Source organism: Castor canadensis, chromosome 14 (assembly GCF_047511655.1).
Source record: "Castor canadensis chromosome 14, mCasCan1.hap1v2, whole genome shotgun sequence".
Lineage (NCBI taxonomy): Eukaryota > Metazoa > Chordata > Mammalia > Rodentia > Castoridae > Castor > Castor canadensis.
Genome location: NC_133399.1, coordinates 30,262,212 through 30,406,390, shown reverse-complemented (window position 1 = coordinate 30,406,390; position 144,179 = coordinate 30,262,212). Strand labels below are relative to the sequence as shown.

General features: G+C 34.6%; 1 protein-coding gene and 1 pseudogene across 1 annotated transcript; both read left to right on the top strand.

The window, feature by feature from the left end:
* The first annotated feature begins 72,859 nt into the window (after positions 1–72,859).
* LOC109680847 (olfactory receptor 7D4-like) lies at positions 72,860–125,695 on the top strand. Its single transcript, XM_074053295.1, has 4 exons — positions 72,860–73,047; positions 75,024–75,136; positions 123,691–123,766; positions 124,630–125,695. Exons 1-4 carry the CDS (start codon positions 72,860–72,862, stop codon positions 125,693–125,695), a joined length of 1,443 nt encoding a protein of 480 aa, XP_073909396.1.
* Positions 125,696–133,101: 7,406 nt separating this feature from the next.
* LOC109680850 (olfactory receptor 7D11-like) lies at positions 133,102–135,986 on the top strand (annotated as a pseudogene).
* Positions 135,987–144,179: the final 8,193 nt, after the last annotated feature.

The following is a 144,179-nucleotide window of genomic DNA, read 5'->3' as shown; positions in this document are numbered from 1 at the left end:
GAGATAATCAAAACAAATATGCATAAAATTTTAACAATGCAAATGTTTCATAATACATTTTTATTTTTAATCATTGATGCATCGAACATGACAGCACACTTGTATTCAGGAATGCCGTAAGTTTATGTGTATTTACCTAATTATTTCTATTTTCGAATTTTTAATTGAAGTTCACCAAAGCCAATAACAAGTATTATGTTTCAAATATAGTCTAGTTGAATTACTCTAAAGGAGATATGCATAGAAGGAGACAAATAACTCTGGAACCAATAATGTAAGAATTTTTATGAAACTGGGATTGTCACAAGTGACAAATATGACTGAATGTGGATAGATCTCAAGGGAGGACATTTACTTATAAATATTTGGATTGAAAATACATGCACAATACCTGGGAGGTTTTTAATCATTTCATTTTCACCATCGTATTTTTCAAATAGTATCTGAGTGATATAGAAAAATATCTAACACATGTCTCAAAATTCCATCTCATGGAACTCTCAGATGATCCAGAACCACAAACTATCATCTTTGGATTCTTTTGATCCAGGTATCTAGTCATATAGTTAGGGGACCTACTTACAGTCCTGGCCATCCACTTTGAATCTTTCCTCCACATCTATGTATACTTCTTTATCTACAATCTGTCCTTGGATGAAATTTGATCTCTACCAGTGTTCTAAACCTGATTGTGGAAATCAAAGTTCAAAGTTATTTCTTATGTTAGGTTTCTACTGCAGATGGTTCTTTTATCTCTTTTGGATATGGATGATTTTGTCTTGACTGTGATGATTTATGACTAATTTGTGGATATCTCTCACAAGCTTCATTACTTAGTCATCATGACCCCTCACCTTTCTGACTTCCCTGTTTTGGTTACATTATTTCTGTTTTGTTTAGACATTTGTACTCTGAGGTGAACAATTTGTTTGCCTAACAAGGTACCTATTTTAAAATGTTGAAATTGCTCATTTTCCCATTACACTGCCCACTTTTTAAATTTTGTGTTTTGACAAATTCACCAATAGTATTATCAAGTGTTTTGCTGGTGCTATATTTGTTTTCATTCCTGTCCTTGGGTTCCTTTTTCCTTGCAATAAATTTATTTCATTCAATGTTATATCATATACTCATATTAGAAACATAAATCCTTTTCTACCAGTGGCTATAACCTACCAGTTGTTTGCTCTTTTTGTGGAATAAACATTAGAGTGTACCTTGGCACAGCTATAACACATTTTCCCAGATATACTTAGCTGACTCCAGTTATATACCATGTGGTCACTCCCTAGCTAAATATCATCTGTACCTTGAACAATAGTCAGTAAAATAGCCCTAACAAAGCAGCACCACAGAACAGTCTAATCTAGAGCCTATTAATTTGGTATGTAGTATTAAAGAAGTGATAAAACATAGCCTTTAGATTTACAACTCTTACCATATCTGATTCCCATATCTTTGGAATTTAATGGCTCTGATTTTCCACTATTTTTCATAGTATAGTATGATTGTAGAATTTTGTGTTAGGAAGAACAAGAGAATTAAAATGATTATAAGTTCTCAGTTTGTAAAACCTAACTTTCAGGATATGCATGTCAATATAAATAATTTTATATCAAAATAAATTGTTATAAATGAATGAAATATTTGTCAATGCCATTTATATTTAATTCAGTTAAATGGTAATTTTTATTTTATGTATATTTTACACAAATAAAAATGGAAACAAAAAGCAGATGAACATTTAGCAATAAACAGAAATGAAGAAGTAAATAGTTACACAAGCTTTCCTTGAGGAAAAGAAGAATCTAACACCTGCTAGGGCCATTAATTTTTTTTCTCTCCTTTAAATCGGTAAAAATTCCTTAAAGACTTCAACCAATATCCATCAATTTGATTAAATATGAGCACTATGCCTTGAAAACCAAAGTACATAAAATACTCAAGAACCAGCTTGTTCTAATGTCCTTAAATTTATTATCTCCAGTACAGTGGGTTCCATATGTGTTTCATCCTCCATGTTTGTTTGCATGAGGAAGTTTGGGTCTGACACTATATTTTTATCAGCCTGAGAAAACAGTCTAAGGCTTCGTAGGGTAGAAAGGATGGGAATGTGTTTGGATCTACATTCCATGGTCATGATCCTGCAGGGAAACAGCATAAACCATCAACTAAAGAGGTACACTGTAGATTTGGTAATGACTCTTGAAAGTTTTCTTCCACGACATGAACACAAACAAGACAGAATGGGTAGCAAATGGGAAGAGTCCAATGTGAAAATATCAGTCATGAGGAAGGTGAAATTTCTGTTCCTGTCTGTAGCAGGTATACCAGAAATCATATTCACAATTTGGATTACAATTATATTGGTTCTTGTGTGCCACACGAACTTTTCCTAGAAACCTTGCTGGGAGTGAAGGGAGATGCTGGAAAAGACAACAGACAGAAGACCAAACATTCATAAAGCTTGGATCAGGTAGGCTAGGCACTCAGATGGAAACACACCAACAACCTCCACTTCCAATGGGTTTATTATATACCATAGCAACACTAGGAGGGGCAGTTACACCGTGATCCTAAGGAACAGAAGGAACCTATGTCAGCTTCTCTCCAAAACATAAACATTAAAGGAAAACACAGTTGTACTGCATCTTGTCCACATTGTCAGCTGAGGCTGTGCTGATCCAAGTGTGCAATTTAGTGGGCATAATTTTACCTCCTCCCTTCTGTGGTTTGGGGCTGTGCCAAACTAAAACATGCAGCTTATTCAATACACCTATGGAGTTCCCACAACTGGTTCAACATCCATAGATATCTCACCTCAAATAGAAGCAAATTGATCTTTAAAATCATTTCCTAAGCATTCTGCAAGGATTACTAAGGTAAAGGTAAGACTATTGAGAAACATGGCAGTGTTGTTGTACATCATGGACTATTTATGTGTGACTCCTATGAACCTTGTACCATGTACAAGTTACTGTGATGTGCAAAGTTAAATTTGACCACTATTATCCTCCTTAACATTTAAAATCACATTATTATTTTGAAACCTGTGTTAGGTGGCTAAGTAGCAAAGACAGAATCACTGTTTACATTTGACTATGTGCTTAAGAACACAGGGCATCATATCAAGAACATCCTAACAGGTCTTCACCTTGACAGGCCAATGAACAATTTCACTTCTGTCTCTCTCCAACAGGATATTCTATTTTCCTTATGCTTTTTATTACCTGGGTGTTGACAAAGTACAGAGGAGTGCTGTGTAAGTTATTACATTTTATAGGTAAGAAATAGTGTGTTTTATACTACTTGGATCGATATTAGGGAGTTTAGGTAAATTTACAGAATTTTTTGGATGCATAAAATAATACTGACATGGAAATATTCAAAAGAATCTCTATGCACAAAATTATTTAAAATCTTTCACTTAAGGATTTTTGTGTGGAAAATAGAAACATGCAAGCATACCAAGCATTAAAATTCCACAAGTTAATTTTCAGATCTATATAAAATTTTAGTTTTAATACAAATATTATTAAATGTTTATATGTTGATATTAATAGTGGTTATTATTGCCAGCAATAATAGTATTCTTGAAACATTTTCTAGATTCCAGGAACAATTCTTAGAGTAACATTATCTTTTTTGTAAGAAAATAACACAAGAATTTCAAGTGCAATTATTCTAGTTAAAATTATTTTTATCTGAAGTCAGGGCAACTGGATATTTGAAATACACAAGGTAAGAATATTAGTAAATGAGACTAAGGACAACTAGCTCTACAATAGAAAACATATTAGACAAGTTTCAAATATGGAATCTTAAAAAAATGGAAGTAGAGGAGAATTATTGGATAGTAATAAGGGAATCAGTGGGAAGAAAGAAGAACATAAGTGTTGGTAATGAAGGGAGGTTAATAGTCCCTTACTTCTCCAGACTTGGGGAGTGGATGATGTTTCCAATTGCTTTGTACAATACTTAAACATCTGATGTGTTTTAAATTGCTGCTGCTGTTGTTGTGGATAGGAGCAGTCTCTGATCAGATATCAAAATTATTTGTGCCCACGTGGAAGCATTCAGGTAGGACAATCTTTCCTGTACTGAAACCCTTACAAATAGCATAGTGATGTTTTTTCTAGGGGCAATATTTGGATTTTTCCCCATCTCAGGGATCCTTTTCTCTTGTTACAAAATTATTTTTTCAATTCTGACGATACCTTCATTAAGAGGGAGGTGTAAAGCATTCTCCACCCGTGAATCTCACCTGAGAGTGGTTTGCTTATTTTATGGAACAGCCACTGGTGTGTACTTTGGTACAACTATATCACGTTGTCCAAAGCAAATTGTGCTGGCATCATTAATGTACACTGTAGTCACTCCTATGTTTAATCCCTTCATCTATAGACTGAGGAACAGAGAAATGATCAGAACTATGAAGAGATTCCACTGTAGGTTAATATAAACTCAGGAAATGTGACATCCAATTGGAATGACTATTGGTTTGAAAATGTAGCCAACCTGAAGACATAGATGTACAAATATTGGTTCCTCGTTCTCATAATTTAAGACTGTTTCAAATATAATAGTTTAAGAGGTAGAGGACTGAGTGCAAAATTTGAGTTTGAGAACATGAAATTTTTTAGGATTATTTCAGAAAAACTCAACTCAATTAATGCCCCCAAACTGTGCACTGAAATGGTTAAAATGCTCCTTTTTTGTGTGTGAATTTTATGACAATAAGCAATGCAAATAAAAAGCCCATTTATTTTAAAATGGAAGAAATGAGTAAACTGAATTGCCCACCTGAACTTACTGCTGAGTAGAGGAAATGCCTGAGATATTTCATGGACATTTGTTGCCTATTATTTTTCTGCATTAATATTAAACCATCCTTAGTGATTGGGATAATGAAGACCTATTTGAGTTGTCATTATCTTTGGGGTTTGAGTCTCCAATGTGCAGTGACAGTAAATAATAGACATTTTGTTTAATGCTTAACCTTAATGTGTCCAGGCACTAAACCCATGTCTCTTTCACCTATGTGCAGCTACCACATGGCAATGTTCATATCCACCTTGAATATTGGGCCTGAACCTTAATTGGCCATCAGGCAGGACAGGAGTTTGTGGATCCATATTCCTTGTTCATGACATAGCAGAGACACAAATTCACGACATAATGTTGTGGGAGAAGCAGGATGGAGGCAGGTCTTAGGAAATCGTTGCTCTATAAATATAAGGACAAACATGAAAGTTGAGCAGTACGATGGGAAGATACCAGTATGTAAATGAATCCCCATGGATGCAAATTTATGTGAATGGTTATCATAAGAGTCCAAAACTCTCATTCACTGTTGTTGGTTTCTTTGTTTTCAGTACTGTGGGTTGAACTCAAGGCTTCATTCTTACTAGGTTGGCACTGGAACACATGAGTCTCTCACTCTTTTATGCTTATTTTTGGACAGTGTCTCATTTTTTTCCCTGAGATTGACCTGAGCCCATGATTCTCCTACCTAGTGCCCCATGAAGCAATGATTACAGGCTTGATCCATCATCCTTGTTTGTCTGATTAAGTAGATGACTTCCATTAGCTTTTGTCAGGGTTGACATCTAAATGTCCTATACCCGCCTCCTAAATAGCTACAATTATAGGTAAGCACCACCATGCCATGAACTTTATTTTTCATTTATTTTTCCATACTGGGTTTGAATCCAGGGCCTTAATCTTGGGGGGCAGCAGATTTTTATGTAATTAGTAATGTTTTAGGGAAAGAATAATGAATATATGTTTGAATTGTGCAGTACGATTTCAGACACAGCATCTTATCAGGAAAATCCTGGCATTTTGCACCTCTGACAACCCAAACAACCTATTTACTTCCCTGCTTTTCAGGATATAACCACTTTCTCACAGTCTTATTCATTTTCAGGGTTCCAAGGAGATTACAGTGGTGAGCTGGGGGAGACAGCTGCTGCTTCAGCTTGAGAAAGGGTGTCTGAGATAAGGAGCACAGATCATAGAAAGAGCAGTAAAAATTAGCATAAATGTCTGTTGTTCACTTCAGGATATCCTTGAAGCTATCCACATTCTGCTCCCATCTTATAATCATACTTCCCGTTCTCCTCAAGATAAATAAATTCAGGATATTTTTTGCTCTTGCTTACTAAATTGGAATGTATTTAATATTCTTCAGACAGGTCTGTGGTTTGGACATTAAGACCTATGCTCTTAACGTTATGGTAAACAAGGAAAAAGTTTAATTGGCAGAATTATAGGCATGTACTCTTTATTTCTGACACTATAATTATTCATTTTCTGATATAGAACAGGCCTCTGATATCTCTGATGCTTAGCATGGATATCAAGTGTTTTCCAGTTGATACAACTGTATTGAGGATGATTAAACAGAAAATAATTTCTTGCTATGTTGCCAATTGGTGCTGAATGGAAAATATAAGATAAATATGACTTCATTATTTTAAATCAAATGAATGAAATGATTAAACTTCACAAAAATTAGACTGAAGTGCCCATATTCTTATTTGTGTAACGGGTGTGTTATTTTTTTCATCATAAAAATTTTATTAATTCCCCAGATTGTATATGTACCTGGCACACAGAATTCAATAAAGATATATCCATTCTTAAATATTGAATAGTTTCTACATTGTTCACCAGTGAATGGTCACCATAAGTGTGCTTTTAAAATACTTTGTGCTTTCATCTAGGAACTTTCATTCTGGTAGCAGTGACCTACAAAGATACAAACAATGTGAAATAGTCAATATTTGTGTTTATATCATGCACATTTGAACAGTGTAAGCTCCATTTAGCAATGTCTATAATTTTTTATTATTCCATGGCAAAGATTTTTGTGGGTGTAAATAGAGAATAACTTATAAAAAAGGATACAGGGAAACTTTTGGTCTTCTTAGTATTGAGAGATTTTGATTAGTAATTTGAATACCCTGTCACACAATATGTTTGCCTTACATTTTCTCTACATTAAAGACATGGAAATTTCCAATTTGTTCTGTGATCCTTCTGAATTGCATAACCATTTAAATTCTATGTGTTCTTATATAACTTTACTATCTTGTCTGAACAATATTGAATGTTTTTCTTCATATCAATAATATGGAAATATATGACATCTATGAAGGTAGAGTAGGTAACAATATGTATTGAAAGTTGTTGAAAAATGGTGTGTGGGAGGGAATGGGTAAAGAACAATAATGGAAGGGTTTGAACTGTTCAGAGTAATGTATCCTCACAGGGGATTCATACAGAAAACATTTTGTATACTGACTTTGGAATTAATGAATTCAGTACTCTAAAAAAAAGATATGGTGTGTGTTGGGGGGAATTCTTGTGGGAGTGGGGGTAAATTAAGGAGATGAAGTTAAGGGAATATGATTGATGAATTTCATATGCTTATATGAAATAGAAAATGAAACCTCCCACAGTTGCTTTAAAAGGGACAGAGAAGGGGTTGCGTGAGGAAGATGGTGGGGATGACCTAACCAACGTACAATGTAAATCTATTCAATATTGTCACAATGAATCCCCCCGTGCAACAAATATATACTTCTTTGAAAAAAATCTTTGTCATCAACCAAAGAAGCCAAGTCAAAAAATTCAAAAAGATAGATCTTTTCTGTGTGTTTGTCATGGATATGTGGGTGCTAAATTCCTATCAAAAACTTTCAGATTTTCAGAGATCAGGGAAGAAATTTTCATGTCTTTAGAAAATGAAAATAGGAACAATGAAAAGGCATGGGGTGATGCCAATTTTAAGTGCTGCATGAGAGCCATTTTAGGCTTTTACATATTTCCCAGATTCCAAGGTCCTTTAATAATTGCACTCCTCTGTAAACTCATTGATGCTTAATGGTTGAATTATCTATTATAAAAGCACAAGATTTATTAGTTTCAAAATGAGATTACTTGGCATATACTTTGTTGAGATGGATATGATTCTCCCTATGTCCACAAAAAGCAGAAGGAAGAAAGAAACCTGTAAAGATGAACATACATTGAACATATTTCAGCATTTAAGTGATATAGAGCTCAGATGGTCATTTTCTCACTTCCATCCTAGAGTGCTAGTTCTTCCACTGAAGTAAAAGAGAAGTAAAATTTCTTGTGCTAGATAAAATACTCTTTCAGTTGCACTTCTGTTTTATTTTTTTCTTTGCTATGTTATATTAATTACACAAAGTATGGACTTTGTCACATTTCCATACATGCATGTGATTTGTTTTGCTCAGGTTCATCTTTCTATTACTTTTTTTTATCCAACCTACTGCCTTTTTTATAATTTTAAATGGGTTTCATTTTCATACTTAACACAAGTTTGTAATGTACTTTGATTGTGTTTACTAATTCATCACACTTTTTCTAACCTTCTGATTGTCCCTGACCTGATAGTCTTCCTTTTTCTTTTTTTATATATTATCTGCATCTACAGAGAAAATTGTGTTATTTTTCTCTGATTCTATGTATGAATTCTATTGAATTTATTGATTTGTGGACATTGAACCATTCTTATAAACCTGGAATACAACCAAGTTGAACATGGTTTGTGATTTTTTAAGGTGCTTTTGATTTCAGTTTCCAAGTACTTTATTAGAGATTCTTTCTAGGTTAATTGAATAAATTTTTATTTGGTTATGTTACTGTATGTATGCACTCCCAGTTTTGGTATTATGCTAATATGGGCTTCTGAGAATGAGTTCTATTTTGTTGAAGAGTTTAAGGAGCATTGGTGGTAGTTATTTTCTAAACATGTGGTAGAATTCAGCAGTGAACCCATCTGGTTGTGGATTTTTTTGTAGAGAGACTGTACAGCTGATTCAATTTCATTGCTTATTATATATCTTTTTATGTTGTTAGATCCTGTAGACTAAATTTTGGAAGGCTATATGTTTTTAGAATTTATTCCTTTTTCCCCCTTTTTCCAATTTATTCAAATATAAGTTTGAATAAATTTCTTATTGATCATCTGAATTTCTTAGTATGCATCATATTATCCCCCCTTTTACTCATAATTATATTTTTGTCTTCTCTTTTTTCCTTTTGGTTAGTTTGGCTAAGAGTTTGTTAAACTTGTTCATATTGTCAAAGAACCAACTGTTGATTTTGTTACTTATTTGTTTTTATCTTTTAGTCTCTATTTTATTAATTTCTGTGCTCATCTTCATTATTTCATTATATTGACTCATTTTGAGTTTTTCTTCTTCTTGTTTCTCTATAGTATTGATGTGCCTAGTTAAGTTACTAACTGAGATATATTTATTTTTCAATTTACACATTTCATTACAATTTCCCTGTAGAACTGCCTTTTTTATTAAAGTAGGCGTTGTGGTACACACCTGTAATCCCAAAAGCAAAGCAGGCAGACATGGTTCAAGGCCAAAACAAGAAAAAATATTTGTGAAAATCTGCCTCTAAACATCAGTTAAAGATGAATCAACATGTGTCATAACACATGTGTACATGAAAGCAATGGTAGGAATCTTTCTGTATAGCTATCCTTAACTCCACTAGCAAAAATGCTTTGTCTTCCTTATTATGCTTATGTCTTTTCTTCAACAAAATTAGAGATAAGTGCAGAACAGTGAAGGGGGAGAGGGTGTGGGAGGGGGGCAGGGGGTTAGAAATGACCCAAACAATGTATGAACATGTGAATAAATGAATAAAAAATAAGTTGGGCATGGTGTCACATGTATGTAATAGCAGCCACATAGGAGGTATGGAGGAAGATCTTGGTACAATGTTGACCACCAGCAACAGTGAAAACCTACCTGAAAAACACACTAAAGCAAATAGGTCAGGGTGTGTGGTAAATTGCCCAGAACCACCAAAGATTGAAAGGTCTTTGTTGAATCATACAGGATCTATTTATTTTAATTTTCATTTTGCATTGACTTTGAAGGATAAAATTTTGGATACATTGAACTTTATAGTTGGGTAACTATCAGAATTGGAAATACATCATGGCACAATTTCCTCAACACTCCTACTGCTTTTTATTTGTTTTTCTCCAAATTAATCCCTGATTTTTACCCCTATACAGCTACATAGTCTCAATTACTTAACATCAAATGTAACTGGGTTTATGATTTTGTGTCCTTCATTATCAGTCAATGACAAAGCTCTCTCTGAATTCCTCATCCACAGCCCTCTTTTCTAGGGCTACCACATGGATTAGATGTAGAAGGTTGTGCAGACTCAAATGACACACTTTGTTAACTAGAAAAATCAGAGACTAAATCACATCCATTTAAATAAGTGATATAAAAATTTATTTTTAAAGTTTTTATTAGTTAACAATAGTTGTACAGGGGGTGTCATTGTGACATTTCTGCACATGTGCACAATGTACCCTGGTTCGGTTCACTCTCACCATGATACTCTCTCTTCCCCTTCTCAAAGTGGCTTCAACAGCTTTCAATTTTCCATATTCATACATGTGTAAAAAAATACATCAACCATATTTAACGCATTTTGCCCTCTTTATTTGCCCTCCCCTTCCCACCAGAAAACTCCCCTCAACATTACCTTCTTTACATTTCCTTCCTTCATTGTTTAAGCTTCAGTTCAGTGTCCAGTGGAGGTTTTGCCTTGGTATTTTACCAGTAAATATAAAGAAGTGATATAAAGAAAAAACATTTTGTAAAAAGATATGGTCTTTTTGGAAAAGCAGACTCAGAAACCATAGGTAAATTTTTTGAAAGACTGGCATGGTATCAACAGGGGAGTACTACTTCTTCCATCTACATGGCTTGGAACAGCATGTTAGGATCTGAAAAAATAACAATCACAGTTAACTTCTTCCTATATGTCCAGTCTTCTGTAGGAAAATTTTGCTAACACCATGGTGATATCATGGATTCTGAACTATTCTGGAAATCAAAGTGTTATCTCCAAAATCTTTTTATGCTTAGACACAAACTTGCAGTAAGAACCACACAATGTACGAATCCCCTTTACTGTGTCATGAAGCCAGTGTCTTATTTCCAACCACTACCATATGCCAAAAATCACAAGTTATTATTTCTGAGATCAGGTTATAGAAAAACTGTGGCTTTTAACTTTACGGAAATAGGTAAATTGGTTTATAGCTGTGATGGACAACCAGCTTCAATGTTGTACGTTGTGAGCTGGGCCATGGGAGTGAAATAGCAATGTCCGAGGGAGTCTTCCTTCTGTCTGTGTAAAAAGAAATTCACCCTCAAACAGCCCTGTGAACATGGCTGGATGCAAGGTATGCACCCAACAGACCATCCTAAAACAGAAGATCCTTGTTTAACATATCGAATGTAGTTTTGTGATACTAAACAGAAGCATAAAGTTAGAAGTATGTTTATAAAACTCAATATTTTTAAATATTTCAACATCTTTCACTTAAAAAGGAGAAATGTGGGGTGTGGCTGCCATTTAACATGAAAAATCTTAAATTCCAAATGCATAAAAGTAGAGCATGAAAGCAAGGGCTACTGAAAAGAAAGTAGGAAGTTCTTCTTAGAGACAAAACTTAACCAAGAAAATAGAAATTGTGTAGCATACTTGGCATGGAATTCGTAATTTTCTGTAAATTGCATGATTATTACAATGGATGCAGATGGCAAATTCTTACAAGTCATCCAACAGATTTTTTACAGTCACTTTTTCTGTTTAAATGTGTTGAAATTGGAATCCATAAATTAGTAGTGCTCATGGTTTTTCTTATGAGAAAATCACAGATTGGGATAACATGGACCAATTTGACTAATTATGAGCTTTGTGCTTTGAGTTCTCAAGGTTCAGTCACTACATGTATAAATGTTCAGTATGTTTCTTTACCTATCAATGTTTCCTGTTACTGTCCAGTGGTCTACATACCTGTGATCTGCTTCAAAATACACCATCTACTCTAGATGTACATATATGTCTCTGTCTTCCTTACAGCTGTGACAACGAACGTCATCCCTCATCCCTTCACCAAGCATGGGAACTGCAGTGTACACATATCTATTGTTCATGCCCTAACAGAGATCCAGAGCATTTCAGTAAGATCTGAGGGAGAGAGTGGTGCAAAAAGAGACTGTAAGAGCCATAATTTCCTTATCATCTGTAAAGACACAGAAGTTAGGCTAGCCATATTGGAATCCTCTACATTCAAAGTTCAGCTCTGAGTTGTATGATTTTTTTATGATAATGGATCTCCTGAAGTCAGGACTCTCATATAGAGTTTTAGTTTCCTCACACACTAGTTTTAGTACTTTTGAGCATTTGTCCCAGTAGAATAAGAAATTGATCAAACTAAATTGTGTTTGAAAAAAATCTAAATGATAATAAATTTGAATATGATTCTAATGTAGGACATGAAGACAGTAATCACAAAGTCAAGAACCTTTACCTCGGACATCCCATGCCACATGCTTATCAAAATTTTGTTTTTATAAAGTTTTTGACTTTTATATGTATAACCATCCCTTACAAAAAGAAATATACTTTATGTTCATTATACAATGATTAGAGGTTAGCATTTTTATAATTTGTACCAGAGTATGCAGAATGAGATTCACACTAGGCAGCAAAAGTCCAATCACAAGGCACATTGGTTGAACTCCCTTTTACCAACACCAATATGGAATTTATATATCTTCCTTTCCCTCTAGTACAGACCTCTACACATGTCTTGGTCCTTTGGACTTCTGGTAGACCATACTAAGTTGCCATTGCTCCATCAGTCTTTTAAGGATGTCTAACTGTCCAGGCAGGAATCACTGAAATTTTCTGGCATAAATAATTCAGAGAAGATCACTATCTTGTCTCTGCCCCTGGATTTTGTTTCAACTGTTTACCTCTTCATTCCTTTTGGCAATTCTCTCCTCTTCATCTGAAAAGGACACAAAGTCAGGGTATTTTGATTTCTTATCAACAAACATGAAACTATTAGAAAGTTGTAAATGGTTTTCTGGACATATGCTTCAAGACCCCTGAAATTTATGAGAAAATTGAACAAGGTTAGCTCATGCACCTCAACCCTCATCATTAAATTTTTACTCTTATTTATGATTTATATTATGTGTGTGACACCAAAGAGATTTCCTATCTCAGAGACTCAGTGAGCTCATATGGATTTTTCTCCATTAATTACAGAGACTAAGAACTAAACATAATAGATGACCAACTATATGACAAATATATGCAATATAATTATAGTAATTATAATTATTATCAATAATGAAGACTGTGTTTTCAACTACATAGTTCCACTGGAGTCCTGAGAGAACTCATCTATTTTTTCAGAAAAATTCTACTTTTTAATTTTATCTTTATAAGAGATTCTGAATATCTGGAGGGAAATGTTTGATTTTACTTAATTCTGATTCTACAGAACCTATTCCTTATTGGCACTGAGATGTAGATTTGGTATTGATAACAAGAGCAACCAAAATCTCTGTTAAATATTTATTGGACTATTACTTGATTTATCAAAACAGGGCATAGTCATTATGTCTTTCACACATAAGAATTTCTTGGTTGGCTTTTCATTCCTTCCAGTGAGTCAGATGAATATTTAGCTTTGTGTGTGAGTGTGTGATAAACTCTATAATTCTATTTGCAAGAGTATGCAATGTTCATTTATAAAATTATGGCAGTTAATAAGGTCATGTACCACATTGATATGCATTTCAGGATGTTCTGTGAATAAAATCTAGGCAATATTGTCTCCATTGATTATTGTAGTTTTCATGAAGATCTATCATTCAAAGACCAATACTAGAAATATATTAAGGAGTTTTCCAATTCTATGTCTTGGAAATACAGGATATATTTAATTATGTAAATTTTTGAGTTGAGGAGGAGATGCAGGATTTTATGAGTGAGATTTTAAGAGTAAAATTTAACATGCATAACTTTGTACCATTCAATTTTCATACATGTACTTACTTATAGACTTTCTCACTTAAATTCTATGTAGAGAGGTACAAGAATTTTCTCAATAGTGTCATGTTCAAATTAAAAAATGAACGAAGTGAAGCCCTTAAAAAGGATCAGTCATCACTAAAGTGTTTCAAACAGTGTATGTACAACACAGAGAGATTTAAAACACAATATTGTGAAAAATGAAAATCCTTTAAGAAAATATTTTAAAGTACTTTTACAAAATTATTGCATTTTAATTATACAAAAGAATTTCCCCATAGTATTTCCTGTATGTGCATAGACTCTACAGTGATCAGATTATACACTTCTATTTCTCTTTCTTTTCCCTTTTCCAATTATCTTATTTTTAACACGTTTTATTGGGTTTCATTTGTGCCGTCCACTCATATAGGTATAACTCATCCTCAGTCATGTTCTTTGTATCTCCCACTCCACTCAACCATAAAGACTCCCATATTTATATTATGTAGGTAGATAGATAGGTAGATGATAGATAGATATGAATGGTTTATATAAACACACTACACATTCACATCATTACATAGGATCACAAGAATCACATTAACATGATAAAATGACTTGCAATGACTAAAACAGTGTTTTGTAAAGGAATTGTATCTCAGATATAGGGTCAAAATAAAACCAAGACTATCATAAATAAAGGTAGGAAAAATAAATTTCTAAGTTAGCTTGGCATGGTTAGGCATGCCTGCAATAGGATCCTGTTATATCTGGTCCCCATGAGAATGATAATGGAAAATCACCCTGATCATAACTAGCAGAAAATATCACGAAAGTGCTAAAAATGCACCAATTAAGAAACTCAGAATGGATTTCAAGCACATAGAACAGACAAAATAATCTGTAAATGTGCCAATAGACATTGAAAATATTTATGGTCAAACAATTTGAATAACAACAGTAATGTCAGACGTGTTCAAAATGATGTTTAATCCATCAGAGGGGAAAGCTAAGGTAATCTTGATCACTCACTTGCAATTAATGCACAACAAGGCAATAACGTTTCCTCCAGGAATTTAAATGTGATTCAACTTTAAGTCATCTATTTACATTAGTTTACCAGTTAAGTATAAAAAACAAAATCCTATAGAAATCACAGACTATTTGATTTTCATGACAGCTGTGAATGGCTGTATGAAGAAGTGTATGTACGAGCAGGAGAATGCACACTCTCAAATTAGAAAAACAAGTATATGTGTCTTAAGTGAAAAGTAATGTCCACTTTTAAATGACAATGTTCAACTGAACATGGAAGCGTTAAGAAATGATAATAAACATGCAAAGGATCAAGAACCTTTCAAAAAGATGTATAAGGTGAAAAAAGGACATAAACATTATGAATTCAAGAGTAATGCATACTTTATTTCTTTAAGTATAGATGCAAAATTTTGGAGGTAGAGAGCCCTGAAATCTCTGAAGTTGCAGTCCTCTGTGGGTTCTTCATTAACCACACTGACAAAACCTTTAAGGCAGTTATACTCAAATTAATCCATGTAGAAATAACACTTACTTTATAATACTAAAAAGAGACAATGGAGGTCTTATTAGACACAAATATGTGAGCCTGATGGCTTTAGTTTTATATTTAGTAGTTCTGTGATGGAGCCAAGATTTCAAGTGCTTAGCAAGCTCTCAGGTGACGTTGACCCTGGTCATCTGGAGGCAAAATTAGGTATGTTCATAGAGCTTGAATCTAATGAAAGCTTCCCCTGTAGTGTTTACCTCTTCTCTACCCATACTTAATCCATGCACTTATAGGGCATACACTTTCAGATGGAAACATGGAATCCCTTGTTTATCCTGCTCTTTCTCCCACAATGGCTTTCCCCAAAAAAGCTATGGGTGATATATCAATCAGTGAACTTCAAAAGATGGTTTGCCTTGGGGATATTGGGTGCTTATTTAAACTTTCCAGGATGCTGGGGATTGAGTACTCAGAGACTTCGTTTAAAAATCTATTTCTTACCATTCTAATTTTAAGCAGTTATGCTCCCTTAGGGTAGGTAGCGATATGTACTGTCACTTTTGTGTCCCTAAAGGAGACCTTGTGATGAAAGGAAATTTTATTTTCTGTTATTATTGTTCTTTATCTCATATGCTCAACCAGTTGCTACAAACAAGGCAATTCTCATGGAGATTTTAAAAGCTTCAGTTTTCTGGCTTCAGAATGTCTTCAAAGCATCTCCCAAGTGTCCTTACAGTACTGCCATAATTATTACCTTTGATTAATTTCAAAGACAGCTCTTTGTCTCTAGGGATGAGTAAATGCCACAAGAACTCCCAACAGACTTGACTTTCAGAATTCCATTGTATCAAATATGAAATGCATGAGAAATATCAGTATCAGGGAAAGAAAATTGAGAAGTTAGTGACTTTGCTACCAAATGATCAAGTACTTTGAAGAATGGAAATATTCTCAATAATTTGGGGACTGCATAAGCTCACTGCTGACATCTGGAAGAGCTGTTGTGCAGGAAGGAAAAAAGAGTTAATGTGAGTTAGTTTGAGCAGTATGGAAATGTAAGTATCAAATAGAGACAAAATCTCCAAAAATTTGGAGCAAAAATGAAAGGGAAGTATGGGATTATGAGTGGAATTTTTAAAGTTTAAATATGTAGGAATGCATGTAATTATATCAGACCTATTAATTACACAGTGTAAACATTGAAATACAAACCATAAAAAAGGAATAAATAATAGTGTAAATTTCTGTAAACCATGAACGAGCAGAATCTTTCCTATGTAGGAAGTTTTTAACAGGAAATTACTAACAAAAGAATTATTTAAATAGCTACTGAATTGGAATGGTCCTTCATAATTTGATTGGTAGGTATAGAATCCAATGACACTATCCAGGGTCTTTCATTGAGAGCCATGATTATAAGTGTCCATTGTGGTGGTGGATTCATAAATTAAAACAGATTCGGCCTAAAAACTTCTTGTCTTTTAAATTCCAGATTTTCCAAATAGGAACTGCTTTTTACCCTTGTAAAAGTAATTCACGGTTTACTGCTGCCAGTGCAGATTGATAAAGGCCAAATCAGGATATTTGAACTCCAAAATAACTATATTAATGCAGTGTTTAATAAGTCACTCAATTAAGTGCTCCAGAATTTAACTGAGGTTTTTATCCTCACTAAAATATTTTCTTTTTTCTATCACATCCATATATCTGAGAGCAAACACCATCAAGTCACTGAAGGAACTGTTCTATCTTAACAGATCTGTACTGAGATGATTTTCTCATGTGTCTGTGCCTTGTTCTTCTCAATTTCTGTCTTTAGCACAGATGTATCTCTCAAACTCCAGACTTCCATGGGATATCAAACAATCATGCATATTTCCTGCATTGGGGCTGCCTATATTAGTCAATATGTATGTACATATAATCAAATTCATGATTTTAACTTTTCATGTGTGTAATTTTGTGGCATTAAGCATATCCACACAATACTTTATAATCACTACCAATGATCTCCTGAAGATTTTCATCTAAACAAATGGAACTCAGTACAAACTAAAAACAACCATCATATGCACATTCTGCAAGCACCTGATTATTGCTATTCTACCTTTGATCCCTGTACATTTGAAGATTCCATGAATTTCATATGAGTAGAATCAGACAGCATTTGTCAAGTTGGATATTGCAATTTTAACAAATCAAACCTTGAACTTCTGATGTTTATTTTCCTTTGTGAATTTTCTCTAATGATTAATGTCTGAGTTTCAAAAGACATTATTTCATTCTTGTACTTGTTCAATCCCCAAACTCTGGAAACATCACGGACTCTTCTTTTTCTCTCAAAACCACTTCCTGCCTGACAACACTATGATTGATTCTACCTTAAAATCAACCTTGTCATGGACCAAACTTTCCTCTGTCATCCTCTGTGATCATAGCTATGCATACTGACCTGGTTGCTGCAATGAACTTCAAAATATCACTCCCTATAAATAATTCTCAACTCATTAGATACAGTCCTCTCTCAAAATCCCAATTGAGATCATGTTAGTGATCTTCCCAAAGCGCTTAATTGACTTCCTGCTTAGTTGAAATCAGAAATCCTTCAATTGTCAAGGAAGCCTTACATTAAATGATTCTGTCACCGATTAAATAGGAAACCAATGCATCTCTCTTCACATCTGGGGTTAGATCAGGTTTGACCAAGTCACCATCTACTAATCTCTTGACTGCTTTAGCAGCCCTTAACTGCTCTTTTGCCTAAATATTTTTCCAGGTTTAGCATTTTTTATGTTCACATAATGTATCTCTTCTCATCATACATCAGTATAGCTCTTATTATGCAAGCATCTCTGTGTTGAATCAGATTTTCTATGGTCTATTCTATATTGACATATTTAGTCTTATCTCAAACAACTTAGCTCTAAATTTCTTATGCTTTCTTTATATGCCTAACTCTTAAACATTTCTTAAATGCCATTCAAGCCTCTCTTATGAAATTTCTGCTATTTTTTATTGAACCCTCAAATGTATTTTCCTTTTAGAAGATTTTCTGAAGATGTAAAAACCTAGAACCTTCATTGATACTTGGTAGGAACATAAAATTATTCAGAATCTGTGAAAAATGGTGTGACAGTCTCCTAAAAATTAAACATAAATTAACAAATACTTGTACTGTGAGTTATGTATCCAACAGAAAAACACATATATCAGTACAGAGAAAGACATATCAATGTTCACAACAATATTTTGTATAATAATTGCAAACTGGAAGTATCCAGATATCCACCATTGGTAAATTAACTGACAAAATGATGCTTATCCATACATGTTTTGGCTACTAAAATAACAAAATGCTGATGCATAATTCCACTTGGTAAATTTCACAAACACTATGCTATTAATCTACATATTATATGAGTTTATAATATCAAGAAAAGACAAATTAGATGTAGAAAGAAAGAAAAATTTGTTCCTGATAGCTGGATATAGTCAAGAACATTTTCTTTTTTGCATCATTTCTGAAGCAAAATGCTTCTATATTTTACTTTATATATATATATATATAGTATATATATATAGTATATATAGTATATATATATAGTATATATATATATACTATATATACTATTTATTAACTATTTTTAAAGTTCTATCTCTACAAAAGTTAACTTAAGTTGCTTTCTTTTTTAAAATTTTTTTTTGTGCTGGGGATACATTGTGACATTTACAAATGTTCTTGCATTCACTTCGCCCATACTCTCCTTTATCCTCCTCTGCCCCCATTCTGGAATATTTTCAACAGGTCTTATTTTTCATTTACATACATCTGTACACAGTATTTATTTCATATTCACCTTCCTACATCCTTTCCCCACCTCCTCGCTCTTTCCACTGGTACCAACCCTACCTACTGGATCTGTCCTGCTCTTCTGTTCTCTGATTTTGTAAGAGAAAAAAAACCGAAATTTTTATTTGTTTCAGATAGCTCTACAGGGAATTTCCTTGCAACATTTTCATGTATTTATGTATTATAACCCGAATTGACTTATTCCCTCCCTTTTTCTACTTTATACTTTAGTCCCCATTTTATGGTGATTTCAAGAGGCTTAAAAATTTTATCTTTATTCTTGTATAGGGAGTACACCAACTATATTCACCTTATTAACTTTCTTATTTTACCCTTCCTGTCTTGTATGTGACCTCCTTCAGCATGGACTTTTTAAAAATAATATTGCTTGTATTTTTATTAGGTCTTTACTCCACATATGAGAGAAAACATGCAGCCAATGGGCTTCCAAACCTGGCTAACTTCACTTAAGATGAAGTTACTTGCAAATGAAAAAAATGTAATTGTATATAAATACCATTCATTTACCTGCAAATGAAAAAAATGTAATTGTATATTAATACAACGTTTTCTTTATCCATCCACCAGTAGTAAGGTATCTTGACTATTTCCTTAGTTTAGCTGTTGTGAATCATAGTGAAATAAGCACAGGTGCACAGGTGCCTTTATTGTAACCTCACTTATATTCCTTCTGGTATATCCCTAGGAGAGGTATTGCTGGATCATGTGACAGTTGTATTTTTAGTTTTGATGAACCTCCCATATGGTTGTATTAATTTGCATTCCCACAAACAGTGTATGAAACTTCCTTTTTTCTCACATCTTTGCCAACATTTGTTGTTGTTTGTATTTTTGATGGTAGCCACACTAACAAGCGTGAGGTAGAATGCTATCTTAGTTTTGATTTGCATTTCCTTTATGGCCAGGAATATTGAGCATTTCTTCATGCATTTTTTAGCCATTTGGACTTCATTCTTTGAAAAAGATCTGTTCAGTTCACTTAGCCATTTCTTCATTGAGTCATTGATTTTTGAGGAATTTAATTTTTTTTAACTCCATGCATAATCTGGTAATTATTCTCTTGCCAGATGTATAGCTGGTAAACATTTTTCCCATTCTGTGGGCAATTTCTTCAATTTGGTGACAATTTCTTTAGTTTTTCATAAGCTAGTTACTCCCATTTGTCAATCTTTGTCTTAGTTTCTCAACAATTTGAGTTCTATTTAGTTCCAGTGTATTACCTAGCTTCAAAGTTTCAGGTCTTATATTAATGTCCTTAATGTCCTTAATCCACTTTGAGTTGGTACTTAGACAGAGTGGCTGACATGAATATAGTTTCAATTGTCTGAGTGCAGATATTCAATTTTCCCAGCAACATTGGCTGAAGCATCTGTCTTTCTTCATCATGTTTTTGGCACCTTTGTGAAAAATCAGGTGAGTATAGCTGTGTGGATTCATATATGGGTCCTCTATTCTGTTCCACTGGCCTTCATGCCTGTTTTTGTGCATTGCCATGCTGTTTTTATTGCTATGGCTCTGTAGTATAGTTAGAAGTCAGGTATTATGATACTCTGAGCTTTGTTGTGTCTGCTCAATATTGCCTTTGTTATTTGTAGTCTTTTTTGCTTCCAAATGAACTTTAGGATTGATTTTTTCAATCACTATGATGAATGCATTGGAGTTTTGATGGAGATTTCATTGAACATGGAAATATTTTTGGTAATGTAGCCATTTTCACAATATTGATTCTACCAATCTATGAGCATGGAATACATTTCAATCTTCTAGAGTATGTTTATATTTCTTATTTCAAGGATATATAGTTTTCCTTGTAGAGGTCTCTCACATCTTTGGTTAAGTTCAGTTCTAGATATTTTTTGTAAATGGAATCATTTTCAAATATTGTTCTTCATTTTGTTCATTGTTGGTTTATGGAAAGACTACTTACTTTTGTAAATTGTTTTATATTCTGCCACTTTGCTAAAGATGTTTATGATGTCTAGTTTTTTGGTGTCTTTTAGGTATAAACTCATATGATCTGAAAATAGGGTAGTTTGATTTCCTCCTTTCTAATTTGGCTTTATTTTATTTCTTCTCCTTGTCTTATTGTTTTGGGTAAGAATTCAAAGACTCCGTTTAGAAGTGTGGGGAGCATGAACATCCTTGTCTCATTCCTAACTTTAGAGGAAATTCAGGAAAGACTTAGATGTCTCCAATCTGTTATCTTCTATTTCTCAATGTTTAAATAATTACTTAGAAAATAATAAGAAGGAATGAGTAAAGGAAAAAGAGAAAAGAAGCAAGAGGAAAATTATATGGAATTAAGTTATAATGCAAATATAGCAATATTAACAAAAACAAGTTACAGCAAGAGGAGGTCACATATGAGAGAAGGAGGGTAAAAGAAGGAAGTTAGGAAGGTGAATATGTTTGATGTACTATTTTTTAAAGAATGAATATAGAATTTTTTAACCTGTTGAAATCAAATCAGAGAACAGAAGGGTGATAGAGGTCCTGTCCAGGGCAGGGGTGGTAACAGTGCAAGGGGGGAAGTTGTAGGGAAAGCTTGTAAGAGCATGAGTATACTAAAAATAATGTGTACACTTGTATGTAAATGGAAAAATGAGACCTGTTGAAACTATTTCATGAATCAAGGGAGAGGGAGATAGAGAATGATGGAGTGGGTGAATTCAATATGACATGTTTGATGTATTGTAAGAATTTTTGGAAATGCAACAATGTGCCCCAAGCACAACAATAAAAAAATTTAACAAAAAGAAATCATAGTGAGGGAGAGCACAATAAATTAGTACAGACAACAAAATAAAAGTTCAGTACTTTTTCTTTAATGACCAGAAGAGGATTATTTCTTGAACATTTTTGTTGTGCAGATTTTTGGGACAATTCAGTCTTTATTCCTCTCTTAATTTAAGTTAAGATAGAAAGGACTGGTTGGAAACCAAACCAGGTCTCAGGAATAGGTGATTTCCAGCTCTGGAAATGTTGAAAGCAGTTAAATCAAACCAGTCTGCATGGTCTGGAATTAATTGAACTCTGATGTCCTGGCCCCAAATTTCTCTCTCTCAGCATCCTCACTTGGATTCATAACTACCTGTGCTCTTGCTTCTTGTCAGGGGACAAGTTACAGCTCTGCCTATGTTTTTAACCTCATTCCCTCTGTAATTTAACCTTTATCTCACACTTCCTAGCAGTGTGTGAATCTAAGTCACTCATACATGTGTTTACATATACTTAGTCTTTTCCATGTTCCAGAGTTTGGAGATTTTTTTAATCTGCATATCTGTTCTGCATCTTTGGTGGAAGATTGCACTTCCTACCCATGTAGGTCTGTATCTATGAAGTTGGGTCCAAGTCACCAACAGTTTCTTGTGTCCCCACAGATTACATTGATATTCACTTAACTATCCCAGGATAGTGGAGAGTTTCTTTGGGGTTTTGAAATACAAAATGCAAATTATTCTACTTCCCATGGCCGAAAGGTTTTATTGTAAGACCTTTCATAAGATTATTGCTTTCCAGTACACCAATAAGGAAGTTAAGAAGTAAGGGAGGCCCCTTCTCTGTCATCTATATTATACAGATTTCTTACCTTAAACTTTATTTTTGCAGAGTGCCAGCTGGTGTTCCTGTGGATTTTCCCAAATCTTTGCCTTTCTCTTTTTGCTTTCAGCACTGCTACGAGGTATTCTTCTCCCTACTAACCATTTTTCTTAATGTTCTATGTAAAGTTTCATTGTTTCTTTTATGAATCTCAACTTCAGGACATCTGAATTTCATCTAGTTTTTAACTTTGTGTGAGAAGGAAACATTTCTCCTTTATTTATATTTTATTTTGTTTGTTTATTTTTGGAAGTCACAGGAAGGAGATTTAATTAATGTGGCAGGTCATGTGGCTAGAAGTGTAACGATGTGCACTTCAACTCATTTTCCCTGTGCACACATTTTCTGTAGTGTTAAATAAAGAAGGAAAAGTTATGGGGAAGGAGAGAAGAGAATACGAACAAAGAGATGAATGAAATTAAAGAGACCATCAAACATATGAAAGAGGATATCATAAAGATATGGAAACACTAAAAATATCAATCTGAAATAAACAACTCAATATCACAAATAAAAACCACAATCAAAAGCTTGGTGAAAAGACTGGAGAAGGTGGAAACAGGTTATCAGGAATGGAAGACAAAATAGAGGAATTAGACCAAACAGTAAAAGATCATTAAACAATCATAAGAAAATATGAATGGAACATGCAACATATCAGGGACACCTGAAATTTCTAAACCTACACATCATGGGTGAAGAAGAAGGAGAGGCGGTACAAACTAAAGGCATTCACAACCTATTCATAGAATAGTGGCTGAAAATTTCCCTAAACTTAAGAGTTACCCAGGTACAGGAAGTTTACAGAACACCAAACCATCAGGTCTAAAAAAGAAACACACCTGGACACATCCTAATCAAACCACTCAGTACTCAGAACAAAGAAAGAGTTCTGAAAACTGCAAAAGAAAAAAAGTCACACATAATTGCAAACCCATAAGAATAACAGCAGATTTCTTAACTCAAACTGTAAATGAAAGGAGGTCATTGAAAGACATAATTCAGGCTCTGCAAGAAAGCAACTGTCAAACTAGATCGGTCTATTTAACAAAACTATCCTTCCTAATTGAAGGAGAAATTAAAACCTTCCACAACAAGGAAAAACTAAAGGAATTAACAACTATCAACCCAACACTACAGAAAATACTTAAAGGACTTTATATATAGAAGAAATTGATGTGAGACAGGAAGAGTCAAGAAAGAATACACCTTTTTTGAGTAATCAGACCAGTAAACAAAGAATAGGTAAAACAATACAACAGAGCAATAAAAAATGGCTGGAAACCACAGGCACCTCTCACTATTAACACTGATTGTAAATGGACTTACTGCCTCAATCAAAATACATAGAATCACAAACTGGATTAAAATAAAATACCAACTATATGTTGCTTACAGGAGACTGATCTCACTGAAAAAATATACACAGGCTTAGCGTAAAAAGGTAGAAAAAATTTTTTGAAGCAAATGACCCCATAATGGGCAGTAGTAGCTGTATTCGTATCTGACAAAGTAGACTTCATACTAAAATCAATCAGAAGAAAGGAAGAAATTCACTTCATATTCATAAAAGGAATAATTCATCAAGAGGAAATATAAGTCCTAAACATATATGCACCAAACACAGGGACAACCATCTACATTAAAAAAAACTCTAATGGCTCTAAGAGCACACATAGACCCTAACATACTGATAGTGTTAATACCCCACTGTCATCAATCGATAGGTCATTCAGCAGAAGATCAACAAAGAAACTTTACAATTACTCCCCACATTAGACCAAAGAGATGTGGTTGATATCAACAAAGTATTTCACCCAACAACAAGGTGATACATATTCTTTCCTCAGTTCATGGAACTTTCTCCAAAATAGATCATATTTTAGAATATAATGCTAGTCTCAACATCATTTTTCCCTATCCCCTTCCCTCACATTTAAAATAACTTGGACATGTTTCAATGTTCTATCTTCATATATGTGCATAAAGTGCATTGACCATCTCCATCTCCTTTTAGCCATTTCCACTCCCCCTCCCACTAGTACCCTCCTCCTAAAAGGACCTGTTTTACATTCCTGCCCATTATTTAAATATATATTTATAGCTCATAGGTTTTTACCTGTGATATTTCACTGGTGCATATATTGTATGTTAATTCCTCTAACCCTCTCTATTACTGTCGTTATGCTTACCACCCTAGCTCCTAATATTTAACAACCTTCAACATGTTTTGTTATGTCTTCTTCCTACAAGCATGCAATGTATTTCATTATTATTCACTCTTTTGCTCTTTTATTTTCCCTCTTTCTGCTAGTATCCTCAAACATATAGTTGTATTTGTATTTGTCTTTTGTCTCAATCTTCCACATATAAGAGAAAACATTTGTGAACTTTGTCATTCTGAGACTGGCTTACTTCCATCCCTTTACCTGCCAACAAAATAATGTCTCATTGTTATAGAATATTAGTTGATACAACTGTGCTTTAAATCTTGACTTTCTATCCTTATCTCAACTAGCAAAAACCCTTGTTCCTTCCTATTATTGCTTATACACTCTCGTCAATGAAATTAGAGATAAGGCCAAAATAGTTTCTGCCAGGTGTCAAGGGGGTGGGGTGGAGAGGAGGAGGGGCAAAAAAAGAGAAAATCCTTTAGAGATCCTTTTAATCAAAGCTAATTAATCACAGACATGAACCTTTATAAACTCTATTCTTGTTAAAATACCTACTGATACACTATTGATTATTTTTAAATTTTGTTGTATCATTTTTAATCTAATTTGGAACATTCCTTTAGGACCAAGTTGACATAATCCTTTCTCATTCAGAAGCATTTCCTTTTTTCCTTTAATTTTTTTACAAAAATATATGTATATCTTTCTATCTTGTTGTACATACTCTTTCCTTTCTGTCTCTTTTTTCAATTTGAAAAATTTCAAACTAAGACAAAATTGCTTTTTCCAATAGCATACAATCCTATTAGTAGCCCTTTGTTTCATTTCCTTATGTTTTTGACATTTGAAAACTTCCATTTATTGATATTTTCATACAGTTAAATATTTGGCCTAGAAAAAAAATAATATTTTATTTTTAATTAAATTCATTTATTTGTTTACATATTGCTTGGGGTGTCAAACTCAGGACTTGCTGTCTTGTACTGCACTATATTCACATTTGATATTTGGAATTACAGGTGGAGTGGAATTATATATTGAATTATTTTTTATCGTGTGAGGAAGTAAAAGTGTAGATAGAAGGTCTTCATATTTGAAATAAAGGAATGTGTAGCTCCTCTTTAATATACTAATTACTGTTGCCCACGCTTGCCTTTCACCATCATCAGCCCATCACTGCAGTCTAGCAAGTGATGTTTGTTTCAGATTCATGGATACACAGTAACAAGCTTGTTGTTTGTAATCTCCCACATTCTCTCTTTTTGTCTTTTTGTTGTTTATTGTTGTTCCCACAAATTATGTGCATATTTCATTTAATTTTCCATGTGTGTATTATTTCAGTTTACTGAACTTCCTTAAGTACATTATCCTGAATTTCTTTTTGTTGTTCATTTGACAAATCTCCTTTCTTTAGGTTCTATTATTGGAACTATTAGTTTCTTTTGGTGGGTTGATTGTTTTCTGGTTCTTTTATTTCTTTTCTTTGCATTGATATATTTAAATTTAAGGTTATATTCATGTCTTCAACATTCAAAGAGGTTTCTTGGAAGGACTAACATTTCCTATGTAGTCAAACATGAGATTCTAGATGGGAAAAATGGTGTCAATTCTGGGAAGGTAGAGCTTGCAGTATGTATGCAGTTGAAAGCAGTATTGTGTTTGAGCCAAGATCCTGCTGAAAGGTCATCATAATAATCTATTATAAGGCAGGAATATGGAGTTTGCTTCCTGGTTAGACAGTGCCACTCTTTAAGTCCTGGAATTGGCAGGGATATAGGCTGGCTGCAATGTTAAGTAGCTCATATAAGAATACTTAGAACAGATGTATTCAGAGATTAACTTCCAAAGAAGCACATGGTTATGGCTTATCTCCCTGCATGGTCAGACATTACAGTGGGCTCTGAGTCTGGGCTGAGTTAGTACTTGGACTCTCATGATGGGGGTCCTAGCCACTAAGCTCTTCAGAAATGCACTTTATTTTACCTAACACTTAAGTATACCTTCAGTCTGATATTTGGAATTACAAGTGGAATTGTGTATGGAATTATTTTTAAAATTATTTATTACAACATTGGAGTCTTGTCTCAGTTTGGACTGACAAGTTGTTTAGACAGAGAGATTGGACAAATTAGCCCATTATGCACTGCAAAAAATTGATGTGGTGGTTACTTTCTTTCGTGTGTGGGGCCACTGTGTGAACTCTGAGGTTAACCATAGAGGTTGTCCTTCTGAGGCTTCCAGCAAAGATTAGTTTTGCGCCATTATGGTTGGAGTGACCAACTCAGTTCTGTAGGTGGGCTATTTCATTAACTGGCATCCTCAAATAGGTGTCGTGGCTGTTGGAAAAATATTGCTATCCCCAATATCTATGTTCTGGTCACTGTGAGCTTCTTTTCCTTTTTTCTATTCTACCTGGTCCTAACTAGTCTATTTCTAATGTTACTCCTTGTGTTTCACATGAAGTATGACAGTAGTGGCCTTCTCCAATTGCATCTCAGTATGGTAAGTTTGGTGGCCTCAGGTTTCCTTTTCCCGTTTTAGAAATTGTGTTCTGAAAGGGATCCTCTCTAGGTAAGTGCGCTTACATAGGAAGAAGAATGACCTCATCTTTCTTACAATTCTAATGTACATTTTATTCAGTTCTGTAGTACATTGGTAGTTCAGTCTTATTACACTATTTTTTTACAATCATGTTGCTATCTGTTAACAGCTATTGCTTGGACTTTTGAAGACAATGATGTGTGGGTCTTCATTTTGTCCCACCATCTCTCATCACACTCCTTCTAGTCTAATGTATTCTGTGATTTTGATTTTTAATCTCAATAGTAAAATATATATTATTTTATACAATAAAAGAATCATAATTTTTTCATTTGATATGACAAGTCATTAGTAGCTTATTTTGTAGTAACTCTCTTGATACTCCAGTTAACTATTAAAGTATATTTCTACATTTCAACCTTATGAGGATTAACAAATATGTTTTCCATTATAACCTTGGCTTACATTTTAATCTTTGTTTACAATATCAAGTTTCATGTCACCTTATAAGTGCTTGCTACCAGCAAACACTTATAGAATGACTGGAGTGGTTCTGCTTATATTTTTTTTGTTTTGTGGCATAGGAGATCAAGATAATAGCTTCACATGCTAGGCACATGCTCTATCACTGAGGTACATCCTAAGCCCTAACACTATTTCTCTCTGTTTATTTAATCATTTTTGTGGTAATGGCAACTGAACATATGGCATAACACGGGCTAGACACACTCTAGGAATGAAACTATTTTCAGCTTGAAATTTTAAATCAAAGGTGGAATTATATATAGAAGTACTTTTAACCTAGTGTGGGAATTAAAAGCACAGATTGAAAGCTTTGGGTATTAAAAGATCTTTGTAGCTGATGATCTTTGTACTAAAGAATTAATTATTGTTTCATATTTATCCAGTGTTTGCATAACTTCCAAAAGACAAATATAAGCAAGATCATATATAATATGTATAAGTATGAATATACAAATCCATATATAAATTTAAGTATATATATAATCACAAACTTTTAATACTGGGACTGTTCAAAGAGAATAGGAGGAGGAAGGAGAGGGAAGGAAAGGAAAAGAATGACAGAAAGTGAATAACATTGGAATATACTGTACCTGTGTAAAAAGAAGCCATAATGAACTGCAATGAATATTGCTGAGTAACAGGTGATAGGGATGAAGCATAAGGAAGGGTAATATTGAGGTTTAGAGTGATTAATGCTCAGTATATTCACTGGTAAATTACTATAGCAAACTTCTTTTAAAAATAACAATACACTTCAATAATGAAGGATACAAATATTAAACAAGGCCTACTGGGGGGAGATTACCATTGGAAAGGAGAGGAGTAACAGAGAGGGTAAAGGAGGATGAATGTGTCAATGTACTTTCTATAAGCATGTGAGGATATAACAATGAATCTTCTCAAAATTATTTTACACGTTGAGGGTGGGGATATAGGAGAATGATGGTGGGGATTAACCTAACTAGGGTGCATTGTAGGCATGTATGGAATTGTCATAAAGAAATCACCTGTATATCCAAATAGAATGTTTAAAAAATTTTGATATATTTTTGTAAAAAATTTTTTAATTCATCAATCATTGTAAGCTTACTAGTATGTATACCACATTTCCTTAATGTTTCATCCATGTATTCTATAATCACGTCTCAATTTTCTTTCATATTTTTATTTGTGTAATTTCTTATTTTCTTGATCAGTTTGGTCAGATATTTGTAGGATTTATTAATCCTTTAATGAAATCAATATTTACCAATTTATACTTTCTATTATTCATTTCTGCATACATTCTATTTGCCTTTATCTTTACTACATTCTTCCAAAATGTTTGATTTACTAGCACTTTATTTTACTGACTTCTTACATTTGATCTTAGCTCTGATATAATTATGAGTATACATTTTACAAAGATATATACATACATATGTTAGAACTGTGAATTTAAATCATGTGACTAGATGGATATATATATATATATATATATATATATATATATATATATATATATAACTTATCTTTATCTCCATGGGACATTACCAAAAGGGATGATAAAGCAAACAGGAAAGTCCCACATGCATTGAACAAAACTGACTTTGGCTTATTTTGATAATTGTAGCAAAGACAATTTAATGCTTATGAGAATGTGCTTATGTTTCAGTTGTGACAAGCAAAGCAAAGATCTGGAAAAGCTAAAATGGAAGAGACAGGCAATCTCTTTCCAAATCACACCTTTTGTTTATTTGCCAAGACTGAAAAGAATTTGCTATCAGACAATGGAGGAAGACATACGTGTGTTAACAACTGTACTAGAGATATCAAACTGCAGACCTAGAAAAACAGGCTGATCTTTAAATAACATATGTCTGGAATTCTTGATTCACAGTTTATAATTATCCATATTGGTCAATGTTATTGATCAAAGTGTATAAATATACGAATATATTCTAACATTAATGGAAGAAGGAGAGAAAAATGGCCATAGTAGGTTTTACACTGTTTCTCTACTCAGGCTGTGTACATTAATGACTTCTCTCCTTTTTACTTATTTTTAAAGGGGCATTGCTTTTTATTTCTGTCTCTACTGGGATAAAATGTATATCACAAAGTCATAGCTATTTAACTATATTAAGTGAAAGCATGAATAATCTTTATCCCATTCATTTTGTTGTGAGAGAAATGACATGTACCTCCCCAAAATTTCACTTCTTACTGAAGAATTATCATTTGTAATGTCATGTATTCACTTCATCACCCAATCTTAATGAATATCATTCTGCTATGAAAAATCATGAAAACCCAAAGACATGAAGTTACAAAAACAATGTGAATAAAGAGGTCTGATATATAATTTCATTGTTAAGATTTATTACTTTTTCAAAAGTATATTACAAATGGATGCTATGGGGCACAGTTTAAACAATTCTGTAAGTACTCTTCAGATTTATTTAAATATTCTATTTTAAAAACGTTTTTATTTTTACTATCAAATTACTGTTGCATTGGGGGAACATTGTGAAATATACAAGAGTTCTTACATCATTTTGGCATTCACCTCCTCCATCATTCAGATTACTTTGAATATTCTTCATCATCAACCTGTAGATGAAAATATTCAGTACAGTACAACTATGATCATTGCTGAAATCACCATAATTTCTGGGAGAATGTGATACCACTGAATCAAGGCACAATCTATAGATTGTTTGATAAGCAAATAACTACAGGTGAGGCCATGAGGTGAAGCATAACAATTATACCACTTTGAGGATGATCCAAGATGGTGACTAGAGGGAGAAAGCGGCTAGCTTGTGTTCCTTAAAGTAAAAATCTTGCTGAGATGCTAGAGACACACCTGGCAGGAAAAACCACCAAGAAAAGGAAAAACTCTGACACTTCCACACCCCCAGCCCTCACATAGCTTCTCCACATCATGATATACTGAGAAAGCAGGAGGGCTCCCATGCCGCCAGGTAGCAGCTCCTAATCTGCTTAGGAGATGCAGACCAACAGGTGAGCAAATAAGAGGCACGCAGTATCCCCACATTCACTCCTAGGATAAATCAGCATAACCCCCTGGACAGATTGACCACCGCCCTGCAAAACAAACAAAACAAAACAGAAAAGTGAATAATAAACAAGCAACTAAAAAAAGACACATAGCGAAAAGGGTGGGCTGCCTTGAATTCTGGAGAAAGGAGGAGGGACACTTCACCATGAAAACTGTAAATAAACTAGCCTGCTGGAGAAGCAGTTGTGGTAACCCCCCCCCAAGTGAGCTTGGAGTAGAGAAGGCTTGCAACTGTCTGATGTGTGGCATGCTCCACAGGAGAGTGGGGGATGAGCAGTTCCCCACAGGAATGGTAAATAAGCTAGACTGCTGAAGAAGGCTGGTTTAGTGGCCCCCACCAGAGAGCTTGGAGAAGGGAAGGCTTGCAATAGTGACTGATGGGTGGCATGCTCCACAAGAGAGTTGGAAAAGGGAAGTTCCCCATATGAACTGTAAATAAACAAGCCTGAAACTGTAAATAGGCTGGCAGGACTTTACACTGGAGAAAAGAGAAGGGGTAGGAGCCCAGGAGAACTCTAAATAAAGCCAGCTGGATTAGATGAGTGACAGTTCACCCCTGTGAATTGTAATAAATAAAGCCTGCAGCAGCAGGCAGCTGACAGTAGGTGACAAGTGAGCCACAGCCTTAAACAGAGCAGATAGCAGCTCACAAAGCAGTCTACAGATACAGCCACTTGGCAAGATAACCACAGTGCTACTGATTAAATACCAACACCAGGACTGGATGCTGAAGGAGCAACACCAAAGCTACTAATACTGAAACGGTGTAGTTTCTGGATCTGAAACTTTACATACCCTGTTATTTTTTTTCTTAGATGAGACAACAATAGAACTACTACTCAAACAACAACACCAGGACTGGATGCTGAAGGAGTAACACTGGAATATTTAAGACTGAAACTTCATTGAATTTGAAACTGGGATATTTTTTTCTTTTCTTTCTCTGTCTCTTTATTGCCTCTTTAGCTCACTGGTGGTTAGTACACTTTCTCTCCCTGTTTATTTCTTTGGCTCTGTATTCTTTTTCTTCTTTCTTTACCTTCTTTGCTTTCTTCCTCCTCTTACCCTTCCATTCTAGAACTCATAATTTCTACTATTACAAGTTAGACAATACTAAATTACACACAGTACAGGGACAGTAAGAGCAGCAAGTGGAATGATGGGAAGAGGGAAAAAAGATGAATATCATTCTCCTCCCAGTAATGAATTAGTACAGGAACCAGAGGGAAATCAAGAAAACATATGCCCAAATCCAGACTCCAACAAAACAAAGATAAACTATGCCAAAGATCCCAATGAAGCTCATAAGAACCACCTGAGAGAAGAAATCCTGCAAATAATCAATGAGAATTTTATAAAGTGGATACTGGATATGGTCAAACAAAACATGTAGGAGACACTCAAGAAATTCCAAGACAACAAAAATAGAGAATTTGAGAAAGCACAAGAACAAATAAAAGAAACCATGGAAGCACTGTATAAACAAAAAAGTGAACGAAATAACACTATAAACAGAGAGATAAATGAACTCAGGACAAAAATAGACAACAAGAAAGAGGAAGTGACTCATGATATGGAAACTCTCAGAAAAAAGAACAAAACAGAAATGCAAAACAAAATGGAAGGCCACTCCAGGAGACTAGAACAAACAGAAGACAGAATCTCAGAACTTGAAGATGAAATGTTAATTAAGGAAAAACCAAAGAACTATTAACTAAACAACTTAAGACCTGCGAAAAGAAAATACAAGAACTCACTGACTAAATCAAAATACCAAACGTGAGAATCATGGGCAGTGAAGCAGAAGAGGTGCAAGTGAAGGGAATGCATAATATATTCAACAAAATAATAGAAAATTTCCCAAATCTAGAGAAAGATATTCCCATACAGATGCAAGAGGCCTCCAGGACACCAAACAGACCAGATAAAAATAGAACTACCCAACTACATATCATCATTAAAACAACAAGTTCAGAAACTAGGGAAAGAATATTGAAGGCTGTAAGAGAGAAAAAACAAATAATATACAAAGGTAAACCCATCACAATCACAGCAGACTTCTCAACAGAAACATTAAAAGTAAGAAGAGCGTGGGGTGAGATCTTCTGGGCACTGAATGAAAATAACTTCAACCCCAGGATACTCTACCCAGCAAAACTATCATTTAAAATAGATGGAGCAATAAAAGTGTTCCATGATAAGCAGAAACTAAAACAATATGTGACCACAAAGCCACCATTACAAAAGATTCTGCAAGGGTTTCTGCACTCAGAAAGTGAAACCCATCTTAACCATGAAAAGACAGGCAGCACAAAACCACAGGAAAAGAAAAAGGAAGACAGTAGAGAGTAGCCTCAACTTAGATACACACAATCAAACCTTCAAACAACTAAGACAACTAAATGACAGGAATCACCAAATTCCTATCAGTACTAACACTTAATGTTAATGGACTTAATTCACCCATCAAAAGGCATCTCTTGATGAAATGGATTAAAAGGGAAGATCTAACAATTTGCTGCTTATAGGAGACCCATCTCACAGACAGAAATAAGCATAGGCTTAGAATGAAAGGCTGGAAGAAGATTTACCAAGCTAATGGCCCCAGAAAACAGGCAAGAGCAGTAATACTTATCTCTGACAAAGTAGACTTCAAAAATACATTGATCAAATGAGATAAAGGACATTCCATACTAATGAAAGGGGAAATAGACCAAAAGGAAATAATAATCATCAATCTGTATGCACCCAATGTGAATGCACCCAATTTCATCAAACATACCCTAAAAGACCTAAAAGCATATATTAACGCCAAAAAGTTGTTGTGGGAGACATTAACACCCAATTACCATCAATAGATAGGTCATCCAAACAAAAAATCAATAAAGAAATCCAAGATCTAAAATACACAATAGATCCAATGGACCTACTTGATGTCTATGGAACAAATCATCCAACTTCTACACAATATACATTCTTCTCAGCAGCCCATGGAACATTCCCCAAAATAGATCATATCCTAGGGCACAAAGCAAGCCTCAGCAAATATAAGAAATTAGAAATAATACCATGCATGCTATCTGATCACAATGCAGTAAAAGTAGAACTCAACAACAAAAGTAAAGACAAAAAACATGAAAACAGCTGGAAACTAAATAACTCTTTACTTAATGAAGAATGGAACATCAATGAAATAAAAGAGGAAATTAAAAAGGTCCTGGAAGTCAATGAAAATGAAAACACAACCTACTGGAACCTATGGGACACAGCTAAGGCAGTCCTGAGAGGAAAGTTTATAGCCATGAGTGCATATATTAAAAATATTGAAAGATCCCAAATAAATGACCTAATGATACATCTCAAACTCCTAAAAAAACAAGAACAAGCAAATCCCAGAACAAATAGAAGGAGAGAAATAATAAAAATACGAGTTGAAATCAATGAAATAGAAATTAAAAAAACCATACAAAGAATTAATGAAACAAAAAGTTTGATTCTTTGAAAAAATAAACAAGATCGATAGACCCCTGGCAAACCTGACTAAAACGAGGAGAGAAAAAACCCAAATTAGTAGAATCAGGAATGCAAAAGGGGAGATAACAACAAACACCATGGAAGTCCAGGAAATCATCAGATACTACTTCGAGAACCCATATTCAAATAAATTTGAAAATCTTAAAAAATGGACAGATTTCTAGATACATATGATCATCCAAAACTGAACCAAGAGGAAATTAATCACCTGAATAGATCTATAACACAAAATGAAATTGAAGCAGCAATCAAGAGTCTCCCCAAAAAGAAAAGTCCAGGACCTTTTGGATTCTCTGCTGAATTTTATCAGACCTTTAAAGAAGAAATGATACCAACCCTCCTTAAACTGTTCCACGAAATAGAAAGGAAAGGAAAACTGCCAAACACATTTTATGAAGCCAGTATTACACTTATCCCAAAACCAGGCAAAGACACCTCTAAAAAGGAGAACTATAGACCAATCTCCTTAATGAACATTGATGCAAAAATCCTCAACAAAATAATGGCAAACCGAATTCCACAACACATCAAAAAGATTATTCACCTCAACCAAGTAGGCTTCATCCCAGGAATGCAGGGGTGGTTCAACATATGAAAATCAATGAATGTAATAAACCACATTAACAGAAGCAAAGACAAAAACCAGTGGATCATCTCAATAGATGTAGAAAAAGCCTTTGATAAGATCCAATAACATTTCATGATAAAAGCTCTAAGAAAACTAGGAATAGAAGGAAATTACCTCAACATTTTAAAAGCTGTATATGACAAACCTACAGCCAGCATTATACTTAAAGGAGGAAAACTGAAACCATTCCCTCTAAAATCAGGAACCAGACAAGGATGCCCACTATCTCCACTCCTATTCAACAAAGTACTGGAATTCCTAGCTAGAGCAATTAGGCAAGAAGAAGGAATAAAAGGAATACAAATAGGTAAAGAAACTGTCAAATATCCCTATTTGCAGACGACATGATCCTATACCTTAAAGATCCAAAAAACTCTACTCAGAAGCTTATAGACATCATGAATAGCTATAGAAAGGTAGCAGGATATAAAATCAACATAGAAAAATTATTAGCATTTCTATACTCTAACAATGAGCCAACTGAAAAAGAATTTGTGAAAACAATTCCATTTGTAATAGCCTCAAAAAAAATCACATACCTAGGTGTAAACCTAACAAAAGATGCGAATGACCTCTACAAGGAAAACTATAAACTTCTGAAGAAAGAGATTAAGGAAGACTATAGAAAGTGGAGAGATAGCCTATGCTCATGGATTGGTAGAATCAATAGGAAAAATGTCTATACTCCCAAAAGTAATCTACATGTTTAATGCAATTCCCATAAAAATTCCAATGACATTCATTAAAGAGATTGAAAAATCTACTGTGAAATTTATATGGAAACACAAGAGGCCACGAATAGCCAAGGCAATACTCAGTCAAAAGAACAATGCTGGAGGTATCACGATACCTGACTTCAAACTATCTTACAAAGCAATAACAATAAAAACAGCATGGTATGGCACAAAAACAGACATGAAGACCAGAGGAACAGAATAGAGGACCCAGATATGAAGCCACAACTATAACCAACTTGTCTTTCTCAAAGGAGCTTAAAGTATATGATGGAGAAATAGCAGCCTCTTCAACAAAAACTGTTGGGGAAACTGGTTAGCATTCTGCAAAAAACTAAAACTAGACCCATGTTTATCATCCTGAACTAGCATTAACTCAAAATGGACCAAAGACCTCAATATCAGATCACAAATTCTAAAGTTGGTACAGGAAAGTATAGGAAATATGTTGGAAGCAAAAGGTATAGGCTAGGGCTTCCTCAATGGAACCCCAGCAGATCAGCAACTAAGAGAAAGTATAGACAAATGGGACTTCATAATACTAAAAAGCTTCTGCTTAACAAAAGAAAATGTCTCTAAACTGAACAGACCACCCACAGAGTGGGAGAAAATATTTGCCAGCTACACATCAGACAAAGGACTGCTAACCAGAATATACAGGGAACTCAAAAAACTATACTCTCCCAAAATGAATGAACCAATAAAGAAATGGGCAAGTGAACTAAACAGAATTTCTCAAAAGGAAAAAATTCAAATGGCAAAAAAAAAAAACCACAGGAAAAAATGCTCACCATCTGTAACCATAAAGGAAATGCAAATTAAAGCCTCACTAAGATTCCACCTCACCCCTGTTAGAATAGCCATTATTAGTAACAGCAACAACAACAGGTGTTGGCAAAGATATGGGGAAAAAGAATCCTTACACACTGCTGGTGGGAATGTAAACTAGTACAACCACTCTGGAAAAATTTGGAGGTTTCTTAAAAATCTAAACTTATATCTGACATATGATCCAGCAATACCACTCTGGGGGATATACCCAAAAAGAATGTGACACAGGTTACTCCAGAGGCACCTGCACACCCATGTTTATTGCAGCACTATTCACAATAGCCACATTATGGAAACAGTCAAGATGCGCCACTACTGACGAATGGATTAAGAAAATGTGGTATTTATACACATTGGAATTTTACACAGCCATGAAGAAGAATGAAACCTTATTATTTGGAAGTAAATGGATGGAACTGGAGAACATCATTCTGAGTGAAGTTAGGCAGTCCCAGACGACCAAAAATCGTATGTTCTTCGTCATATGCGGACTTTAGATCAAGGGTAAACACAACAAGGGGATTGGACTTTGATCACATGATAAGGCCAGAGCACACAAGGGAGGTATAAGGATAGATAAGACAGCCATAAAGCAAGATAGCATTAGATGTCCTCAATGCAAAGAAACTAATGCAGAAACTTTAAAGCGACAGAGGCCAACAGGAGAAGGGGATCAGGAGCTACAGAATAGGTTAGTTCAAGAAGAATCAATTTAGAATGTAACACATATGTACAGGAAAGCAATGTGAGGAATCTCCCACTACAGCTAGCCTTATCTCATACAGCAAACACCCACGGTTCTACTTATTAATATTTATACTCTCTCTTCAACAAAATTGGAGATGATGGCAGAATAGTTTCTGCTTGGAGGTGAGAGGAAGAGAGCAAGGGGAGGGGGAAGTGGCAGGTGGAGGAGGGAAGAGATGACCCAGACATTGTATGCACACATGAATAAAAGAAATAAAATAAATAAATAAATAATTAAAATAAAACTTATACCACTCACTTGGTGAAGAGATTGTCAGAATGGAGTAATTACTTTTATTATGAAAGGAAAGGATCTCAAAGTTGGGAAAGGAAAATAAATATTTGACAAATGATGTACCCCACAATATTGGTGAAGTTGTCAAAACAGGCTACATTAAAGATTTTTGGAGAATCATGAAGAAAGTGGGCATTTCCATATTTGTTGAAGTGAGTTAATTGCTAGCTAACCACATTATACAGTTTGGATTTCAAAAGTAAATAAAAATACCTATCATAACTAAGAAGTAAATGAAGTGGGAATTCATAATAAGTGAGTAATGGAAGGTGTGGTACATGGATCCAAACTAGTCTAGTCCATCATGGTCATAAGTATGTCATCTATGAATCCAAAACCAAAACAGGAAATATGTGTATCCCACATAGGACATGGTTCTACTGTTAATCATCTTTGGAAACACAGGGGAGACTAAACAGATGTTAGACATGAGCAAGTGGGGGAGGAAGATATACATGGTTGTGTGATGGTGTAAGTAATGGCTGATGGCCATGAGGTCCCCAAGTATGATGACCAGGTACATGGAATATTTTTTTATATGTTTCCACTGGAGCTGTCCTCAATCAGGAGAAGACAATCTGTGAATAAGAGAAAATGACAGAAATAATAAGAATCACACATATGGGAAACAGTCCACACATGAAGAAGGAAATTAATGATCATTATGTCAGAGCTATCTCTCACCATGTACAAAAATTAATTGAAAGTGCATCAAAAACCCAAATGTAAGACTGGTAGCTTTGAAACTACAGAGGAACTTATAGAGGACACCTTTAGTATCAGCACAGGCAATAACTTTATGAATAGAACACTAATTGTTCAGGAAATAGAAGAAAGAACTGACATTACATTTTACATTCCTTTTGCTGCTTTGTATTGTTAAGATTTATGCAAAATGATTTCAAGATATGACTGAATTTCAGAGCACAATTTAAATAGAAATATGAGTCCTCAAGGGAATTTGTGTTTCCTTGGAGGTAGTTTGAAGAGGTAAGAGGAAATTTTAAAAAATCACTTTGTCACAACAAAGTAAACAATTACCAGAATAAGGATGCAAACTGCAATGAGAGAAAATCCTTGCCAGTTATTTTTCAGATAGAAGATGAATGTCCAGAATATTTTCAGATTGGGTCTTGCATTTTTGCCTGGAGACTGCCTCAATGACTTTTCCATCCCAAAGTGGTGATAATGGGGGTACACCACAATGTCTTATGAAACTTCAACTTACTTTGTCATCCTACTCAACTCCTTCATTTTGCTTGATTTGATAACTTCATGAATAACATAGTATACTATATTTCTCTGTTTACTTTTTTCCGAGGTCTTTAATTGTACGGGAATAAGTTAATGCTATTCAGAGAATCTTATTATAAATTTAGTAGTAAAAATACTTCTCTACCTTTTAGATATGTCTATCAGTCAGTTATTTAACTTATGGATCTTGCATTGGTGTGGGTGTGAACCTTGGCTGAGCTATATCCCCTCATGTCATAAATGTTGTATAGGACTCAGTGATATACACTGTGGTTGCCACTTTGCTGAGTTCCTTCAACATATTTAGTGTAAAGTGGACATAAGATCACTCAGAGGAGGCTGTGCATGTGAACTGTGCAATCTCAGACATATGGTATCCAATTGGAATTCAATTTGGAAAGACAATTATACTTCACATTTAGATTTAAATATTTAGTTACTTTATTTTCATTTTCTTAAATATCTCATAATGTTTTAAATGGAGTTGTGGTTGCCAGAGTTCAATGTTGAGTTCAATAGGGAATTTTTAAAATGAGTACAGATTTTCCACTTGGAAAAATGCAAAGTATCTAGAGATGTGTGATACTGATAGTTTCATAAAAGTGGGAATGTTAATCAAGAGTATTCTTATGAAAATATAAAGATTTTAATGTCCATTTTGCCCAACAGTTAAAATAGAAATCAGATGGAGCTTATAAAATATATATGTATATATGTATATATATATGTATATATATATGTATATACATATATATATGTATATATATATGCATATATACATATATACATATATATATATATCTTATAGCCACATATGAAAATACAATTATGAAATATTTTGAAATTGTTTTAAGAATAGAGATGAGGGGGTGAAGGGCAGGGATTTAGGAAGTGAATTTGATTAAAATACAGTGTATTCATATGCAGAAGTATCACAATGAAAACACTTTATACATCTAATATATGATATGTAGATAGATAATAGATGATAGATTGATAGGTAGATAGGCATATAGATAGGTAGAAATAGGTATGTACATGAAGGATGAAAAAAGTTAATAGGACACATGAGCTTCACCTAACTAGAGAAAGAGACCAAAACCTACATGTGGACAATCATGGTCTCCTTCTCTGCTTCCTCTGTTAATTTTAAAAAACCTTAGAGATTGGGTTAACATGGGCAAATGCTGATAATGAGCCTGTGTATGAACTTTCAGAGGTTACATGAAGTCAATATCAGCCTGTCCTTCCAGCACTGCAGTTCGATATCTTCAGTATATTTGCTTCGATTTGTAGTCCCTTCCCTTCTCCATGGTTGTATGAATGAGGAAGAAACTTTCTGACACTGTTTTCATATATATCCTGAGGACTGAGTCACAGTGATCATTGTGCACTGAGCAGGGGAGGGTCTTTGCATCTGCATTTGTTGGAAATGACTCAGCAGAGAAGCAGTTTAGCTCAGTAAGTGTTGAGGGAGATGATGGATATGGGAAGGGCTACTGTATTGTTTCCTCATTATTTCTAGAAAGTTGTCAATTTGTGTAGTTTAAAGAACATATGGTATTTATACACAATGCAATTTTATTCTGCCACAAAGAAGAATGAAATTTTGCCATTCACAAGTAAATTGATGGAAGTGAGGAGCATCTTCTTAAGTGAAGTTAACCAGGCTCAGAAGGCCCAAATTCATATGTTCTCTCTTATATGCGGATTATAGACCTAAAACAAACGCAGTGATATTATTGACATGGGTCAAACACTGAGGGAAGAATGCACATGGGACGAATAGGGAAAAGGGATGGAAACCACAACTTGAATGTGCTTGATGTACTTACAGTAGAGGAGCAAATATAGTAATCTTAAACTGACAGAAGCCACTAGGGGAAGGTGACCAGGAAGTAGTTAAGAGGTCTGGCAGAGATGAAGCAATGTGGGTTGTAATACACATGTGGATGGAAGCAACACTAGGAATCTCTCTGTATAGCTCTCTTTATCTCAAACTAGCAAAAAATGCTATGTTGTTCTTATTGTCTCTGATGTTTTCTCTTCAACCAAATCAAGAGAAGAAATGGGAAGAGCAGGTTCTTCCTGAAAGCCAGGTGGAGAAGGTGGCCCAAAAAATGTATACACATGTGAGTAAATGTCAAAAAGATTAAATAAATAAAATTGGGTAGTCTAATCAAGGGTACCATTATTTTAAAAATTAGTTATGAAGACTGAGAATTTTAGATTCCTGGTTGTGGTGGAAATAAAAAAACATCTCATCCAAAATATGATTTCTGCCCACAAGATTCTGATTTCCATAGATGTTTCTCCTATAAGAGAAGAAAATTGGTCCTTCAAAACTACTTCCTAAATACTTGAAAGGGATTATAATATTTATGAAAAGAGTGCTGATGAGGTTGTCAGGAACCATAACTGGTTTTGAGAGTTTACTGAAAACCAAGTGAAAGCATCATGTTCTATGTAACTTGTTAAATTTCATGTACCTAGTTTTATATTAGTTCAAAGTACCAACATTATTATTTTCCAGAAAACAACATAAAAAGAATTAAACCGTATTTTCAATGAGCTATCTGGTTATGAACATAGGATAATAAACCAGGTCAAGCTTGGTGGTTTGTTTGTGTCTGTGAAAACCTAAGCACCCATTCCATTTTTCTATCACGCCAAGAAAATAGCTCTTACTATATGTTCATTTTTTGGAAATCCTGGAAGATCACAGAGCAGAGAAGTAGTGGGGAGCAAAGAAATCTCTCTTGATACCACTGAAGGATAGTCTTTCAGATTTCCACATCCTTATTTATCCATGGCTGTTTCACCCCACACAGTCACAAAACTAAAGTTTTGATTACCTTACTATTTATGAAGCTGTACACTATTTAAAAATGTACATTGGATGTACCTATGTTTAATATCTGTGTACCTCTGCTTAAATATTTTATTGGCTCTGAAGAAATGAAAAAAATGTCTATGCATTGGTCATGGACTCAGAATTTAGCTTTGACTCTGTCTGTTTCTACTTGCTATTTCTGTTATGTAGAATGGGTTTTCCTTCAATAATTCTAGGAATCAGGGAATCTGTTTATTTGTAACTATGCACCATTATCTGGGAGCAGTGTCTCATGCCTGTAATCCTAGCTACTCTGGAAGCAGACAACAGAGGTGTGGCTAGAATGGTTGAGCAACAGTTTAGTTAGTGCCAGGTACTGAATGCAAACCCCAGTGCTGCCAAAGATATATTTGAAGTGTCTGTATATTATTAAGTAAGATAGAAATACTACTTATCCAATTTAAAGGATTTTTAAACAGCATCTTACCAACTATATAAACGAGTTAATTATTATCCACATTTTACAAATGAGAGTGAATGGCATCCTTTATAGTTGTGTTTATATTATTTCTGGAAATGTTTATCTTTTGGAGGTGTGTTCTTTTGTATGTTTACATTAGTCAATGCATTTATCTGCATTTCAGATTTTCAATAAAATCTGTGTGCACTGATGAAACAATCCACCACCAGAGTTCCCTTCTAGCAACATAAGTAAGACAATGATAATCTGTGTATCAGGAAGACTGATGTAATCACTTATTAACTAGGAATGACAAAGGTGGAAATCAAAATTGGCTTTGGGACTTCCTTTGGTGCTCAAATCTTCAACTGTAACTAAGACGTTTATAATCAAGAAAACAATGAAGTATATATTATGACACTACCTAAGAATATGAAACCAAGCAAGGAGAGTAAGGGTTGGTTTTACACATTACACATTTTATATATGCGGAATAGCGCTGATAAAAATAAACCCGTGTAAAATAAAATAAACAATGTGCTCCTTATCACCTTTAAAAAAAGAAATTGACAGGTGCAGTATGTACTAATGATAAATTTGTGTCCAATACATCATATGGTTGCACATACTTATGAGAACCATCATTGTAATCATATGATGTTGAACAATTCCATGGGCATGAATACTTATTAGACAATTTTACAACAAACAAATTTATTATGAGATAGAAATTACACCCTTTAATGTAGGAAATCTGATAACACAAGGATGATAAAACTTCCTTCATAATTTGTATATAATTTAAACACTAAGCTATTTTTAGATTATGGACTATTGATGTTAACCTATTTGTCAGATAGTGCATTCCTAGCTGTTCAAGTGTTAACAAAACTTTTAATTAAAATAACTTTTATCATTTTCATGGACTAAATAAGGTTTTCTTAAATGCTTCTTATTCTCCTGCAATTAGGATATTTTTCTACAGGAGCTGGACATTATTTTTATTCTTGAAAAAATGGTATCCATTTTGCTATATTCATGTACATGCTAACTCTAGGGTTCTTTTACCTAATATTGTTCAGGTTCATGTCACTAAATCATGATTTATTGGTAGAAGGAATTCAATAGTAAAGAAAACAATAACGAAAGAATTTTAGAGGACTGGGCTTGTCAAAACTGAGATATTACTGAGATTTTCAACATTATTGTGAACACCTTACTTGTGAATAGTTGAATTAAAAATATCTATAGTCTTGAATGCCTGTTTATTTGCTTCATCTTCCAGTGAATTTTATTTTTCAAAAGGTATGCAATCATGAGAAAAACACAAAATCTTACATAGAACTCAGAATTCGATCTCATGAATCTCTTCAGAAGATCCAGATATGCAACCCATCCTCTCTGGACTGTTCTTGTGCATGTACTTGGTAACTATATTTGGGAACCTGCTTATCATCCTGGCTGTCACCTGTGATTCTCACCTTCATACTCCCATGTACTTCTTTCTTCCTAACTTGCTCTTGGCCGACACCTGTTTCATTTCCACCATGGTCCCAAAGGTGATTGTGGACATCCAAACTCACAACAGAGTCATCTCTTATCTGGGATGCCTGACAAATATGTCTAATTTTATTCTATTTATAAATATAGATGACATACTTCTAACTGTTATGGCTTATGACCGGTTTTTGGCCATCTGTCACCCTTTGCATTACTTACTCATTATGAACCCTTGCCTCTGTGTTTTATTAGTTTTTGTGTCTTTCTTTATTAGCCTTCTGGACTCCCAGATCCACATTTTGGTTGTTTTACAATCTATCTGCTTGAAGGATATGGAAATTTCTAATTTCTTCTGTCACCCTTCTCAAGTTCTTAACATTTCCTTTTTGGATACCTTAACCAAAAAACATAGTCATATATTTTATTTCTGCCATATTTTGTTTTTCCCCATCTCAGGAATTCTTTTCTCTTACTACAAAATTGTTTCTTCCATTCTGGGAATCCCATCATCTAGTGGGAGGCATAAAGCTTTCTCCACTTGTGGGTATCACCTGTCAGTGGTTTGCTTATTTTATGGAACAGGCAATGCAGTTTACCTTGGTTCATCTGTTTCACATTCTCCAAAAAAAATTATGGTGTCCACATTTGTGTTCACTGTGGTCACTCCTGTGATGAATCCCTTCATCTACAGCCTACGGAACAGGGATATTGGTAAATCTCTGATGAGGCTTTGTAGTAGGACATTATAAACTCAGAAGTATCATCTTGCATTCCAAGTGCAGATTAGAAAATATAACAGTACTTAACACTTAGTCTTATAAATGCTGCATCCTTAAACACATAAATTTGAGCATTTGCCTTTTATACTATGTGTTCTACCAGTTTGGCAGTGGAAAAACTGTATGTTTTTCATATAGTTGCAAACTTTAAATTTTAGTCATTGGAAATTTCTTCAGAACGATGGTGATGATGGATTCAAAACAACGTGCATGCAATGACTGTCAGTACAGTGTGTGCTCCAAATGGTTAAAAAGCATAAGATTTTTAAAATTTTGTGTTTAACCACCATAAGAATGGACACAAAAACAGATGAATCTTTAAATAGTGTAGAAATGAAAGAATAGAACAATAAAATACATACTCCTAAGTGGACAGAAGCCCAGATTTCATGGGTATTCATTAATTTTTTTCTTCTATTAGCAGGAAGTCCTTAGTTTTATGGTAAAATGGACAAATTTTGATATTTGTATACCTGTGCATAGAGTTTCCAATATCACATAATTCCACATATTGAGCCTGTTATTGAAGTCTTCCATTTTGGTTGCTTCAGTTCTGTTGGATCCAAACTTTTGTCACATTCTCTTTTGATTTTCTGTATCATGAACTCCTATCTGATATTATGTTTCTCCAACATGAGCCTTCAATAGACCTCAGGCAAGTTTGGCATATGTGACCCTAGGAAGATTTTGGTCATGACCCAGCAGAGATGGTCTAGCCTTTAAGTGTAGAGTGCATGGGTGGGAGGTGGTGGAAGGATTACTGAAACAATTCCCTTATCATGGGGACAACTATGAAAGGTTGTGTAGCAAGACAGGAGGATATCAATATGCAAAGTTTCTTCTAAGATAATTGTGAATTTTCTTTTACTGGCTTTGACTGGCATCCCCAACTTCTCATTCAATGTTTTGTTTTACTTCCACACTCTTTCTGTCACAAATGACTGTGTGTTTTTCAACGTTGTTTCTTTCTATTTTTTTCTTAACCTTTCTGGATAGAAATCACAGGAAGGCGAGAAGGAGGTCTCCTCACATTGACCTCCCTTTGTTTCAGAGGCTTGCTTAAAAGCTAGAATTCCACACTGAGAATTTTGTAGTTCTGATCCTTTAAACTACAGTAATATATCTCCAAGCTTTCAAAACTGGAGCATTATTGTCATAGACATTCAAAGTAGTAACCTGTTGCTCTTGAATGAGGGTACAAGCACTCAGTGGAGAGAATTACAGATAGTTGTACTCCGCTTTTTATCCCCTGATGGGAATCTTACTCTCTTCTAGTGACTGGGGTTTGCAAGACTTAATCCTAGATTTTGCCTTTACCTCTTCACAGCATCTAAATTTCTACAGTCTTGGATTTATAATAACTTTGAAATCCTTCAGTTTCTTAATGCTGCAGTTCATAATGTCTTATACTGGGACCCTTATGACTTCCTATGGATCTATTAGTCTCTCTCTATTACTGTTCTGACACTCATGTATCAGGGCCCCGTTTCTTGGTGGCTCCCTAGAACTCTTCAGCCATCTCCTCATTGCCACTGCTGCTACTGTCACTGCTGGGGCTGGAAACCCCAGTTTTCTCTGCTCTTCACACAACCATAACCTACCCAGGTTAAAACTATTAGTACACAGAAACAATTTGGTCTCATTTGACATTAGAACCATTATTTTTCCTAATGTGTCATTGGGGCTTCTACACCAGCAAGAATCATCTGTATATGAATGTGCAGATGTGGTATGATTCATACCCCATGCATATACACAAGGGCAATTGTGCAGGGCTCAAGCGTTAATTTCCAATTTCCCATACAAAGTCAGTGCATTTTATACTGGAGCAAAATGCAAATATTCCTTGTACTTAAGCTAAAATTTCATGGTCAATTAATTTAATGGTTAATTAAGCAGCAATTAATATTTCACATTGTGTCAGAAATATTTTTAAAGTGTACCATAAATAGTGAGTTTATGTAGTTGAAGCAGATAGAATGTTTTTCTTCACACAAAAATGTTAGTTTTTAATAGTAAAATTGACTGTGTCTCAACTTTGGAATTCAAGCCACTGGCCATGACTCACACACACCATTTAAGAAAAATATCCTGACAAGTACAATGTGTCCTGATAGCACATTTGTGGTCAGTGATTGTGATGGGTAGTATTGGCCATTAACTTAATTGGCTTGAGAAATTCTGATATTAGTAAAGTGTATCTTGGGTTGGGCCTGTGATCATATTTTGATAGACAATTAGATCATAAGGACAGTGATATAATGAATAAATTAACCATTTGACTGATTCATAATATGAGGAAGTAATTGAGAGGTGGTGAAAAGTAATAGGTGGTGTCTAGTTGTAAGAAATAGGTCACTGGAGCTATGATTTGGGAAGCTATATCTTACTCTGGACCTTTCCTCTAATTCCCATTTCTCTGCTTTCTATTCACCATCAAGAAGGTCCTCTACTACATGCACGGTCCATATAAATGGTCTGCCCAAACACATGGGACCATGGAACCATACACTGACCCCTCTGAATACTTCAGATAAAATAAGTCCTTATTTCCTTAAGTTATTTCAGTCGTTCTATTAGAGTAAATAGAAAATATCGATACATTGGTGTCATTGATTAGGTGTATGTTTACCTAAATATGAAAAACACCAATGTCTCAGCTCTTGTGGCTCATACATAATTTGCTGAGAAGTCATTTCCAAAATAATCAGAGCAATACGAACTGGAGGTGTGCCTCAGGTGGTAGAGTGACTGGTATGCAAACTTGAAGCCTTGGGTTGAAACATCAGTCCAATCAAACAAAGAGAAAGAAAGCAAACAAAAATGAAAACAAAAGGAAAGAACACACAGAAAGAAAAGAAAGAAAAAAAAGAAATACAAAAACTCAAGACTAAATCCCATCAATTGCAGACATGTCACTATAGAAACATGTTTTGAGTCAGGACTTAAATTACCAAAGAAGGAACGCAATACTTTCAAAGAATAAAGAAAACCAAAGAGACAACTAGAACATAACAATGCTTTCTAGGTACTAGCCAACAAGCTTAATTCAATGTTCAGATAATGTAGTCCTAAATCTTACAAACTACTTTAAAAAATTATAAGCAAAACATGCCATTTTCACGGAATAAAATTGATAGAATAGAAGCCTCAATTTACTGTTTCTTAATATCCATTAATCAGAATGTTTTCCTTAGACGGTAAAGGCTATAATATATTCTCTGTTTTAAGAAGAGTATGTGCTAAATTACTATAACCACAGTCTTTGGTGTTTGTAAAGTTTCTAGAATACTCAGCTCAGTTAAGTGTCTTCAAGGAGGTATGCATTTATGGAAATGAATGGAACAGAAACCAAAAATCCAAGAGTTCTGGAAAAAATGGATTGATGAAAGTATGGGGTTGTTTTGAAGTTGTATGGAACACAAATATGAATACATAGTTTCTAAATTCTTGAAATAAAAAAATACATACAGATTACTGCTTGTCATTTCTTTCTTTTTTTGTCTCCTTCACTACATTTCCAAAATTATCTGATTAATTTAAAATGACAAAATCAAACAAGTATTTCAGAATTCTAAATCACAAGTCACTCAGATAATCCAGAATTGCATCCAGTCCTGTTTGGGCTCTTCTTTTCCAAATAGCACAGTGCTTGGAAACCTGTCTATCATCTTGTCAATAACTCTGAATACTACACTTATACCCCATTTACTTTTTCCTTTCTGACATACTCTTAATTTATACCTCTGTAACATCTGCCATGACCTGAAAAGTGATTATGAGGCTTCAGATGAAATGTGAAGTTCATGGGATGCCTATTACAGATATTTCTTATCATTTTTGGATATATGAATGGTATGCATCTGGCAGTGCTAGGTTATGACCAGTTTATGGTCATCTGTTGTTCCCCACATTACCCAATCATTACTAACCATCAAATATGCAGCTTTTTAGTTTGGAATATTTTTGTTCAACTTTTTAGGCTCACTGAAGTGTAATATGATTGATTACAGTCTAAATACTTTAAGGATGGTGGAAAATTCAATATTTTTATGTGACTCTTTTCAAGCCCAGATTTTATGGTTTTTGCTCTGGTTCTTTCTTCAATATCATTGTCAATACTTATGTCTGTGTCACAATTGTACTTATTACATTCTTTAAGAACGAATTTGGTGGCATCCGTTATGTACACTATGGTCACCCCAGTGATGAGTACTTTTGTCTGAAGTATAGGTATTTTACAAGTGCCCAAAGGAAGCACTATAGAAGAAGAGTATATGCCAAAGACCTTTGGAAATCAGTTTATGGTAAAGTAGAGAGACAGCAAAAGTATGAGAGATTTGAATAAGCTGAACAAATCTGGCTAATTATTAGCTGCACATTGCTCTCTCAAACCCCTGAAACTGTAAACGATGAGCCATTCTGTTAACTGGTCCAAATTCAATTGGATCTGTGTGTCTCTTCTTCCTACAATTGTTATGTTCATCAGATTGACCATTCCTTATTTGGATTTTTGGCAAGTTGTATGGACAGAACCTGTCTCTCCCTCATTCACCAGTCAGAAGAGAAACAAAACGTTGCCACTCCTTTGCTTTGTGCTGACACAGAAGCCTCACAGCTCAGTGAGTGGTGTTGGAGAACCTGGAAGAAGGACATACTCCTAAAGCATTGTTTCCTCAATATCAATCCTAATAGGTTGAGTAGCCAGATTAGAGGGACACAAATGAAAACTTTCACTTAGAAGACAGTAATTTTTTCAAAATTTCATTTTCAAATAAAAATAATGGACACATAGTCACTTGACAAATAAAAGTGTTGTGATAATCTAAAAGATGCATACAATATGTAATGATCAACGGTGGGTAAGTTAGCATTTCCATCGCCTTAACATTTTTGTGCAGAGAACACTCAAACACCTTTAGTCTAGTTTTTTATAAAATAGACAATAATTTTTAAATGATTTTTATTACTAGGGTATATTAACTATATGGGGAGTATTGATAGTGAGACTTCCAAATAAGCTCACATTGTACATTGGTTATGTTGCCCCACCTAACCTCCTCAACCTCCTCCCACACCACTTAAAGCAATGGCAAGAAGATTTACTGTTCTATTTTGTATAAGTATATGAAGTCCACCAACTGCATTACTTCACCTTAATCTCTTTCATTCACCCTCCCACTCCTGCAAGTACCCTCCACATGGTAGCTATTTTGGGGTCCTGTCTTGTGTTATTAATTTCTACTCAGTGTTCAAAGGGTTTTCTTAATGTCTTCCCACTGTGAGGTTACTTTTCTTTTCTATTCTATCCTTTCCATTATTCTCCCTTACTGCTTCCCTCCCACCCACCACATCAGCAACTTTTAATACACGTTCTAATATTCTGTACTTTCACAGATTATATAACATGATATTTTTTATTTCCTGTCATTTCTTTTCCTTTCCTAAGTTCCATAGTGTAGTTCCACTATTGCAACCTGTTCTACATATATGATTCTATAATACCGTGTTTGTTTCTGTGTATACATTTACTTTTTGGATGTAGCTTGCATATATGAATAAAAACATGTGCCCTTTATCTTTCTGAACCTTACTTCACTTAGCATGATGTCTTCCAATTGCATCCAATTACCTTGAATCAACATTGCCATTTTTTAAATTATGGCTTTGTAAAACTACATTGAAATATATTATATTTTAATAGAGTATAATCACCTTACTGTGCTATAGAATGGTAGAACTTGTTCTTCTAGGCTAACTGTAAGTTGGAACCCAGTATCTAAGCTTCCTCTTTCCCCTTCCTACCACTTTCTGGGCTCCAGCGACCATTATTCTAATTACATTCTTGGTTCTGCTGAGATTTGAGAATTTTCATACAGGATGTTTTTCTCTCCATAATTGTTCTAACTCCTAAAGTGATTTCATTCACTAGATAAAGAAATGGATCTCTGTAATTTGTTGTGTAAGTGCTCCAAACCGATCATGAATTTGAGGATAACGGTGAGGAGGAGGATAGTGACAGATTACTATAACCATCAACTCATGAATTTCATCAAAATTTCCCAAGTGTCAGATTCTAAGTAGTTTATTTAATTGCATTTACATAATTGCATCCACAGCCTTTTACATGAGGAAATATCAGTTTTCATATATAACTTGCAATAAATCTTGGGATTGAATGTGTTTATATCAGGTTTGAATTGAGCATTTTGGCTCCAGACACTAGACAATTTTGCCGGGGTTCTCTCCACACAACAGACCAGATTGTTTCTCAACGTTGTCACATCAATGTTCATTACAGAGATTGGCCTATAGTTCTCCTTTTTGGAGGTGTCTTTGCCTGGTTTTGGGATAAGTGTAATACTGGCTTCATAAAATATGTTTGGCAGTTTTCCTTCCCTTTATATTTAGTGGAACAGTTTAAGGAGGGTTGGTAACAGTTCTTCTTTAAAAGTCTGATAGAATTCAACCGAGAATCCATCAGGTCCTGGACTTTTCTTTCTGGGGAGACTCTTGATTGCTGCTTCAATTTCATTTTGTGTTATAGATCTATTCAAGTGATTAAATTCCTCTTGGTTCAGTTTTGGATGATCATATGTATTTAGAAATCTGTCCATTTTTTTAAGATTTTCAAATTTATTTGAATATAGGTTCTCAAAGTAGTCTCTGATGATTTCCTGGACTTCCATGGTATTTGTTGTTATCTCCCCTTTTGCATTCCTGATTCTACTAATTTGAGTTTTATCTCTCCTCATTTAATCAGGTTTGCCAGAGGTCTATCAATTTTGTTTATTTTTTCAAAGAACTAACTGTTTGTTTCATTAGTTATTTGAATGTTTTTTTGGTTTCTATTTTGTTGATTTCAGCTCTTTATTATTTCTCTCCTATTTGTTTTGGGATTTGCTTGTTCCTGTTTTTCTAGGAGTTTGAGATGTATCATCAGGTCATTGATTTGGGATCTTTCAGTCTTTTTAATATGTGCACTCATGGCTATAAACTTTCCTCTCAGGACTGCCTTAGCTGTGTCCCGTAAGTTCTGGTAGGTTGTGTTTTCATTTTCATTGACATCCAGGACCTTTTTAATTTCCTCTTTTATTTCATCAATGATCCATTCTTCATTAAGTAAAGAGTTATTTAGTTTCCAGCTGTTTGCATGTTTTTTGTCTTTACTTTTGTTGTTGAGTTCTACACTTTTACTGCATTGTGATCAGATAGTATGCACGATATAATTTCTATTTCCTTATATTTGCTGAGGCTTGCTTTGTTTCCTAGGATACGATCTATTTTAGAGAAGGTTCCATGGGCTGCTGAGAAGAATGTATATTGGGTAGAAGTTGGATGGAATGCTCCATAGACATCAAGTAGGTCCATTGGAGCTATTGTATATTTTAGATCTTGGGTTTCTTTGTTGATGTTTTGTTTGGATGACCTATCTATTGATGATAATGGGGTGTTAAAGTCTCCCACAACCACTGTGTTGGAGTTAATATATTCTTTTAGGTCTTTTAGGGTATGTTTGATAAAACTGGATGCGTTGACATTGGGTGCGTACAGATTGATGATTATTATTTCTTTTTGGTCTATTTCCCCTTTTATTAGTATGGAATGTCCTTCTTTTCTTGTTTGATTAGTGTAGGTTTGAAGTCTACTTTGTCAGAGATATGTGTTGCTATTCCTGCCTGTTTTCAGGGGCCACTGGCTTGGTAAATATTTTTCCAGCCTTTCATCCTAAGCCTATGCTTATTTCTGTCAGTGAGATGGATCTCCTGTAAGCAAGAAATTGTTGGATCTTCTTTTTTAATCCATGTCATCAAGCGGTGTCCTTTGATGGTTGAATTAAGTCTGTTAACATTAAGTGTTAGTACTGGTAGGTATGTGGTGATTCCTGTCATTTAGTTGTCTTAGTTGTTTGAAGGTTTGATTTTGTGTACCAAAGTTGAGGTTACTCTCTACTTTCTTGCTTTTTCTTTTCCTGTGGTTTGGTGATGCCTGTCTTTTCATGGTTAAGTTGGGTTTCACTTTCTGTGTGCAGAAACCCTTGCAGAATCTTTTGTAGTGGTGGCTTTGTGGTCACATATTGTTTTAATTTCTGCTTCTCATGGAAGACTTTTATTGTTCCATCTATTTTGAATGATAGTTTTGCTGGGTAGACTATGCTGGGGTTGAAGTTGTTTTCATTCAGTGCCCAGAAGATCTCACCCCACGCTCTTCTTGCTTTTAATGTTTCTGTTGAGAAGTCTGCTGTGATTGTGATGGGTTTACCTTTGTATATTATTTGTTTTTTCTCTCTTACAGCCTTCAATATTCTTTCCCTAGTTTCTGAACTTGTTGTTTTAATGATGATATGTCATGGGGTAGTTTTATTTTGATCTGGTCTGTTTGGTGTCCTGGAGGCCTCTTACATCTGTATGGGAATATCTTTCTCTAGATTTGGGAAATTTTCTGTTATTATTTTATTGAATATATTACACATTCTCCTTGTTTGCATCTCTTCTCCTTCTTCGATGTCTGTGATTCTCTAATTTGGTCTTTTGATGGAGTCAGTGAGTTCTTGCATTTTCTTTCACAGGTCTTGAATTGTTTAATTAATAGTTCTTTGGTTTTTCCTTTAATTACCATTTCATCTTCAAGTTCTGAGATTCTGTCTTCTGTTTGTTCTATTCTGCTGGATTGGCCTTCTGTTTTGTTTTACAGTTCTGTTTCAGTCTTTTTTCTGAGGTTTTCCATATCCTGAGTGGTTTCCTCTTTAATGTTGTCTATTTTTTTCCTGAGTTCATTTATCTGTTTATTCTTCATGTTCTCTGTTTCACTTTGGTGTTTATACAGTGCTTCTATAGTTTCCTTTATTTCTTCTTTTGCTTATTCAAATTCTCTAGTTTTGTTGTCTTGGAATTTCTTGTGTGTCTACTGTACATTTTGGTTGACCATATCCAGTATCATCTCTATAAAATTCTCATTGAGTAACTGTAGTGTGTCTTAAATTATTCTTGTGGGCTTCATTGGGTTCTTTGGCATAGTTTATCTTCATTTTGTTGGAGTCTGGATCTGAGTATCTGTTTTCTTCATTCCCTCTGGTTCCTGTACTAATTTTTTGCTGTGGGGAAACTGTTTTCCCTGTTTTTTCTGTCTTCCCATCATTGCCCTTGATTTTGTTACTGTCTCTGTACTGTGTGCAATTAAGTATTTTCTAGCTTGTAATAATCACAATGGTGATATTTAGAATGGAAGGGTGAGAAGAGATGGAATGCAAAGAAGTTAAAGAAAAAGGGAAAATCAAATAAACAGACAAGTAGAAAAAAATAGAGCAAAGGATCAAACAAAAAATTTCAAAGATATAAACAGGGAGTGTTAATGTACTAATCGACAGTAAGCTGAACATGCATTAGAGAGAAAGAGAGAGGATTGAAAATAAAAAATAAAAAGAATAAAGATAAGAATAAAAATAAAAAATAAGTAAATGAAAGAAAAAATTATATATATAAAATAAAATAGAACAATATGAAAAATAGAAAATAACAAAAAAACCTCCAAGTTCAAATGGAATGAAGATTCAGTCTTAATAATTTTGTGTCCCTCTCAGCCTCCAATACTAGAGATGGTGCCTCAGATGTTGTTCTTCAGTTGTGTCATCCAAGGGGATGTATAAAGTAGAACAAAACTGCACCAAAATAAAAAAACCCACAAAGTGCTCCAAGTTAAAATCCAATACAGTTTCAGTAAGTTTTTCAGAATGCAGGTGTAGTTCAGTTGTTTTCTCATCAAAGGTAGGGAGAGAAAAAAAAAGAGTCTATAGACAGTTCTGTGAATGGTTATCTGTAGCTGTGGCTTACCTGCCTGCTGCTATCAGCCTGCTATAGGTGGAGGCATTATTTATGCAGATCTCTGGGGTGAGCTTAACACTCACCTGGCCCTGCAGGCTTTTTTTACTCAGAGTTCTCCTGTGCACGAGCTGCTGCTACAAGCTTTCTCCTTTCCAAGCACACTTGGGGAGGTGACACTGCACCTGCTTTCTCTGGCCTGCGTGTTTGTTTAAAGCTCACGTGGGACATGGGTCTTCCCCCTCTCCTGTGGAGTTTTCCTCCCACCACCACTTTTACAAGCTTTCCTGCCCCTGATTGCTGGGAGATGCTGCTGCTCCTGCCAGCCACCTTGTTTGTTTACAACTCACATGGGAGGTGGGTCTTCCCCTCTCTCCTGGGGAGTTTTCCTCCCTCCACCACTCTCACAAGCTTTCCCACTTCTGGTTGCTGGGCGCAAGCCCTGCTCTCACTGGAGCCTCTATGGCCAGGCCTAGCTTGTTTATTTACAGTTCCGGGAAGGAGTCCCCTCCCTCCTCTTTAGCTCTCGGGGCACCCCACCCTCTTTGCAATGTGTCTTTATTGTTCTTATTGCTTATTACTCAGTTTCTTTTTTTTTCTGGGGTGGAGGTCGGTCTGTCCAGGGGGCTATGCTGATCTGGTCCAGGATTGCCTTTGGGGGTACCACATACTGCTTAGCTCACCTTGTCTTCCCAAGCCATCTGGGCACATGCTACTGGCAGTCCAGGGTCCCTGCTGGTTTCTCCGTTTAACGTGAAGTGGAGATACTCTGCGCCAGCTGGAGGTGTGGAGGGGTAAAAGTTTTGCCTCTTCTTGGTGGTTTTGCCTGCAAGGTGTGTCTCCAGCGTTTCTCCAAGATTTTACTATAAGAGGCACACTTTCTGCTTCCTCCCTCTAGCCGCCAGCTTGGAATACCCAGGATTAAACTTAACATAACATGTGAAAGACCTCTACAAGAAAAGCATAAACCATTGAAGAAAGAAATCAAAGAAGAGTACAGAACATGGAAAGATATCTCATGCTCATGGACTGGTAGAATCAACATAGTGAAAATGGCCATATTACCAAAAGCAATCTTCATGTTCAATGCAATTCCCATCAAAATCTCAATGAAATTAAAAGCAGATATTGAAAAATCAATCCTAAAGATCATTGGGAATTACAAAAACCATAAATAGGAAGGCAATACAGAGCAAAAAGACCAAAGCTAGAGTATTCTACATATACTACATACCTATATGTATATATAGTATATATGCATATATGTAAATATATGCATGCATAGTACATATATAGGTATATTTATAGTTTATATATCTATAATTCAAATTTCAACAGTCAATTTTGATTTTATAAGACACAACGGTTTCACACTCTCTCCCTCTCTCTCTCTGTATAATATAGAATGTATATATATGTATATCTATATGTGTATAAACATAGAAATACATAAAACTCAAATTTCAAAAATCAGTTTGCGTTTTACTAGGATACTACACTTACAGTAGACAATATATATAAATACATATAGTTTATTAGTATATATAGTGTATACAACACATTACCATGTATTCATCTACAAAATTATAATACATAACATATATACTATAAACAATATGTAATACAAAATATAATAAGCATATTTAGGTACTTTAAGATGCTAAAATGGAGATCATCAAATGAACATAGAGGAATGTCAATTACAGTTGTTTCCTTTATATAAATAAATACTGATTAAAAGAATAGCAGAAAGAAAATAACTATTAAACATTAATAATTGTGTGATGAGATGGTTATTGTAAAATAATGATATGTATGAGATGAGAGAGGATGTAAGATTTTGTGCAGTTACCCAAAACTTGTATAAAAGAATTTGAAGTGCACCAAAGTAGGTTTAAATGTTATATTTCAGAACAAATTTTTGTTTTTTATTGTTGTGACCAGTGGGGGTACTATGTGGTATTTACATTGTTCTTATGATATATGAAGGATATCCTAATTTAATTCAACCTCTCTGCATCCTCCTTTTTCCTCCCCCCCAATCCTAGAATAGTTTCAACAGGAATCATTTTTTTCATTTACATGCATGTGTATGCAGAATTTGAACTATATTTAAAAGACAACCTATGATTTTAGTAGCTACATAAATAAAGGAACAATGTCAAAAAAAACAAAAACCTAATTGACATATAAAATTTTTTCTGTCTTTGAATATTTGACCCTAATGGAGAAGGCACAGGAAAGAAATAATATGTGTAAACCTAGATACTGTAGAATTAGCAAGCATAGAACTTATTCACATTAAATATCAGATTTTCTTGCATTGTAGCTGAAAAATAGACTTGTTTCTTATTTTAATTGAAGTGGAACATGTTTTCTTAAAGCTTAAATATTATCTATTTTTCTCTGTTTTATCTTAAAAGATTATTTACTATGATTACACACCTCTAATTTTTTGCTATTAAATCATACATCAGCTAAGTGTATCTGAAGTAAGTATGTATTAAATAAGATGAAAAGTGAAAAATTAATGATGAAGACCTATATTTGCCATGCTTGCATAGTGTTATAAATATGCAAAATTTTAAAAGATCATAAAATTTTAGTTGAAAAATTGATGTTTCTGGAGATGTATGATATGAACAGTTTTAAAACAACATGAATGCAACAAATGTCACACAAGTTTGTACTTCATGTGGTTAAAATAGTAAATTTTTAGAATGGATATTTTAGGTTAATAAAAATGAAAATAAACGAGGTGTGGTGCAGAAATCCTGTAATCCCATCTGTGCAAGAAGCAGACTTAGGAGAATTATCAAAAGAAGTCAGTTCCTGGAATAAAATCAGAGACAATCTCTGAAAAATAACCTAAAGCAAAATTGGCTGAGCATGTGGCTCAAGTGGTAGAGTGCAAGTAGCCATGCCAATGTCTGTAGATCAAGCCCTAATACTTCCAAAAATAATAGAAAGGAAAAAAAGCTGGTATAATATTTAAAATAAGCAGAAATTTTAAAATGAAAATATATATGGTTTCTGCCATGGTATGGAGCAGTTTATCTATTGTTGTGAGTAAGTATTTTTCTGCCCTTCTACTTCTGTTAATGTTAGTATGTCCTTAGAGAATTGGTACCATCATATAAACCAATTTCACTAATGATAAGCTCTGTGTATTGAGACTAAAATGTCATATAGTTGTCAATGCTCAACCTGTTCTTATGACCCTTTGATATGTCAACTTGTCCTTATCTGTCTCCTCTCTTGTTATCTGCACCAACAATCTCCTGTCTGACATTGAATTCATACACATTCAGAAGACTGAGGAAGAGTCTTCAACAGGCATGGGAGGTTCTTCAGATTTTCACCTTTTGGTCATAAACTACCAGATAAGCATCTTAATCCAGTAAGTGCTGGGTCATGATATGGGCAGGGCAATTAGAGGAACAGCTTCTGCACCTTGAAGACAATGGAACACATTACTTCTAATATAGAAATGTAGTTAATCAAGAAAAAAGGGGGAAAGAAAGGGTATTGGGATAAATATAATGAAAGAATACATATGTATGGATATATATATGTATATATGAAGCTAGCATAAAGAAACCATCTAGTTACTATGTGAAAAATGGGAAGTTGAGAGGGGATTGAAAGGAGTAGTATAGAGAGATGTAATCTAGCCAACATACATTGCACACATCCATGGAAATAACATAATGGAACTCCTTTGTATAACTAATTTCTATTCATATAAAATTTATATCCTCACACTAGCTAAAATAGAAAGAATAAATAGGTATCTTGCATGCCATATATTTTACTGACCTTGTATAGTATTGATACAAGTAAACAACTAATAAATATGAGTTAAATTGTATATAATTTGAAAGAAAATATGAAGGAGAAATTATATTCTTGAATAAGTGTAATTAGTGTTGGAAAATTGTCATGCCATGGTATTTTCTGATGAAATATCAACTTTAGTGTTCATGTACTTCAGTCCTACTTCAAGTAGTATTTATAAATATTGTGATCAAGGACAATTACATGTTTTTTTAAAAAAGAAGGAGGTATTTCTTATTGTTTCTTAAGTTCCTTCAATTAGAAGAATTTTCTTAAATGGAAATGAATATTACTTATTCTCAACAGTTACAAAGTAGATTGTACATTCTTGTTACCATGATCTTATTGTTTCTTATATACTTGGCCTTTTAACAATGTGTGTCTCTAAAATAAATGTGTGTAGAAAGAAGGGATAACAAATACACCAAGAGTGAAAGACTTCTAGAAGCTTTAATTTGCCAAATTTGAAATGTAGTTTGGCATATGTTGCGATCAAGTGTGAATTCTATGTCATGATTACTTAAATCATTTACCATTTAACTTTGCATTTTTCTGACAAAATTTCTTTTTCAGCAGTTTGAAAACAGTATAGAACCAATAACTCTATCCAATGTATCACAATTTAATCTCCTGGGGCTCTCAGAAGATCCAAAACTGCAGCCATTTCTCTTTGGATTGCTGTTGTCCACATACCTAATGGCTTGGGAACCTGCTTATCAATCATCCTGGTTGTCAGCTCTAACTCCCATCTCCACAACACCATGTATTTCTTCCTTTCCAACCTGTCCTTGTCTGATATATGTTTTATCTCCTCCACAGTCCCAAGGATTATTATGAACATACAACTTAAAAGCAGAGATATTTCCTATGTGGCCAGTCTGTCACAGATGACTCTTGTGATTGCTTTTGCATGTATGGAGGACATGCTTCTGACTGTGATGGCCTATGACAGGTTTGTGGCCATCTGTCACGCCCTTCATTATCCAGTCATTATGAACTCTTGCTTCTGTGGTGTTTATTTTTGGGGTCTTTCTTGTTTAGCCTTTTAGGTTCTCAACTGCAAACTTTGATTGTCTTACAATTTACCTCCTTTAAGGGTACAGACGTTTGTAATTTCTTCTGTGACCCTTCTCAACTTCTCAATCTTTCCTGTTCTGAAAGCTTTAAAAATATCATAGTAATGTATTTTATTGGTGCTACATTTGGTTTTGTCCCTGTTTCAGGGGTCCTTTATTCTTACTACAAAATTATATCTTCCTTTCTCATAATCTCATCATCAAGTGAAAGGTACAAAGCATTCTCAACCTGTGGGTCTCACCTGTCAGTGGTTTGCTTATTTTATGGAACAGGCCTTGGTGTGTACCTTGGTTCAGCTGTATCACATCGTTCCAGCAAAGGGGTTGTGTCCTCATTAATGTACAATGTGGTCACCCCTTTGATGAATCCCTTCATCTACAGCCTGAGGTACAGGGATATAAGCATGACCTTGAAGCAGCTCCAGCATAGAACAATGTTAACATAGACCTGTTTCATCCTCTTGGAATGTACATTTGTTTGCAAAGATAACCAAATTGAACACTTATAGTGAATACTTCTTACTTTTTCTGATATGTTTTGATATTTATGCTTTTAATTATTCTTTATGTTCCATGGTAGAATGATAGTTGTCAGTATACAGAATTGAATTTTTCTTGGATTTTTTAACTTAGTGCAAATTTCAGCCTGGGAAGATGATAATTATCTGGATATTGATTGTAGTGATGGTGATATAGGAATAATATAGCAGTTAATACTGCCAAACTTCCCACATAAAATGGTTAAATTTGTACCTATTTTTATGTGCTTTACTACAATGAACAATGAAACAAAAAGCAAAACAGATGCTGTCCAGAAGCAAATGACAGTATGACGGGGAGGGTAACCAGAGTGGGTAAAGCATAGCAATTGTGCTAGATATACGTTGGCTAGGTGGAGGAAAACAGAACAATGAAACTTGTTGAAACAGTTCTAAGAAGGCAGAATAGGAGATATGAGGGTGAATGATGGAGGGGGTCAACTGAATTAAGATATATTGTAAGTACATATCTAAATGTTAAAATGAGTCCAACCTGCATTGCTGATATATGATGATGGGTAAGCATTAAAATTAAAATAAAAAAGTCTAATGACTTTTTCAGGAAAATACTTTTAGTGTAACCTAATAAAATAGGATTCCTTCTCATATTCTTTGTAATGGAACAATGTTTGTTTTCTTAAAGCTTAACAGATATCGCTTACTCTCTGCTTTATATTAAAAGAATATTTTACTAGGACCATTGATTTCTGTCTATCTTTTTACTGCTGAAACATACTTCAGGAAACTGTCTCTGAAGTAAATATGTATAGCAGAAGATGGAAAAGACAGATATCAATGAGGAAGAATTATAATTTCCAAGTTTTAGTGGCAGGAGGAATATGGAATATTTTTAAATATTTGATATTTCTGGAGATGTATATTATGTCTGTTTTGAAAAAAAAATGTGAATGCAGTAAGTTTCACACAAGTTGTACTTAATGTAGTTAACATGGTAAGTTTTTAGAATAGTTGTTACCATAATAAAAACGAACATAAACTGGATGTTGTGTGGTGAGCCTATGGTCTCATACATGCATGAAACAGAAGTATGAGAATTACTATCAGAAGACATACCCAGGGACAAAAGCCTAGATACTAACTGAAAAATAAAGCAAAAATGGCTGGGCATGTGTCTGAAGTGCAACCTTAGCCAGTCCAAATTCCACAATTTAAGCACTAACAGCCAGAGAAAGAGTAAAAAGGAAAGAAAAATTTGATGGAATTTTCAAAATAAGCAGAAATTTAAAATCTGGAAAGTAAACATGACCTTTGCATGGTATGGAACAGTTTACATTCTATTGTGGGTATTTTTCTCCTTTTCTTCTTCTATTAATATTAGAATATCCTTAGAGACGTGATACTATACATCAACTAATTTCACTAATTATAAGCTCTGTGAATTGAGCCTCCATAGTTCTATAATAGTCAAAGATGAACCTGTCTTTCTGGCCTTTCTATTATCTGTCTCCTCTTGGTTATTGGCATCAACAAACTCTTATCTGTTGCTGAATTCATATACATTCAGAGGATTGAGGAAATGTCTTCAATGGGCACCAGACATGGGAAGGTATTCAGATTTTCACTCTTTGGCCATAAACACAAAGACAAGAAATTTAATCCAGTAAGTTCTGAGGGATGGTTATGGACAGGGTTATTAGAAGAACTGCTTCCACATCATGAAGAGAGTGGAGCAAATTACTTCTAATATAAAAGTATACTTAATCATGAAAAAACGTGATTAAGGAATAGGAAAGGAATAGGTATTGGAGTGAACATAATCATAGAATATATATGTATGGATATGTATGTTCATATGTATATGAAGCTAGCATGAAGAAACCCATTAATTACTGTTTAAAAAATGGGTAATTTAGGAGGAGATTGAAGGTAGGAAAATATAGGTGAAAAATATGATGAAATTACATTGTACACACTATGGAAATACCATGATGAAAATCTTTTGTATAATTAATTTACACTAATATAAAATAAAGAATTTTTATCCTCACATCCCCTAAAAAATTAAAAGAGCAAATAGCTATCTACATACCTTATATTATACTAATCTTGTGTGCTATTTATGCAAATGAAAAAAAAATGAGTTAAATTTTATATAATTAGAAAATATTAAAAGTGAATGTGAAGGAGAAATTATATCCTTAAAAAAGAGAAATTAAGAAACTCAAGAGTGAATAACTCCTGGAAAAAAATTCATAAAATGATATTTCTGATTATGATCTATCTAATTTAGTGTTAAAAATATGCAGTCCTATATCATGTAGTATTTACAAATATTATACATCAAGTAAATTTAAACAATTTTTAAAAAGAATAAGATATATTTGACTGCTTCTTAATTTCTTCTATTAGAATAGTTTTATTAAATGTAAATAAATATTATTTATTCTCTATTTTTAAAAAATAAATCATAAATTACTGTGATCATGATTTTTTATAGCTTTGGGCTTTGAACATTGTGTTTGTCTATAAAACAGATGCATGTAGAAAGAGGGGATAACAAATGAGCCAAAGGTGAAAGACTTCCAGGAGATTGGATTTGCCACATTTGAGATGCAGTTCAGCATATGTTAGGATCAATTGTGAATTTCATCCCCTATTTGTTTGAATTCAAAACATACACAGGCTTGGTGGCCTATTTATCTGTTTCATTTTTCTAACAAATTTGCTTTTTCAAAGGGTATGAATGTAATATAGAGCCAAAAAATCTAACCAATGTGTCACAATTTCATCTTCTTGGGCTCACAGAAGATCCAGAGCTTCAGCCATTTCTTTTCGGATTGCTGCTGTGCATTTATCTGGTGGCAGTGCTTGGGAACCTACTCATCATCCTGTTTGTCAGCTGTGACTCCCACCTTCACACCCCCATGTACTTCTTCCTTTCCAACCTGTCCTTTGTTGATATATGTTTCATCTCCTCCACAGTCCCAAGGATGATTGTGGACATCCAAGTTAAGGGTAAAGATATTTCCTATGTGGCTTGTCTATCACAGATGTCTCTTGTGATTTATTTTGGATGTATGGATGATATGCTTCTGACTGTGATGGCCTGTGACAGGTTTGTGGCCATCTGCCACCCCCTTCATTATCCAGTCACTATGAGCCCTTGTTTCTGTGGTGTTTTACTTTTGGAGTCTTTCCTGCTTAGCCTTTTAGGTTCTCAACTGCGAACTTTGATTGTTTTACAATTTACCTGTTTTAAGGGTGAAGATGTTTGTAATTTCTTCTGTGACCCTTCTCAACTCCTCAATCTTTCCGGTTCTGAAAGCTTTAAAAAATCATAGTAATGTATTTTATTGGTGCTACATTTGGTTTTGTCCCTGTCTCAGGGACTCTTTATTCTTACTACAAAATTATTTCTTCCATTCTCAGAATCTCATCATCAAGTGGAAGGTACAAAGCATTCTTGACCTGTGGGTCTCACCTGTCAGTGGTTTGCTTATTTTATGGAACAGGCATTGGTGTGTACCTTGGTTCAGTTGGATCTCATTGTTCCAGCAAAGGGATTGTGACATCATTAATGTACCCTGTGGTCACTCCTATGCTGAATCCTTTCATATATACCCTGAGGAATAGAGACATTAGCAGGACCTTGAAGTGACTTCAGTGTAGAACAATTTTAACTTAGACCTATTTTTTTCCAGTTTGAATATACTTTTTTTTACCAAATAACAAAATTGAATGCTTGCATTGAATACTGCGGCCTTGTTCTCATAATTTTGACATTGATGGGTTGAGTAAGTCCAATTTATCATTGTGGAAGTATAGTTGTCAATGTAGCAGTGGATAATTCTTGAATTTTTAAATTTACACAAAATTTCAGTCTGGAAAGAAGAAAACTATCTAGAGATTGTTGGTAGTGATGATAATACTAAAATGTTAGTACAATTAATGCTACCAAACTTTCTACTTAAAAATAGTAGAATGGGATATTTTGTTATGTGTTTTACCACAATAAACAAAGGAAACAAATACTAAGCTGATATTGTCCCTAAGGAAGTATCAGAGGAATAGAGGTCGGGTAAAAGAGAGGGTGAATGATGGCTAATATGGTGGATATAATTCTTATACAAGGAGGAAAAAAGAACAATGAAACATGTTGAATAGTTCTAAGAAGGTAGAGTAGGGGATATGAGGATTAATGATGGAGGGTGGGAATCTGTTTAAGGTACATTGTAAGTACATATGTAAATGTCACAATGTATCCCCTATACAGTTAGTATATGCTAAAAATAAAAATCAAAACATCTTAGAATGTTTGTAATTAATTGTATAATTAATTGTGTATGTTAGCTTTCTTCCAAGGATGAAGGGTCCCAAATCTTTGTATATATTCATGTTCTCTTTTTCTTCTTCCTCTATTAATATTCAGAATCAGCAAAGAACTATTTTGGGTATTTTTAGTCCTTAAGACTCCAAGGTCCAGTAGTAATAAACAGTAGGACTGTTCTTCTATCACTTAAGATTGGTGATTACACTTCTTCAGTAGCCAAACCTCTGTTTCTTCATAGATAAGGAAACACCTATGCATCAAAAAGTTCCTATCAGACAGTGTTCATGTGAATGGCACAGATGGCATCTGAGGCTTCATTGGACCTCATCAGAGGGTCTTTATCCATTAACGTTGATCATGACACAGCAGTGACACAGATTCATCCAGTACATGCTGTGAAAGAGGAAGGATGGAAGATGGTCTACTAAAATCATGAAGATAAAGTTGAATGTTGGATAGGGAGGTGTGCAGAAACCGATGGCAAAATTTTACCTATGACTGCGAGAAATTTGTGTAATCTGTTGTCTCATTCAAAATTTTGCTTCTCTCCCACAGTGGTGCTACTTCCCATAGACATCATATCCATGACTTCAGAAAATCACAAAAGTGTGACTAGAAAGGTGAACAGCATTTAAGAGATAACTCGGTGACAGAAGAAAATAGAAAATTAGGCTATAGCTCCAACACTGGCTCCACTGGAGGTATGACAAGTTAAGCCACATGGCCCTGTGAAAAGAATGGCTATTCTTGACCAGGATATACCCACGTTTCCCCTAAGCCTTAAAATCAGTGTAGGGATTTAGTGTGATATTGAGTGCTGTAGTAGAGCAGGCAAGCTTCAGAGACAAAGACAAAATGTTACTTCCCTTATATTAGAGAACTACAGCAAGCCATCTTAAAAAAATAAGAGCCTATTGTTTTAGACTCAGCTACTTTGTGGACATGAAAATAGGGAACAATCACAGCTCAAGTAGTATTGGAGGATACTGCACAATTCTCAGTGGGATATGACTACATGAAGTGCTCATTGAGAGGGAGAGGTTCTGACAGGGACACACTAATAGGGGGTCAGAATTTCTTCTGTATTTCATATTTACCATGGTGAGAAAGAAATGCAGGAAACAATCACATTCACAATTGCATCAAAATAATGAAATACCTAGGAAAAGACATAACTGAAGAGGTGGAGACCTCTATAATGAAACTATAAAACACTGAAGAAATTAATTGAATAAGACAAAAGATGATAGACCTATCTATAATGCAGATAAATAGGCATAATTAATGTTGTGTAAAAGTGATGTAAAAAGTCAATGTGGGCCTTTGAAGAGTGGCTCAAGTAGTGTAGCAACTGTCTAGCCAGTATGAAGTCCTAAGTTTAAATCCCACTACCATAAAAAATAATAATTAAAATAAAATAAGTACTGTACATTGTCCCTATAAAAATCCCAATGACAACTGTCACCAAAGTTGAAAAAAACAATTTAATTTACATGGAAATATAAAAGACCTTGAATAGACAAAGCAATCCTGAACAAAAAGACCAATGCTGGAAATATCACAAACCCTGACGTGAAATTGTACTGCAGTGACATAAAAACAAATCAGCCTTGAATTCACCCCCACCCACACACACACTCAAACACACAAATCAATGGTATAATAAAAGCCTAAGATACACAAGTTCTTACAGAAAAACTTACCTGATCAATGACAGAGGCACCAAAAAAGACTCAGAAGAAACACAGCTATTATTCTGTGCATCTATATTGCTGAAACACCATTTGAAAAATAGTCATTTCTGAAAAAAAGTAACAAATAAAGAGCTACTTTTTTTATACATTTGAATGCATGTATGTATACAAGTGTTGTCACTTGAGATCAGTACACTTTCAGACAAATTTCTCAGCTGTTGGAGACAGTCCTCTGAAACTTCTTCATTGCTTGTTGTCCACCTTCTTCTATACACAACCACTTAAGAAATACCAGTGACCAATGATAGAAGATCTAGATCATTAGAGATAAGAAATCCATCATCACAGTAAGATACAGCCCAATCCCAGGAAAAAATACACAATAGGTAACATCCACACACCTTTAAGGAAAATATTATAATTGAAGGAAATTAAAGAATATTCAAATATAACTATGTTTATCATAAGAAAATGGAACAAGTGTATTTTGAGCAAGGCAACTCAGTCTCAGAAAGACAAATGTTAAGTTTTCAATTGTATATAGACTATAGACCTATGTCATTACAATAAGGTATAATTGTAAAAGGCATACTGTTTGTTTAGATCCAGCAGTAACATGGGAGGGTATAGGAGAGGGTAGTAAACATAACAATATGAACTAATGCTGAATGATTTCTAAATATCACTGTCTGAGTTATGTGTTCTATATAAACTGCTTCATTTACTCTGCACAGATTCACGAATGTAGTTCCAGCAATATTATTTTACATAAAAAGGGACACAGCACTACATGTACTTAAAACAGGCTTTTGAGTGAAAAGAGGGGAGAGTTTTTCAAGCAGGGTGTCTACAAAGGACATCTTCCCATGATGATCCTAACATATTGTTCACTTGACAAATCAACTGTTTTACTTTACTGGCTCTCCAGCCAGGCATTCCTTTTCTACTGAGCTGTTCCCTTTGGGACCTGAAGGTAGTTCACAGTGGAGTGCAGTTGGAATATGTGTATGAACCAACAATTGGAAGAATTCTGGAGATCACAGGCAAAGATCACGAAAATAAAAGGCATAAAGTAGTCAATAATGATGTCTCTTGCGCTTTAATCTATGATATTCTTGCATCTGTGACATTCTTCTTCAATTGCATAGCCATAAATACCAATCAAAAAACTAGGAACAAATTAAGGATTTGATTTCATTCCTGCTCAGGATTCTAGAAAGATTGTACTGTTTCTCAGATATAATAGTGGCATAGACATCTAGGACCCTTCAGAAATGTTCTGTTATATTGGAAGCAATGAAAGAGTTGCCATAGCAGTCCCAAGGACTGCTAGCTTAACTTCTAATTAGAAACCACCAATTTCTTTAATATATGGAAGTTTGCTTATAGCTCTGAGACTCTGTGTTGACATTTGATGTATTTTCTAATTGATAAAATGAAACTGAGAAAAAACAGAGCAAATATGGAATGTTCCCTTTATAACATGATGAGTCTATGATAATGATAAAGTTGAAATTCATATGATTCAGCTGACCTATCTAAAGATGCAAAACTCTGATTTCTGTAATGTGGTGTTTAGTTTTTTTTTATTTGGGTAATAATGTGCCTATAGTTAGAGAGGATTGAGTCACTCCTTCTTTGATTCTAAAGATCGTGTATTTACCCTGACACACAGTCAGAATATAATAAAAATGAAAATCTCAACTAAACATTGTTTCAGTTCTTCCTTGGTTCACAAAAATGGCCAAAACTAAACTTCAGAGAATTTTTTAAGTACATTTAATTTAAAAGTAAAATGATGTAATTGATAAGGACTGATTTTATTAATTTTTATTATTCATTTATTCACAGGTGCATATATTGTTTTGGTCATTTCTCCCTCTTGGCCCCTCCCCCAACCTCTCCCCCACTCTCCCCCTCACCTCCACCCAGAACCTGTTCTGCCCTTATCTCTAATTTTGTTGAAGACAAGACAGAAGCATAGTAATGAAGACAAAGCATTTTTGCTAGTTAAGGATAGCTATACAGTGTGATTCTTAGCTTTGCTTTCATGTACAAATGTGTTAAACCCAAGTTGATTCATCTAGAACTGATTTTTACACTGGTTCCTGATCCCCTTCTCATGATCACTTCTGTCACTTTAAGGTTTCTCTATTTGTTCCCCTGAAGTGGGGACATCAAACACTTTCATATTTTGGATCTTCTACCTAGCTCCATACCTCATGTATGTGCTCCCCCCTTGTCATGTGTCCCAAGTCCAACAACATTGCTGCATTTGCCGTAGATCTAAAGTCTGCATATGAGGGAGAGCATATGAATTTTGGTCTTCTGACCTGGCCACTAACCTCGCTCAGAATGATGTTCTCCAATTCTGTCCACTTACTTGCAAATAATAATGTCATTCTTCTTCATGGCTGAATAAAATTCCATTGTGTATAAACACCACATTTTCTTGATCCATTCATCAGTAGTGGGGAATCTTGGTTGTTTTCATAACATGGCTATTGTGAATAGTGCTGCAATAAACATTACTGTGCAGATGCCTTTGGAATAACCTGTGTTGCATTCTTTTGGGTATATACCCAGGAGTGGGATTGCTGATATGACAGATCTATGTTTAGATTTTTAAGAAGCCTCCAAATTTTTTTTGCAGAGTGGTTACACCAACTTGCATTCCCACCAGAAGTGTATGAGGGTTCCTTTTTCCCCACATTCTCCCCAACATGTGTTGTTGGTGTTGTTTTTGATGATTGCTATTCTAACAGGGATGAGGTGGAATCTTACTGTTCTTTTGGTTTGCATTTCCTATATGGCTAGAAATAGTGAGCATTTTTTTCATGTGTTTTTTGGCCATTTGAATTTGTTCTTTTGAGAAAGTTCTGTTTAGTTCAGTTTCCCATTTCTAAATTGCTTCATTGATTTTGGGAGAGTTTGGTTTCTTATGTTCCTTGTACCTTGTCTGATGTATAGCTGGCCAATATTTTCCCCCACTGTGTGGGTACTCTCTTCAGTTTAGAGACCATTTCTTTTCTTCTGTAGTTTTTTAATTTTATGAAGTCCCATTTGCACATTCTTTCTCTTAGTTGGTGAGCTGCTGGGGTTCTTTTGAGGTAGTCCTTGCCTGTTCCTATTACTTCCTGAGTAATTTTGGATAAGGATACATGAGCTGCTGAGAAGAATGTATATTGTGCCACAGTTGGATGAAATATTCTGTAGATATCAGGTAGGTCCATTTGATCTATGGTGTGATTTAATTCTAGGATTTTATTATCGATTTTTTTGTTTGGATGACCTATCTATTGGTGATAGAGGGGTATTTAGGTCTCCCACTACCACTCTGTTGGGGTTTATATACATTTTTAGGCCCTTCAGAGTATGTTTGATGAAGTTGGGTGCATTGATGTGGGTGCATATAGGTTGACAATTGTTATTTCCTTTTGGTGTATTTCTTTGTTTATTAGTATAGAGTGTTCTTCTTTATCTTGGTTGATCAATGTAAGTTTTAAGTCTTGTTTGTCCAATATAAGTATTGCTACACTTGCCTGTTTTTGTGGGCCACTTCCTGGGTAAATCTTCTTCCAGACTTTCACTCTCAGCCAGTGCTTGTTTCTGTCAATGAGGTGGGTCTCCTGTAGGCAGCAGATTGTTGGATCTTCTTTTTTAATGCAGTTTGTCAATTGGTGTCTTTTGATGTGGGAATTAAGTCCATTAATGTTCAGTGTTAGTATTGATAGGTATGTGGTGATCCCTGTCATTTAGTTGTCTTTGTTGCTTAAGGGTTTGATTGTGTGCAGCTGAATCAATGTTACTCTCTACTTTCTTGCCTTTTCTTCTCCTGTGGTTTGGTATTGCCAGCACTTTCATGTTTTTTTTTTCGTTTTCACTTTCTGTGTGCAGAATTCTTTGGAGAATCTTTTGTAGTGGTGGCTTGGTGGTCATATATTGTTTTAGCTTCTGCTTATCATGGAAGACTTGTATTACTACATCTAATTTGAATGATAGTTTTGCTGGGTAGAATAATTTAGGATTGAACTTATTTTCATTCAGTGCCCGGAAGACCTCACTCCATGCTTTTCTCGATTTTAACATTTGCATTGATAAATTTGCTATGATTTTCATGGGTTTACATTTGAATGTTATTTGTTTTTTCTCTTACATCCTTCAATATTCTTTCTCTAGTCTCTGTGCTTGTTGCTTTAATGATAATATGTTGTGGGGTAGTTCTTTTTTGGTAAAGTCTGTTTGGTGTTCTGGAGGCTTCCTGTACCTAAATGGTGATAGTGTTCTTTAGATTTGTTATTATTTTGTTGAATATATTATGTATTCCTTTTGTTTGCACCTCTTTTTCTTCAATTCCCATGAGTATCAAGTTTGGTCTTTTGATGGAGTCAGTGAGTTCTTGCATCTTCCTTTCACAGGTTTTGAGTTGTGTGACTAAAAGTTCTTGTTTTTCCTTTAATTACCATTTCATCTTCAAGTTCTGAGATTCTGTCTCCTGTTTGTTCTACTGTGCTGGAATGGCTTTCCATTTTGTTTTGTATTTCTGTTTCATTCTTTTTTCTGGTTTTCCATATCATGGGACACTTCTTTAATATTCTCAGTTTTTGACTTAACTCATTTCTCTTTCTATTTATAGTGTTCTTTGTTTCATTTTGGTGTTTATTTAGGGCTTCTATGATGACATTTATTTGCTTTGGTGTTTTCTAATATTCTTTATTGTTGCTGTCTTGGAATTTCTTGAGTGCCTCACTGTGTGTTTTGGTTGACCATGTTTAGTAACATCTCTATGAAATTCTCATTGATTACTTGTAGGATTTCTTTTTTTATTATTATTATTCATATGTGCATACAAGGCTTGGGTCATTTCTCCCCCCTGCTCCCACCCCCTCCCTTACCACCCACTCCACCCCCTCCCTCTCCCCACACCCCCTCAATACCCAGCAGAAACTATTTTGCCCTTATTTCTAATTTTGTTGTAGAGAGACTATAAGCAATAATAAGAAGGAAAAAGGGGTTTTGCTGGTTGAGATAAGGATAGCTATACAGGGAGTTGACTCACATTAATTCACATTAATTTCCTGTGTGTGTGTGTTACCTTCTAGGTTAATTCTTTTTGATCTAACCTTTTCCCTAGTTCCTGGTCCCCTTTTCCTATTGGCCTCAGTTGCTTTTAAGGTATCTGCTTTAGTTTCTCTGCATTAAGGGCAACAAATGCTAGCTAACTTTTTAGGTGTCTTACCTATCCTCCCCTCTCCCTTGTGTGCTCTCACTTTTATCATGTGCTCAAAGTCCAATCCCATTGTTGTGTTTGCCCTTGATCTAATGTCCACATATGAGGGAGAACATTCGATTTTTGGTCTTTTGGGCCAGGCTAACCTCACTCAGAATGATGTTCTCCAATTCCATCCATTTACCAGTGAATGATAACATTTCGTTCTTCATGGCTGCATAAAATTCCATTGTGTATAGATACCACATTTTCTTAATCCATTCGTCAGTGGTGGGGCATCTTGGCTGTTTCCATAACTGGGCTATTGTGAATAGTGCTGCAATAAACATGGATGTGCAGGTGCCTCTGGAGTAACCTGTGTCACAGTCTTTTGGGTATATCCCCAAGAGTGGTATTGCTGGATCAAATGGTAGATCAATGTTTAGCTTTTTATGTAGCCTACAAATTTTTTTGCAGAGTGGTTGCACTAGTTCACATTCCCACAAACAGTGCAAGAGGGTTCCTTTTTCCCTGCATCCTCGCCAACACCTGTTGATGGTGGTTTTGCTAATGATGGCTATTCTAACAGGGGTGAGGTGGAATCTTAGTGTGATTTTAATTTGCATTTCCTTTATTGCTAGAGATGGTGAGCATTTTTTCATCTGTTTTTTGGTCATTTGAATTTCTTCTTTTGAGAAAGTTCTGTTTAGATCACTTGCCCATTTCTTTATTGGTTCATTAGTTTTGGGAGAATTTAGTTTTTTAAGTTCCCTATATATTTTGGTTATCAGTCCTTTGTCTGATGTGTAGCTGGCAAATATTTTCTCCCACTCTATGGGTGTTCTGTTGAGTTTAGAGACCATTTCTTTTGATGAACGAAGCTTTTTAGTTTTATGAGGTCCCATTTATCTATGCTATCTCTTAGTTGCTGTGCTGCTGGGGTTTTGTTGAGAAAGTTCTTACCTATAACCTACTAACTCCAGAGTATTTCCTACTCTTTCCCGTATCAACTTTAGAGTTTGTGGTCTGATATTAACATTTTTTTTCTGTTGTGTTCCTTGACATAGTTTATCTTTGTTTTGTTGGAGTCTGGATTTGGGTATCAGTTTTCTTCATTTCCCTCTGAATCTTGTACTAATTTATTTTTGGGAGGAGAATGGTGCAAATTCTTTTTCATCTTCCTGTATTTCCACTTGGTACCATTTCTGTTCCTGGACTATGTGTAAATTGGTATGATCTGAGTTGCAATAGTAAAACTAACAACAACCAAGAAAGAAGGAGAAAAAAAGAGAAAGAAAAAGAAAGAAAAATACAAAGAAAAGAAAGGGAAAAAATGGTGACCAAAGAAAACAACAGGGGGAGATGTTGGATTATCAAACAGCAAACCAGACAGCCAAACCCATAAATGAAGGCAAAAAAAAAAGCACTGGTTCAGGGACAGTAGAATCATCATCTTTTTTCTGGTATTATTCCTTCAGCATCCAGTCCTGTCTGCCTGTGTCTTCTAGGCAGGTTTGGAGCCCTTTGGCAGGTGGCAGGTAGCAGGGGGGCAGGTGGAGGCCTGGTGTGCCTGTAGGCAGAGGCCTGGTGGAGTGGTAATGCAGCAGGCCTGCAAAGTGGGGCCCAGTGAGCCTGTGGGGCATGGGCCTGGCAGAGTGGCTATTGGTGGTTTCCAGAGAAGGGACCTGGTGGGCCTGTGGAGTGGGAGCCAGTGGTCCAGTGGGGCAGGATCCCAGTGGTTCAGAGATCTGGTCAGCCTGCACAGCAGGGGTCTGGCAGGTCCACAGTTTGGGAGCCTGATGGAGTGAAGGCCAGAGGGCTTGGAGAGCGGGGGCTATGTGGGCCTGTGGGCACAGGTTTATTGGGCATCAGCTGGCTGTTCTTTTAGTAAATCTTGGCATGGAGAAGCCTTCCACAAGCTAGAGGTTCAGAGTGCCAATATTTTGGCTCTCCCTTGTGCTTTACTTTAGCCAAGGGTGTCTCCAGTATCTCAGCAAGGTCCCTGATTCATGGATCTCACACAGTCTGCAACTGTGTCCCAGTCACTATCTTGAAGCTTTAAGGACTGATTTTAATGGGATAAATTTTAATTGGTTAATTGTTAGGCTACTCTTGAAATGTTTATTGAAATTCAAACAAATATTCTTCACAAACATTCTCTGGAAATTCTCATTTGTTTGAAAAGAGGCATGAGAATTTTGTAAAGAGTTGTTGTTAGAATAATAAAACAATCAATTATATAATTTGCCTACCTTTGTTAATGCAGTATTCTATTTAAAACATGCAAAGTTTATGTATCACAGAGAGACTTAAATCCGCGTGTTTAGGTAAACCATTGCAGTCAGGGGCAACATGTTTTCTTTTGCTCTCTATTTAGATGAGGATTATGTTAAATTTGCATAGGATTTTATGCAAACTGATTATGAATACATAAATCATTACTGGTATGAAAATATTGTGAGTAAATCTACCCTCCAGATTCTTGACAGTCTCAGTCTTTGGAGGATAACTGTGTGGTAGAATGGAACCTTGTATGGATAACATTAGTAAAAACTCATAAAAGGTTATTGTTGAATAAGGTGACTAAAACAGAAGTGAATGACACAATGTTCTACAAATATGGGTTTGTCCAAAAGAAATATTTTTGCAGGTATACAGACCTTGCATGTAAAAATTTACTTCTTGGTGTATTAATTTAAAATATACATAAAGTTCTTGGTGTCTGTTTATCTGTTTCCTTTTCCTCACACTACTTTCTCTTTAGCATGTGCCCAAGCAAGGTTAAATCACATAATGTAATCAGTGTCTTAGAATTTGAACTGAAGGTCCTCTCAGAGGAGCAAGAAATCTTTTGTTTCATTAGGGTTCATACACTTTTTTACAGTACCTGGGAATCTGCTCATAATACTGGGCTTCAGTTCTGATTTCCACTTCTATCACAATGTGTAAATGATCCTTTCCAACATGTCCTTGTTTGCTATATGCCTTAATTTCCAACATAGTCAAAATGATGGTTTGTACTTCCAAACTTGTAGGGAGAACTTTGAATTTGTTGGCTGTCTGACCCAGATGTTTCTGTTATCAGTTTGGCATGTTTGGGTGATATGGTTCTTATTATGTCATTTTATGAGCAGTTTCTCACCATCTGTCACCCGTTGGACCTCTGCACACTCATGAACATTCTCCCATGTACATTCTATTTTTGGTGACTTGTGATTTGTCTTCAGATCTCTCAGTGATACAATTCAGCTGTGTTGCAGTTCATGTACATTAAAGGTGCAGGAATTTTCTTCTGTCACCCTACACAACTCCTTGATTTTTATTCATTCAACAACTTTAGCATGAGCATACTGTGCACCAGTCAATCTCATCTTTCAGTTGTTTATGGAAGGAGTTTTGGAATGTTCCCATCTCAGATTTATCACATTCTCCCAGAAACTGTGTGTTGGACTTAATATTTCACTCTGCATTCTCTCCTATGCTAAATCCACTCTTTTAAAGCCTAAGGAATACAGATTTTAAGTACCCTGAGAAGGCTCCACAAAAGATTTGTACATGTTTAAGCTTCCTGGTAATCCATTTAGAATGCACTTTGGAAAATGCAATAAAATGTACATATAGAATTATAAATTTTGGGATGGAGCCAAGATGGCTGCTAGAAAGCGAGCCTCCTATAGTGAAACCTTGGAGAGACGCTGGAGACACACTTTGCAGGCATAATGACTGAGAAGAGGCATAACTTTGACCCCTCCACACCTTCAGCCAGCACAGAGAAACTCCACTTCATTTTAAACGGAGAAACCAGGAGAGCCCCCGGGACGCCAGTCACCAGAGCCCAGACAGCTTGGGAAGACATGAACCAGGTGATCGTCACGGTACACAGTACTCCCACAGACAAGCCTGGGCCAGAGCAGCATAGCCCCCTGGACAGACCAACCTCCACCCGGGAAAAAAAGACTGAGTAATAAGCAACAAGAGCCATAAAGATGCACAGGAAAGAGGGTGGGGCACACTGAAGGATTGGCAGAAGGGAATCCTTCCCAGGAATGTAAATAAACAAGCCTGAATGGCTGGAGAGCCTCTGCACGAGCGGGGGTGCATGCCCAGCAACCAGAAGTGGGAAAGTTTGTGAGAGTGGTGGAGGGAGGAAAACTCCACAGGAGAGGAGGGAAGACCCACTTCCCACATGAACTGTAAACACACATGGCAGCTGGCAGGAGCAGCAGCACCACCCAGTAATCAGAAGCAGGAAAGCTTGTGAAAGTGGCAGTGGGAGGAATACTGCACAGGAGAGGGGGGAAGACCCACCTCCCACATGAACTGTAAATAAGCACGCAGGCCAGACAACACGGGTGCAGTGTCAACTTTCCCAGTGTGCTTGGAAAGGGGAAAGCTTGTAGCAGAGGCTCACACACAGGACAAATCTGAGTAAACAAAGCCTGCAGGGCCAGGTGAGTGCTAAGCTCACCCCTGAGATCTGCATAAATAATGCCTCCAGCAACAGCAGGCTGAGAGCAGTGGGCAGGCAAGCCACAGCTGCAGATACCATTCTCAGAACTGTCTCCAGAGTCTTTTTTTTCTTTGTCTCCCTATCTTTGATGAGAGAACAACCGAATTACACCTGCATGCTGAAAAACTTACTGAAACTGTATTGCATTTGAACTTGGGACAATTGGGGGGGGGTTGTGCGTGTGTGTGTAGTTTTGTTGTACTTTATGCGTCCCCTTTGATGAGACAACTACAGAACAAAATCTGAGGCACCATCTTTGGGATTGGAGACTGAGACGGACACCCAAATTATTAAGACTGAAAGTTCATTGCATTTGAACTTGGAGGTTTTCTGGTTTTTTGGTTTTTTGTTTTTTTAAAATTTTCTATTTTTTCATTTTATTTTAATATATTTTTATATATAGATTTTTCTTTCATTTACTTATTTTTAATTTTTATTCTTATCTTTATTTTTTTTATTTTTGATTTTCAGTCCTCTCTCTGTCTCTTTAATGTCTGTTCTGCTTACTGTCTATTAGTACACAAAAGCTCCCTGTTTATACCTTTGAGACCATCTTGTCTGATACCTTGTTCAGTTTTCTCCTTCCAGTCTGTGTATTTGTGTTTCCCATTTCTTTAACTTCTTGCTTTCCATCTCAGCTCACCTTTCCATTCTAAATATTACCATTGTTATTATTACAAGCTAGAAAATACTTCATTGCACACAGTACAGGGACAGTAACAACACCAAAGACAATGACGGGAAGAGAGAAAAAAATAGGGAAACCAGTTTTCTCACAGCAAAAAATTAGTACAGGAACCAGAGGGGAATGACGAAAACAGGTACGCAGAACCAGACTCCAACAAAATGAAGATAAACTATGCCAAAGGACCCAATGAAGCCCACAAGAATAATTTAAAAGAAGACATACTACATGTACAAAATGAGAATTTTACAGAGATGATATTGGATAGGGTCAACCAAAATGTACAGGAGACACTCAAAAAATTCCAAGACAACAAAAAAGAGAATTTGAAAAAGCAAAAGAAGAAATAAAGGAAACCATAGAAGCACTGTATAAACACAAAAGTGAAAGAGAGAACATGATGAATAAACAGATAAATGAACTCAGGACAAAAATAGGCAATATTAAAGAGGAAACCAGCCAGGATATGGAAAACCTCAGAAAAAAGGATGAAACAGAACTAAAAAACAAAACAGAAGGCCAATCCAGCAGAATAGAACAAACAGAAGACAGAATCTCAGAACTTGAAGACAAAATGGTAATTAAAGGAAAAACAGAAGAACTATTAATTAAACAATTCAAGACTTTTGAAAAGAAAATGCAAGAACTCACCAACTCCATCAAAGACCAAACTGGAGAATCATGGGCATTGAAGAAGGAGAAGAGGTGCAAGTGAAGGGAATGCATAATATATTTAACAAAATAATAATGGAAAATTTCCCAAATCTAGAGAAAGATATTCCCATACAGACGCAAGAAGCCTCCAGGACACCAAACAGACCAGATCAAAATTGAACTACGCAATGACATATCATCATTAAAACAACAAGATCAGAAACTAAGAAAAGAATATTGAAGGCTGTAAGAGAGAACAAACAAGTAACATACAAAGGTAAACCCATCAAAATCACAGCTGACTTCTCAACAGAAACATTAAAAGTAAGAAGAGCTTGGGGTGAGATCTTCCGGGCACTTAATGAAAATGACTTCAACACCAGGGTACTGTACCCAGCGAAACTATCATTCAAAATAGATGGAGCAATAAAAGTGTTCCATGATAAGCAGAAACTGAAACAATATGTGACCACAAAGCTACCACTACAAAGGATTCTCCAAGGGATTCTGCACACAGAAAGTGAAACCCAACTTAACCATGAAAAGACAAGCAGCACGAAACCACAGGAAAAGAAAAAGCAAGACAGTAGAGAGTAACCTCAACTTAGGTACACACAATCAAATCTTCAAACAACTAAGACAACTAAATGACAGGAATCACCACATAACTATCAGTACTAATGCTTAATGTTAAGGGAATTAATTCACCCATCAAAAGGCACCGCTTGATGAAATGAGTTAAAAAGTAAGATCCAACAATTTGTTGCTTGCAGGAGACCCATCTCACCGACAGAAATAAGCATAGGCTAAGGAGAAAGGCTGGAAGAAGTTTTACTAAGCCAATGGCCCCCCAAAACAGGCAGGAGTAGCAATACTTATCTCTGACAAAGTAGACTTCAAACCTACATTGATCAAACGAGATAAAGAAGGATATTCCATACAATCAAAAGGGGAAATAGACCAAAAGGAAATAATAATTAACACCCTGTATGCATCCAGTGTCAGTGCACCCAGTTTTATCAAACATACCCTAAAAGACCTAAAGAATATATTAACTCCAACACAGGGTTGTGGGAGACTTTAACACCCTATAATCATCAACTGATAGGTCATCCAAACAAAAAATCAATAAAGAAATCCAAGATCTAAAATATGCAATAGATCAAATGGACTTAGTTTATGTCCACAGAACATGTCATCCAACTTCTACACAATATACATTCTCCTCAGCAGCCCATGGAACCTTCTCCAAAATAGATCATATCCTAAGGCACAAAGCAAGTCTCAGCAAATACAAGAAAATAGAAATTATACCGTGCATACTATCTGATCACAATGCAGTAAAAGTAGAACTCAACAACAAAAGGAAAGACAAAAAACATGCAAACAGCTGGAAACTAAATTACTCATTACGTAATGAAGAATGAATCATCGATGAAATAAAAGAGGAAATTAAAAAGTTCCTGGAAGTCAATGAAAATGAAAACACAACCTACTGGAACCTATGGGACACAGTTAAGGCAGTCCTGAGAGGAAAGGTTATAGCCATGAGCACATATATTAAAAAGACTGAAAGATCCCAAATCAATGGCCTAATGATACATCTCAAACTCCTAGAAAAACAAGAACAAGCAAATCTTAAAACAAATAGAAAGAGAGAAATAATAAAAAGAATAACTGAAATCAACGAAATAGAAACCAAAAAAACCATACAAAGAATTAATGACATAAAAAGTTGGTTCTTTGAAAAAATAAACAAGATCGATAGACCCCTGTCAAACCTGACTAAAATGAGGAGAGAAAAAACCCAAATTAGTAGAATCAGGAATGCAAAAGGAGACATAAAAAACACCATGGAAGTGCAGGAAATCATCAGAGAACACTTTGAGAATGTATATTCAAATAAATTTGAAAATCTGAAAGAAACGGACAGATTTCTAGATACATATAATCATCCAAAACTGAACCAAGAGGAAATTAATCACCTGAATAGATCTATAAAGCAAAATGAACTTGAAGCACCAGTCAAGAGTCTCCCCAAAAAGAAAAGTCCAGGACCTGATGGATTCTCGGTTGAATTCTATCAGACTTTTAAAGAAGAACTGTTACCAACCCTCCTTAAACTGTTCCACTAAATATAAAGGGAAGGAAAACTGCCAAACATATTTTATGAAGCCAGTATTACACTTATCCCAAAACCAGGCAAAGACACCTCCAAAAAGGAGAACTATAGGTCAATCTCCTTAATGAACATTGATGCAAAAATCCTCAACAAAATAATGGCAAACCGAATTCAACAACACATCAAAAAGATTATTCACCACGATCAACTAGGCTTCATCCCAGGGAAGCAGGGGTGGTTCAACATACGAAAATCAATAAACGTAATAAACCACATTAACAGAAGCAAAGACAAAAACCACTTGATCATCTCAATAGATGCAGAAAAAGCCTTTGATAAGATCCAACACCATTTCATGATAAAAGCTCTAAGAAAACTAGAAATAGAAGGAAAGTACCTCAGCATGATAAAAGCTATATATGACAGACCTACAGCCAGCATTATACTTAATGGAGAAAAACTGAAACCATTTCCTCTAAGATCAGGAACCAGACAAGGATGCCCACTATCTCCACTCCTATTCAACATAGTACTGGAATTCCTAGCCAGAGCAATTAGGCAAGAAGAAGGAACAAAAGGAATACAAATAGGTAAAGAAACTGTCAAAATATCCCTATTTGCAGATGACATGATCCTATACCTTAAAGACCCAAAAAACTCTACTCAGAAGCTTCTAGACATCATCAATAGCTATAGCAAGGTAGCAGGATATAAAATCAACATAGAAAAATCATTAGCATTTCTATACACTAACAATGAGCAAACTGAAAAAGAATGTATGAAAACAATTCCATTTACAATAGCCTCAAAAATATCAAATACCTAGGTATAAACCTAAAAAAAGATGTGAAACACCGTACAAGGAAATCTATACACTTCTGAAGAAAGAGATTGAGGAAGACTATAGAACGTGGAGAGATCTACCAAGCTCATGGATTGATAGAATCAATATAGTAAAAATGTCGATACTTTTAAAAGTAATCTACATGTTCAATGCAATTCCCATCAAAATTCCAATGACATTCATTAAAGAGATCGAAAAATCTACCGTGAAATTTATATGGAAACACAGGAAGCCACAAATAGCCAAGGCAATACTCAGTCAAAAGAACAATGTAGGAGGTATCACAATACCTGACTTCAAACTATATTACAATGCAATAACAATAAAACAGCATGGTACTGGCACAAAAACAGACATGAAGACCAGTGGAACAGAATAGAGGACCCAGATATGAAGCCACACAACTATAACCAACTTGTTTTTGACAAAGGAGCTAAAAATATACAATGGAGAAATAGCAGCCTCTTCAACAAAAACTGATGGGAAAACTGGCTAGCAGTCTGCAAAAAACTGAAACTAGATCCATGTAGATCACCGTATACCAAGATTAACTCAAAATGGATCAAAGATCTTAATATCAGACCACAAACTCTAAAGTTGATACAGGAAAGAGTAGGAAATACTCTGGAGTTAGTAGGTATAGGTAAGAACTTTCTCAACGAAACCCCAGCAACACAGCAACTAAGAGATAGCATAGATAAATGGGACCTCATAAAGCTAAAAAGCTTCTGTTCATCAAAAGAAATGGTCTCTAAACTGAAGAGAACACCCACAGAGTGGGAGAAAATATTTGCCAGCTATACATCAGACATAGGACTGATAACCAGAATATACAAGGAACTTAAAAAACTAAATTCTCCTAAAACTAATGAACCAATAAAGAAATGGGCAAGTGAACTAAACAGAACTTTCTCAAAAGAAGAAATTCAAATGGCCAAAAAACACATGAAAAAATGCTCACCATCTCTAGCAATAAAGGAAATGCAAATTAAAACCACACTAAAATTCCACCTCATCCATGTTAGAATAGCTATCATTAGCAACACCACCAACTACAGGTGTTGGCGAGGATGTGGGGAAAAAGGAACACTCCAACACTGTTGGTAGGAATGTAAAGTAATGCAAGCACTCTGGAAAAAAAATTTGGAGGCTACTTAAAAAGCTAGACATTGATCTACCATTTGATCCAGCAATACCACTCTTGGGGATATACCCAAATACTGTGACACAGGTTGCTCCAGAGGCACCTGCACATCCATGTTTATTGCAGCACTATTCACAATAGCCCAGTTATGGAAACAGCCAAGATGCCCCACCACTGACGAATGGATTAAGAAAATGTGGTATCTATACACAATGGAATTTTACGCAGCCATGAAGAAGAACAAAATATTATCATTTGCTGGTAAATGGATGGAATTGGAGAACCTCATTCTGAGTGAGGTTAGCCTGGCCCAAAAGACCAAAAATAGTATGTTCTCCCTCATATGTGGACTTTAGATCCAGGGCAAACACAAGAAGGGGATTGGACTTTGAGCACATGACAAAAGATTTATCATGCAAGAGAGGGGTGAGGATAGGTAAGACACCTAAAAAATTTGTTAGCATTTGTTGCCCTTAACGCAGACAAACTAAAGCAGATACCTTAAAAGCAACTGAGGCCAATAGAAAAAGGGGACCAGGAACTAGAGAAAACATGAGATCAAAAAGGATTAACCTAGAAGGTAACACACACGCACAGGAAATTAATGTGAGTCAACTACCTGTATAGCTACCCTTATCTCAACCAGCAAAAACCCTTGTTTCTTCCTATTATGGCTTATACTCTCTCTCCAACAAAATTAGAAATAAGGGCAAAATAGTTTCTGCTGGGTATTGAGTGGGTAGTGGGGAGAGGGAGAGGGCAGAGTGGGTGGTAAGGGAGGGGGTGGGAGCAGGGGGGAGAAATGACCCAAGCCTTGTATGCACATATGAATAATAATAATAAAAAAGAATTATAAATTTTGATTCTTTTTTCACATGAGTTTTGAAATATTATGTATTTAATTTCTCATAATATCCCATAGTATAATGGTAGTTTCCACTGTGTGTTGGGAAGATTAGGGAATTCCAAAAACTATTGCACATTTTCAGTTTGGAAATAAAATATTGTTTCTGTACAGATATTGTGGTCATAGTTTCACAACAAAGTGGATATAATTAATGTCATGGGGTATGTACAGTGGCACATTGTTCTGTAAATTTCCTGTTTTTAAAATATACTATCCTAATAAAATGGATATAAAGAAAATGGACCTATAAAATATCCCCATGTGAGTACATATAGATTTATATATATGGTGTGTGTATCTCTCTGTATGTATATAAACATACATAAATGATGTGTGTGTGTGTGTGTGTGTGTGTGTGTGTGTGTGTGTGCAATAGAACTGACAAAAGTTCTACCTGAGTAGAGGAAATTGAAACCTGAAATCTACTGTGGACATTCATTTTCTCTTCTTCTTTCTCCATTAATATTGTGGACTCCTTAGAGTTTAGAATAAGTTAGACCAATTTAAGTAATTATAAGCTATGTGCAATAATTCTTCAAGTTCATATAAGAGTCAAAAATAAGCTGGTCCTTTCAACCTACAGTTTGATGTCTCTAGTATTATTGTGGAATCTCAAGCTGAGTTACAGGACACAGGGAGGCAGTTTGTCAGGAAGCAACATTTATTCTGCTGACACAGACCCAGCAGACTCGTGTCCATAGGCCACTGAGACCCTAGAACAAAGAGGTCTCACCTTACATACACTTGAAAGCGGGTTATAGAAGCAAAAAGCAAAGCTCAACCCACTTGTGGCTGAATGTGACTTCATTGGCTTTTTCATTTTCCCAGTGCTATGTGACCTTTATGTTTCAATTCTTTAAGTTTTATCTCTCTGCTTTGCCATCCCTTCACCCTGTCTCATCAGAACACAGCCTGTCCGTTTCTCTTCTGGCCCTCCTCCCTGTTACATCATACTGACTAGGGTCAAAGAGCATCATCTTGATTTAGAGGTTTACATTTTTATAGCATCATTAAATGTGTGGATGGTATTTTGAATTTATTATTTATTTTAAATAGTTGCCTCCATAATGTTCCTGAAAGACCACAATACCAAGGGAACCAGACAGGGCATTATGCATGTTTCCAGGATAATGCCTCTTGCCCCATCAGGGTTTTGAAACAGACTAAGGCAGACAACCATTTTCCAAACAGGTCCTTAGAAGTCCAGCTTCCCCAAGTCTGGATGGGGACATGGGCAAGCTTTTTCATATTATCTGTGATTTTTCATAATCTTTTTTTATCATTAATCTGTAAGCAGCAGTTTTTCAGGTTAAATTTTTTTCACAAACTCCTCCCTCAGAAGTTAGCAAGTACTCTAAAGCCAAACGGTTTTGATAGATGGCATTGAGCATCTTAGTGCTTTGTTATGTCAGCAATTTGAGAGCTCTTGTAGTTGCATTAATTATAATTTTAACAACAGCCTGCAGCCTGAAGATACATGTTTTGCATATATATAGGGGTGAGATAGCCCCAAGACCCATATTCTGCCCAAGTGGCAGGATCATAGTACTAGACGATTTGCTCAGGAGGCCATTTATCATCTTTTAATTGCCAAGTTGTAAGGAACCCCGTTTTGTCCATTTAACCTTTTTTTATATATGGGGACTCCCAGTTTTTTACCTTGTCTGAGGGGCGCAAGATAAAAGATGGTCAATTGAACCTAGCATGTAAAACCTAAAACACCTGCTAGGTAGCACTGTACAAGCTTGCTCCCCACAGATCCAATACAGTCCTCTAGGTGCCCGCCAATCTATGTTTGTGGTAAGATTGTCCCAAGTCTTCCTGAAATTAGAGAAGCTGGCCATTGGTGGGACTGTGGTTCTGTATGGTTAGGAGCTCCGCATCATTGGGTCTCTTGTTCAGTGTAATTCCTGATGTTGAAAGTCTTTAGGAGCCAGACAACTTTCCTGTGTTTTGGTAAAGCAGTTTCATTAAAAGGCTCCTGTGGGTCCAGCTCCCATGCTTGACAAGGCCAATGGTCTCCCATGTTGTTTCCCCCACAACCATAGCACAAAGTGATGTTTAATGTTTGGGCTATAGACTCAGCCAGTGAGAGGAACAAATGTTTAGCTTTTGCAGAGATGGAAAATGTACTCCTCATTTCCTCATAAAAGGAGTGGAAAACGTGGTATGAGGAAATTTTTATGGGTAGCAGTTACTACTTTGAGGTGCATCAGTGTCCCAGTGTTGTCTATTCTTATACCAGTTACATGACCCTGTGTCCATCAGATGGCTTAAGTAGAGTGAAATTTACAGGGTACCAGGAGTACAGTTTGGGGCAGCTGTCACCTTGTGGAGGAAGGCTGCGTGTTTTGTCCTTTCCCATGTAGCCCATGAAACACAAATCCAGTAAGGGCAATAATAAGAACCTACAGTCTACATCATCATATAGCCAAGAGTTGTCTCTCCTGTACATATACTCATCATTTGACATATGGGCTCTTTCCCAAGCTAGACCCCCACAGCCATAGCCTATATCTCCACACTTACCTTGGTCTATGGCCACACATGTATCAAAGAACACAGACACTGGTTTATCTGGGTGCAGCTGACAAGGGATGCAGGGTTGTGGATGCTCTTGATCTCTACCCATTTCTCCCGAGGGCAGCAGGTGCGGTTGAAGTAGATATGCTGATTACCATAGGAGCACCCTACATAGGTGGCATGGTTGTGAGTGCATGACCCAATGACAGAGCTTCCACAAGTACACTAAATATGGAAAGGCAAAGTTCTAGTGAAAATATTTTCTGCCTGAGTAGTATGCATACACAGGTCACATGATGAGGGCTCTGGGACCAGGAAGGGGGAACATATCAGTCAATAATAAACAGTTATTATGCATCCTGCCAAAAAGAAATAGAAGAGAGATAATAAAAGCCTTTCACCATGAATCCAATCAGCAGGGGTGGTTTTTGCCAAACCTATGGAGAAAACTAGGGTGTGAACTACAGCAACAGATACAGATAAGGAATGTCAATACATTACAGTGAAATAACTGACATGGAAAAAACAGTCGTTTGTCTCATTGGAGAGTTGACTCTTCAAGCTTTAGCTTTCCTGGGGAGACTAGAGCAAGGCTGTTTTCCCACTGTTATGATCCCCTTTTGCTTCCTGGGAAGTGGAGTCCTGCTGAAGGAGGGTGCTCAGTTTCTGGGGGATGATCTTACATGGTAAAGCTGGATTAGGGATGTACTCCCACTCGAGAGAAGCCAGCTAGACTCAACTGTGGTGGATCCAAGCAGCAATCACTGCTACTTTAACTGTAGTGGAGATAGACAAGAAAACAATAAAAGGGCCCATCTAATGGGGTTTTAGTGGCTGGACATTTTTTTCTTTTACCCAGATTGTATCTTTTTTTTAACCAAGTGGAATTACCATGGCAACAATATATTATCAGTATATATGTCCAAGAAAATGTGTTGTTTTAAAAAAGTAAAATCACCATCTTTAAGTATTAAAGGACATACTTAGAGCCAGTAAAAATAGTTATTTTGTCTCTATTAAAGTAGAAGACCCTGTGTCAAATTATGAGATTGTGTCTGGAAGGGCTTTAATGCCAGATAACCATTCATATATAAGAACCATTTCCTCAATCCTCTCAGCTTTTTTTGAGAGGTCTGGCAGCAGTGACTCCATCTGAAATATGATGGCATTCCCCCTTGTCTCCAAACTGTTTGTCTCTGAGCAGTCTCTTTTGAAGATTTATCTCCCATCCAAGTACTTAGCTTCTGAGACCAGATGAGATTAGGCATGTTTAGGGTGGTATGGCTGTAGACTGAACATCTTGCTTGATTGGTCTTTTTCTTTCTTTAACATGAGGATTTGTTCTTTCTTAGATTTTGTTTGTTTGTTTGATTTTGGTCCCACATTAGGGGGAAATAATGAGATCAGGTGGCAGTCAGGACCAATTAGACCCTTTTGGCCAAATTGAAGCATAAAGAGGCTTAGAAGAGTGGCCTTTAGGCAATGGACTTTTAGACAAGGACAATATAAAACAAACCGCAACAAAAGCAGATGTCTGAAAAGCTAACCTGGTTGACACATAAGCACTAATAGAGTCATTTTTTATGTACTTGATTGTAAATGCCTCAGAAGGATCAGACTGTAATGACCAAACCTTAAAGACCCATGGTTAAAATTTTGATGGACAAGTTAGGAACTAACAGAACAATATATCAGTACAATTAATGTTTTGCTACCATGTTTATCTAAATTTTGTATTTTAGAAGGCTTGATATCCTTGAAAAACATAATTATATTTAATATAATTAACTAGCAATAGCATCATAACTCTATATAGGTTATATATACATCTTAATTTAGTTGTTTTGAAATAGAACCTTAGATTTTTATCAGTTGTAGAGAAGAACAGTTTTAGTAAACCCAAATAGCTCCGTCACAGACACACATAGGGTACTGACTGTATTAGGATCCCCAAAAGCAACTGTTGTTTAACCATTAGGTCATCTAGAAAATTTTATATAAACTGTTAGAAAATCAGAGGAATGGGAAAAGCAGAGAGTCAGCTCAAACACCAGTACACAGTTTATTGCTTAGGCAGGAGACATGTGGAGGGAGACCCAGAAAGAGAGCTAGAGTGCATTGCCAGACACAGGCTTCGGCTAGATAGAGGTGGCTAGTGGAAAAGTACCAGGAAGTTCACTAGAAGATATTGTTGCTGGACAATCAAGAAAGATAAGCTGTAGTTAGGTCACTGTCCACGCAACTGTCCTTGGCATCCATTGGGGAGATAATGGTTAACAATTGTTTCTTTGTCAGTCTTTGGTGTTGTGTGGGGAGTTTCTAGTAAGCCCTCTACAAGGAGGGAGGGTGTCTAGTCCTAACATGGTTGTCCTCATCATTAACCCCAACATAAAGCAACTCTGTAATGAACATGACTCAGTTACCTTAGTTGTTAAAATTCCTACAAAAATCATCAGAGGACACATGTAAATATTTATGGGGACTAAGTGTGGAGTTAGGAAAACTAATGGCCAAGAACCATGGCTCAGATATTTATAAGGGATCATATCCCAGGTTGGTGACATTAACAAATGGCTCATGAATATAGCAGGATCCCACCAACATGTAGTCAGTGGAGGCCCCCTAATATAACAGGCCCAATCTGGCCATCCCAAGTCAAAAATTCCCTCTTCCTGACATGTAGAAAGTGTAGGACTAACAACTTGACTCTGTTGACTCAAATAAAAACGGGATATCATGACTTTTACTGTACCTTTGTGAATATTTAGTTTATATCCTATTGGTAGGGTGCATTTTGGATTTTTTTTACTATACTTTACATAAGTAAATCTGTTTCATACCTCATATCAGTGCAGCAGCACTACTTGTGCTCAGCTGCCTCTTGCCTCTCTGTGTTTCAATAAACTCTTGTTGCCTTTACAAATTTGTGGATTAAACTGTAGCACCAAAACTTCCTGACAGCTATCTTGAGGAAACAAAACCATTTTAAAGACAGTTTTTGTGTAAATATTATCAAGAAAATTACAATATTTTTAAGATAGCATAGCTGTTATGAGCTTAGAGGATTAAGTTGTAGTTTAACATCAGTACATTAAATTTTGACCTTACAAACCTTTAATGTAACTAGATTTTAGTCAACTCAATCACTTACATAAGCATTTATTAGCTCCATCCTTTTATGACAACTTACTCTGTACCTTTATGACAACTTGTTTTTTATCTCCTGGGGGAACTTGTCTTTATTTTTTAAAAATATTTTTATCCTCTTATTCTAGAAAGCATATGTTTAATATCATATATATATGCATATATATCATGTTATTTGTTGAAATTAACTCATAGAACATTTTAACTTAGAAACTTATATTTGTATGAAAAACAGAAAGAAAGCAACCTTAAAATTATTTTTTGTATAAAAACAACTTATAGAAGGCCTACTTGTTAATAGACCCATGTATAATAAGAGAGAATTGAATCCCAGATGTTATTTATGACAGAACATAACAGGCTAAGTTTATTTTTACTACCCAAAATTTAAGATTTCTGTTACAGATTGTAGATTTCCCCTTTTTTCTCCACTGTTCTAAGCCAGAGTGTTAAACCTTGAATGCTGCAGCCTAATTAGACCTGACTGAAATAAGTTTGAAAACCTGTTTTTTTAAAGTAGCAGTAGAACAGAGTAATAATTCTTTACATTTACTTTATAATAAGAACCATCCTCAATATATTTACATGTTTAAATATGAAAAGCTTAAGCAGTTTATAACAGAGATCTTTAAAACAAACACCCTTTTTTTGTTACCTTGAATATCACATTAACCTCCTAATAGCAATTCAAGAATCATTTTGAAGATGCTTACACACACACACACACACACACACACACACAATTAGAGTGTATTCTAAAAAACAGAAAAAAATGTTTAAATTATACCCAGGGGGATATCTGGTGGAATGGCCATGGCCGATAATGCATCTGCTCTCTTGGGAGTCTTCCCTCTTTAGAACTGAATTTTTTGTTATCCTTCCCTTAACCTCAGTTGGGACTATTTCCCAGGAAATGCTCAACCCCCGCCCAACTCTCAGAGATGTATTACACATTTTTGTCCCACTCCCTTAACCTTGGAGACCTGGTTTTATGCCAAATAGGATTATTAGTGGGTCTCTGGGAGTTGATCAGTTTCCCCTTCTGCCTCCTGAGGCAGTCCTGAATTCAAACCAGAGTTCTTACCAGTCTGATGAGCCATGCTTCCTTCCCCTTGTTGGTTCCTGCACCTCAAGGCCTCAACCCAACTCAGCAGAGGATGAATCCCTCCTCCAGATCAATCTTTCCATTGGCACCTAGTAGGATCTTCTCCCTGGTGACAAGGGAGATGACAAATCACCATCTCCACAATCCCAGATGAGACCTTAAATGACACAGACACAGAGGACTTGTGTCCAAAGGCTGAGTCCTTAGAACAAAGAGGTCTCACCTTATATATACTTGAAAGCTGGATACCAAAGCAAAAAGCAAAGTTCAACCCATCTGTGGCTGCAAGTGACCTCACCAGCTATTTCCTTTTCCCAGTGCTATGACATTTATGTTCTTCAAGTTTTAACTCTCTACTTTGCCATCCCTTCAACTTGTCTCTTCAGAACACACCCTGTGTTTCTTTTCTGGCCCTCCTCTGTGCTACTGTATACTTGACTCCACAAGAGCCTTCTCAAAAAATGTTTCTCTACATCAGGAAGTTCCTATCTGCCACTCTGTCAATCCTGAGGATGGAGCCTGAACTTTCAATCTCAAGCATGGAAGGGTCTTCAGATATAAACCTCATGTCAAGACCCAGCAGGGAAGCAGCCCAACCTAGCAATTACTGAGAAAGATCAAAGATGTAGGAAATACTCCTGTAAGTATTGTTTCCTCATCTTTAGGATAAATAAGATATTTTGCTTAGAAAGATAGATGATATCAATATAAAAATATCAATTATGAAGAAATGCATCTTCTTTGTTGATGTGGTATTTGTAGAAATATTATTCAAAATTTGTTTTCTACCAGTAAGGTAGTTGTTTGTCATACAGGAGAAACTGGTTACATTTTCCTTGTAGTGAGAAAATTTGACATTATTAAAAGTATACTTTTTAAGGAAATCACAACAGCAGTTAATATATTAAGGACTTTAAACTTTAAAATGAAAATATCAAGAATACCTGCCATAAATCACACTAAAATGGAAGTTTAAGGACTTTGTTACAGTAACAAAAGAATTTAAAGATATTGCTGAGAGATTGCTGATGGAAACACATACAAAATCACATATAGAAACATCATTTCCAAATCTTAAGTAACAGAAAAGGAAATATGTCTTATGAAAGTCTAAGGGCCAAGATTTTGAAATTCACATTTCCATTATGGTGAAAAGCATTCATTTAGTGCTGAGGTCAGTGATTTATTAAATGCAAGAGGCTGCTCTGTTAAGGAGTCTTCCCAGAGCCCCCTTCATGTCTTTGTTCCACAGCTTGGAGGGGTTCAGCATGGGAGTGATTTCAGTGTATGACACTGAGGCAATCGTGCTTCCCTGGGAAGACTGGGTCATAGTAAAGCTGAGGTATTCCACAAGGCTAGTCCCATAGAACAAGGAGACCCCCCAGTGGTGAGAGCCACAGGTGGAAAATGCTTTATACTTGTTAGTAGTAGAGGACATCCTCATTAAGGAGACAATCTGAGAGTAAGAAAGGACAATCCCAGTGACAAGAAACACACCTAGCATGGCAGTTTTTGCATACCACACCATGTTATTGATATGGGTAATAGAGCTGGCAGCTTTAAGAAGTGAAGGCAGCTCACAGAAGAAATGTGGAATTTCTATGAGTATTCAAGATACATTATCAATAGAAGATTAAAGAGCATGTCCCAGAAAATGTTGAACCAAGAAATCAGAACAAGGATAAACAGAGACAGGGGTTCATGATGACCTTGTTTCAGAGTGTGTTAAATGGTCACAAAGAGATCATAGTCTATTGCAGTTAGTAGAAAATTAACCAAGCAACAAAAATCATTAAAAAATACCAGAATGAGGCATCTTCTGTAGGACATGACTTTACTCTGTACCTGTAAATTTGTAACATCTTTGGGACTATAGTGGAAGTGAAGCAGATGTCAACAATGGACAGGTTTCAGAGTAAGAAGTACACCAGAGTGTGGAGGTAAGAGTCAGAAGTAGTGGCTAGAATGGTCATCTGATTGCCAAGCACTGTGAACAGGTACATGGACAGGAACAGCCTGAAGTGTACAGGATGAAGTTCAGTATTATCTGAGAGTTCCAGAAGGAGGAATTGTGAGGCTGTTGTGTGATTTTCTGTTCCCATGTCATTGGTGTATGTGCTGGGTGAGAGACAAATGCTCTACAAACAGCCTACTGGTACCTCAGAGGATTACCACATTACAGTATCACATGTGGATGGATATCATTTATTATTTATTAAGAGTCAATGACAATATTTTACTCATCCAAGTGGCTGTCCATTCCTATTTTTAATATGTGTAATTACTCTTTAAGAGAATTTTCTCACTATTATCATTGACTCATTGGTTGAGTTCTTTTGTATTGAGAAACATAACTAATTACCAGTTTGGTATGACTCATCCACAATAATTGAAGATATTTCATAAATTTTTCTTGATTTCCCCCACACTTCTTCATTCTAATAGCTTTGTAATCATCATTAAATATGGAATCTGAACACATTCTTTGGCATAAGTCTTGACTTGACACTTTCCCATCATCAGTTAATTTTCAGTTCCTTCTTTGATTTACTCTCTAAAAATATATGTACTCTAAGGGGAATCAAAAGTTTATCCAATGTATGGTTACCTCACTAGCACAGAGTCAAGAATTATGTGACTTTCCAGTATCATTACTCTAGAGGCAAAACATAGCACCTTCCTTCTCTCTTCTTATCCTTTTTATTTTATCAGACTCCATTGGAAATAATGCCTTGCACGGATGTCACTAAAGTATTTTCTCCTGCACAGTCCTTCTCAGGAAACCTGTTTGGTTTTTGATGGTGTTTGTGTCACCAAATTAGTTGTGTTGGGTGACAGGAATATGTTTAAAGTTTCCAGTACTTTTAGAGTTGAATTATGAGAGCTCCTCATTAAATAAACTGTAATTTGTGTTAACATTAAACACACTAACTCTCTTGAGGAATTTTTCTTAATAGTAAACAAACCAGCTCCCTTGAGGTAGCAAAAGAAGAAGACAAAATGGAAAATTTTCAGCCAAATTTGTGTCTTTATATGACACTAGAAAAAGTAATAGATATATTTTCCCTAGAGAGAAAGTATTTAGTTTTGCTCTCTTATATTTGTAAAAGTTACTTAGCTTAATTTCTACAAGAAATCATATTTTTACAAGGAGTCAAATTAAGGAAACATTTCTCTGTGATTTTTGAATAATTGTGGTGCATTTTTTTCATCTTTTGGTGTTTACCATGTTTTGGGAATGAAGGCATTATTTCTTTTTAACATTTCCCCATTTAAATTTTTAATAAAAAGTTTATATTGCGTGTTCATTGTGTACCACGAGACACTTTTAAATGAATACTCTACCTTTAACATATTCCTTACTTTGTACAATTATCATTTGTGCTGAGATAATTTAATGGTCACTAACACATCTTTCAAGAATACACTCTATAATCATTACCTATGGTCATATTGCTTCACAATAGATTTACTGAATTTCTTCCTCTTATTTAGTGGAATTTTCTAACTTTAGATTAACATTTGTACAAACTCCCAAACTTTCACAGCCTTTGTAAACTGTGAAATTTTTAAAACTTTCTTGAGATCACACAGTTTTGAGGCTATGTGGCATTTACCTTTCTGTGCCTAGCTTATTTCACTTAGTATAATATTCTCCAGATTAATTTATGCTGCAGGAAATCATAATTTTGTTATGCAACAGTTGTATTGTGTTTTTAATATTTATCTGCTCATTTATTGACAGAAAATTTGACTGATTCCAAGTTTTGACTTCTGTGAATTTTTCAGAACATTAAATGATGATACATTTTGATAAAGTGATGTTGTTTCCTTTTAATACATAATCAGTAGTGGAATTGCTGGCACATATGCCATTGTTATCTTTAAGATTTTCATGAAATTCTGTAATGTTTTTCACAATGGCTACGCTAATTGAAATTCCCATGAATAGTGTGCAAAACTTCCCTTTTCTCTATATTATCAATAAAGTATCTTTTGCCTTTTATTTATTTTTTATTATTTCTATTTTAGCTATTTTTCTCTCCATTTCATTTGTTCTTATTTTATTTATTAGCATATTATAATTGTAAAGTTCTACATTTACAAAAGTGCTTCTGGTATATCTTAGTTACATTCACCTCCTCCACATTTCTCATTTAAGTACATGAATACATCATACTCTTTGCCCACTTTCATCTTTTCCTTGTAACATTCCCCCTCCCAATGGTACCAACCCCAGACAGGACTTGTTTTACCTTCCTGGGTGATATTTTGTTTAAAAAAAGACATTTTTGTTTATAATGCTTCTACAGATAATTTCATTTTGACATTTCCATATGTATATATGTATACATATATGCATTATAACTCCAATTGGTCTAACCCATCCATTATTCTCCTTTCTACCATACTTCTCTTTTTGTGATGGTTTCAGTAACTTGGAGTGTTCCATATTAATACTTGTGTAGAAAGTACATCGACTATATTTACCTTTACTGTCTTCATTTTCTCTCCTTCTTTCATTCATGCCCTCCTCTTTGCTTGACCTTTTTTAAAGTCTTGTCCTTCATTGTTTAAGTTTCAGTTCACTGTTCAGTGGAATTTTTGCCTTTGCTTTACCAGCAAATGTATTGTACTTAAGTCAGTTTAACCCCACCCCAGTGCACTTCCTCACCTTTTGTCCCCATTCTGTGTTCTTCAATAGTTTTCAGTGGTTTCACTGTGTCTTGTACCTACACAGATGTGATGTATTTAATTATCATTCACTATTTTTCTTTCCTTTTTGCCTCCTTTCTTAGTCTCCTCTACACGTTCACTTTTGAGTACATGTTCTTTATATTTGTATATGTGTATGTGACATTGCTTGTATTTCTCTTGTGCATACATTCCACAAATAAGAAAAATGCAGTCTTTGACTTTCTGAACCTGATTTACTTCACTTAAGATAAGGTTCCTCATTGCCACTGGAGTGAGGAGATTTCTCATTGTGGTTTTTGTTTCTTTCCCTGTGATTATTAGGGATGTCGATTAATCCTTTTTATACCTCTTGACAATTTGTATATCTTTTGATAAATGTATACTTGTGTTTTGGCTTGATTGTAAATCAATTCTTTTTTAACTCATGAATTACTTGCTTTAATGCTATATTGTGGATATTAACATAGTATCAGATACATTTTGCAAATGTGTTCTCATTCTGTATGTTGTACCTTAACATCACTTACTGTTTACTTCTTGTGCAAAAATAATTTAGTTTCATGTAATACCATTACTGCTTCAGTTATGAATGTTTTCAAATCATATCAATTAAATGTACCCAAAGCAATGTTGTAGATTTGGGGTCCTTATGCTTATGTCTTAGTAAAATTTGAATTCATATTTGAGTGCAATAGGATTTAATTTCATTGATCTATCTGTGGTTTACAGGTGTCTAAATACTATACATTAAACAGACTGTATTTCTACCATTGTGTGTTCTTGGCACCTTTGGATTATTTTCTGGATTCCCTAATTTTCTCCAATTCTTTGTCTGATTTATGCCACTTCCTTGCTGTTTTGGTCACTTAATTGTGTAGTATATTTTGTGGTTTGGTAATAAGGCTCCTAAAGTGTTTTTGTTTGTTTCTTTTTCTTTTTTATTGTTTTTATATTTATTCATATATGTATACATTGTTTGGGCCATCTCTCCCCCCTGCCCCCTACTCTTCTCCTCCTCCCATCCTGCCAAACCCCTCACTTCCAGGGAGAACCTGTTCTGCCCTCTTGTTCTCCAATTTTGTTGAAGAGAAAATATAAGAGATATTAAGAAAGACACAGCATTTTTGCTACCTTGAGATAAGATAGCTATACAGAGAGATTCCTAGCATTGCTTCCATGCACATGTGTATTACACATTGGTTCATCTCTACCAGAGTTCTTCACTGCTTCCTGGTCACCTTCCCATAGTAGCTTCTGCCAGTTTAAGATTACTGTATTTGCTCGTGTACAATGGGCACATTAACGACATCCAAGTTTTAGGTTTCCTTTCCTTCCACTATTCCTCCCATGTGCATTCTCCTCTTAGTTTGTGACCCATGCCCACACTAAGTTAACCTGGCTAACGTCACTTACCATGATGTTTTCCAGTTCAGTCCATTTATTTGAAAATGCCAAAATTTAATTCTTCTTTGTGGCTAAATAAAATTTGATTGTGTATATACACTACATGTTCTTAATACATTCATCAGTACTGGGGCATCTTGGCTGTTTCCATAGCTTAGCTATTGTGAATAGTGCTTCAATAAACATGGGTAAGCAGATGCCTTTGGAATAACCCAAGTCACATTCCTTTGGATACATACCTAAGAGTGGTATTGCTGGATCATATTACAGATCTATGCTAATTTTTTTTAAAGCCTCCATATTGTTTCCAAAGAGGTAGTAGTAACTTACATTCCCACTAGCATTGTATGAAGGTTACTTTTTCCCTGCATCCTTGTTAACATTTGTTGTTGGTGGTGTTCTTGTTGCTAACTATTCTAACAGGAGTGAGGTGGAATCTCAGAATGGTTTTGATTTGCATTTCCTTTATGGCCAGAGATGGTGAACATTTTTCATGTGCTTTTTGGCTATTTGGACTTCTAACTTTGAAAAAGTTGTTTAGTTGAGTTGCTCGCTTATTTATTGGTTCAGTGACTTTGGGGGAGTTTAGTTTTATCAGCTCCCTGTATATTCTGTTATCATTCCTTTGTCTGTTAGATAGCTAACAAATATTTTCTCACACTATGTGGAAGGTGTCTTAAATGTAGAGACCATTTCTCTTGTTGTCCAGAAAGTTTTTAATTTTATGTAGTCTATTTGTCCATCCTTTCTCTTAGTTGTTGGAGTACTGGAGTTCTACTGAGGAAGTCCTTGCATATACCTACCATTTCCATAATATTCCCTGCTCTTTCCTGTACTAACTGCAACATTTATGTCTGATATTAAGGTCCTTAATCCACTTTGAGTTGATGCTAGCACAGGGTGGTAGGGATGGATCTAGTTTCAGTTTTCTGCTGGCAAATAGCCATTTTTCAGCAGTATTTTTTCTGAAGAGGTAGTGTATTCTCCATCATATGTTTTTGGAACCTTTGTCAAAATAAGGTGGGCATAGATATATGGATTCTTATCCGGGTCCTCTATTCTGTTCCACTGGTCTTCATATCTGTTTTTGTGCCAGTAGTATGCTGTTGTTACTGCTATGCTCTGTAGTATAGTTTGAAGTCAGGTATTGTGATACCTCCAGCATTGCTCTTTTTGATCAGTATTCTCTCGGCTATTTGCAGTCGCTTGTGTTTCCAAATGAACTTTATGGTAGATTTTTCAATCATGTGATGAAAGTCCTTGGGATTTTGATGGGAATTTATTGAAAATGTAGATTGTGCTTGGTCTTATAGCCATTTTTACTATGTTGATTTACTAATCCATGAGCATGGGAGATCATTCCATCTTCTGTTCTCTTTCTTGATCTCTTTCTTCAGTGATTTGTATTTCTCCTTGTAGATGTCATTTACATCCTTTGTTAAGTTTATTCCTAGGTATTTGAATTTTTTTGAGGCTATTGTAAATGGAATCATTTTCCTACATCCTTTCTCAATTTGTTCATTGTTGGTGAATAGAAAGGCTACTGATTTTTGTAAGTTGATTTTGTATCCTGCTACATTGGTGAACCTGTTCATAATGCCAAGAGTTTTAGGGTGGAGTTATTTGGGTCTTTGAGAAATAGGATCATGTTGTCTACAAATAAAGATACTTTGACTATTTCTTTACCTATTTGTATGCCTATTTTTTCTTCTTGCTTTATTTTTCTGGAAAGAAATTCCAGGACTACGTTGAATAGGAGAGGGGAGAGTGTGAATCCTTTTCTCATTCCTGACTTTAGGGGAATGGTTTCAGTTTTTCACCATTAAGTATGATGTTGGCTATAGGTTTGTCATATACAGCATTTATAATGTTGAAGTACATTCCTTCTATTCCTAGTTTTCTTAAAGCTTTTACCATGAATTGGTGTTGAATCTTATCAAAGCCTTTTACTTCAGCTATTGAGATGTTCAATTGGTTTTTGTCTTTGCTTTTGTTGGTGTGCAGTATTATATTTCTTGATTTCCATATGTTGAACTATCTCTGCATTCCTGGGATGAAGCTGATTTGGTCATGGTGAATGATCTTTCTGTTACGTTGTTGGAATAAGTCTGATATTATATTATTGAGGACTTTTACATAAATGTTCATTAGGTAGAGTAGCTTATAGTTCTCCTCTTTGGATGTATCTTCGTCTGGTTTGGGGATCATTGTAATACTGGCTTCACATGAAGCCAGTATTCCTTCTCTTTCTGTTTTGTGAAAAAATTAAGGGAGTTGGTATTAGTTCTCCTTTAATGGTCTGGTAGAATTCAAGAGAGAATTCATCAGTTCCTGGTTATCTTTTTGAGAAACACTTTATTTCTACTTCAATTTCATTTTGTGTTATAAAACCAGGAGGTGACTATCCTCTTGGTTCAGTTTTGGATGGTCTTCAGTAGCTAGAAATTTTTCCATTTCTCCAAGATTTTCCAATTTATTGAATATAGGTTCTCAAAGTAGTCTCTGATGAATCCCAGGATTTCCTTGGTGTTTATTGTTATCTCCCCTTTTTGTTTCTGATTTTACTGACTTGGATCTTTTTCCTCATTTTAGGCAGACTTGCCAGGGGCTTGTCAGTCTTGTTTAATTTTTCAAAGAATGAGTTTTTGTTTTGTTGATTCTTTGTTTTTTTTGTCTTTATTTCATTAATTGGCTATAAACCTTCCTTTAAGGACTGCAATTGCTGTTTCCTATAGGTTCTGCTAGGTGGTGTTTTCATTTTCACTAAATTCCAGGAAACTTTTAATTTCCTCTCTTATTTCATCTTTGACCCACTAATCATTGAACAATGTATTATGCAGCCTTCAATTTTTTGCATATTTTCTGCTGTTTTTTTATTGTTGAGTTCTAGTTTTCATGTATTGTTATCAGACAGAATGCAGGAGATTATTTCTATTTTCTCATATTTATTGAGGCTTGCTTTGTGCTCTAAGATATGGTCAATTTTGGAGAAGGTTCCATGAGATTCTGAGAAGAATTTATATTGTGCAGATGTTGGCTGAAATCGTCTGCAGACACAGTAAGGACCATTTGATTTATGGTGGGTTTAGTTTTAGAATTTCTTTATTGATTTTTGTTTGTATAACCTATCTGTTGGTGATGGGGTGTGTTAAGGTCTCCCACTACCACTGTGTTGGAGTGTGCATTTGCTTTTAAGTCCTTCATAGCACATTTGATGAAATTGTGTGCACTGACATTGGGTGCATATAGGCTAATATTTGATATTTCCTTTTGGTGTATTTCCTCTTTTATTAGGTGTATGCTTTCTTTTTTATCTCATTTGCTTAATGTAAGTTTGAAATCTACTTTGTATGATAGCAGTATTGTTATTTTGGCTTGTTTTGGGGGCCCTTGGCTTGGTAAGACTTCTTCCAGCCTTTTACCGTAAGCCAGTGTTTGTTTCTGTCTATGAGATGGGTCTCCTGTAAACAACAGATTGTTGTATCTTCCTTTTTAATTCTGTTTACCAAACAGTGACTTTTGATGAGGGAGTTGAATCCATTGACATTCAGTGTTAATATTGTTAGGAATGTGGTGATTCCTGCAATTCAGTTGTTTTTGTTACTTAAGGGTTTGATTGTGTGCAGCTAAATTAGTGCTACTCTGATTCCTTGTCTTGTCTTCTCCTGTGGTTTGGTGCTGCCTGTCATTTTGTGGTTTTGTTTACTTTCATGTTCTGTGTGCAGAATTCCTTGTAGAATCTCATGTAGTGTTGACTGGGTCAACATACATTGTTTTAATTTCTACTTATTGTGGAAGATTTTTATTGCTCCATTTATTTTCATTGATAGAATTGCTGGGTAGATATCCTAGGTTTGAAGTTACTTTCATTCAGTGCCCAATATACCTCACTGCATGCCCTTCATGCTTTTCATGTTTCTGTTGAGAAATCTGTATGATTTTGATGGGTTTACCTTTATATGTTATTTTTTTTTCTCTCCTATAGGCTTCAGTATTTTTTCTCTGTTCTCTGTGCTTGTTGTTTTAATGGTAATATGCCATGGGGAGTTTCCATTTTGGTCAAGTCTGTTGGTATTCTGGAGAATTCCTCTACCTGGATGGGCAAAAGTTTCTTGAGATTTGGGAAACTTTCTGTTATTATTTTATTGAATATATTATTTTATTGAATATATTATGAATCCCTTTTGCTTGGACCTCTTCTCCTCCTTCAATGCCCATGATTCTTTGGTTTGGTCTTTTGATGGTGTCACTGAGTTCTTGCATATTCTTTTTGCAGCTCTTGGGTTTCTTGTTTAAGATTTCTTCTGTTTTTCCTTTAATTTATATTTTATATTTGAGGCCTGAAATTCTGTCTTCCACTTGTTCTAGTCTGCTAGAATGGCCTTCCATTGTTTTTGTGTTTCTGTTTCATTCTTTTTATGAGGTTTTCCATACCTTTGGTATACTCCCCTTAAATATTTCCTATTTTCATCTTTAATTCAGTTAGGTCTCTTATATAGTGCCTTTTGTTTCACTTTGGTATTTAAGATGTTTCTTAGTTCATTCATTTATTTCTGCCTTCTCATTTTCTTTATTTTTGGCATTTTGAATTTTCTTGAGTGAATCTTGTACATCTTTGTTTATCCATTTCTAGTATCTCATATCTAGTATTTCTCAGTGATTTCTTGCAAGACTTCTTTCTGAGGGTATTTTTATGATCATCACTGTGCTATTTAGTGCCATTTATTATTGTTTAGTTGGGGTCAGGAACTGGGTACTTAATTTCTTCATTTCCCACTGAATCCTGTATTGAATTAGTTTTTTTGACCCAGGTGGTTTTCATCCCTTCTTCTTCTTCCCATCGCTCCACTTGGTGTTGTGCAACTATGTTTTGTTGCTGGTTTTAATTGCCTGTTTCTTTCCCTTGATTCAATTTTTGTGTTGTGACTTTCTTAGCTGTTAGCTATGTTGGAGTGCTAGTTGTGTCTGTGGCCTGGAGTTTTAATTCAGCAATATTGATTATATATAAAATAGAATATCTCTTGGTGATATTATCTATAAACAGTGAAAGTTGTGGGGATAATGTTTATTAGGCTAGATATAGAAATTTGGGAAATTGGTGAGGGTGGCACTAAAATGGGTGTGTTGGATGTAGGGTCAGTGAGTGGGGGAGGAGGTATGTGGGCTGCTTGGATTTGTGGCCCTTGTGTGTTTGGGTGAATTTCTGTTAAAGTGAAGGATGCTTTTGTCAGGGATAGCAGGGGGTTGGGTTTGTTTAAAGTTGGTACAGTAAGCTAGTCAGCAGGTGGTGAGTGTGTAAGGGGGTAGTGTGTTGACATGTTGGTGGAGGATGGGTGGGGGAGGTTAAGATGGAGAGAGAGTGGATGAGAAGGGGAAGAAAGAATAGTTCAGAGGGAAAACAATGGATTGTAGCACAGGAAAAGGAGGGAGAATGAAGGAGGTGAGAATAGGGATGAGAAGATTGTGATGGCGAAATTGATAGTACAGAAAGAAAATAGAAATAAAAATCTTAAAAACCATAATAAAAAAAAATAAATAAATAACATAATAAGAAGAACCAGGTTAAGGAAAAATAGAATTTTAGTCTTTGGTTATTTTCTGGAGTTATTCCTCTAGCATCCATCCAGTCCTGGTATTGGCATACAAACAGAAGGTGAGGTGGTCTCACCAGGTGAGGTGTTTGAAAGTAGTGTTTGGATCTTCTGTCCACCAGTTCAATTGAAAGTGTGAGGTAAGGTAAATCTCCCAGTTCTTGCAGGATGGTCAGAGCTATTGCTGTCACCAGCCAGCAGCTGTGTTATCTTTCAGCCGTCATTGTTTAGTCATCTCCTACCCCAGCAAGTTTGGGCAGTTCAGTTTTGAACGATGTCTTCTGGTCTAGATCAGCCCTGGGATCCAATACCTGCCCTGCTTTGGGAGGTGTCTTGTCACCCTGCCCTTGCTATCAGCCTTTTGCTGCCTTTCTTGTGTTTGTTCACTGAGAGTTCTGTGCTGAGAGTTTAACTCTTTGTCCCACCCCTTTTCTCATGGGCAAGTTCCCCCTTCCCACCATTGGTATTAGGTTGCAGTTCATGGTTTACATTTTTCAGTTTTGTTGGGGGGAGGGAATCAGTCTGTCTTGGTGCTGTATTGGTTAGTCTTCCTGGTGGTTGAGTATGGAGTCATGCATGGTGAGTGATGCTCACCTGTTTTCTCTGCCAATTCATGCACAGGCAGGTTTGGAGCTGGTGGCAGCAGGAAGAAATGGTGCCAAGTTTTCTCAGTGCAGCTAGCTGTGGGGAGGATTTCCATGGTCTACAGGTCAGGATGTCACAGAGTTTGATTCTGATTGATGTTCAGAATTGTGCTTGATGGAAGAAGGAGAAGAGAAGAAAAGAAAAAAGAGAGAGAAATGGCCAGTAATGGTCTTCCCAAGGCTGGACTAGCCTTGCTAGCTGTGGTGATGTTTTGCAGCTGTTAGTTGCAATTAAAGGCTAATTTAAGGGCCAGTCGACTTTTTTTCTACACCTAAAGTGAAGAATTGGGCAATCAGAATTACCCAAGTGTAGCTCCAATATCTGAAGGAGATTTCTGGAGACATGAACTTAGGTTTTCTGATTCTGTATCCTTGCCTCCATCTTGGATCTCCATAATGTTTGTTTTTCTTAAGATTACTTTGGCTACTTAGGTTTTGTGGTTCTTCATAAATTGTGGGAATTTTAAAACTGTTTTTGCTAAAACATCATTAATGTTGCCTTCAGATGTGCATTGAGTAGGTAGATTGATTTCAATATTTTGACATTTTAAGTATATAAATTCTTTGAGGCCATTTTAAAATTTCTGTATTGCCTTTAGTTTATTTTGTCAAGTTTTTACAGATTTCACTAGACATATTTCACATTCTTGGATAAATTTATTATGAATTATTTTACTTTCAAACCTGTAAGTAGAATTGTTTTCTTGATTTTTAGGTATTTTGTTGTTAATGAATAGAATTGCTGCTGACTTCTGTATATTTTATTTTGTATATTGTGTCCTGTATATTTATAAATTTCACTTATTAATTAGTTTTTTCTGATAGCACAAACATTATTTCCTAAAATAATGTTCAAAGTTTAAAAGGTTAAAAAAGTACCTCATATAGGTGTATGAAAAAAGAATTATGTCACTGAAGGCATAGCCCAAATGGCATAGGGCTTTTCTAGTAAGTTTGTCATGCTTGACTGAGTTCAATATCCTGTAGTGCCTAAAACAGTGAAAATAATGTAATTAAGCCTGGGAAAATTGTTTTTTAAACATAAGTGAGATGTAGCTCAACTGTAAGGTGCTGCTGGGTTCCATCCCCAGCAGTGGAAAAATTGTCATTAAAATTTTGTAGAAGGAGGAGATAAGAACAATAATGTAAGGGGTGAAATTGATCAAAGTACATTGTATGCATATCAAACTAAAAACCCTTTGTATAATCTATACACATTAATTAAAATAAGAAAGAAAAACTTAGCAAGACTACATTCCTACAAAGCTGGGAGTAGGTTGTACATACCTGTGATCCAAGCTATGTGGAAAAATGTCTGCCTAGCAATAGTAATGCCCTGACTTCAAATTCCAAATAAATAAAATAAATTTTATTTGAAATTTATTTCAAATAAATAAAATAAATTTTATTTGAAATTTATTTCAAATAAATAAATAATACTTAGAACACATTGAAAAGTCAGTCAGCACATGCTCTTAAAATTATGTATTTGAAAAAATATAACCATTTATTCATTCTTTCTAAGAACCAAATAAAATTGGCACATCAACACTTTGAATTCCATCTTGGTTATTTAATATTTGTTATTTGTCTTATTTTACTTTTCATATATTTCTATTATTTATAATTGTATTTTCACTGTTTTTAATCTGATCTCTACTTCTTTTTGTCTGTATATTTATTTATACATATATATTATGTACACATATATTATTTATATATATGTATATATAAATGTGTGCATGTATACACACATTTATCTTTACAGAGAGAGGTGAAAAACAAAATTGTTGCAAAACATTGAGACAGGTAGGCCAATTGGTGGAGAAATTGTGGGAGAAAAGGTTATTTTTCATAAATTTGATGATCCAAATGTCAAAATTGAGAAAATGAAAAGGACAAATGTTACATATTACTCACATTTGAAGTACAAGAAATGTAGTACACACTTTGGATTCTCCAGTAGGTGGTTCAAAGGAGACATGATTAAGGAAAACTAGAAATGCTCATGATGCATGTAGTTCTCTGCTGTACTGTGGATATTGATTCTTTTTTCCCATAATGCATCCAAGTTCCACTAAAGCCAGGCCAGAATTCAGCAAAAGTGAAATATTTATTTTATCACATAAATTAAGCACCTTATGTGCTTTTATTGACTTTTGAGGAGTGTAATAATTTTTTCATTGATGGTGAGAGCAATTTGCTCTTAGAGAAGTATGCGTTCACAAAATTATGAGTAAAGATCACTCAATGATTCTGAAGACAATAGATGGCTGACAATTTCTACACATCAACTGAGCTGTTTAATGCACAAAGGAGAACTCACTTTTTTGCATTTTTAAGGTTTCTTTTAATTTGTTATTATCCTTTGGCTGCATTTGGTCAAACCTGTATGTAATAAATCCATGAAAATTGAGTTATTGCACTAATATGCACAGAGAGTGAAAATATAATAGCAATCAGTAGTGACTGGTGGAAAGTGCATATGGAGTTTCAATTGGGATGATGAAAGTATTTTATAGATACATGGTGGTTATGGTTGCACATAATGTTACTGTATTTAATGTTGCAGTCTTCTGTACATTAAAATTGTTAAAATTATTAATTTTACAACATTAATATGCATATTTCCACAATAAAGCACACAAAGATATTTATTTTATATACCAAAGCAATCTGCAGTTTGGACAAGAATTATTGTTGCAGACAGAAATTAAGGACTCTAAGTCATAGATATATAGGACAAAGTTAGTTCAGTTGGGAACCACTAAAAGAGCAAATTCAATGAGTGACAGAGTTCATAGTTTTGCTTGCAGTGATATGGCTCTAGTAGAAAAGCAATCATTTAGCAGAGATTTTTAAAAGCCAGGTCATTCATTGAACATTTTATTCGAGGAATGCATAGAACACCCCATTGGTGCTATTATCTTAAAGTTACAAAGACTTAATTTGGAGTTTATCAGTCTATACAGGTAGCAGGAAATAATTACTTGCACAGAGGGCAATCAAAATTCTACCTGGAGAGCTGGGAGTTAGGCTGAAAAGATCTTTCTGGGCTGAACCCTTCTGCTATATTTTTAATTTTACAGGTCTACCATAATGTTCATTGATACTCAAGACTATAAATGAGAGAGCTTGTTAATCCCATTGTATTCTATATCCACCAAATCCAACAACACCCACCATTTAAATTAAATAACCACATATATAATTACCTTGTTAATTATTTCCTACTGGATACCTACTTAGGATTTTGAATTCATGCCTATTTAGTTTGCAGACAAGTGATTCCTTCAAGATTACCTATTTCCCAGGGTTGCATAGCTCAATTAAAGGTAATTAAAGTCATTTATACAATCAGTTTCACTCCCAAAATTAACATTCAAATTAAACACAAATGGTCACATACCTTCATTTGGATATTGCTCACATTTTGGAGATTTTCTCTCCCATTAATAATTCTATTTCTTTTTTAAAATTTCTTTTATTCATACATGCACACAATGTTTGGGTGATTTCTCCCCTCTTCCCCTGATACTTCTATTTCTATACTCCTAACCCATGGCTCAACGTAATTAATATGAAAGTGTTTGAATTTCCCTCACATTAGTTTCAATAGAGGGCTGCAGTCAGCTACTGCTTCCAAAAAACAGTTAAGAATGTTACTGTATTTCAAAGTACTTGATCATTCAGTGTTAAGGATTGTGTTATATTTCTTGAAATAGGGACATTTATTATGCATTTCAATTTCAATACAGTGTGATTTCTAGAATCAAGTGGGAGTCCTTGTAGCACTGACATATCTCTCAGGGAGAAAATTCTATTTCTGTAACAAAAGGCAAGATTTCAGAAAGTACAGGTAAGAATAAATCACTTTAGATGAGTAAAAAGCAAATGAGGAGTAGGAAGAAATATCTCTTTACAAAATTTAATAACCCTTTATGAAAAATCCTTGAAAGTAGTAATAATAGAATGTAATTTGATATAATAGAGATAAATAAAAGTGATGAAGATAAGGAATGAAGGAGTCAAATTATTCCAGTAGCAGATGATATGATTCTATACTTAAAATATCCTGAAGACTGCATCAAAAACTCTGCAAAGTGAAAGTACTTTGAACTCATATGGAAAATCAAGACCTAAAAAAAATCAACAATGTGATAATATTTGGTTTTGGAACCAGAGGTGGAAGGGTTAGGAATGAAGAGGATGTCAGGGAGCTCAGGTAGATTAATATACATATGTAAATGACTCTATACTTAAATATAATATAATATTAATTTTGTGTACAAACTCTACTTGTTCACACGTCTTCTGAAATGTAAACAGTTTAAGTGGAAATACAGAAGTTCATTTTCAGCTTACTAAAAGCTTCCTATTTCTTGACAAAAAAACAGTAGCCTTATTCTGTCTACCTTACAAACAAAGAAGAGAGAAATTATTGGAATAAAGATCAAAGTGAACAACTCAAAGACTATCAAGAAGCTCAGAGAAGAGAGTGATCATCCAGGATTTGTCATGTGTTAACATTTACTGTGATTCCTGTGTGAGATGTTTGTCACTTGTCCTATAGATATTGGAGGAATGGTAGCAAACCTTTTATTTGCAGGAACATAAAGTGAAGAGTGAGCAGTGGTCTCTGTCTTGATTGACAGAGAAGAGAAATGGCCTATTGAGAGTGACCCCACAATATTCTAAATTAAATTGTCAGTCTCTGAGTAAGACATACATATCATTGTCATAGTTCACTAATCTGCAAAAGACGTGAAGTAGAGGTAAAGACACTTTAGTCACACATCTTCCTCAAGAACATTTAAAAGAATTTTCAATTTCCTCAGTAGAGATGAAACCAAGGCCTGATTTTAAATATGTTTGAATTTGAATGGCCTGATTCAAAATTGCCAAAGATTGTAGACAGGTATAATGAGATACAGGAATGGGGAAAAGGGAACAAAATATAATGAATTACTGCATATCTGATATTTATGTAATTTTTCTTCTAACTTCAATTGTTCTTCAATTTTTGTGGCCCATGTCACTCCCTGTACTCTACTGTGATCTACTAGAAACATCCTAATGGAAGAGCACAGAAAGGAAGGAGTCTCATCCTGGAGTGAAAAAGAAGTGATATGACTGACATAGTGGTCAAGGGTACACGTTGCCAGAATTCTTTTCCCTGAGTTCACTCTGTCTACAGTAAGATAGTGGAATTCAAACATGACTTCAGATTTGTCAACCTAAACAAATTGCACAAGTTACATAAAAATGGGCTGCTTCTGTCTTTGATGGAGCATAAAAATTGTACAGCATTTTTGACCTGAGGAAGACTCTATAGATGAGACAACCTACACATAAAACATGTCTCAGAGCCTGGCATACAGATGTCACTGTGCAATGGCTCATATTATGAGTATTGTCTTCATTGTAATGGTCACTCTCATCCCTGCCTTTTCAAAATTTTTATAAGAGACACGTGCATCCAAGGCACAGTTCTACAAAGAATTTGAAGCAGACATTTCTTCTGTTGTTTATTCAATTAAAATGGAAAGTAATCTATGTAACAGATTCTGTCTTGGGAAAAACAATGTACAGAACTTGTCCTATGCAAACAAATTTTTTATTGTGACCCATAAGGTGTAACCATTTGATTTTAGAATAAAATACCATTTACACTGGAATTGGCACTACATAATACAAAGTAAATGGGACCCATATTAATTTGGAAAACATTCAAATTTCAGGCAGTTTCTCTTTATAGGAAAATGAGCAATATACAAACATATAGTGATGTAAAAATGCACACTGAATCATCTGGGGGATGGGATTACTAGGTTCTTTTTATTATGTTATTGTTGAACTGGGGATACATTTTGACTTTTACAAAAGTTCTTATAAGATATCATAGTTGAATTCATCCTCTTCACCATTCTACTTTATTCCCCTTCTTGCAATTCCTGGAATACTTTCAACACATTTTAAAATTTACATCCACGTGTACATAGTATTTTCATTACCTTCACCCTCATAAGATTTTACTTTTTTAAACTTAAATTTTGTGCCTTATTTCCCACAAATTTGTCTATGAAAGCTGCACAGTTGTACTAATGATGGAAAAACAATGTCTTGCCTTCATCTTCATTTCCCCATGCACTCATATATTTGCACTATGTTGCTGCTGTCCTATGCCCAGGGATTGTAGACAAGTACAGTGGATACAGGAATGGGGAAAGGGAACAGAATGTGGTGAATTATTGCATACCTGATATTTATATAATTTTTCTTCTAATTTCAATTGTTCTTCAATTTTGAGGCCCATGACACTCCCTGAACTCTACTGTGATCTACTAGAAACATCCTAATGGAAGAGCACAGAAAGGAAGGAGTCTAATCCTGGAGTGACCAGGAAATGATATGCCAGTTTGTCCTATACCTGACAACCATCTATTTCCTGTGCCAAGATTTTACATGAATGCATTCTTAAAAACAGGCCTCCTGATGAAGATAAACATGGGAGGATGAGATGTAAGTGTGAAGACCAATGGACTGGAGAAAACAACCTGAAGGGCTTAGCTGACATTGGAAGTACACTCATGTAATCCTATGTAGTTTGAACTCCAAGATTAAGGTTGGAGAGCAACCTGGGAAAAAAGTTGGCCAAACCCTATCTCACCTAACATACTGGGTGTGATTGTACACATATCTAATCCCAGCTGCAGACAGGTTTATGTGGAGAAATCAAGGTCCAGACTGGATCTAGGAAAAGTCTTGGACTCTATCTGAGAAGTAACTGAAGAAAAAACCATATGTACATCTAACTGAACTTTTGAACCCTTGTCTGCCTCAGAGCCAATGATACCTCAGTATCAGTGCCCAGGATTTATGTCAGATAAAGCCTCTTGAAGCAGACAACTATGAGAGGAGGAGACAATGGATACTAAGATTAGTTTCTTCTCCTATGAAGTCTCTTCAAGGCATTATTAATGTCCTTGTTCCTCAGGCTATAGATGAAGGGATTCAGCATTGGAGTGACCACAGTGTACATCACAGAGTCTACCATATCCTTGCTGGGAGAATGTGATACAGATGAACCAAGGTAGGCTCCAATCCCTGTTCCATAAAATAAGCACACAACTCATAGGTGAGACCCAGAGGTAGAAAAGGATTTATGCCTCGCACAAAATGATGAGATTTTCATAATGGAAGAAACAATTCTATAGTAAGACCAAAGGATCCCTGACATGGGGAAAAATCCACATATGGCACTGACAATATATGTAGCTATGTTTTTAGTGACAGTATCAGAACAAGCAAGATAAAGTATTTGAGAAGGGTGGCAGAAGTAATTGGAAATTTTCATATCCTTGAAGGAAGTAATAGGTAAGACAATCAAAGTGTGTAGCAGGGAGTCTGAAGAACTACCCAAAAATGAGAGCAAAATAACAAGACACAGAAATGAGGATTCATAATGATTGTGTAATGTAGGGACTGACAGATGGCCACAAACCTGTCATAGGTTATCACAGTCAGAAGCAGATCGTCCATACATACAAAAATGAGATTAATAGACATCTGCACCAGACAGTCCACATAAGAGATCACTGTGCTATTCATTCTGATGTCTGAAATCAGCTTTGGGACTGTGGCAGAGACAAACCAGATATAGGCCAAGGACAGGTTCAAGAGAAAGAAGTACATGAGTAAGTGGAGTTGCATGTCCATGGTGACAACCAAGATGATGAGCATGTTACCAACCACTGTGATGAGGTACATTGTCAGAAATAGTCCAAACAAAATAGGTTGCATTTCTGGATCTTCTGTAAGTTTCATAGGGTAAAATATTGAAGTACATGTTATATTTTGTGCTTTTCTACTTCTTAGACACTTATTGAGAAGGAAAATGCATTGGAAACTGAAGCAAAAAAGCAGGCATCTAGACTCATGTATATTCTGAACTCAGGTATGCAAAAGTCATATCTTCCTACTTGAGGTTCATATAATTTTAGCAATATTTCTCAACCGCAAGAAACCAAACATTCAATCTCATTCAGGTTTTTTTGTTATTTACCCCCTTTCTACCATATGCACTTCATGGTCTGTATTTTTGGTTCCCTGGAGATTGAGCAAAGAGATTCTTGAAGACTATACACGCATTCTACAAACTGAGCCACACACCTGAGATATACATCTACTTTAAGATATTCAAACGCACATGTTATCAAGCCAAGAAGATTAAGGATAACACGATTAAGAGCACAGTAAACAGTAAAAATATTTCCTACACTTTTCAAACAACAGAGAATAATCAATATCCGTTTCTCAACATTAAAAAAAATTCTAAAAACAGAAATGTAAGAAGCATCCAAATATAGTGCATTTGGTTATAAAAAGATACATATTCTCTTGGCTTAGTGTATTTATAAGCACTAAAAAGATAGGGCTATATTATCTGTAAAATAAATTAAACTCATTAATTCATAATCAGAAATCGCTGTGTTTTCTGTGATCTCCATGGAGTTTCATTTCATGTTTTCTGCAGTGTATTTAAATTTTATTTGTTTTTGACAGTCTAGTGAGGGGTAAATATAATCAAACTATGCTATATTCGTGCTTGAAAATGTCACAATGTAACCCATTATATTGAATAACATATGCTAATGATGGTATTGTTTGTTAAAATGTTTAATATGAAATCATGGACCTTGAATTTGGTGAACTTGAAAATTTTGATAAAGTTGGTTTAAACACCCTTAATCATATGTCATCCTGATCACAAATATGGCACAAGTTCATAGATCATCAATAAATGATTTAAAAGAAATAAATGATTGAATACAACCTGTATTTTAACTTTTTTACCAGGCAAATACATTTGCCTCAATCTTATAAAATTCTGATAAAATACCAGGCATAAGGGAGCTTTATGCTTTTTATATTTAGTGATTCTGAATTCTATATTAGCATAATAATGTACTTCATTGTTTAATTGGTAGTGTATTTTCTCATTTGCAGGTAAATACTTTGATATTTGGAAATCCCGAAAACTCAGGTTTGATTACCAAACTTTGGCTTCCAATAAGCAGACTTTTCACATCAATCTTACCTGATGAATGGATTGCAATTGCCTCACTTCAACTGCGTGAAGGAAACTCGGGTACACTGTTTAGTCAAGCTGCACCATGATTTTCACACTATGAAATAATTAAAAAATAAAAAATATATAGAAGAGCACAGGAAATATTCAAACACACCAGCAATGCTAACCAATTTCATCTATAAAATACAGCTAGTAATTATCTACTACATATTACTGGTGAAAGAAGATGTTTTGAAATAAATATGAGTTGTATAACTTGTGATTCTCAATTACCTTTACTCTTATATTTATCTGTCATAATTAAAAAATATCCAAATAACCTCATCACAGAAAAAAATCAAATAAATCCTATCTGCTTGTGAAGATCACCTATTATTTCTCACACTAAATTTGAGAAAATTTGTCTTAGATTATGCTGTGGAAGTTAGAAAATGATTCAAGAGTAAAAACTACAATTACTATTTATTATTCACACCAAATATATTATTATATATTTAATAATATTTACCTCAGAATTTACACTCTGGAGAATTTTTAAAAATTATCTACGAAATTTGATTTCTTAATACCACTGAACAGGACCATTATCCAGCACAAGGTACCCTAATGGTAACTACTAAATGAGTAGCTTATTATTTGCAAAAGTTTCAATATGAGCAAAAATTTTAAATCCATACCAGTTTTCTTAAGAATGTATTTAAAATTAAGTATAGTTTCTCTAAGTGGTATACAATACAATACCTATTTCCCATAAAGTATAGTTTACATTGGCAAGTGTCTCTAAGTACAAATATCTACATTTAATATTGTAGCTAAGACACAGTACTAATTGAGAGAGGGGCAGCATTTAAATTGAAAGATCACTATTATGACACTCTTTTTAAAATTGTGTACCTATATACATATAAAACAACTGAAACTTTCTATATAATATTTAAGTGGGAGATTATTCTATGTTTTCCAACAAAAATGCATGTTCAGTTTTCTTATTCATGTATAATTTTCCCCCCAAAATGGTGTATATTATCACATACCTTATTTTGTTAATGAAATCAAACACTGATATATCCCTATAAGCATTCTAGTAATAAATCATTTTTCAAAGCCCTTGAAGAATTTCATAATGTGCAGTTAATTTGGAGACAAACTCCAGAAGTGGATTTCAAAAAATGAACTTTTCTTTCCCAGAGTATTGACTTGTTACTATGTGACTACTGTGTTTTAATCTCTCCATCTCTCTTCACTAGTGCTGCTTAAGGGAAAAAGAATAGCAAAAGTTAGTAAAATATATTGGGCATTTATATATGTTTTGAGCTTAATAATGTTGATCATTATGATTTTATAAATATGAGGAATGCTTCACTACAGAAACAGCAAAATTATGGCACAAGAATGATGTGAGTCTCAACAATGTGTCACAAGTGAGGGAATAAAATCACTCTTATTCCTTCTCCTAGTGACTCTTCTTCTGCTTTCAGCAATGAAAATGCCTCCTTTTATCTGGAACAATTGATTGATCTGGATGTAACTAAATGAGTTACAGGGCCCACATATCCATATTATACACATTCCTGAAATGGTAAAAAATAACAAATGAAAATGCTGTTTTATTGCAAACAGGGAGCAGGAAGATAAAACAGGTCATATCTGGGGGTTTGGTATCATTAGCAGCAGGGAGGATATAAGAGGGTATAGAAAGGTGAATGCACTGGAAAGATTATGTTCTCAGGTATAAAAATGGAAAAATGAGACATGTTGAAATGATTACAGGAATTGATGGAGGGAGGATAATAGAGAAAGAAGGAGTAAGTGAATTCAACTGTGATATATTGTAAGAACTTTTGTAAATGTTTCAATTTATGCCCAGTACTACAATAATATGATAATAAAAAAGAAGTAAAAAGAAAGTACTGACAGGAAAATATTGCCTGTTATTATTCCCAATTATTTGGCACTAAGGAAGGATTCTATTCAATTTTAATAGAGATTTTTACTTTTGATTTCTATTTTCTTATTCACACTGTTTATGTCCTGTGGACTCAGAAAGAAAATAGTTATTCACTTCTCTACACATATATGCCTATAATTTTATGAAGACAAAGCTAAAATCACCTCTTACAGAAGTAGGAAAATGATAATTTCAGGCCACAGGATAGTTTACTTGAATGGGGTGAAGAATACACATATCATTATTAATAATCTCTAATTTTTTTGTATATTTTATATAAGTTACCATAACAACCCCTTTGGAGCACCTATTATGTCTTCAGTCATTCACTGCAGTTTTCTCAAATAGAAATCAGATTGGATAAAAATTGTGAGTTACAGAGATTCTAGAAATCATTCATAGAAATAATAACTCAAATTAATCATGTCATGTTATAAAAATAATAAGTTGAGTGGGGCAGGATTCAAATCAAACTCAGACTCTGTCAACTGTGTCAAACACATTGTTATCAGTAAACAATGATTTAAGCAGATGTCCAGATATTTTAAATACAGGTGCAAATAAACTATTTCCAATTTCCTAAATAGAAATGGAAGCAAGACTTGCTGTAATATCTATATCTAAGCCTGTTGAGGAAATTTAAGAATGGAGACAAAAGCAAAATACTGCAATTATATTCTGAAATGGCAGTTTGTGCTGAAATATCATGTGCATACTATTTTTGTTATCATTACCTGTGACCTGAGTGTCCTTCCCATAGTACATGCATCTAGTACCATTCACTACTTTCTCTGTGAACTGCCGAGATCCCTTAAATGAAGAGAATAATGTTCAAAGAACTCTCTAAGTGATGGGAAAAGACAAAGGCCTTCGGGTTATTAAGTTGACACTCCACAGGACTCTCCTGACATAGTGTCCTTAGTCTGTATTAAGACAAACCAACGCAAACATAGCTTCACTGTTTCCTACCTAATAACCTATTACAGAATATACCCTGAAGCCCACAAAAACTTCAGGATATATTGGCCAACATCATGCCCTTACTCCTCTACATCATCATTGTCAAAATCTTTCTGAACACCAAAGGAAATAATTTATGAAGGACTCTTTCTATTATTGGTGAGATTGTATATGGAATGTTTAATAAATGTGGAGGGAGAGCAAATTTTGAATACAAATTACAGCACACTTACAATAACCAGGAACACAGATTTCACATTCCACATAAATGATTCTTTTAAGAATTGATAGCCTAAATGAACCAAGCCTTGTATGCACATATGAATAATAAAAGAAAAATGAAAAAATAAAATTAAAAAAAAAAGAATTGATAGCCTACATTCTGAGGACTTATATTGCCCTGTTTGGCCTAATGATAAGGAATCACTTATCATTTTATTCATATTCTTTTAAATTTTATTCATATTTGCATACAATGTTTGGGTCATTTCTCCTCCCTTCCTTCACCCCCTACCTTACTCCCCACATTCTCTCCCTCCCCCCAGCCCCCTTGCTACCTGACAGAAACTATTTTGCCTTTATCTCTAATTTTGTTGAAGAGAGAGTATAAGCAATAATAGGGAGGACCAAGGGTTTTTGCTAGTTGAGATAAGGATAGCTATACAGGGAATTGATTCACATTGATTTCCTGTGCATGTGTGTTATCTTCTAGGTTAATTATTCTTGATCTAACCTTCTCTCTAGTTCCTGGTCCCCTTCTCCTATTGGCCTCAGTTGCTTTAAAGTATCTGCTTTAGTTTCTCTGCGTTGAGGGCAACAAATGCTATCTAGTTTTTTAGGTGTCTTATCTATCCTCATACCTCCCTTGTGTGCTCTACCTTTATCATGAGGAATCACTACTTCTAAGAACATTTCCCTCATCAATGAGCTCACACTGCACTTACAGGGTTGTGCTGCTTCTCTGCTGGAATAAGACAAATGAGTGTCAATCCAAACACTTTCCAATGCTGGGCACCAAACATAGGATGAAACCTGTTTTTAAAGATTGCTGAGAATTCAGTGTCACATAAGAGTATATAACCATGTATGAAGAGACACATATTTATACATTGAACTCCAGAGCTGGAATGATAAACTGAATATTGACCATTATATGACCCCTAAGCCTCAATGCAGAGAGATATTAATTATTCAAATTTTACAATTTTATCACCCTTTGTTGCTCAGGACATTCTAATATTCATGGGGAAAACGAGAATAAGCAAATGTCCACAACAGATTGTAGATTTCCTCTATTTAGGTACTAATCACATTTTTCCTTCTGATTCAATTTTAAATATCTGCTTTCTAGATTTCCATTTTGGGATAAAATATATATCACAAAATATCTCACCTTACCACATATAAAAACCTAATTAGCAGATATTGTGTTCACAGAGTTGTGAAGGAACAGCAACAAGCCTTTTTAGAACATTTTCATTTTTCCAAACAGGAAATTTATCATTCATCACATTTCCATTTTCTAGCATCACTCAAATCTGCTACCTCAATCAACATTCAGGTGTGAAAAATCATGAAAATTTAAAGTCATGGAATAATAACAGATGTCATGAAAATTGACAGATTTACTAGTTTGGAGAAGCCATTTGGGTTGTCCAAAAAAGCAAATTGCTTTTCCAAAACTATATTCCAAATTGATCTCACTTTGCATGAGATTAGTTTCCTATGCTCTGGATCCTCTTTAGAGAACTTTAAATTTGCTCTTCAAATTGTAGATTAAAGCATGCAGGTTAGCACCACTGTGTATATAACTTACATCACCACAGTTTCTAGGAAAATATGACAGAGTTGAACCAAGTTACACTGTAAGGTCTGTTTGATAAGCAAAGAACTAAACAGTGGAATCTTCAAATATAGAAATTTATACATTCTTCCTGATCATGAGATTTTTAAAGAAGAAACAATTTTATGTAAGAGAAAAGGATTTTAGGAATGTGAAAAAATAGGACAGTAATGTACTTCACTACATTATTGTTAAAGTTGTCAAAACAGGCAATTTTAAGTAGTCTGTCAAGGTCAAAAATAAATTGGACTTACCACAGTCTTAGAGCAGGTGAATTATAATGTTATCAACTTGTGCATCTGGGATTCCAAAAGGCTAGCTAAGGAAATTCCAAAAACTCAGAAGATGTAAAGGTAAAGTTTCATAATAACATGGTCACGTGTAAGTTGACAGATGACCAATAACCAACAACCGGCCATCATATTCAGAAGCATGTCATCTGTATGTTCAAAATCAGAGCCCTCTGTGTCAAGTAGATGTCATAGGTGATAGTTCTACTAATTAATTTGGTTGTCCACAATCCTCTTTGGGATAGTGGAAGAGATGAAGTAGATGTCATCCCAGGACAGGTTGGAGAGGAAGAAGTATAAGGGTATGTGCAGCAGAATGTAAAATGGGAGCCAGAATGATTAGCAGGTTCCCAAGTATGATGTCCAGGTACATATGCAGGAACAGGTCGAAGAGTTACGAATATATTTCTGAATCTTCTGAGAGTAACATAAGATGGGATTCTCAGACATATATTATGTTTTGTTCTATATATTTCATATATTTCTATATTTTTCATGTTCTATTAGAAAAAGAAATAGGGTAGAGAAAGGACTCCACCTATATGGCATGATAACAATAGAAAAGAAATCCATCAAATCATTCTGTATATCTTACAGTTCTATAATTAGAACTGTTTTTTGAGGCAGAACTTATTCTGGTACATGAAAACATGCAACAATCACAAGTCAAGGAAATTGGGAGCACCCTGTCATAATAAAATAAAAAGGAGAAACAGAAGAATGAGTCATAGAGAAGGTTAAATTTTAAGAATCTATGAAGTTTTCATAAGAAGAAAATCTATATTCAATGATTATTATATGACTACTACAATGAAAAGATTTAGTATAATCAAGAAATATACAAAATAAAAGTTTGGATATGTTATATCAAAGAATAAATTAATTGATCTACATAGATCCAAATAGGATAATTAAAACAAATAGTTAATGATAAAGGATAAATAAGTGATATTTCTGCTAAAGTTAAAAATCAAAATAATTATACACATTTAAAAAATGGAAGTGTTTCAGGTGTACTGATGCACACCTGTTATCCAAACACTTGTGAGGCTGAGCAGGAAGACTGAAAGTTTGAGGTCAATTTGCAGTACATTATGAGTTCCAAGACAGTCTGGACTACATAGTGAGAATTTTTCTCAACAACTCCCAAAATGGAAATGAACTGCTACATGTCATTGGCACAACTCAATACAACACAAGACATCCTTCCAAGGTCGATATTTTAGTGACAAATAGATGAAGTTCTAACTTGGCTGTTGTTTGAAAACCATATTAGTTTCCTTCTCCAGCCAAGATATGAACTATATGGAACCAGAAATCATACATATGTGTCAGAGTTACTCATCTTGTGTATCTCAGAAAATCCAGAACTGAAAATCTTTTCTTTCGACCTTTCCTGTTTGTTCATTGGTTACTGTGCTTGGAAACCAGCTCATCATCCTGACCATGAACTAAGAATCTCATATTCACAGCCCATGAAATTCTTTTTCTCCAACCTGTTCGTTATTGACATCTGTTGCCTGAAATGCTGGTGAACATCCACGTTCAGAACAAAGATATATCCTATACAGGGTGTCTTATTGCAATCTGTTTTATTATTTTTTTCAAATAGGTAAGTTTCTACTGATTATCATAGTCTATGCCTGGGGGCCTCTTCTACTCCTGAAGCTACAATGTCCTCATGTACTCTCACCTTTGTGGCCTTCTGGTTCTTTGTCTACCTATTTCATGTTCTGTGTCTTCCTCGTTCATATTCTACTGAAGAAACAACCCATCTTCTTCAAAGACATCAAAGACATTGAAATCCCACAATTCTCTTGTGAACTACTTCACATTGTCAAGGTGATTAGCTCTGATGTACTCAGCCATAACAGCTTTGAACATATGATAAATTTTCTATCTCTGTGATTCTTGTTAATCACATCCTTCTCTCCTCGGCATAGATTATCCAGTCCTTATTGAGGATTTCTTCCACTGTCAGTAAGTACAAAACCTATTCCACCTGTAGGTTGCAACTCAGCATGTTTGGCTTGCTTTTTGAAAGAGGACTTGGGCTTACATTCACTGTTCTATGACACATTCATCCTATAGCATCATGTTTACCACAGTGATGTACACTCTGCTCATCCGTGTGCTGGACTCCATCATCTATAGCTTTAAGGACAAGGATGTGAATGTGGGCCTCCAGTGCTCACCAGAGTTGGCTCTTAACTTTCATGGACCATTGACCTTAGAACTAAGGGGGAATTGTAACCACTAAATTAAATATAAATATGCATATCCTAGCTCTTTTCTATGCTAATTAACATGTTTAATTCACCTATTACCAAAGTATATATAAGTTTTCAGTTATATATTTTTGTTCAATTTTTTTCTAAGAAATCCCTCAGTGTTTCCTCTAACTTTTATTTCCTATAACTGGCTCATATGTTTCATGTTTGGTAAGATTTCTAATTGGAATTCCTAGTATTTACTTACATCAAGAGATGATGTAGTTTTCTAAAAAAACATTGCTTGAATATAATTGTAATTCATGTAGTAGAGGTATAGGAATAAAAGGGAAAATCCAATGAATGGGTTCTTTAATGTGTAAAGGACAACCTAATGTTCTTACTATTTTTAAAGCAGTAAGAAGATAAAAAAAATTGAAGAACTCCAATTGATTATGTAAGAAATCCCTGGCAATAAAACAAAGTAAACAGAACATAGAAGAGAATCAATATTAGCCAATCTGATAAAGCAGATGCAAAAACCTGATTTTAGAAGGTGGATTTAAGAAAATTATCCAGTTAGAAGAGGAACAAATAAAAAATGAATAAATAAAGCTTACAGATTCATGAGACATTGTCAAAGGAACAAATATTAAAGAAATGAGATTTCAAAGATGGCAAAGGGAAAAATAGCAACATAAAAATCTTATATCTGGCTAGATGATTGGCTTAAGTGGTAGATTGCCCTCCTGGCAAGCATAAAACTCTAAGTTCAAATATCCACAGCAAAAAAAAAGAAAAGAAAATTATCAGAAAGCAAAACAGACATAAAAAATGATAGAAAAACCCATTACAGTGGGATTGAAGAGCTCCAGTCAGATTCAATGTACCTAAGACTACTTCACATAAAACTATTAATGTTTAGGCAAACAAGGATCCAAGATAAAGATACTAATGAGGAATCATAAAACAGCCAAATGAATGTAAAATTCAGGTTAAAAGGCACCACTAATTCAGAATAATATTTAGTATCAATGTGATATATGTTTATTCATTATAAATCTTAAAATTAAAAACTGTTAAGATAGTAATCAGTATTATAATTTGTGAAGGAATATGCAATATGTTATCATAAAGGTAGTAACAACAAAAATTCAAAGTGTACAATGTGTACTGAAGAGTGTAGAGTTATTTTTAATCACTGTTAAGTTGCAAATCAATTTGAATTAACATTTTGGGTTTTATTGTGGAACTCATAAATATGAAGTAGAATCCCAATGAAAATGCACAGCAATAAAAACCAAAGAATTCCAATATGCCACTGGGGAAAATCAGTTAGCCACCAAAGATAACAGTAGGAGAGTCAGAATGCAATATTTGATGTACAAAGATTCTAGCTAATAAATAAAAAAAGACAGCAATATATCCTTATCAATAAAAATATCTTCAATGTGAGTGTAATATTTATCAAAAAAATCACATAAATTGGCTGCATAGATTGAAGGAAAAAATCTATACAATTATATTTCTGCCAGGAATCTTAATATAGTTTGTATATAAGAGCACACATAACTGAAAGTGAAAATAAGGAAAATATTTTCCATGCAAATGTAAATTAAACAGAAAGACTGCTGTACCAATATATTCAGACAAATGAAATTATAAGTAAAAAATATACAAAGGTAATCAAGGGGATTATAATATTAAAGGCGTTAATTTAGAGAGGAGATGTCAAAGTAACATATAAACACCCTCAGTATTATAGACCATATATATACATTTAAAAAGTATATTTCTAATGTGAGTATATGGAATTTATTAATCAAGTGAGACAAAAAGAAAGAGAGCACTTGCAAGGCAAAAAGCGTCCCAATAGAGGGTTGCCCTCAAACAAATGTTAACAGACAAAATGAGGTTAATAGACAAACATTAATAGATACACATAGATAAACTGGCATCAAGACATTGAATGTATTTCAACTCATCACTTTCTGTAATAGATAATCCTAAGTGAAAAATCAGTGGGGAAAATTAGGGCTTAAGTAAACTTTGGACCAAATGGGCTAAACCTACATATAGAACTTTCCATATAAAAATTTCAAAATACATATTTTCTCAATCACATGTTCAATATTCTCTAATATGCATTGTATTTTAGAGCAAAAAAGCTAGTGTTATCACAGCTAAGAAGTCTGAAATCATAAAAATATCTTTTCTAACCAAAATTTTATCTTGTTGTAAGTCAATAATTGAAAAGTTTGGAAAGCTATCACTTATTTGGAATTAATAAGAATGCTTTTGAACAAGCAGCATATCAATGACAAAATTCAATGGGGTATTAGAATATTGTACTACATACAATAACATTAAACCATACTAAAACCTACAGAAAAAGCATTTTTATATTTCTTAATTTATTATTTATACTATCATATTATTGTACTGGGGGTACATAGTGACACTTACAAAAGTTATTACAATATATCATAAGATATGTCATTCACCCCTCCATCATTCTCTTTTTTCTTCCTCTCACCCCTCATTGCTGGAATAGTTCACGTTTCATTTTTTTCCATTTTTGTACATAAATTAATAATATTTCCACTACACTCAGCATACTTCATCATTTCTTTATATCTTTCCCGCTGCATGATAATAACGCCTAGACAGTACCTGATTTCTCTTCCTGTTCTCCATTGAAAAAATGCATTTTTGTTTCTTTAAGATAACTATACAGTGAGTTCCATTGTGACAACTCAATGTATATATATACTATATCCTGAAATGTATCATCTCTTCTATTTTTCTCCTTTCTAAATTATTTCTCTTCTTATGGTATTTTCAAGACATTTAAAAATTCTATATTCATTCTTGAGTAGAAAGTGTATTAACCATATTCCCTTTCTTAACTTCCTTCTTTTACTCTCCTTCAAGGGGATTGCAGGTGATCTCCTTACCATAACCTGTTTTTCCTAATATTGCTTGTATTTGCATTGTATCGATCTCTCAAATATGAGAGAAAACATGCAGCCTTTCTCTTTCTGAGTCTGGCTCAGATGTCCTCCCATTGAATCCATTCATCTTCAAATCTTCAACCAACTGAATATGGTAACCCATACCTATAATCTCAGCTATGTGGGAGGCATAATTAAGAGGATCATGGGTTGAGACCAGCTTGGGAAAAAAGAGTGGGACCAAATCTGAAAAGCAAGCTGAAGCAAAGCAGGCTGAAGGAGTCACTCAAGTCATATAGAGTGCTCATGTAAGAAGATCAAGACCTTGAGTACAAACCACAGTACCACCCAAAAATAAATAAATAAGCAGATAAATCAACACAACTGGGCAACTAGTGTATGAGAAGTAGCTCAATATCATCAGTCATGGTAGAAACACCAATCAAAACTCTAGGAGATAGCCACTGGCGTCTGTTAGAATGGTGGTTGTCAAAATAGAATAGATAATTGTTCAGCAGGATATGGAGTAAAGCCTATGATTTCACACTGCTGCTTGGAATGTATATTAGTACAAAAAGCAAAAAAAGGCATTAATAAGATCCTGCAAGAAAGTGGAAAGTTGCCTGATGTGGTGAAGTTCACCTGGGTGGATTCAGGAGGATCAGTTTGAGTGCCACCTGAGCTTCATACTAAGAGTGTCTCAAAGAAAGAGATATCAAAACAAAATAAAATAAACACTTTAAAATTTTACTACTGTTAGTAACATCTATCCCACTGTTGTGTATACTTTCAAATGAATAAAATTACTATGTTGTTTTAAAGAGATTTGATCACCCAGGTTTTGCACATTATTCACAATATCTAAGATGTAAATTCAACCTAACTGTCCATAAAAACATAAGTAAATAAAGAAAATGGGGTGTATATATAGAATATATATCATTTACAAATATAGATAGATGAACTTGGAGGCTATTATGTTAATTGCAATAAACCTGGCACAATAAGTTACATACTACAAATACTATGCATGTGTGGAAGCTTAAAATTTGATCTCATAGAAACAGAGAACAGACAATGGTCTTGCAGAAGCTAGAGCATAAGGAAGGTACTGTTCGAGAAATTTGTTCAATGGGTCTATAACTCTCTTTTGACAGAAGGAATAACCTCAAGCAATCTACTACACAGCATGACAGCTAAGGAAGTTGATCAGATATTTTGTTCCTAAAAACTATTAAGTTGACATTATGTGGTATTGCCACAAGAACCAAAACTAAGGGGTAATGAATGTGTTAATTTTTAGATTCAATCATTGCACCATTTTAAATACTTGTGGACATCACGTTGTATACAATATGTATGCTTTGGCGTATTTTCTAAATTGATAAATAAACATACAAACAAATGAGTAAATCAAGCAGTAAATAAAGACTTTAAAATAAAAATATTAGATAAAATGGAAAGAAAGCAATTGTTTCTCTCTGTAACATTGTGGAACTGAAATGACTTCTAATATCTCCAAAGATTGTACAAAGGAAGCATAGCAATTACCATTTCCTTAGAGGACACCTTATGATATTTGTAATACAGCAAAGGGAAAAAAAGTAGACACTTGACTACTATATAGTGAAAAGAAATAGACTGAAAAATTTCCACTGTGCTTCCCTCATTTTGTCACAAAGAGATGCTTGGAGAGTGGAATAAAAATAGAATAATTTTATTAATGAAGAGATTTGAGAATTCAAACATTTAAACATTAGAAATTTTAAACCATACTGCTTTTGGCCCCTCACCTATAATTCTAGGTTCTGCTTTTGTGAAAGCCCAAGTAAGCTTTCAAGGAACAGTCCCTGGTGAAGAAAAACCATGAATGAAAACCATTGGAAAGGATTGCTACATCCCACTGAAGCTTCAGGAGTAATAAGTGGAAGAAAGAAAGACAATACTGGGCTTTAGATTGATGACAAATTCCCATAATTGTTTAATCTACACATTGAGGAGACTTTAGTGAAATCAGTCTTTTCCTGCTTTCTTCATTTTCCTTCTGTAATCTTTAGCCCCTTTCCATGTGATGTTTTCTGGACTTCTCCACTTTTTCCTATAAATTTCAAGCTCCTTTCAGATTTTCTACATCAATTATTTTTTGTGAATTACTCACAGAAGATATGTTAAATCCAAGGTATGGTATATTTTCTTCAAATTTTTGATTTTCTGTTATAGTCTGTCCCTATTTTACTGGCTTATTTGGCCTACTGAGGGCACCTCTAACTCCTACATTGTCGTAGTGATTTCAACTGGAACTCCACAATATAGCTACTATTAATTGTAATTTTTTTATGTTTAATATTCAATATGATTTTCTTTTCTCATGTTATGAAATCATTCAAATATTTTGGAAAATATTTAATGATTGAATTCCAATGTTTCTGCCTTGGCATGTTGATGTATTTAGCAAATTCATTGTAATCTTTTAATGTAATATCTTCTGTTGAATGTGGTTTGAAAACAATCATGCTTTGTTGGATTAGGATATTGTTCTTATTTGTAGTTTCAAGCCTGGTACCAACCTGCAATAATAGCTAGCAAATTTTTCAAATACATTTTGTATATTGTATGCCTGATAATGGTTTCATTTTGTTGACCTAGTGTTATGATAATTTATGTTAATATATTTAGATTAAACTGACTTTCTGCCCCATAATTGGATCACTGGTTAATACTTTATTATTTTTTTCAGACAGATATGAATGCATTTTATATATCTTTGCTACTCAGTTTTATGCCTATATTCAGGCATATGATGAATTGAGTGAATTCCTTTTTGTTTTACAATAGATATTTTGTCTCAATAGTTATTATATATCTAGTATTTTATTTGTTCAGAACATGCACTATGAAAGATACCATGAAATCCTGAAAAGAAAATTGATGAAACAAACTGTCAGAGCCTCAGACCTACAGGTGGACAAATTTATATGAGGTAGAAGATTACATGATGCTCTATTGTGAGAATACTACCCTCTTTCCCTCCTGCCCTGCACTGTCCGCTGTACCTCAACTTGGCCTCTCAAATCCCACCCAGAAACAAACTGTCATGGATAGCCAAATGTTCTATACTTTCAGCATTAAAGTTTCCTTTTTATCTTTAACAGATGCCTGTCCTGCTTCACAGTGGGGCACATCTGCAATCCTAGCTACCCAGAAAGCAGAGAGAGGGAGGATAGCAATGTGAGTCCTGCCCGACAAAAATCTTTATTACCAAAGTGTATCAATAAAATGTTGGCATGATGATATGTGTTTTTCATCACAGCAATGCAGGAAGCAAAACTAGGAAAATAGGAGTATCATGGTTCAGGCCATGATACTGAGGTTATGCCAGCCTCAGGCATAAACACAAGACTCTGTTTAAAAATACCTGAAGTATAAAGGGCTGGTGGTATGGCTCAAGTGGTATTGTGCATGCCTGGCTACCACAAAGCCTTAAGTTCAAATTTTTCCTTTCTGAATACTTACAAACCTTGTGTTTAAATACTAAGCATACCTTTTCCATTCAAGCACTAAGTTACTAATCCTCAGTCCTATACTGTCACTTAGGAAAGTTATATTTCCCAAATAATAATTATAGAGACTGGTGGAGTGATGCAAGTGGTAGAGCATCTGACAAACAAATAATGATCATAGTACTTATTGAGTTCCTATTAAGTTCCTGGTATTATTAGACCTCCAAAAATGTGATGGTAATAATCATACTTTCAGAAAAAAGAAATATTAGGGACCTAGGATTAAACTTCACAAATCTGTAAAATATTAAGTCATAACGTAAAAGTTGTTTGACATGAAAATTTGTAGGAAATCACAATTATGGAGCTAGTGGAATGAATAAAGTATTAGGATTACCAAAAAAGGTTATGAAAGGTTTTAGTGTCTGGGAGAGTTAGATCAAACAAGAAAATAGTTGAATGCATAGATAATAAAAGCAAGAGATTTCTTGTAACTGAGGGAATCAGAATAATTATAAAACTTTAAAGTGGAAATGGGTTGATACATGTATAAGTAATCAAAGACATTTGCAAACTCAGTAAAGGATGAAGGGTGATATTGAAAACTGATAATCACCTGAAGTGTCAGCTAGTTATTCTTAAAATTTTTTATTTGTCTTTTTCCCACAAAAGATATACCGTGTACCTGGAAATTGAAAACCACACACTTGTGTCAGCTTTCACCCTTCAAGTACTCTCAGATTATCTTAAATTTCAGCCACTGTTATTTGTACTGTTTCTATCAACATATCTGATCACTGTGTTTGGAAATCTGCTCATTATCCTTGCCACTATCTTTGATTCCCACCTCCACATCCCCCTGTACTTCTTCCTTTCCAACCTGTCCTTTGTGGACATCTGTTTCATCTCAACAACAGTCCCAAAGATCCTGGTGAACATCCAGACTCAAAACAAAGAGATTTTCTACAGACAGTGCCTCACTCAGGTATACTTTTTAAATACATTTACAGGAATGGATAATTTTCTGTTAACTGAATTGGCCTATGACCGCTTTGTGGCCATCTGCTACCCCCTGAACTACACAGTCATCATGAACCCCTGTTTTTGTGTTGTCCTACTTCTGTTGTCTTGGATCATCATGTTCTGTGTCTCCCTCACACACATTCTGCTAATGAATCAATTGAACTTCTCCATAAGCACTGAAATTCCCCATTTCTACTGTGAACTGGCTCAGGTTCTCAAAGTGTCCAGTTCTAATACCAGCATCAATAGCATCTTTATATATCTGATGACTGCCCTGTTAGGTGTGTTTCCCATCAGTGGAATCCTCTATTCTTACTTTCAGATTGTCTCCTCCTTAATGAGGATGTCCTCCATTTCAAGCAAGTATAAAGCATTTTCCACCTGTGGGGCTCACCTCAGTGTGGTCTTCTTGTTCTATGGAACAGCACTTTGGGTTTATCTCAGTTCTGATGTGACCCATTCATCCCAAGACAACATGATTGCCTCAGTGATGTACACTGTGGTCACTCCCATGCTGAACCCATTCATCTACAGTCTAAGGAACAAGGATGTCAAGGGGGCCCTGGGAAGACTCCTCAGCAAAGCAGCCTCTTCTCTTTCATGGATAACAGATCTGAGAATAAAGGGGACATGATGGTCATAAGCCAAATATGAGTTTCAATATCCCGAATCATTTGTATTCATTTGACATAGTTTTTATATGTTTTTGTATGTATTTCTCCCAAAATTTCCCTCAGTAATTCCTTTTGGAAAATTTTTCTTCTCTATGATTTTTCCACAATATTTCTAGTTTAATAACTTTTCTTACAAGATTTTCTGAGATTTCAAATTTGACTTAAGATATCAATTGTTGACATGCTTTCTTCAAAAATGGTGCATGAATGTTAATGTTCTTCACCTTAACAGGGGTGTTGCAAATGTAAGAGTTTATGCTCTTTCACTCCATTTTAAGAAGTTTGTATGTGCTCAGATAGTGTAAAATGAGGTTGTAATTCTCTTGTTCTGCATGTGGATATCCAATTTCAAAATGCCACACACTTAAGAGACCATTATGCATTTTAGACATCATTTTGAAAATCAAGAGTCAAGGATTATGGAATGAAACCTGTAAAACTAGAGCAAAATATATACTTCCTCCACTTAAGTTATTCTGTTAGGTATTTTTGTCAGAGATTTGAAAAATAACTGATGTTATAACTTCTATCACAGGAGTTGAGTTGTTGTTTTAGCTTACCTGATTATGTGACTCAGAAGGCTTTGGAACTTGTCTGTGGGATGAATGTGGGATATTTTGGTGATGCAAAGACAATAGGAGTTTCAGAATTCTATATTTAGAACTTAATGGGTTATTCTGATGTGAGCTCAGAAACCCATAATACTTAGTGGAATACGGATCAAAAAGAATGTGGTCATAATATTTCAGACTGGAAGGAGAATTCCAACATCAATTTGAGTAGAGTATAATCCTGATGAATTCTGTAAAACAACTTGTCTACATTTTGCTTTTGTCTTGGGGCTGTGTGGGGCTTATCTTTTAATTATGGAAAATGAATTAATGTGCTGGAGGAAATTTCAAAGCAATAACATCATTCAGATATTGCACAATTATTGCTGCCTGCATTTGGTAATATTTACTATGAGAATCAGAAGATTTGAAACAAAACAGGAAGACTTGAATATTTTCATTTTGTGCAGAAAAATCTCTGTAAAGTTTAGGCTAAAGAACATATTGGTTTTGAAGATATTAGCACAATTAAAAATGAGTCAACTACTTCATACAGTCAATTAGAAAGATAAATGTAGAACATCTTAGGAATTAACCACACCACACATATCACAGGCTGAAGATTATGAAAGAGTAAACTCATTTGAATGACTTTTCCATGAGAACAGTGCATCTCCTGAGCTACCTGCTTATATGGGGCTACCTAGGAAAATTATTCACCCAGGATTTATTTCAAAATGCTCAGCTGCCAAGGCCCTCATAATCCAAAGGAGTTATATTCCAGTGGGCCCTCACTATTAATCAATGGTCTGCTGTCCTTGTCTTTACCCTATGTAATGCTAGTTTTGCAAACAGGAGGAATGCAAGAGCAGTGAGGTCATGGAGGCTTCCACCCACATTTCAAAGGAAATTATGGAAGTCTAAGTGATATATGACATTTGAAATACATGAAGGCACTCTCTGAGGAGAAATTCATGAAGCTGTAAAGGTGGAGTCCAAACTAAAATGGAGATCTCAGACTATTGGGGGTTCCAAGAACATGGAATGTTTTCATGGAAAGCTATAGGTGTGTATCCAGCCCAAGAGAGTGGTAATGTGTGTTGCATCCAGTATGGACATTTGGTTCAAATTGCCCAATCCTATTGGAGTTGACATCGTGCAACCATGTGCCTCAGAATCCAATCATTAAGCCACAGAATTTAATGGTTTCTCTATCAGTCTATCTTTGGTTTTGTTTCTTTTTCTTTGGTGTTCTAGGCTTCCTTTTAGAATAAGAAAGATGTCTCTGTGGCCGTGTATCTTGGAAATATGTAATGTGCTTGATTTCACATGGGGGTCATAGCTAAGTCCTTGCTTTGAGTATCACAGGCGTCTTTGAAAAGAACTTTTTAATGATTTTGGAAATCTTAAGATAATGAGGTCTCTTGTGATATGAACATGAACCTTTTGGACCTTGGGGGTAGAATACTATGGTTTGGAAATTAAATGTTCCTACAAAAGACTCATGTATGGAATAGTTGCTCCTGAGTTGACAATATTTTGGTAGTTGCTAGATATTTTGGAAGGTAAACCTTTCCTGACCTAAGTTTGTCACTGGGGGCATGTACTTGAGGTATGCTTCTTGTTGCATGTCTCTCTCTCTCTCTCTGTCTCTCTCTCTCTCTCTTTTCCTATCTCTGTCTCTGTCTTTTTGTCTTTCTCTCTGTCTTTCTCCTTCCTGAACACCATGAAGGGAATAACCAGTTTCACATATTCCAGTTTCTATAATATTTTTCCTCCTTACATGCCCAGAGTGAACCAAGCCATGGACTGTGGAAAACCTCTCAAACTGTAACAGTCCTCCTTTAAAATAATTTATGTCAGGTATGTTGTCACTGCAATGCAAAGCCTGAAAAACACATCAGTTATAATGAACTTTACATTAATGTAAAAGGATAACCCCTTTAAACATTGACTTTGGAATTAACAATGAAAGACAGTACTGTAAAATAAGTATAGTGTGTGGTGGTTCGTGTAGGAAGGGGGAGGGTGAATGGAGGAGATGAAGGGGAGGTAATATGGTTGATTGTTTTCATATCCATATATGAAATAGAGTGATGAAACATCTTGCAGTTGCTTTAAGTGGAGAAGGGAGGACATTGGAGGGGATGTGAATTGTGAAGATTGACCTAACCAATGTACAACATAAGCCTATTCAGAATTGTCACAATGAATTATCCCTGTAAAACAAATATATCCTAACCAAATGGGAAAAATAAAATACTTTACATTAAACACTATAAAGAGTCACGAGGACATTGCATAATGAAAAGATATGAGTTCAATAAAAATGCAAAAATGATTTTATATATTTATCAAAAATTAATGGAAGTCCTGGATATCTGAAACACCAGGAATGAGAGATAAAGTTGAATACAATGATGGTAAGTTTTTCAACACACCACTCTTACTTTTCTTTTTTCCTTTTTGTTTTTGACATAGTGTAGAGTTTGAAATCATGGCCAGGTACATGTTAGGCAGGTGCTCAAGCATTTTAACTATGCCCCAGCATAGTTTAACACATGTATGGAATGGTTGTTCCCCAGTTGAGAAAACAGAGGATGTCGTGATGAACATATAATCCAGAAAAATGTCAATGAGGAAATATTGGTTTTAAACTACACTTTGGGCCAAACACACTGGACAGAGTAATAGAGAAAGTTCTCTTCAAGGGCTACAAAATACATGATTTCTCAGTAGCATATGCAAAATTCTGTAGAATATACTGTAGTTTAGGCAAAAAAATTAGTCTTAACAAATTTAAAAAAATTGAAAAATTAAATAATTTTTTCTGAACACCATGACATGACACTAGAAAATATCAGTAGTAAAGTCTGAAAATTCTCAAATGGTTGAATTTAATAAAAAAGGTACAGAACAATGAATAAAACAATGAAGAAATTTAAGAGCATAATAGGAAATTTATTAAGAATAAAATGAAAATAGTACATGTGTAAAACGAGGGGATCCAGCAAAATAATGTCCCAGAGGGTTTTTATAGCAATAAATAACTGCATCAGGAAAGAAATGAAATAAACAATCTAATAATAAACTTTTAAAAATCTGAAGAAATAAAATGGGTGGATATGAAACAATAACTAACAGAATGAAGTAGACAATAAATATCAGAGCAGAAATACATGAGATAGACTCTAGAAATACATAATATCAATGAAATACAGGAAGAGTTTTTAAACAGATGAGTAAAACTGATAACCAATTAATGAGATCAATAAATAACTGAGGATAATCACTTAAAACCCGAACTGAAGAAGGATAAATCATATCTGATGTTTAATATATGCAAAGGTTTTGTACAAAATACTATGAACATTTATTACCAGAATTCAGAAAACCTAGAACAAATGAAAAATTCCTTGAAACCTGTAAGAATGCCTTATGATGAAAATATTCAATAATTCCCTGATCCAAATGTATGCTATATAGCTAAAATTATTCAAGTGACTACTGGCATTAAATAAATAAATCAATAGAAATGAGTGCCCAAAATAAAGTTCATGCAGACATAGCTGACTGAATTTTGACAAACTTGCTATTCATGTGTAATTCAAAATTGCACTTTCTTTAAAAACCTATAATGTAAAAGGGGATATCCACATATAAATAAAGAAAATTAGACAACAGTTGAATAGCTTAGAAGAAATATCAATGCAAAAATAGACTAATGTTTTATAAGGACTAGCTGAATGTTTCAAACATAGAGGGAAAATTCTATACCATTAATCTGGGAAATGAGTTTTGGATATGAATTCTACATGATTGGCCACAAAAAGTAGATATGATTACATCAAACTATAATGTTATGCAAAATAGAGAAGAAAATAACCAGCACACTGACTAGAATACCTACACAATTGCAGGTATAGTTTCTAAAGTATAAATCAGATATGGAATTCATATCTAAAATATATAAAACAAAAAATTAATGGTAAGAAAACATGATCAACTAAAAATTGGACAAAACCCTAAAATGATACTTCTTAAAAGCAGAAGACATACAAATGGCCAAGAGGAATATGAAAGTTTTCTTACTATCATTAGGAATTAGAGAAATGGAAACCAAAACCACTATGAGATATCAAATGGCATATGTTAGAACATCCATTATCAACAAACAAAAGATATTTTTTCACAAGGAAACACTTTCACATTGTTGGGGAATATAAGTTGGTACAACTTGCTTAGAAATAGCTAAAACTTCCCTGAAAAATTGAAGAATTACCATATGAATCCGTAATCATAATATGTACTCAATATCCAAATGAACATTATATTCAAAAGACATTTACTCTCACTTATTTTTAGCACTATTCGCAACATCCAAGGTATGGAATCCATCAAAGCCTTTATCAGCTGATGAGTGGATAAATAAAATGTGAGAAAACCTGAAGTACACTATGGGCAAAAAGAGAAGGAAATATGGTTTAAAGTCTGATTGGCTTTGGCAAAGATTATGTTAATTAAAATAAAATAGGTGCATATAAATAACTATCACATGATCTCACTCATGAGAGTTTATGAAAAATCTGACTACATAGAAATGCAAAACCTAACAATCATTAAAAGAGAAATTACAGGTGGATGAAGATGTTGGGTTAATGTTGGACAAAGAATACATAATTCAGTTCAGACAGGAGGAATAAATTTATAATATCTATTACAGTTAGTGAATGTTATATGCCTGAAAAATATTGAAGTGGTGTGAATAAAAATCACCAAAAATGGTAGCTAATGATGTGATTTATAAAATATTTTAATATTTAAATATTGCATAATGTAAAAACATCTAGATAGCATTTTTCACAACTCATAGGTAAAACTTTATATGTTGATTTAAGTGAATAGAGGCACAAATATATAAACTTGAAAAAATACGAATGCTGAAGAAAATTGAAAGAATAGGGGCCATATTCTTCCCTAAATACATGACCCAACATTACTTCTAAAATCTCCAAAGATGGTTAATCAGGGCCATAGCATAGTAATGGTTCTTGTGATTCCTGCAGATGTTAACATTTCTTAGGGAACACATAAATTTTAAGCCAACTAAAAACAGTTTGCCCTTAGAGGAAATAAATATGTCTTTTCCTGCCACTGACTACATACACATAAAGCTAATAGAAAATTTTCCACTCTGCTTCCTTCCTTTCTTCCCAAGGGTGATGAATTATTTTGAAAAACCAAAATCATGTATTTAATTATGTTCTCTGAGAATTCAAACTTAGCAACACTGGAGGCTTTTGTACTGTTCCTAGTTTCTTTTCATCGTACTTTAGTGAACTCAACCTTTGTGGAAACACAAGTGGACTTCCTGAGGGCAGATCCTGGAGAAGAGAAAACTTCAATGACTACCATAGATAAAATCAGTTTTTTCCTGTGAATTCTGAAGAAGGAAGAAGACAAAAGAGACAGAAGCTGCATACTGGACTTAAGTAAAAATAATGTGAATAGGAATTTTTACATTTTTTTGTTTATAAAGCTGAACTCTCTGTATTTTGAAACACTTTGTTTTCAATGAGATCAGATTTTTTAGGTATTCCTGTTTTCTTCTCTCACTCTTTGCATCCTCATACTTTCTAATAAGAATTACTAACTAGAGATTCTCCAATTCCTGTCTACTATTTTCAATAAATTGTGGACTCCTCTTGGTGATCCTGTATCCCAGTATTTCCCTTTTTTGGTGGCACTGAGGTTTGAACTTAGGGCCTCGTATTTGCGAGGCATGGGCTCTTACCACTTGAGACATTCTGCCAGCCCATGACTGCTGATGAGTTTTATCAAGATTGTGTCTCACAAACTATTTGGCTGGTGCTGGTTTCAAACTGTGATCCTCCTGATGTCTGCCTCCTGAGTAGCTAGGGTTACAGATGTGCGCCCCTGGCAACTGCTTAACCAATTATTTCTTTCTTGCATGATTACTAATATATGAGGCAGTATCTATTGTGTTCCAAATTGGATTGGATACTTTATATTTATATCCCTTAATGATTTTCTGACATATTTGGCTCACTCTAATCTCTAAGTAGTCCTGTTTTGTTGTAGTTACAATTTATCCTTAAGGTTCACATATAACTATAACTAGTTCATTTATTTTTGATGTATCGTACACAGTCTGAATTAATTTTCTCATATTACCAAGTCTTTTAATTTATTGTTCATTTATTTAAATATTCATTCATTCATTTATTGCTGCAGTGTTGGCACTGAATCCAGCCCTTTCACACAGTAAGTAAACACTCTACAGTAGATCTACATTCTCAGCCTAACCATTTTAAACATTCAGGAAAATATTAAATATTTCAAGCTGCAGTTTGTTAACTTAAGATAAAACAATTATGATTTAATGTAACATCTCCTATTGGATGTAATTTGGAAACAAATACACATTCATTTGTTAGTCATTTGTCTTTAATTTTTCATTGAGTGGGTTCTCATCCTTGGCTTCTACCCAGAGTGATATCTGTTAAATTTTTCTCAGATGCATTTTATAACTCATATTTATAGCTATGATTTTGCTTCAGCAACCCAGTTTTTGGTGAGTTATTTTAACAAGCATATTTGTTTTAAACTAGTTTCTATTTACATAATGGTATTAGTTGTTGATGCCATATAATGATTTTAAGATGAACACGACTCTATTTTGTTTATCTTTTTCAAATCTGTCCTTCATTGAGGCATATGATAATTTAGTGAGTTTCCTCTGTTTTGTTAGGACTCAGAATCTATAATATAACCAATATTTGTGTTTGGTCAGCATGTACAATCTGACAGGTACAACATATAATTCTATGGTAAAGCAAATGACAAGACAAAACTGTCAAAACATCTGATCCACAAATTAACATGAATTCATTAACGTGAGACCAACAGCATGCAAGACCATATGTAGTTCTAATATGGGAGTTATATACTCTCTCCCTCCTGACCCTCATTCTCAGCTTTAGATCATACTAGTCTCTCAAATCTTCTCCTTTTCAAATCTCTCTATGAAGAATCACACATTCTGTTCTCTGAATGTAGAATATTTTGTAATTTCTTATTTATGTTTAATAATTATATTCCACTATTCCTTTTTCTACTTAGTCATTCCTGTTTCAATATAGATTCCCCCACAAAGGTCATCAGTGATTATTTTCTCTTTTGAATCAATGTTTATTCTTTATGCATTCATAATGCTGAAGTTTTCTGTTATTGAATGTGAAAATTCATTTTTCATTTTTAAATTAGCATTTTACAACTTCTAGATTAACAATTGTAGTATTTTAAATACTCTATTCAAAAGCATCAATTTTGTATTTAAAACTGTACTCATTTTAATACAATACATTGTTTTAATACAGCACATCCTTATTCAAGAACACGAAAACATGATCACACATAATCATGACTGCCTGTATGTATTTTAATGATGGTGCACATTTTTCTTCTTATCCATGTATTATGCATGTATTTTCCTCATCTTAATAAATTTTACCTAGCAGGAAACATTTAAAAGCAGCCTTAGATATGTTCATTAAAAGACTTGTTGAATAGCAACTAAATAGGTAACAGACCAATTGTAATTATATTGAAGAGTTTAAAATTCATTATGGCTAGCCAAGTTTGAGAGATAAGTTGCTTAAAAATAAACATACTGATTAAGTTTCCTGAGATATCAATAACAGAAGTTCATATGGCAAAATTCTCATTGTATGACATAAGAACCACAGTAGAAAACTTACAACATCTTATTTGATTTTGCTCTTCAATCCTGCCCATCATGGAGTGAATACATGTAAATATTATTTGTGGTGAAGAGACAAATAACTTTCTGAAGTTCACAACTATCATGTGCTTGTAGAAGAAAATTCAGTGCTCAATTTTTAGATCATAGTTTTTATACTTCACTGGAAGATTTATATATTGACAATATTGTAAAGGAGATTTTAAACATCACTAGTAATTCTAATGAGAATTATCATGTACTGAGATTTCCACTGAATAAAAAGTCATTGTAAACCGCTAAACTAAGATAAACTTATCACCACATCAACAGAACAACAACAAAAAATAACCATGAGAAATATGACATCACTATGAAGAGAAAATCACAGATTAATATTTTTTAAATTAAAAATCAGTGCTTAGAGTTATAACATGCAGAATAACTGACATTACTAAGAAAATAAAATGAAATGGCTCTAATTATTTTGGATGGTTCATATAAAACTTAGTTCATGTACCATAGATTTAAAAGGGAAAATTAAAAATAATTTGTCACTGATAAAAGAGAAAATTTTATGATACCATTAAAAAGTTTGATCAATATTGTAAATGTACTCCCAGTACAACAATAATAAAAAGTCTGATTGAATGTACATTTAAAAATAGAAAGGAGAATGGTATAGGTGGTGATTTCAAATACGATATATTTGATGTATTGTAACAACTTTTGTAAATACCACAATGTACCCTCACCCACAACAACACAAAAAGAAATAAATAAAATAGAACGGTGTAGAATCTAGTTAAATACATCGTAATCATTGGCAAAATGTAAAAGACGGTGGCAGATACTTATCCAAGGACAATATTATACAGTTATAACTAACTGAAGTTCCAGTTTAATTTTCACTCAATGTTGTTTTTCTTCCTTCCCAAGAGATATCCCAGCTTCATGGAAACCAGGAACTATACAGCATCATCACAATTCTTACTCCTGGGCCTCACATATGATCCTGAATTGCAGCCCATTCTCTTTGGGCTCTTCCTGTCCATGTATCTGGTCACCATGCTTGGAAATCTGCTCATCATACTGGCCACCATCTCAGATTCCCGTCTCCACAACTCCAAGTACTTTTTCCTCTGCAATCTGTCCTCCATTGACAACTGCTTCATCTCATCTACAGTTCCACAGATTCTCGTGTACATCTAGGCCCAGAACAAGGACATATCCTACACAGATTGCATTACATAGGTATATTTTTTAAATACATTTGCTGGAATGGATAATCTCATACTGGCAGTCATGGCCTATGATCGTTTTGTAGCCATCTGTCACCCCCTGAATTACACCATAATCATGAATCCTTGGTTCTGTGGTCTCCTTGTTCTTCTTTCTTGGATCGTTATACTGTTAGTTTCCCTCATTCATATTCTATTGATGAAAAAATTGACTTTCCCTGTAGATACCGAAATCCCCGATTTATTCTGCGAACTTGCACAGGTTCTCAAGGTGGCCAATTCTGATATTTTCATCAATAACATCTTTCTGTATGTGGTGGCTGCCCTGGTGGTTATTTTTCCTGTCACTGGTATCCTGGTTTCTTACTTTCAGATTGTCTGTACTTTAGTGAGAATGTCCTCAATCGCAAGCAAGAATAAAGCATTTTCCACCTGTGGTTCTCACCTTTGTGCTGTCTCTTTATTCTAGGGAACAGCATTTGGTGCTTACTTCAGTTGTGATGTAACCCACTCTTCCCAGAGAAGCACTATTGCCTCAGTGATGTACACTGTGGTCACCACCATGCTGAACCCCTTCATATACAGCCTGAGGAACAAGGATGTGAAGGGGGCCCTGGGAAGACTCCTCAGCAGAGCAGTCTCTTGTTTTTCATGTATCACTGAACTCAGAGCAAAGTCAGCTGTAAAAATGATGTGAATTTCAAAATTCTAGCATTTACTTTTCTGAAACACATGCTTAATCTCTTCTATATCCTACAGTTTTTCTATATATTTTGGATTTTATTCCTCCCTTGGCATGCTATCAGTCATTCCTTTAATATTTTCTTTTATTGATTGTCCATGAAGTTCCAATTTTGGTAGATGTTCTTACAAGCATTCCAGAGATTTTCAACATGACATATATAACTTATATCAATGATGACATAGTTTTCTCAAATTTATTGTAGAGCATCCTCTTGTTCTTAATAGAGCTATGAAGTCAGAAACTAATAAAGACTATTGACTGTAATGCTATTGTGAATTTCAAATATGCTAGCTCTTTTTCCTTCCTACTACACATTTAATTTTCTATTTATGGAGACGCTGGTTCCATTTACTTAACATTTATTTCTCCCTATAAATTCCTTTGGTGAACTGTTTTAAAATTTTCCTTAACTATACATGGTATATTACATTCTAGTGGAATAAGTTTTCTGATGTGACTTTGTGTGATCTTAAACATGATGTAAATTTTATGAATTGCTCAGGTGGCTTTCTCAGAATATATTACTGAATGTTAAAACTCATATTCTTAATTTAAATATATGCTTTCTCTGAAGAATTAAATGAAAATCTTCAGAATAAACTACTTTAAGTCAAGACTCTGCTAGTTTTATATACACGACTTTATCCTGGAATGATTTGGGAAATATTTACTCTTCTTCACATCATATTTGAAGAAAAAACTAAAATTATGATAGGCTATAACCAAGAACATGACACTGAGAGTACATGTCTACATCCTAATCATCTAGTTAATGGCATACTTGTGCCTTTGATTCCTAGTGAAATAATCTATATCCTAACCTGAGATGTTGCTTCATTCTCTGTGATTGTTTGTCTTTCATTCCCTCTTTACTTTCCTGTCTCTTTCTTTCCCTCTTTGCTTATTTTCCTTCTCATTCTTGCATGATTTATTGGTCAATATTAACCATATATTTTGTATCACTGAATGATACTTCACTTTTAATATACACCACAAGTTGTTTTACATTAATACATTGGAGGACATTGGTTGAATTTCCACTTTCTAAGCAATGCTGAATGTTATATGAATGATATCACTTGCATTTATTTTTTTGAGTAGGATGTGTTGCATTAACAAAATTTTGGTAAATCACAGTCTGTATATATGTCATTGATTACAAGCATTAAACTGACTAGTGGTATCACAACTATGATCATATAAATGCACTAAATGACATTTGAACAATTGCAAAATTCTCTAATGATGCATACCTCAGAACTTTTTCATGTTAAGCAATGAATGAGTATGTTTTTTAAATATTGTATGGCATGACTGAATAATAGCATAATTGTATATACACTTTTTTGTTTTTATTTTATTATTGTTAGTGTATATTATTTTCATAGATAATGGCTTTGATTGCAATATTTTCATGCATGCATGAAGTTACATCATGTAATGAAATTTCATCATTATCCCCATTACCAAATTTTATGCTCTTTTCTATTCAAATACTTTTCCATTTCTTAACTAGCATCTCTTCTAATTTCATGTTTAATTCCTCCTAAATTCCATGAATTAGAGAGAACATTATCATTTTGAGTCTACTTTATTATACTTGAAATGATGATCACTAGTTTTCTGTATTTGAATTCAATTGAAATTTCATTTCTCTTTAGTGCTAAACAACAGTTCAATATATATTTAGTTATGTATACAAATATACATATTCTTTATCCATTCATATGTGTCATTAAGAGTAATTCTATTACTTGGCTATTGTGAATTTTGCTGTAATAAAATGGGCCTGAAGTTATCTCTATTGTATGCTAACTTTCTTCATTCAAGAATATATACAGTTGTGGTATAGCGGGGTCATATACAAATTCTATCTTTATTTGCTTGTGAAATTCCATACTGCATTCCATAGTAGTTGTACTAATTTACATTCACATTCACAGTTTTTAAGTGTTCCTGATTCCCTATGTCCATCTTAGCATTAGTTGTCTTGGCTTTGGCGATAGCCATTCTGACAGGAGTGACACAAAACCTCAATGACATTTTGATTTGCCATTCAGTGACACTGAAGGATGTTGAATGTCTTTAATATATTTATTAGACCTTTGTTCCTTTTTATTTGAAAGCTATCTGCTCAATTCAACGGTTCATTTATTGATTAGTTTACTGCTAAGTGATGTTAATTTTTTAGGGTTTCTTTGTATGCTGGATATTAATCTAGTCAGATAACTTGATGGCACAGATCTGCCATCTATTTATTGTTTTTTATCATGTATCAATTATTTACTAGAACAAGTTTGAAAAAATTTCAATCATCACCTAGTTACTGTGTAGCTAAATATTAAAGTTTCTATTGACACTGAATCAATTAGTCTTTCGTATGGATCAGAAATAAGTAAGCAATAATAGTATCCAGTTGAAGTTGTGGGAGTGTGGCTTTTAATTATTTCTAAATGATATCATATCCTGAAATTTTATAATTATTGTAAGAAGTAAAGAATTAAATTATTTAGATACAAAGTATTTTTAACTGAGTTTAAACTATTAACTTTATTCTTATTAGGTAGCTGATAAGTGGCTTTGTATATAGTAATAACTGTAATGATGAAAATGGGAAAAGTGGGTATAACTGGATTTTCATATATGACATACATCTTTTCATGTAAAATGCATGTTACAAATATTTACATGTTATTTTATGATATTTAGGTACCATTAATAGTACAGGAAATTTAGCTGTGAAAAATGTGATATGGTGATGTATTTTAACCAGGTTCAGCCACTCTGTTTTATTCCCTTATTCCCCTTCCCTATTCCTCCTGTTCAAACATACTTTGATGGTTTTTATTATGGTATCTCCACATAGCCCCACATTTCAGTTCCAAAAAAATTTTGAGACTGATATGATACATAGACCCACTTGGAGAATTTGTTAAGAGCAAACTGTGAAAGAAGTTACACATTGAGCCAATATCATATTTCAAAAAGAGTAAACGTGGATACAAGAGTGTTTTAAAAATAAAATATCAAATCATAAAGCTATTTGATGGCTGCAGGAAGAAGTCTTTAAGTTCTAACTTTCTTTAAGTTCTAACTTGCTATTCTAAGATAGACCTTGCTATTCAACCTATCAGTTGAGACAACAGTTATGATAGTTAAATCAAAGTATAAGAAAAAAAAGACTTTTTCACTGGAAGAAATAATTTCATCTCCATCTGTCACTAGGTAGTGTCACAAAAGCGACTGAAATGTGCATTCTGCCTTTTCTTTTGTACCACAAGGGAGAACAGTTTGGAGTGTGAAATGAAAATAGAACTATTTATGAAATGAGACAATCTGAAAATTCACACCTAGGGAAATTCTCTTTCCCAGTGACTATTAAAACCAATATGGGCTTTCTGGGGACCTATTGTGTAGGAGAGAAAGCTTCACTGATAACCGCGGGAGAGATTTAGTGAGTCTCAGTGAGAGCTGCTGGAGTAAGAAGAAAAAGAAGATGGCCAGTGGATACTGAACTGTACCTGTAAAATACTGAGCTTGAAAATTCCCATATTTATTTTGCCTATAAAGATGAAATGCACATATACTAATGAACTTTAGTTTTCATAGAATCCATTCATTTCCAGAATCCATTTTAGTTTCTTCTTTACCTCTCGGGACTCTGGAAACTTACTCCCAAAAGAATTATTTTCTGGAGAGTCTCCAAACTTTTTGCACTATTTCTTATCAATTCTAGGTTCCTGTAAAATAGTCTGCATCCAATATTTGTTCTTTATTCACTGAAGTTCTGTTTTGCAGGAGGTATTGTGGCTATTGCTCTCTACACTTGTTCAATTTTTTATTATCACCTAATTGTGCTGACATATTTAACTTCCTGGTAGCCCTTCTTAGTCAAATATTCTTCAGATAACATTTCACCTGAAAGTCCACAGTAACTGCTCCCAGATAATATCACCATTAGTGATATTCAATAGTCCAATTTCCTATGATCACATAATCCATACCTTTAAATTTCAGAGAAAATAAAAGATTGAAATAGGAAGAAAATGCCTTGGCATATTCTTGAATGGAGCACATATATGGTTTTGTATTAATATAACATGTACTTTTCACTGAGGTTGGAAAGCCACTATTATTTTCTGATGTACAAAAATGTTCCTGGATTATATAATTAAATACATTCTCTGTCCTGGCTATTGACTTTTGTAATGGCTATTACATTTTTCAAATGCAACTTGTATATTATATTTATGGTTATGACTTCTACTTATTTACATGTTTGTGTTAAAATACTTTTTGTTCTCATATAATGATTTTATGGGGGACATGCATTGTTATATTTACATATGTTCTTATAAAACATCTTTAATAAATCCACCTTTTTCATCATTCTCCTTCATCCTTCTTCCTTCCCTCCTTCTTAGCACAATTTTAACTGCATTCATTTTTTTTCATGCATATTTACTATATATATTTCATATTCACCCTGTTTCAACCTTTCTTCATACCATTACTCTCTCACAAGTACCCATACCAACTAGGACCTATTTTACTTTCCTGTCCTTAATTTTTAAGAGTGTATTAATATTTCAATGAGGTTTCACTCTGGTATTTCATATATATATATATATATATATATATATATATAGAGAGAGAGAGAGAGAGAGAGAGAGAGAGAGAGAAGGAGGAGGGAGAGAGAGAAAATGCTTTAATTAGATTAACTCCACTAATAGTTACACTTTTGAATATTAAAAAAATTATGCTATAATTGTTGAACCTGGAGTACATTGTGACTTTTACAAAAGTTGTTACAATATATCTTTGTTGAATTCACCACTTCTATCATTATCCTTTATCCTTCCTCTCCTCATTCTTAGAATAATTTCAACAGGTCTCATGTTTCTTTTTCATACATGAATATATAATATTTTCACCACATTCACCATCCTACAACCTTTATTAAACTTACTCTTTTCTATCACACAATTTGACTATTATTAAATAGCTTTCAATGCATTGAGTTATGTTTTTATACACAGTTGAAATGTGTCTGTAATTTTCACTCTGCAACATGCTCCTTCCATATCCCACCTCTCTGACGTTCTCTCAGAATCACTAACACAATCTTCATACACAGGTGCAGTGTGATAAATTATGATTAAAAATACATCCTTATGTTAAACTGATTTCTACTACAAAACCATAAAATACTGTTCATCTTATGTTGTCTTAGAACAGAGAAGTGAATGGATTTGAGTAAAGTTCAATATTCAAGATTTTGCCTATAGTTATACATATAGCAATGTTGACATTTTGTTTTTTGTATTACAGCACACATTTTTGTCTCAATCTTTATTGGACATCCTGAACTTGTATTTTTTCAGCACTTACAATGGGTCAGGATCCAGGGATATTGTTGGAAAGGTAAATAATTTAAAAACTGCCACAATTTCAGACTCACAATAGAATATTAATCTAATAACGTGAGTTGGATATTGGGAGGAATCACAGGAAGCTCTGCTTTGGACACCACAGACACTTTCCCTCCTGACCTCATCTTCAGATTTCATGATTCTGTTTTCTTTATGGTAATGTCATGATGTTTTTCAAATCCCATCCTTCAAGAAGCTCACTGTAGACAACTGTACATTTTTGTCTCTTAGCTTAGGATATTTTTTTCTCTCTTTATATTTAGCAATGGCAAATTCTTTGTCTCTCAGTTGAAATATTTCTATTTCTAAAAAGACTCTTCTCAACTTCATAGATTAATTTTTCTTCAGTGATGTTTTCCTGTTTTAATAAAATTCTCTAGGTATTTTTTACAATTTTTTAAAAAAAATCATAGTAAATAACATCTACTGGTAAATAAATTGTATCTGTTTTCTAGGATGAATGGACTTATATAACTTTTGAAGATTTTAATGAAACACATCATTTATATATTTTGGCATAAACTCTGATGATTATAATATCAAAAATACCCATTGAGCAGAATGGACTTATGAGCTCACATAATTAAACAACCAAAATGATTGTTATTATTGACAGCTATTTAGTTTTCTGTATTATCCAAGTAATCCACATGGTTTGTCCTTTTTTAGAAGCTTTTACAAAGCTGACATTCAATGAACAAAGGGACGAAAAGGATTTCTTTTAATCACAAGGACTATTTGACTATCAAAATGTGAGACAGAGCTGTTGAATAAGTCCAAAGGGGATGCAGATAATTTATAACAATATAAAACATATATTAAAAACAGGAACTCACATTTATAAAGCACACATTGCTTGATACAGTAACAATATCATAAAAAGTATATTATCTAATTTAATTTCACTATTCAGTACTGACATGTAATGAATATTACAGCTCCTACTGTATTTATCAGGTATTTGGAAATTCTTTAGTATTTATAGGCTAAAGTAGGGACTTAAAAAGTATTAAAACAATGGATATTTTAAATTAAGTAATTTAAATTAGTTAATTTGGGAAGAAAAAAGAGAAAACACAACATAGGAAAGAGTGGAAAGTATATGGGATGAAGTTATAAGAATTACTAATGAAGGAAAACACAGTGAAATAGGTAAAGAGAGAAAAGTTGTAAAATATAAGCAGTTGGTGATTTCTTTCTGATAGTTTGTCTTAGTTTGTGTGGAAGACACAGCTTTTTTTCACTCTAATATCCAAGTAGTCAAACCAGAATTGACTCTTTTAAGACTACAACTTGCCTTCTGTAATAGGGTGAATTCCTGTGCAGACATCATTCTCAAACTGCTCCCACCATCTGTAACTCAGGATCCATGGATGTGGAAGTCTTCTCAAACCAGAGGCACTCTGCCTATTGTACTTTGGATGTGAAATTCTGAATCAGTGATTGATTTCCTCACATCTGTGTGACTTACTGAGATTGTATAAAGAAGTCAAGTCCAGGAACTAGAGAAAAGGTTAGATCAAAAAGAATTAACCTAGAAGGTAACACCCACACACAGGAAATCAATGTGAGTCAATGCCCTGTATAGCTATCCTTATCTCAACCAGCAAAACCCCTTGTTCCTTCCTATTATTGCTTATACTCTCTCTACAACAAAATTAGAGATAAGGGCAAAATAGTTTCTGCTGGGTATTGAGGGGGGGAGAGGGAGGGGGTGGAGTGGGTGGTAAGGGAGGGGGTGGGGGCAGGGGGGAGAAATGAACCAAGCCTTGTATGCACATATGAATAATAAAAGAAAAATGAAAAAAAAAAAAAAGTCAAGTCAAAGTAGACTGCAATAGTTGTGTAAGGCATGAGTTCTGATTGGATTTGTGTGCCTTGGCCTTAGAGTCCTCTATCCTAGCACACATTTGGATGGTATCTTTCCTGGTTTCAGATTTCAGGCTCTAAGTCCACTGATGTTGTCACCATTAACGTTTCCCCTTTGGTGCCATGGCTACACAACCCACCCAAGAAGACATTTGACCAAGAAATTGGGTATATTACACAGTTTCCTGGATCAACCTGATTCTCATGATGGTTGTCCATAGAGCCAGTGGGTGGGATGGGTCTTTAGTGTTTGGAGATATAAAAATATAGACATTATTTTCTCCCTAGCCAATAGATTTACTTATACAACCTCTCATGAGGTGGTTCCTCTCCATATAAACAATGAGAAGATTATGAGGAACAGGGGCCACTTCTATGGCATCTGTTTGCTGCGACATTTACGGATATCCCATCTAAAACTTATTTTACTTATTGATTCTAGTAACATTCCCAAAAGTAGGATGTTTTCTGCTGGTTATATAAGAAACATCAGAAACATGTTTCTAGATGTACATATAAATTAAATACATATATGTAATGTACTATATATATACATATATATGTATGTATATCACTTTACTAACATTAATATTAATGTGAGTTATTATTTGCTGATGTGCCTTCTGAATACAAAGATATTTTACACCACACAAATGAGATTTCAATACCATATATTTAGAAATATATAAGCAGCTAGTGAATTAATGTGCCACAATGAAATGTCAAATAATGAAATTTATTTTATTAAAATTCATATTTAATCAACAATAAGAGGCTATAATATAAAGAAGTATGGGGACTGTCAACTGAGAATAAAATGATGGCTGCAGTTGAATTTTAAGAA

Coding starts and splice junctions, on each gene's coding strand:
- LOC109680847 (XM_074053295.1), top strand. CDS start 72,860: ATGCAGCAGGCCTGCAAAGTGGGGCCCAGTGAGCCTGTGGGGCATGGG. Junction 73,048..75,023: donor AGGGGTCTGGCAGGTCCACA/GTTTGGGAGCCT, acceptor CCACACCTTCAG/CCAGCACAGAGAAACTCCAC. Junction 123,767..124,629: donor GAGAGAGGGAGGATAGCAAT/GTGAGTCCTGCC, acceptor TAAAGGATGAAG/GGTGATATTGAAAACTGATA.